This window comes from Oratosquilla oratoria, chromosome 30 (genome assembly GCF_046742065.1).
Source record: "Oratosquilla oratoria isolate Oo_2021 chromosome 30, ASM4674206v1, whole genome shotgun sequence".
Lineage (NCBI taxonomy): Eukaryota > Metazoa > Arthropoda > Malacostraca > Stomatopoda > Squillidae > Oratosquilla > Oratosquilla oratoria.
The window spans coordinates 48,364,093-48,479,783 of NC_134806.1; the positions used below are offsets into that span (position 1 = coordinate 48,364,093).

The 115,691-nt window shown below is 41.3% G+C and overlaps 6 protein-coding genes across 15 annotated transcripts; 4 read left to right on the forward strand and 2 right to left on the reverse strand.

Moving 5' to 3' along the window:
* The first annotated feature begins 15,764 nt into the window (after nt 1-15,764).
* LOC143041167 (uncharacterized) lies at nt 15,765-32,385 on the forward strand. 2 transcript variants are annotated; one of them, XR_012967794.1, is made up of 3 exons: nt 15,765-16,116; nt 17,432-17,583; nt 30,566-32,385. XR_012967794.1 is itself a non-coding variant. In XM_076212990.1 (3 exons), the coding sequence occupies exon 3, from the start codon at nt 25,064-25,066 to the stop codon at nt 25,682-25,684; it is 621 nt and encodes a 206-aa protein (XP_076069105.1). In that variant the 5' UTR covers nt 15,765-16,116; nt 17,432-17,583; nt 24,554-25,063; the 3' UTR covers nt 25,685-26,816. The 2 variants fall into 2 exon arrangements, 1 of the variants encoding a protein (XP_076069105.1); XM_076212990.1 differs by lacking the exon at nt 30,566-32,385 and adding an exon at nt 24,554-26,816.
* Nucleotides 32,386-35,707: 3,322 nt separating this feature from the next.
* On the reverse strand, nt 35,708-44,233 carry LOC143041164 (uncharacterized). Its single transcript, XM_076212983.1, has one exon. It carries the CDS (start codon nt 41,306-41,308, stop codon nt 39,941-39,943), a length of 1,368 nt encoding a protein of 455 aa, XP_076069098.1. The 5' UTR covers nt 41,309-44,233; the 3' UTR covers nt 35,708-39,940.
* A 3,984-nt stretch (nt 44,234-48,217) lies between these two features.
* On the reverse strand, nt 48,218-55,142 carry LOC143041355 (uncharacterized). Of its 2 annotated transcripts, none has more exons than XM_076213183.1 (2): nt 54,875-55,142; nt 48,218-50,359 (listed from the first exon to the last, which is right to left on the reverse strand). In XM_076213183.1, exon 2 carries the CDS (start codon nt 50,214-50,216, stop codon nt 48,744-48,746), a length of 1,473 nt encoding a protein of 490 aa, XP_076069298.1. In that variant the 5' UTR covers nt 50,217-50,359; nt 54,875-55,142; the 3' UTR covers nt 48,218-48,743. The 2 variants fall into 2 exon arrangements, with proteins under 2 accessions (XP_076069298.1, XP_076069297.1); XM_076213182.1 differs by having other exon boundaries at nt 54,723-55,142.
* Nucleotides 55,143-55,195: 53 nt separating this feature from the next.
* On the forward strand, nt 55,196-58,891 carry LOC143041356 (uncharacterized). Of its 3 annotated transcripts, none has more exons than XM_076213185.1 (2): nt 55,196-55,269; nt 56,413-58,891. In XM_076213185.1, exon 2 carries the CDS (start codon nt 57,118-57,120, stop codon nt 58,057-58,059), a length of 942 nt encoding a protein of 313 aa, XP_076069300.1. In that variant the 5' UTR covers nt 55,196-55,269; nt 56,413-57,117; the 3' UTR covers nt 58,060-58,891. The 3 variants fall into 3 exon arrangements, with proteins under 3 accessions (XP_076069300.1, XP_076069299.1, XP_076069301.1); XM_076213184.1 differs by lacking the exon at nt 55,196-55,269 and adding an exon at nt 55,288-55,544; XM_076213186.1 differs by lacking the exon at nt 55,196-55,269 and adding an exon at nt 55,288-55,451.
* Nucleotides 58,892-70,952: 12,061 nt separating this feature from the next.
* Nucleotides 70,953-95,274, forward strand: LOC143041165 (uncharacterized). Of its 6 annotated transcripts, XM_076212985.1 has the most exons (4): nt 70,960-71,146; nt 86,772-86,843; nt 90,381-90,566; nt 91,456-95,274. In XM_076212985.1, the coding sequence occupies exon 4, from the start codon at nt 91,692-91,694 to the stop codon at nt 93,405-93,407; it is 1,716 nt and encodes a 571-aa protein (XP_076069100.1). In that variant the 5' UTR covers nt 70,960-71,146; nt 86,772-86,843; nt 90,381-90,566; nt 91,456-91,691; the 3' UTR covers nt 93,408-95,274. The 6 variants fall into 6 exon arrangements, with proteins under 6 accessions (XP_076069104.1, XP_076069103.1, XP_076069100.1 ...); XM_076212988.1 differs by lacking the exon at nt 86,772-86,843 and having other exon boundaries at nt 70,959-71,040; XM_076212987.1 differs by lacking the exon at nt 90,381-90,566.
* On the forward strand, nt 94,890-112,327 carry LOC143041326 (uncharacterized). The gene is made up of 5 exons (XM_076213147.1): nt 94,890-95,040; nt 96,172-96,496; nt 96,639-96,781; nt 98,516-98,621; nt 109,733-112,327. The coding sequence occupies exons 1-5, from the start codon at nt 94,890-94,892 to the stop codon at nt 110,925-110,927; spliced, it is 1,920 nt and encodes a 639-aa protein (XP_076069262.1). The 3' UTR covers nt 110,928-112,327.
* Nucleotides 112,328-115,691: the final 3,364 nt, after the last annotated feature.

Sequence of the window (115,691 nt, forward strand, 5' to 3'; positions counted from 1 at the left end):
TCATAGGCTTTTGGTACTATACCAATATTAACTAGTAGGCGTGTCCCCTGAAAAACAGAGTTTAGCAGTAGGAATCTCTCAGATTCACGTGAACGACACAATGGAACATTAATATCTGACATCCTTGGTAGGAGTTAATTGAGATCTTTAAAATGTTCTATGGCTTCATTGATATGAACATAGATGATTACTTTTTGTTGACTAGTAATTTCACAAGGAATAATGGTTACAAATTAATCTATAGATCAAACACTAATGAACCAAAACGAGTTCAAATACAACTGACACCTTTGAAAAATGCCTACATGAGTATATGGAGACCATACCCAATCAAATTTATTTCTTAGCATCCTAAGCTCACACTTAAAATAAAGTCGGTGGTTCATAACGGTTTCCACTGTGTTCTGCAGACAGAACAGTACTATGGCCCCACACAGCTTCCAGTGGAAAGTCGAAGGGATACGGCAAAAGTATTACTTCGTTGCGCCTCTCAGCTGGGTTGAATTTCACTAGCATGGCTGGAGAATGCTCAGCGAGGGTCCATGTCCGAATGACACTCTTATCATCTTTGTGAATGAGGATATATTCCTCTTTAAGGTTTGGATCAATAATCATGTTATGCCCTACGTGATCTTGCTTTAGGGCTAAAACTGCCTGATCTTCATTGCTGTGCCCGCCGATGTTTCCAAGCCCCCACCAGTGGAGTCTTGTAATTCTTACTACCAACGTTGACAAAAGTCCTCCCACTGTCATTGTCGTCGTCACCGTGGTTGGGCTCAGCGCCGACACACTCGTTGGCGTCACCGGGATCCATAAAGCCCAAACTTGTTCCCTCTAAGTAGGAATCATTCCATTCACATATGTTGGTTGCCAGGGATTTCTGTTAGTCGTCGTCCGAGTCATCAAAGATGCTACTTTTCCTTATAAGGTAGACATTATAGTAGTCCACTGTTTCGTAGTTGTAACGGGGTTGAAACCAGGATAATCCTTCATGAAACGCGCCTTCTCGAGTCCTAAATCTCCTGTGGCTGACTATTCAGTCAATTCAGGGCATATATTCACGGGTTTATGAACCAATTGCTTGAGGGAGACAGGGTGCCTTGAGAAGGACGGTTGTCTGTTGGCTGCGGCGCAGCGTCCCTCTGCCAACCCCACTCCCCTTTGTAGCGTTGAAAGAGGTCAGTCGATTACCATTCGTCCCCATTGATGACTCATGTTGTAATGAGGTATGATATTACATGATAATTGTATAAATATTTTGATTGTAATATTTGATTCTCAACTATGAGGAGGATTTATTTTGATCTTTACTCGGATCTAATTTGCGCCGAAACTCAAACAAACAATTACGTTATTGGTTTGTTAATGCTCAGAGCAAACCTTGCACAAGTTACTTGTAAAGTAACTTGTAAACTTATTTTCTGATGTTGACGAATCTACCTTTGTTGACAAATGAAAAAAAATTAGTTATCGAGGACGTTTCGAACCGGGTTCAAGCATCCGAATCGTTAAACGGGGGCAAACTCGTCCCAGAATTCATACCTAAAAATTGTCTTATAAAACACTCACATGGGAGGCACCATAGCCTCGCACCGACACTCATTCCAAGAACAATTCTTCCCCCTTTTCTCCAACCCAGAGTGTGTTGAGAAGAATCGATTGCGACACTTTGTTGAAATTTAGTGAGGTGGCATGAAAATCGGGCTAGTCGTAGAAAAATGGAGGATGCGATAAATAACGGTTTGCAACAATGAACGACAGACCTGCTACATCAAGAGGTAGCTTTGTACATTAAATTCATCACTCGCAGGACACGTTTTTTGACTGAAGTGAGATATTGTAGACAGGTGCAAATATCCAAAGGCAGGGGTACAATCAAGCTTGAAGGAAATACCAGAAATATATATAGACATGTATATTGTACTGCAATAACATACCAAGTGAAAATTACAGACGGCAAAACTCAAGTCTAGCTGTCTGTCAGAAATACCACGTAATAGACGAATACAATCAGCACCCACCAAAATGCGGGTGACGCTGGAGAAGTGCATGTAGTCATCAGCAAGCAACCACTGTGGGACATTCGAGGCATTAATACTAAAAGTTATTAGTATTGGACAAATCACACAACTTACAAGATGAATATTGTGACACTCCCCCCTGTCTCGTTCATTTACTACACTGGTTTATAACCTAATCTTAGTCGGACAGATATAATTTTATGTTTTCCACAACGATATTTGTGGGGGCGATGAGCTAAAAGGTCATAGTACTAGACTCGCTCAGCATTTCTGCGGAGGAGGATTAATAGACGGGCTACAGTATGTATCTAATGCTTGTAGAAGAAGATGGAGCGAGGTGAAATGTCGGCTGCTGGTTTTAAAGGTTGCCTACAGGGAGCATTTACGAGGAAACCCACCGTGTCGCTGGCAAATATGAAAACCCGTTTTGGCTACAAGCAATTTATGTCTGCTACCCATTAGCATGACATACAGAGAAACAGATTACTGCCTATAGAAGGCAAGAATAATTTTAGAGAGAGAAAAAAGTACAAGAGGCTTGATCATAGTAAGCTTGCCATTCTCTTTAATGAGGTATACTTGAGGGAAAACCTCCTGCCTATAGACACTGGATATGCACACACACAGAATTATATATATACTAACACACACGTCACGGCAGTCGCAGGGATTGATCCAGGGACTAATATATCCCCAGCCGACCGATCTACCAATTACCGTCATATCTTTTCACGCAGCTCCCGACCCCACCTATGAAGAACAGTAAAGTTAGACAAAAGCCTTTATTCGCTTCACTGTTGTAAGTAGCATATAACTTTGTAAATCGCATGGTAGAACCGTCAATCCCCGTTCCCTCGCTTGCCTCTTATATAATCGTCAGATTCACAAGACTGAGGTTGGGGCACACACACACACCTCTCACGAACATAGCCACGTCCCACGCACAAACATCTACACTTACTTTTTCTTCGACTAAAATTCGCTTCCTTTCTAACTTTCTCTTATATACATCTTCTCATTTCAGTTTACCTCCCACTAAAGATTTTTCCGTTTTTCCACCTTTCTCTCCAACTACGCCTCCTACCATTTTCTGAACTTCTGGTGATATAATCTGCTCTTCCTCCCGGCGTTGACGCCGCCGTCCAAGCTCCTAGTCCAGTTCTCCCGAGCCACGACCACCTACAAGCCCCTAATCGCTCGCAAATCGCCCGGTGGCAATAGCCCTCTTTTATACGCTACTGTCCTTTAATTTTCTTACAGACATGCTTCCCTTCCCACAAAAAACGATATCGCGCAAGCGGGTGGTCTTTCCTAGGAATCCAGAATGGGGTACAAGCGCTGCGGGGAAGTAGTAGGACGGACGGCAGGAATGAGACTGCGAATACTGCGGTTTGACCAGCTCGGAACCTCTTCTTCACAACCCCCTCGAGTGCAATAACACCATCGCCCTGAGAGGAGGAAAACGAATCGACGCCACGGCCCCCCAAGACTGGAGCTGACGTAGTATTTTCCATAATCGAAGATATAGAAGGGCACTCCCACATCTTGCAACAAAATCCATCGCCCAGAAAATTATGGAACCCCAACATAGCTGATCACAGCTCGGCTCAACAGATTACATTCTAGACAACAGTTACGGGCTTCCGAAGGGACTAAGACCCGTGTGTAGATAACCACATATCTACCAAATCTTCAACCAACCAAAAAGTACCCTATGAACAATCTCCATCCTCAAGTGCGCCACCCACTGGTCCGCAAAATTTATTCATGGATCATCCAGATTTCTACCCGCTTCAAATCCGCATCCTGCTTGGAGTTCCCTCCAACGGAGAAGCTTCCAAAGCCGTTTCCTCACCAGTCAACGCTTCCACTACACTACCAGTACATAAGAACATATGGAAGGAAGAGACTGCAATAGACCATAAGGCCTGCACTAGGCAGTTCCATGCCCTTAACCACCTCATCCCTATCCATAAATTTGTCCAATTTTCTCTTAAAACAACCAATTATTTCAGCGCTCATTAAATGGTTATAAAGTATATTCCATTTGTTGATCACTGTTGTAAATCAGTTCTTGTCTATTTTTTTCTTAAAACTAAATTTGTCCAATTTCGTCCCATTACTACGACTCCTGCCCTGCTGTCTAAATGATAATCTTGACCCGTTTGAATATATTAGATCACGTCGCCCTCTTCGTTTTTCCAGTGTAAGGGTGCATAAACATCTCTACGCAACAGATTGTTACCCAGTTCTTCAATCAGCAGTGTTGAATATATTGATATAGGCTAGGAACAATATCCAACAAATCCTACATTAGCAATCAAACCCCACATATCTCCACATTATAACCGATGTTCTTAAACAGCTTTAATATGCCTGTGAGAAAGACTTCTATTTTACACATGCCCAATCCTGGACGAAAAAAAAAAAAAAAAAAAAAAAAAGTACCGGTATCATCTCACCACTACTTCATAAGATCTTCCAGATCTAAGGCTACCGGACTAGATAATATTCCAGCCAGATTTGTGAACGACTCAGCTGAGCAGATTGCTCCCTGTATCACTCACATAATCAATATTTCGATTCAACAGGGCAAAGTTCCCAGTGATTTTAGATTAGCGAAAGTTATTCCTTTGTACAAGAAAGTTAGCAAAACAGATTCCGGTAACTATAGACCTGTCTCAGTGCTCGGTATTATATCAAAGGTCTTGGAAAGAGTTGTTTATAACCAGGTTTATGAATGCATTCATAATAATAACTTGTTCTATGATTTACAATCCGGCTTTAGAAAATCATATTCTACAGATGCATGCTTGATCAATTTGACTGATTATATCAAAGGTGAAATTGATAGAGGTAATTACTGTGGAATGGTTATGCTAGAGTCTCCAGAAAGCTTTTGATACTGTAAATCATGATATTCCATTATTCAAATTACAAGCGTTAGGATTCAAAACAGATGTTATAAACTGGATGAGGTCTTATCTAACAGGTCGAGAACAGATTGTGAATGTAAATGGTACAACATCAAAATCAGCTAAAATAACTTGTGGTGTCCCACAAGGTAGCATTTTAGGTCCGCTGTTGTTTCTTTTGTATGTGAATGACATGAAAACTGCTGTTAACTGTAAACTGCTGTTGTATGCCGATGATTCAGCCCTAATAGTTTCTGGTAAAGATGTAAATAGGATTGAGACGTTACTTAGTGAAGAGTTAATGAATGTCAGCAAGTGGTTGATAGATAACAAATTGTCTCTACATCTAGGTTAAACAGAATCCATTCTCTTTGGCTCTAAACAAAAACTCATTAATGCCCCCAACTTAATTATCCAATGTAATGATATTAGTGTCACAATTTTTGAAATTGTGACACCCGGCTCGCTGTCTCCCCTTCCCATTTTCTCGTCTGATTTACCACCGTTTCGGGCCTTCATTCCCCATACTCGGGGGAATTACCAGAGTCCTTAAGACTTCTAGTAGCTACATCCTGTCCTTTCTCCTCCTCTTTATCCTCTTCAACTGTCATGCCATTTTTGACAATCAATTTCAGTGCCTTAACGAAGGGAGAGACTTCTAATTATCTTTTGATTTGTGTTCTCAGAGCCAAGCTCAACGGTTTTCGCGCCCAAACAAAGCGCCCAAACACACCCCCTCCCCCCCCTGCGCGCTGCCACATATTTGTTTTAAGCTAGGCAATTAGAATAATTAGGATTGTGTCTAACCCGCTCGTGAACAGTGTCTACCTCAAAGAACACTTGGAACTGTGTCACCCTCCCGCATGAACATTATTCGTAGTACCCTTCGCAACTAGGGACGGAGACATAGAACTATTGGCAACGTCGGAAGCCGGCTAGCGAGCATCACGACCTCACATGCCGCGAGACAGAGGTCAGTCTACCCATTAAAGTCAATCAGGGAGGTTCGGGCCGCTCACGTCCTGGAGAGCCCAATCGCGCCCTATCCTCCCTCATGTGGTTATTAAGGATTTACATCCTTAAGTGAGCGCTTACGCACTGTGGACTTTCAAGGAGTATTAGCGGGTCAAATCCCCCTCCGAACTTATCAGGTGGAGTGCTGTGTGTAACATCCCGACTATCATAGTGACTAGAGGCATCCAGCCTCCAGTGAACAAAACATTCGTGTATCAAGGGGTCACGTACGTATCTCCCCCCTTTCCTCGGGACATTAACCTGAAAGGAACTGGATAGTGTACACGAGAAGCCCCCTACGTGTTCAATCCAGCTGCCCCTCCACGAGGCTAATCACAAAGGATGACCCGGGTTCCCGCCGTGATCGACAACAACGATATCCTTCAATAGCAAAAGCATCCTGCCAGAACGAGGAACAGTACCCCATGGAAGTCATCCCCTCACCCAGCAGAGACCCTCTAAGGATAATAGCAAGTAACAAAGAGTATTTACTAGATAGGACCCCTAGATAGGCGCGCAGGGAGATAGGATAGATAGGATGTATGTGTGAATCCAACTGTTAAAACCCTTATTTAATGTCAAGATATATTTCTAGTGTTTAATTATTTAATTCATTAAAACTCACAATAGGAGTTCTGGGTTTCATTAGCCTAGGACGGTTCACTTAATGAGTTGTCCCATCATACCCCTCCCCCCTCTTTGATTTACTCTCACGCTTGCCTTGGAGGGAAGGCGAGTGGTCCCGAGATGTGATACAAATCGCCTGGACTTCGGTTCCCCAACTGCAGCTATCTTCCCCCTCCCTTCATCAATCACTTAAGGTACGTGTTACCCACATCACCTTATCTACCACCTTCTTCCACTGTCCAGGAATTTGCATCAATTAGTACAGTATTCAACCTAAATCTGTTGTTAAACACCTCGGAACAGAAATTGATCAAAATGTGTCGGGAGAAGTTATGGCACAAAAAATAATTAAAAAAGTCAGCTCCAGAACAATTTTTTTTTTGCAGGAATTAAAAAATACCTACATGTAGAGACAATGAAGCTACTCATCTTCAGCCCTGGTACAGTGTCATATTGATTATGCTTGTTCTTCTTGGTATAGCAGTCTAACTAAAAAATCTAAAATAAAACTTCAAATATGTCAAAACAAACTAATCAGGACTGTTTTGAAACCCCATCCTCGTACTCATCTAGATTATACTCATTTTAAACTTTTAAATTGGTTACCTGTTGAAAAACGTGTTGTTCAGTTAAAGCTTAATCATGTTCACCAAATTGTAAACGACTCTTGTCCCAGTTATTTGTCAGATACTTTTACACTTGTTAGAAATGCTCGTCCCTTGAGAACTCGTTCTAGTCGGTCATTCGTTATTGTACATACATACATATACCAAGGCTTTTTCCCCCTTCCAAGGGAGGTAGCCAAAAAGGGAAAGGCATAAAAACACTCCCACCCATTTCATCCCCAAATACACTCCACACCCCTCCCACCCTTCCTCTCATCTGAGCACCTCCTGGATGACGGGTCATCCCTGCACCCCGCCCACCGCCCTGGGTCAGAAGCAGTGTCGCAAGACACAGTACATCCACAGCAAGGCCGCTTCATTTAATCGGCGACCCCCCCTCTCCGTCCCCCTTTGCATATAAGGAGAGGACGGGGAGAAATCCCTTCGGGCTGCGTCAAAATTTACTCACACATACTACCCCACCCCCCACCCCCCGCCCATTTCTCCTCATGCAGTCACAACATCATCCATATACAACCATTCTCCACTCACCTCTGTCTTCCGTCCTCTCCCTTCCTTCCTCAACAGACATTCCCCTCTTCCCCAAAGCCCCCTTCACCCCATCCATCCACCTCATCCTAGGACGTCCCCTCATGTTCACTCCCTCCACATCTGCCTTCCATACCATACCTCTTTTACTAGTCTTTCTTCACTCATTCTTTCCATGTGTCCAAACCATCCTAATATTCTTTCATCAACCCTCTCTCCCAAATCCTTTTTCACCCCTGTTCTCCTCCTCACCTCCTCATTTCTCACTCTATCTAGCCTAGTAACCCCCACCATACTTCTCAGACACCTCATCTCAAACACATTCAAACTCCTTCTCTCTTCTTCTCTTATGTTCCACGTTTCTGCCCCATACAGTGCTGTTGGCACAATCACTCCTTCATACAGTCTCCTCTTCGCATCCATTCCCAAATGTCTATTTCTCATTACACTCTTTAAACCACCAAGGCATTTACTCGCTTCTCTCAATCTACATTCTACCTCCACCTTCACTCCACCTTTTCCTGCTACACTTGCACCCAAGTATCTAAAACTATCCACTTCCTCCAGTCGCTCTCCCTTAATGTTCACTTCCAGTCTACTGCCACTTTCACCCCTTGTACATCTCATCACCTTACTTTTACCCACATTTATCTTTAGCTTTCTTCTATCACATACTCTCCCAAACTCTGCCACCAGCTTCCTCAATCCCTCCTCTGACCCTGCCACAAGCGCAGTGTCATCCGCAAACAACAGCTGGCTCACCTCCCACTTTTCTCCATTTTCTTTAACCATCTCCAATCCCTGACTCACTACCCTAGCATTCACCTCTCGCACCACCCCATCCATGTATAAGTTGAACAGCCAGGGCGACATAACGCATCCTTGACGAAGTCCCACCTTTACTTCAAACCACTCACTCTCTCCATTTCCAATCCTAACACATGCTCTACTACTCACATAAAAACTCTTGACAGCTCCCAAAAGCTTTCCTCCTATCCCATAAATCTGCATAACCTCCCACAGTGCCTTTCTGTCTACCCTATCATAAGCCTTTTCCAGATCCATAAAAGCCCAAAAAAACATCCTTCCCCTTTCCTATAGCTTTCTCACATATCTGTCTTACCACAAAGATCTGATCTACACAACCTCTACCCGTCCTAAAACCACACTGTTCCTCACCAATTACTCCTTCTGTTCCTCTCCTAATCCTCTCAATTAAGATTCTCCCATAAGCCTTCCCTACTACACTTAACAGGCTAATCCCTCTGAAATTACTACATTCACACTTGTCCCCTTTTCCCTTGTAAAGAGGAACTATACAGGCACTACTCCAGTCCTCCGGTACTCTACCCTCTCTCCAGCAAACATTAAATAATCTCGCCAACCAGTCCACCATCACTGAACCTCCCTTTTTCAGACATTCTGCATGACATCCATCCAGACCAGGTGCCTTACCTGCTTTCATCATCTTTACAACTGCCTTCACCTCATCCTTCCTTATTTCTCCTCCATTCTCCTCACTCATCACTCTCATTTTCTTCGTATTTCCCACTGCAGTTATCTTTCCTTCCCTATCCTCCTTCACATTCAGCAACTCCCTAAAATATTCTGCCCATCTTTCCCTCACTGCCATCTCTTCCATTATCAACTCTCCATCTGTACCTTTTACCTTTTCTTCCCTACTTGATTCGCCTCCTCTTCCTCTCTTAATTTCTTTCCAAAACATCTTTTTATTCTTTTCAAAATTTTCTGCCATACTCCTACCACATTTTACATCTGGTTTCCTCTTTGCCTCCTTTACCTTTTGCTTTACTTCTCTTTTCTTTTCTTTGTACGTCTCATATGACTCCCCTGTCCTCTTTTGTAACCAATCTGTGAATGCTCGCTTCTTCTCTTCTACAACCTTCTTTGTTTCCTCATCCCACCATTCACTACCCTTTCTTCTATTTCCCCCTGTCCTTCTTGTTCCACACACCATCCTTGCACACTTTAAGACTCCCTCCTTGAACCATCCCCATTCCTCCTCCACACCCATCTCTGCTCTATCTTTTACTCCCTCCCACTCCTCCTTCAGCTTCTTTTCGTACTCCTTCTCCTTTTCCTTTTCATTCAAGGAGTTCACTCTAAGAACCTCCCTACCTTTTGTCCCTTTCCTCCTTCTCCATCTATCCTCCACTCTCAACTTACCTTCCACCAAAAAATGATCTGATATTCCCCCACCCTCTCCCCTTAGCACATGTACATCCTTAACTCTTCCTATCATAATCCTATTTACCACTACATAATCCATTAGCGCTCTATCTACCACCCTTCCCTCCACCACCCTCTCCCATGTGTACTTATGCTTGACTTTCTTCCGAAACACTGTATTTGCTATCATCAACTCTCTTTCTAGACACATTTCCACCATCAACTCTCCACTACGATTCTTTCCTGGAACTCCACACTTCCCAACCACTCCATCGATTGGACCATTTCCCACTCTAGCATTAAGGTCTCCCAGTACTATTACATTGACATTTCTTCCTAAACCCTCTATGCACTCATTTAAATCTATCCAAAAGGCCTCCCTTTCTTCCATGCTCTTCTCACTGCCCGGCCCATATGCACCGTTATTGTACCTAGGTTTAATAGTTTGTTAGGGAAAAGTTCGTTCAAATACACTGGTGCTATTGCTTGGAACTTTACCGATCAGCATACAATCAATTGTTTCTAAAAGTAGTTTTAAAAAATCAGTTAAGTGTCATCTTTTAGACAGTTTTTTTCTGAAGAAAATAGTTTATATGTTTAATGTACACATATGCTAGTCATTTTTCTAAGTCATTTATTTTTTCTAGTCTGTACAGTCATATTTTTCATGTATGTCAAATTTGACGTTTTTTATTCTAATCAACCTAGCTTTTATTATGACAATCTTTTCCTAGTATGTCATTTTTTACGAGGACCACAGTGGAAATAAGTCTTGGCTTTCTATGCCATCCTTGGATGTTATATGATAGGCGAGTGAAGAGTGATAGCCGAGTGAATAGTGTACTCTTTATTGATGAGTGACGCCTACTGGCGACTAGCGTGGGTACAGTGGGTAGGCACGGTAGTGGTGCCTGCCTGGAGCCCAACTTATCCTACATCCCCCTCCCAAGACAATTAAATGTACCATATGGTATATAACAAAACTAGCAATGTTAAGTGTTCACAATTCCGAGAAAACAATATGTTCAACACAAAAGCAGAAGTGAGGGATATCTACTGTTCCTTCGTGAGAGGAACACATACACACACACACACACACACACACACACACACACACGCACACACACCAGGCAATCAGTCACAATCGTCGGTTGCATAATCTCGCAGCCACATCGGCTTCCTTGAGCTCCTTTTAGGGCGGCTATGAGGCGTGTTGGATGACGGCGGATTGGACGTCTGTGGTGCTGGTGACGGTGACAGCGTTTCTTGTAAACTGGTGTCCGCAGCGACCCGCAGGTGTCTGCGGTTGCGTAAGGTAATGCGTCCACTCCCATCCAACTTGACAGAGTATTGGCGGAATGGTAGGACCTCTGTGACCACGCCTCGCCTGTCCCACAACTTACTGGCCTGGTCCTGTATCAGCACTTGGGTGCCAATCGATAATGTGGGAAGAGTCTTAGGTGTCCCTTGGCTGATCATCCAAGCTTCCTGTTGCCTCGCCGCCTCGATTTCCCTTGCGCGTAGCGCCTGCTGCCAGTGCACATCCACCTTGTAGTGCTGCTTGTGCACCGGTATCCCATCTCGTAGCTGTCTGCCCATGGCTAGCTGCGCTGGTGACTTGTTCACCCCGCGCAGAGGTGTGTTGTGATACTGCAGTAGGGCTACTGATACCTTATCAGCATCCAGGCTGCCGCCCGGACCTGTGTTGTCTCGGAGCAGTCTCTTGGCGGACTTCACAGCTGTTTCTGCCCTCCCGTTTGACTGAGGGAAGTGAGCGGACGAGATCCGTCTCTCTACACCCCATTTTCTGAAGAAGGCACGCATCTCTTCACTGGTGAGGTTTGTCCCTCCGTCTGTAGAAATAGACACGGGCGCACCCCACCTGTGGAAGAACTGCCGGAACACTGATGCTAACTTGTTTGACGTGGCTCCACTTGGGAAGTGTGCTAACTCCATCCACCCGGTGAGCCTGTCGGCGTATGCCATATACATTCTCTCGTCAAGTTGGAACAGGTCTGCCACGGTGTGCTGGAACGGGTACTCAGGCGTAGGGGTGAAGGCAAAGGGTTCCGCGGCTTGTGAAGGCGAGTGAGTGTTGCAGGTGGCACAAGCATCCCGATGTTGTTGCAGGTCGCCCTCCATGCCAGGCCAATATACCGATTGCCTCGCCCTTCGTAACATTCCGTCTAGGCCTTGGTGACCCGCGTGGAGATTACTTGCAATGCGTCGTCGTAGAACTTCCGGGATCACTAATCGCACGGCGCCTTGGTCGTATGTGTACGTCACCAACCCGTGTGACACTGCCAACCTCTCCCTGACGGCATAGTACTGCCGAAGGCTGGTCAACTCTTGTGCTCGGTGAGGATGCCAATCGCCTGCTGTCACCTTAGCCACTAGTAGCTGGTAGTCTGGATCATCTGCAGCTGCCCGCACCACCGCTGCATTATCGAGTACGATAGAGTCAGCGACATCGAGCGCGGCAACTGCTGCTGCTGCCACAGCGGCCTCCATGTCATTTGAATCCTCTTCGTCCCCAGCCTCTGGTGGAGTACAGAGCGCAGGATAGCGGGACAAAAAGTCTGCTGCACAGTTCCGCTTCCCGGGCAGGTACTTGATCTGAAATCGGTAAGGAAGGGTTTTTTCCTTCAAGGAGAATAACCTTGGGTTCACTATGTCTTTCAGCGCCCTGTCCCCAAGAAGCTTGACTAGCGGGCGATGATCAGTGACGATCAGGAGGTTGGGGCATCCGAGCAGGAACAGGCGGGCCTTACGGAGACACCAAGCGACCGCCAACGCCTCCCCCTCTACCGGGGCGTAACCCGCCTCCGCAGGTGTGAGGTGGCGGCTGCCACAGAGAGCGAGGCGCCACCCACTCTTGCAGCAGAATGGACTCTCTCTCATCGGGCACTGACAATGCTGCTGCAGCACCACAAACCCGATGCCCACCTTACTCCAATCGGTAATCACCGCTGTGGGCTTGTTCTTATCGTAATAGGTTAGGCCCTCCTTAGCAAGGCTACAGATAACCTCCTTTGCCTGCTGGAATTTCTCTTGCAGATTTCCATCCCAGTACACCTTCCTGCCTTGAGGTTTCCGTAGCAGCTCACGAAACGGCTCCATAATTGGTGCAGTAGCGAGGAAAGGTGCCATTTGATTGACGAACCCATGCCAGGAGCGAACGTCCGTCAGTGATGGCTCCGCAGGCATACTGAAGTTCCTGATGGCAGCCAGTCTTTCGTCTGTCGGCTTGTAGGCGTCCCACCCTACATGAAACCCGACGAAGTCCACCTCTCTCCTTCCGAACTTGAACTTCTCGGGTTTGAGGGTCACTCCTTTCGTGGCGCAGGTTTCAAGGAAGTTATACGTATGCCAGAATGCGTCCTCAACGCTAGCGTCAAACAGTAGGGTGTCGTCAACACACTTCACTTTTCTCTGAATCCCTGCAATGGCCTCGTCAAACCTTCGAGTGTAAGCGTCGGGGGCGGCACAGTGACCCATGGGGGTCCTGCAGTATCTGTAACGGCCCCAGGGTGTGATGAAGGTTGTGAGTTTCTTACTGGCTTCCTGAAGCTCGACCTGGTGAAAGCCCCAATGTGCGTCCGCGATGGTCTTGTATGTGTGGCGCGGGATGCCGGATACCATGTCAAATGGTGTAGGGGTGTGATGGGTCTCCCTTCTGCATGCAGCGTTGAGCTTTTGGTAATCAATGGTGCGCCTAGGTTGACCTGACTTCTTAGCCACAACTACCATTCTCGCGCACCACTCCGTGGCCTCCCCCACAGGCACTGGCTCTATAATTCCCATCCTGACGTCGTCGTCGAGTTGCCTCTTCACCTCTGCCTCCCAGTGCCTAGGTACCGAGGCCGGTGTGTGACATGCGTAGGGCTTGGCGTCTGGAAGCAGGTGGATGGTGTGCGGTTCACCCGCCATTGTTGGAAGGGGACTTCTGTCTGTGTTAAATGTAGATCCCGAAAAATGACAGAGGAGCCATTCCTCCAATCTGGACACGTTTTCTTCAAGGGGGGGAAACGGAGGGGAGGATGGGCGTGGGTGCATGGTGTCAGCTGACAGCGTGGCAGCGTCGCCAGCGCCGCCAATAGCCGCTCCTGCGACGACAGTGTGATGAGGGAAGGTCTCATGCACCAGTCCCAACTCCCTGCACGCCTGTAGCGATATGTAGCACTGTGTGGCTGTCTTCACCACAAAAATCTCCTGCAGTGTCGACTTGTCACCATACTGCAGTCGACAGGGAAAAGAGCCCAGAGGTTGCAGTTTGACGTTCGCCACATCTCGCAGTCCTCCCCGACGTGTCAGCGATGCTACCTTGACGCCCAATGAAGTCAGTAACTCCAACCCAGCCACACACACCTGAGCTCCCGTGTCAGGTACTGCCTGGATTTTTGCGGATTTGTTCTTCCCTTTCGCATGACTGACCGTCACCCAGATGCGTGGTAGACTTCGAGCTGCGCCTGCAGCTGCAATCACGATGCCAGACGCTTCCAGATCTTCAGCTGCCGCTGCTGCTGCTGGTTTCACTTTACTCCTGCACATTTTCTGCACGTGCCCAACTCTACCGCAGCTGTGGCAGGCTAGTGTCTCCGCGTAACACAGCCCTCTGCCTTGCTTGTGTTTTAAACCACAGTTGCTACAGCGTTTCAAAACCTGCTGCTGTTGGCGGGCTGCCTGCGGCATGCGAGTAGGTTGTTGGTGGCGGGCTCCAGCTACCTGAGGGTAGGAATCTGCTTGCGCGTCTGGCAGCGGCGTCACCCCAGCCACCGCGGCCAGATTTTCCCGCCCGAAACTCCCGCCCAATGTGTTATGGCGGGCGTCCTTTTGTGCCGCCTCGAAGGCAACACAGAACCTGCGTAACGAATCCACATCATTGAAGGATTCACACTGACGAAATACTTCCTCTTTCAACCCCACACTATGTAACCCACACACTAGCTTACGGAGGAGCATGTACTCAGAAAGGCTACACTGACACTGGGGACACGAAAACTCGCAATCCGCCGCACACTGTGTGGAACGAGTAAAGTAATCACTTATGGACTCACTGGGTTCTTGCACCGCCGAGAAGAACTTGAGCCACTCCGCCGCCTGGTTGGACGCCTGCACGGCCATGCACCCAATAGCGTCCAGTGCTCCTTGGATGGAGAGAGCCTCCCATTGCTGCGTGGTGAATCTAGAGTCCAAAGAGCGTTGTAGGGTCGGCGTGCAGAGGAGACGGATATGAAGGACCGCCTCAGCAGGTGCAAAGTCGCTGAGGGTCAGCCAGTACTCCATGGAGCGCCTCCAGGATCGGAAAGCTGCCGTGGACATACCTACGTCACATTTCTCGGGTGCTGAGGACCGAGGAGCCGATGAGTGGTGTCTGGGCTGTGCCGCTACCTGGCGTTGCAGGGCTGTGATGGCTTCCGACTGTGCTAAGAGAAGCCGATGAGCTTGCCCCAGGGCTGCGGATGCTTGAGGAGACCCACGGCTGGACCGTGGGGTCTGAGCGGGTAGCCGAAGACGACGTCCGGCCATGTTGAGTGCGTAGGTCGTGAACCGGTCACTGCGCCATATATGATAGGCGAGTGAAGAGTGATAGCCGAGTGAATAGTGTACTCTTTATTGATGAGTGACGCCTACTGGCGACTAGCGTGGGTACAGTGGGTAGGCACGGTAGTGGTGCCTGCCTGGAGCCCAACTTATCCTACAGATGTACAATTATATTTACTATGTATAATACGAGTCTTACCTGTATTGTATTTTATTTTATGTATGATTGAATCCGAATAAAATGAAATTAAATTAAATCAGAACAGGACTGAATAAACCACAGGTTGTGAACGGTCAGATCGTAACGAGGTGGATTTCTGGATTATGAAACAAAAAACAGATTAGTTACCCCTTGACAGAGCTTATGATTGAAGCATTCATTGCTCTGTTGTGACAAATATTTTCGTGAAGTAGGGGTAAACCATGTAAAGACATTTCTAAAAGTGCCTTTGCACATTTGCAAGAATATTTGAAATATTTTAGATATTGTGTCACGAAAATTGAAAGCAAAGAAGGAGACCACACAGGTAATGAAGATTATCATAGGCGTTTGCCAGACAGAGCCTACATGATTAGATTGATGCCTGGAAGTTGCAGGCCATTATGGTTGTAGCTGACTAGGTGTTGGATACTTTAGAAAGAATGTTGTAGGTAAGTAATGAGATCTAATTAGGTAATGTTCAACGTTTCAAAAATTGTAGAGGGAGCTGTCTGCAGGGAGGTTAAATTTTGTTTTGGGTTGGGATACTCAAAATTCGAAGAAAGCATTTCAAATAACAATAGCTCAAGAACTAGGTCTAGGAAGTATTTAACAGTATAGACTGATGTTTTAGAACAATTCAAAGTACTAAATAAATTTTTTGACGAAAGTGTAGAATTGGGTATATGTAAAGATGTTTGCTTGTCTTTTTTTCTAATCACCACTGATATTACTATTGATTTGTGGTACTTATATCTGGTGTTGAGAATACTCATAATGATAAAAGCAAATTGATGGGACAGGTAAGAATTGCAGCCTTGAGATTTAACATAATGTAACCTACCGTAACCTAATTCTTGGTAACTGTAAAGATGCTCGTCTTAGTGTTTTAAAATCGTTGCTGACGTTACTATGAATTTATTGCATTTAAACACGGGCTAGCAGATGATATAGGAAGAGGTTGCGGACTGGCAAACATCTTTGTGAATACTTAAAATTATGTAGAATCATTACTATACATTATATGATTATTGTAAAAAATATGTATGGATATGTATAAAATTATCTTGTATTGAATATAAGAAACAAATTAAACAAATACCATTGAAAAATCTATTCTCCATGAGGGAGAGAGAGACTGGGTAGGTTAGATATGGTCTGAAAAGGAGAGTACTGTGCTTGCTTTATTGTTTATTAGAACAATGTTGTTGTCATTTCTCTCATTAATCACTGGCTTTGAATGCTTCTCTAAATCGCAATACTCATTTCCCAATGCAGTCCCCAGATGGGGGGGGGGGTTAGTACAAACAAGTGATTTCCAATTGAAGTGGAACACCCGATTTATTCAAATCAACAGGAAAACTGTTGGGAATAAAATTGCCTGTTGGGTGTTTTGCGAATATTAGGATTTATATCCACCTAATTTACCTCAAGTTCATTGTAGACCAGTAAGATAACATCTGAAGTCAGGTATTACATGAGTGCAAATGTTCATTGTGATTTTATTCGTGGTTAGAACCTAATTGGATTGTGGATCCTATTTACCTTGTGTATTTTTTCCACACTGTGCTAAGTAAATGTCTTCACTGACATCCAATAAATGTCAGTAAAACTGATATCCATCATCAGGACATGACAATCAGGAGAAGTATGTAGCAATATCTTTGGGTAGCATGAACTATTGAATGGCCAGAAGTTGCAGTGTCAAAGCAAAAAATATGCCAGGAGAACCTTCTATTCATAACAAGGTCTGTGTGTCTGTCATAGGATGAAGTTTATGGATTCCCCAGGCACCAAGAACTGAAGTTTAAATGCCAGTAGAGGAAAACTATTGACAGCAGTCATGTGATATATGCCTCTTAGGCATTGGCAAGATCAGAGGTCTCCAAAGAGGTTGATATCGACCCATGGCAGTCAATGTGAGTATGCAAAGGGTCAATAAATGCTTAGGGGTCGATAAATACCTAACCTAACATTTTGGAGGGGGTCCTTGCCAACCACCATCTTTTGTTCCACGCACATTTCTAATAATTTCTCTCCCCTTTGATTCCTTCCTGGTATACCACATCTTCCAACTGGGATCCAAACAGAATGCCACAAGACATAGGTAATCCATGTATAAAACCCAATTACATATTTTGCACCTCTATTATATTTTTCCTATACAAAAAAGAAAACTGAACAAATGTTAAAATAAATTGAGTTGATGACATTAAGATTCTTGATGCTACAGGTTAATTGGATTCCATTGAATGTTGATACCTGCTAAGAATTCCAGTTTTAAAAGTTGTTTCATTCCCATCTCTGATGTTTCCGTGGACGCTGACCAGTTGCATCTAGTTTGCTCTTAAACTCATGAATGGTTATTGCACACACTATTTTTTGTCTAGTTTGTTCCAAGTGTTCACCACTCTATGTGGAAAACTGTTTTTCTTCAGATCTCTTCTGTAGCTATGTTTTTTTTTTTTTCCCATGTCCTCTTGTGTTTCTCTTGTCCCAGTTTAACAAGTCCTCTCCATAGAGTATTTCTGTGCCCTTCATGATTCTGTAGATGGTCAGTAGATCACCTCTCTCTCTCTTCTTTGCTCCATAGTTGGTAACTCCAGTTTAGCCAATCTCTCCTCATATGACAAGTTTGCAAGTGCAGGTGTCATTTTTGTGGGTGCTCTCTGGGTTCTTTCTATTTTCTTTATATTCTTTTTTGTACTGGTGACCACAATGTCACTGCATATTTTAGTCAAGGCCTTATCAGTGTGACCAATATTTTTCTAATAATTTCTTCATCCAAATATGTAAATGCCTCTTATTGATCTTAGCAAGTTGTAGGATTCTCCAACAATTTTGTTTATCTGTTTATCATAGGACATGTCATTTGAGATAATTGCACCCAAGTCTTTTTCGGATCTCTCCTTCTTTACCTCCTTGGTTCCAATTTTATATTCTCCTGATATTCTATTTTTACTTTTTCCAAACTCCATTATGCTACACTTGTTAATATTGAAGTCCACTTCCCATTTCTGACTCCAATTCCATATCTTATTCAGGTCTTCCAGCGGTGATTCACAGTCCTTTTCAGTTTTTACTTTCCTTAATAGTGTGGCGTCATCTGCAAAGAAGTTCATGTAACATTTCACATCATCATCCATGTCATTCACATAAATAGCAAACATTATTGGAGGAAATACAGATCCTTGCAGTACACTGCTGATATTCTCTTTCCAACCTGAATATTTTTCTCTGAGCACTACTCTCATCTTTCTACCAATCAGGAAGTCCTCCATCCATTTTAGTAGGTTCCCTTGTTTCCCTCCTATATGTTCCATTTTTTTTTAATGATTTTTTTGTGTGGTACTTTGTCAAAAGCTTTTTGTAAGTCCAGGAAAGCACAATCAGCCCATCCATTCCTTTCTTGCACTACGTCTATTAATCTTCAGTAGAAACATATTAAGTTTGTAGTACATGATCTTCCTTGTCTGAACCCAAATTGTCTTGGGTTTATGATATTATTGTCTTCCAGTTGTTTTACCCATCTATTCTTGATGATTTTCTCACAAATTCTGGCTATAGTGCTTGTTAGTGAGACTGGCCTGTAGTTAGTTGGTTCTTTCTTGTTTCCTCCTTTATATATTGGTACAATGTTAACATTTTTCCAGTCTTTTGGTATTTTTCCTTTTTTAAATGAGCAACTTATTATGTTATGTATTTTGCCTGTTAGTTCTTTGTTGATTTAATTTCTATAAAAAGGCTGTCAATATTTCTGTTCTGTTGAATTTGTTGTTTTCATGAAATTTACAAGATCATTTTGTGATGGATGATAGTTTATAATTAATTTATATACAGGCATTTGATGGAGGGCAATAATTTCAATCTGATGATCTGAATGGGTCATGAGAACTTTTGTGTTAGATAATTTGAGTTATATGACTCCTCCATGAGCTCTAGTGTCTCTGACAGGTCTGTATAAAATGTATTTTTGACTATGTTTTTAGGTAATATGATTCCTCCAGTGAGTCTTAGGGTAATATACATTCGGTATTGGATTGTAATATTGCCAGCAGTTATAACTGGTACATGGATTGGACAGTGGCTCATGTCGCAGTTCATCTGGCGACTATGTGTTTGTTTGCATTGTAGTGAAAGAATAGAAAAAGGTAGTAGCAAACACCATTATAATGACCAGTTTACCATTTGTTGGGAGTTTCCACTATATGAAGTTCATATGGGTGTGTATTGATATGACCAACTAAGTAATCAGTGACCAATATTAACAGTAGTCAGGTGGTGGTTGTTGGCGAGTAGCATGGATACATAAATGAGCACCTCCTCAAGGTTAGGCATGTTAAGGGACTGTAGGGCGCGAAAACACGAAAAATTCTGGAAAATCAACGAATTTTAGGTAAACATTTCAAAAGATTCTCTATGATGGTGGTAACACTTTAGCCAAATATTACAGCTCAATTCCGTTTCTTTTCATATATATAAAATAAAATAGATAAATTTTTGGCAACCTCTGGCAACCCCATTGCATGAAAAAACATTCTGTATATTGAAATAAAGTCAAAATTTTGATACCCAGTTCTGTTTTGTTTACTATAATTTATATATATGGAGATATCTGGCAACTTGCCCAACACTAATCGTCAATCACCACAAGGATCTCAGTATCTCTTCAAAGCTAAAGGAGAAAGGATGTCGCCCTGTCGCGTATCTGTTAGCCTACCAGTCATGCATGCGATCGTATTATCTTTTATTCTACCAACAGGTATTCAAAAGATTCTCTATGATGGCTGTAACACTTCGACCAAATATTACAGCTCAATTCCGTTTCTGTTCTTATATATAAAATGAAATAGATAAATTATTGGCGACATCTGGCAACCCCATTGCATGAAAAAACATTCTGTATATTGAAATTAAGTCAAATTTTCGATAGCCAGTTCAGTTTTGTTTAAAGTTTTAAACGGAAACGTAAAAAAATAGACAATGTCACGAGTGAGTACGCGGCCGGAGGATTTTAAATGCCGGTGCGCTCCTTTAAACTTTAAATGCCTCTCCTGAAAAGTTTATGTTTTTTATATTTAAATAGCCATAGCTCTGTTTCTTTTTGTCCGATTTCATTCATTCTTTCGAATTTGTAAAGAGAAAGAGTAATTCTTTAATTTGATCAGAAAAAAACAAAGGAAACTGTAACTTAATTTTTTGGTTTAATTTATCATAGCAGATTTTCACTGAAGTTTCTACTATTCAAAATAAAAAAATCATAAAAAAGAATAAAAGAGAGTAGGAAAAAATCTAACTCAATGAAGTTGTTTCCAAGACTCTAATCTTTCATTTCCTACATAGTAGGCTGATTACCTATGCCTGTGGATACTTCAATGATTACAGATACTATCATAAAAAAAAGAAAGAAAAAAATTAACTACACGTAATATATACATGTTACTAAAACAATTTAGTATGCAATAATACTCTTTCCGATAGAGTAATTATACATAAGTTCACCAAAGAAATTGAACAACTTTTATGACACGTTCACCTATAAGCACTTCCCACAGTCCCTTAAGCAGTATTTTGCTATGGGATACTGGGCTGGGACACTGTAAACGGTGTGGGTATGATGTGCATACATTATATGTTTATGAGGGTAACCAATTCTATTTACAAAGGATTACAAAGGAGGAGCATGCTGATAGGAGACCTTTTGGTCCATAACTAGGTTGGATGCAGAAAAATATAGCTATAATTAAATACAAATAATAGTAATATAAATATTGAATAGATAAAGTTAGGTAAACAAATGTGTGATTAAGTACAAATTCAATTCACTTGGGGAGCATCTTTGGTAAGATTATTCTTTGGTTATTAGGAATCAAAATCTCAGAAGGAACCAGCAACTTGGGTTCAAGTCAATGGCTCAGTGTCACAGTTATCCACGCAACTAGGATACCACTTTCTTGATACTTGGGGTCTCTTTTCTAGGAATCATGACCTTTATGTTTCTGATGGGATCCACTGAACTCGTAGAGGCAAAGATGTTCTTACAAAGTGGAGTTCCTCAGGGTTCCATTCTATTGTCTCCAAATTTGCTGATGATACAAAACTGTATGGAATGGCAAGTGATCACTTAAACCAGCAATGTTCTGAAAAGTGGCCAATGAAATTTAACACAAGTAAATGCAAGGTTATGCACATAGGTAAAAATAACAGTAAGTACGATTACAAGTTATTTAGAAATTCGTTAACAAAAGTGGATAGTGGAAAGGATCTTGGGTTAATTATCAGTAATGATCTCAAATCATCTAAACAGTGTATTTCAGCCTCTGAGAAAGCAAATAAGATTCTAGGACTGATTGCTTGATCTTATGACTTCAACCACAATTGGAATATGCCATTTCCTTATGGTCACCGACTTTCATTAAAGAAACTGACAGGGAAAAAGTACAACAGCGAGCCACAAAACTGATTCCAAATATAAAAAATAAAACATGAAAATCAATTAAAGCATATGAACCTATTTTCCCTAAAAAAGCATAGGCTCAGGTGACTTGATACAGGTCTAAGATTCTAAAGGGAAATGACAACATTAAAAGTGACCATTTTTTCACACTTGGTTATTATTTCTCAATTTGTTTACTGTTATTTTTCTGTCCATTTATTATTATTTACTATTTACCTGATTGGGTAACTTTACATATTTATCTATTTTTATTTATTATTATTTATTAATTCATTTATCATCATTATAGTTTTATTTCGCATCCGACAGAGTTATGGACCAAAAGGTCTCTTGTCGGCATGCTTCTCCTTTGTAATCCTTTGAATTTGAAATGGTTTGATGTAGGGGTGGGACTTCGCCAGGGATGTGTTATGTCGCCGTGGCTGTTCAATTTGTAAATGGATGGGGTGGTGCAAGAAGTAAATGCAAGGGTAATGGGCCGGGGATTTGGGAAGGTTAAAGAAAATGAAGAAATTTGGAGGATTAGAGGAGGGATTAAGGAAGATAGTGACGAATTTTGAGGTGTGCTAAAGAAGGCACCTACGTGACGTTTTCCGAACCAATGGTTATCCGAGTCGGACCGTACGGAAATGGACGAGGACACGACGCACCGGGACACAATCCCCTCACACAGGACACAGGGTCACAATTCTGTACATTAAAGGTTCATCAGAGGTAACGGCCAGGATACTCTGAGACAGTAACAGAGAGGTAGCACATAAACCACGCAACACTTTGCATCAAAACCTCACCAGGGTCAAGGACATGGAAGCACCCACTCAGCAGGTGGGTGTAGTGTACCGCATTGGCTGTTTGGATTGAGGAGAAACGCAGAAGAAACTCGCCACTAGAATTTAAGAGCATAAACGGGCAGTTAAACGGAAAGATGCAGCCTCAGCACTTTATAAACACATGAATGAACTACAGCACAACATTGACTGGGAAGGAGCAACAGTGGTGCACAGAGGCAAGTCGAAGAAAAGGAGATTATTCTTAGAAGCGTGGACGACGAAAGAAGTTAGAGTAAATATGTGCATAGACCTAAATACAATATACCTGGTCTCTAGAAACACAATTATAGAATCAACATAAAGTGAGCAAGTACAGGGTGAATAAAGATCACAGTGCAAATGTATAGTCCACTTTTTCACTTTTTGTACAAGTTGCATTTTATTTTATTGTATTTATTCTTTGTACATGAAAATGTATATGATCCATTATGTACAATTGGGTATATAAGGTTGTGACCAGTTATCCGGTTCTCGTAGCGACTGGAGGAAGGGTCCCGGACTGCTTCAGTAGTCCTGAATACCTCTCCCAGTTCCAACTACGGCCAATATATTTAGCTCTTTGACCACTGTATCTCATCACACCCCTGAAGACAGTCCTAGGACCGAAACATGGGCATTAAACATCCCACTTTGTTAACTTAGAAGAAGGCTTGGCGGGGCGCTTTGTCTTCGTTTTTGTTTGCCGTTAGTCCAAAAAGTCATCTGCAAAACTCCCTAAGTGATGTATGCAAGATTTTGACAGCAATGCAAGTAGTGTGCCTCTACATTAAAGGTTGCTTTAATTGGCCTAGTTCTTCATTGTCTCCGATCGCCGCTGCCAAATTCGTAGATAAAAAAGAAGGCGACGTATCAAACGTGTTCAGTGTTTACATTCTCTCATGCCAGACATGCAATTATTATAGACATAAAGTTACAAATTAGTGAACACCGTAATTGAATCTGGAGAAAATTGTGTTGTCATTCTGATTTACGATTGAAATAGACAATGGACGTCAAATTGTCACAATTTTAATTGGAACTCATTTGTAGTAACTGTTCTCACGGTGAATCCGTTACTCCATAAGATAATCTCAAAAGATTGTTTTGGTACTGGTTGATTGAGGGGCAGGGTTGAGTCTAACCTAACACCTCCTGCCCATGTAGGAATAGGAGAGAAGTATAGAATTTCATCCCAGAACTAGGCAAAAGGCTCTGCCACCCGCTTTATAGGAGGAAAGGGTCTGTTGGTTTGTAATATTGTCAACAGTTACAGCTGCTACACGGATTGGGCAGTGGCCCGTGTCGTTGAGTTAATCTGGCAATTGTGTGTTTGTTTACACTAAGTAAACAATGACCAATGTTAACAGTGGTGATTGTTGGTGAGTAGTGTGTCCACGTAGGTGGGGACCTATTCGAGGGCTGGGATAATGTAATTGGTGTGGATGTCATGTGAACACATCCCATTTTCATGAGTGATTTTAAGAATCTATTTTCCTGTATGTTTTTTAGGTAAAATGTTCTTATAATAAGGACATCTATGAAATGGTTTGGGCACAAAACACCCACAATCCTATTACAAATCTCAAAAAGTTAATGTCAATCTTATGATTACATTTTTTCCAGATTCTATGGGAAAGTTATCCATAGATTCCATGTATTTGTCATACAAGAAAGAAAACCCGATGTGGCATCTAAAGCACAGCTATCTGACGAAGAGTGATTTTAAATATCAAGTGATGACCCACTCGGGGAGAAACCTTTCTAGTGTGACCTATTTTATGCAGTTTTCTCACCGAAATATTACCACATATATCACATGATGACCCACATAGTAGAGAAGCCTTTTCAGTGTGACATGTGTGATTCTGCTTTCTCATACCAAGGTGGTGACCCACACAGGAGAGAACCCATTCCAGTGTGAATTGTGTGATTCTGCTTTGTCAATAAAGCGTAATCTCAAACATCACATGATAACCCACACAGAAGAGAAGCCATTCCAGTGTGTCATGTGTGATTCTGCTTTCTCACAAAAGGGTGAACTCAAATATCACGTGATGACCCACATAGGAGAGAAGCCAATCCAGTGTGACGTGTGATTCTGCTTTCTCACACAAGGGTTATCTCAAACGTCACATGATGACCCACACAGGAGTGAAACCTTTCCAGTGTGACTTGTGTGATTCTGCTCTCTCGAGAAAGAGTGATCTCAAACGTCACATGATGACCCACACAGGAGAGAAGCCATTTAAATGTGACCTGTGTGATTCCACGTTCTCACAACGTAATATCAAACGTCACATGATGACCCACACAGGAGAGAAACCTTTCCAGTGTGACCTGTGTGATTCTGCTTTCTCGCAAAAGGGTGATCTCAAATGTCACATGATGACCCACACAGGAGAGAAGCCATTCCAGTGTGATTTGTGTGATTCTGCTTTCTCAAAAAGTTATGGCCTCAAATATCACATGATGACGCACGCAGGAGAGAAGCCATTCCAGTGTGATATGTGCGATTCTGCTTTCTTACAAGAGGGTGTTCTCAAACGTCACATGGTAACCCATACAGGAGAGAAGCCTTTCCAGTGTGACTTGTGTGATTCTGCTTTCTCGAGAAAGGGTCACCTCAAACGTCACATGATGACCCACACAGGAGAGAAGCCATTCCAGTGTGACTTGTGTGATTCTGCTTTCTCGAGAAAGGGTCACCTCAAACGTCACATGATGACCCACACAGGAGAAGCCATTCCAGTGTGAAATGTGTGATTCTGCTTTTTTACTGAAGCATAATCTCAAACATCACATGATGACCCACACAGGAGAGACACCTTTCCAGTGTGACCAGTGTGACTTGTGTGATTCTGCTTTCACGAGAAAAGGTGATCTCAAACGTCACAAGATGACCCACACAGGAGAGAAGCCATTTCAGTGTAATTTGTGTGATTCTGCTTTGTCACAAAATTATGGTCTCAAACATCACATGACGCACGCAGGAGAGAAGCCATTCCAGTGTGATGTGTGCGATTCTGCTTTCTTACAAAAGGGTGCTCTCAAACGTCACTTGATGACCCATACAGGAGAGAAGCCATTTCAGTGTGACATTGTGTGATTCCACTTTTTCACGAAAGGGTCACCTCAAACGTCACATGGTGAACCACACAGGAGAGAAGTCTTTCCCGTGTGACTTGTGTGATTCTTCTTTCTCGGAAAAGGGTGATCTCAAACGTCACATGATGACCCACACAGGAGAGAAGCCATTCCAGTGTGATATGTGCGATTCTGCTTTCTTACAAAAGGGTGCTCTCAAACGTCACATGGTGACCCATACAGGAGAGAAGCCATTTCAGTGTGACCTGTGTGATTCCACTTTTTCACGAAAGGGTCACCTCAAACGTCACATGGTGAACCACACAGGAGAGAAGCCTTTCCAGTGTGACGTGTGATTCTGCTTTCTCGGAAAAGGGTGATCTCAAACGTCACATGATGACCCACACATGAGAGAAGCCATTCCAGTGTGACGTGTGTGATTCTGCTTTCTCGGAAAATGGTAAGCTCAAACGTCACATGAACCTCACAGGAGAGAAGCCATTCCAGTGTGAAATGTGTGATTCTGCTTTCTCGGAAAATGGTAAGCTCAAACGTCACCTGATGACCCACACACGAGAGAAGCCATTCCAGTGTGAAATGTGTGATTCTGCTTTCTCGGAAAATGGTAAGCTCAAACGTCACCTGATGACCCACACATGAGAGAAGCCATTCCAGTGTGACATGTGTGAGTCTGATTTCTCACCAAAAGTGTGATCTCAAATATCACATGATGACCCACACAGGAGAGAAGCCATTCCAGTGTGACATGTGTGATTCTGCTTTCTCGGAAAATGGTAAGCTCAAACGTGTGTGACATGTGTGATTCTGCTTTCTCACACAAGGGTTATCTCAAACGTCACATGATGACCCACACAGGAGAGAAACTTTTCCATTGTGACTTGTGTGATTCGCTTTCTCGCAAAAGGATGATCTCAAACGTCATATGATGACCCACACACGAGTGAAGCCATTTCAGTGTGATTCTGCTTTCTCACAAAATGATGGTCTCAAATATCACATGATGACCCATACAGGAGAGAAGCCATTTCAGTGTGACCTGTGTGATACCACTTTTTCACGAAAGGGTCACCTCAAACGTCACATGTTGATCCACACAGGAGAGAAGCCTTTCCAGTGTGACTTGTGTGATTCTGCTTTCTCGGAAAAGGGTCACCTCAAACGTCACATGATGACTCACACAGGAGAGAAGCCATTCCAGTGTGACTTGTGGGATGAAGCTTTCTGATATAAGGATTTGAAATATCACGTGATGACCCACTCCAGGAAAAAGGCCTTCCTAACAGCTTGAAGGAGCAGTATCCAACAACTTATAATCAACACAGGTGAGAAGACTTTCTTGTATGTCTTGTGCGATGCAGATTTCTCGCGAGATGCTTTCAAATGTCACATGATAACTCACACGAGATGAGACCTTCAAGTTCATTGGGTAATACCGTCACTCCTGATTCTATTATTTATGTTTATGGGTTATAGAGAACGCTTCTTCTTCGTTTTTGTTTGCCGTTAGCCCAAATTGTCATCTGCAAAACATGCCCTGCGTGACGTGCATAAGATTTTGACAGCAAAGCAAGTAGTGTGCCTCTACGTTAAATATTGCTTTAATTGGTCTAGTTCTTCACTGGTTCCGATCGCCACTGCCAAATTCGTAGATAGAAGGCGATGTATCAAACACAAGAACAAGCACAAGCACCATGTTCAATACCTTGATGTTTCTTCTACCATAAAGACAGTCACCTATTCCTGAGCCAAATGTCACCATGAAATTTAGTTCCGATTCCGAATCCATCGACATGACTGATACAGCTGAGTGTGGTGCATACAGGCCAGAAGAGAACAACCAACCGGTGTCTTTGACCCAAGACGAACTCGATGACCTAACACGAGACCTGAACCTTTCCAAGGAGTTCTGCCCAGCTACTGGGTTCTCGTCTTCGAGATAAACGTCTACTGGTATCAGGAACATTCTGTTGGTATCGGGACCACGAGAGAGAATTGAGAAAATTCTCCACGTTTGATGAAGCATCTTCACTGGACTATTGTAACAATATTGCTGACCTGATTGAATTATTTGGTCTGAAGTATGATGCTATGGAATAGAGACTTTTCATTGACTCATCAAACAGAAGTCTCAAGGCAGTTCTTCTGAATAAGGGAAATAAGTTTTTTATCGATCCCTGTCGGGCACTCAGTTGAAACGAAAGAACCCCAACAAAAACATGGAACGTCTGTCGTCTGCCCTGAACTACCAGGAACATAAATGGTTGATCTGTGGAGATCTTAAAGTTGTTGGACTCATCCTAGGACTTCAAGGTGGTTGCACAAAGGACCCATGTTTTCTGTGCATATGGGATAGCCGTGCTGATGACCAGCATTATGTCAGACAATAGTGGCCATCAAGACAAGGACTAAAACCTGGGTCACACTACTACGTTCTGTCCCACTCACTGGTTGAACCAAGATATTGCTTCCAACCTTCCACATCAAACTTGGTCTCATGAAGAACTTTGTAAAGGCATTGAACAGGGAAGGTAGAGGACTTACTTTCCTCCATCAGAAGTTTCAACCAAAAAGCACGGAGAAACTCAAGGCGGGTATAATTGATGGTCCTCAAATAAGGGAACTCGTCAAGGACACTAGTTTTGATGATGCACTGAATCTTTCTGAACTCTCTGCTTGGTTGTCTCTTAAGTCAGTCATTGCAAATTTCCTCAGCAACCACAGAAGATCCCAGTATCAGAAAGTAATTGATGAGTTAATGGGGAATTTAAACCAATTTAGATAGATAGACTTTATTTGGCAATAAATCAATGTACATGAAGTGCAAATAATGACAAGAACACATAGTTCGAAATAATAAATGTAAATTGCCGAGGATAACACAAAAAGCATGAACGCTTATTTCCATTGTGGTCCTCATCAGGTATTTTTTCTACATTAAGTCACACGGACAAACATACATAGGGGGTTGAGGGGACCAGAGACACTCATGAGTAATACCAGTCAGTACACATATGACACATAAACATTGTTATAGTTTTGCTAATATTACTGAAATGTTTGTACACATAAGAACATTGAGTCCAAATATTTGAGCACCATCCAAAAGGAACATTGCATTAAGCAAAGGAACAACAAAAAATATGTTAAACTGTAACAAAACAGTATGAGTGAGTACTATATTGGAGTAGTACCATTAATAATATACTGCATTTTTCTACATCTGTATCAACATGTATGAGTACTATATCAGAGTAGGACCATTAATGATATACTACAATATTCTACATCTGTAACAACATGTAGTTATAGCGAATCCTACACTGCAGCTAGGGTCACCTATTGATTAAATCTAACATTTTACCTGAATCTCAGGACGGAGTGGGCAATTACTATTAGTACATTATAACCTGAAGCACCAGAGGTAGGGTACAGGGGACCAGCACTCGAATGAGGAAAAAGGTCAGATCATAACTGTTCTCGGAACCTACCTGAGACATATGCCATATTATGACTGGCAAAACAAAGGTGGAAACCAATTTGTAAACATCAATCATTGTTATGCTGAACTAAACTTCTGAAAAAAGGGGGGGGAGGGGAGGTCAGAAACAGTTATGAGTGAACGCAGATATGGATGGTATTACTCATGGAATCAGGTATCCCTCACTAAGCTAGTAGTACACAAAATCAAGGCTGTTCTCTGTCCATAGCTGAGACATATAGTAACCCTTGACTTTTTTCTTGAAGGTAACCTTGCTATTTGTCTTCTTAATGGACACAGGTAGTGAGTTCCATAGTTGAGCACCTGTGAAGTGAAAACTGTTTTTGGTGAAGGGACCTGCATGAGGTACAATAAGAGACTCTTGACTGTTCCGGATTCGGTTCTCAGCCGATAATGTAAAATTACATCTCACATATGAGGGAGCAGAATTATGAATGACATTGTAAACCTGGTTTAGTTTCAGCTGCTGGACACGATATTTTACTGGTAACATTCCTACCTTGCTAAATTCTTCAATACCAATATGACTACGTTGAGGTAGGTTTAGTATGAATCTAATTATCTTATTCTGTGTAACCTGTAGCCGGGACTGGTTTTTTCTGCTCAGACTACTGTACCAAGAGCTACAAGCGTAATCAAAGTGATGTTGTAACAGGGCTGAGACCAGAAGCTTCTTTGTTTCCAGATCAAAATTTCTGGCTTTTCTGTACAAAAATTTGACTTTATGTGAACACTTGGAAACAATCTTATCTGTTATAGCATTCCCTGAGAGGGACTGATCTAAGGGTATTCCAAGATAGGTTACCTCTTGTTTTGACTCCAAGACATTAACCCCACATCTGACCTGTACATCGCTGCGTTTCCTGAGGTTGGGTTTGGATGCGAAGACAATACTTTCCGTTTTACCGAGGTGTAAGGACAGCCTATTATCTATGAGCCAGTCCTGGACCGATGACAGTTCGACACTCAGTTTGGTGCGCGCATGTCAGGGAAAATGCACTTCCTCCGGTCTCATCTGAACTATTTTCCAGAGAATTGTGGAGACTTCAGTGAAGAACAGGGTTAGAGCTTTCACAAAGGTATCAGTGTTATGGAAGAACTCTGTCAGTGCCGATGGGATGTAAATTTTCTGGCCTACTACCGCTGCTGCCTGAAGAGGGACGTGTAGTCTGCTCAGCACAAAGTGAATTCCCTAAAGAGACCATTCATCCATGAGTAGCCTCCTTAGTTCATTATGCTCTTCTTGCTATCTATTCAAAATATTGTGTAAGCCTTCTGTGAATAAATCAGTAATATCAATATTGTGTTTCATTTGGAAACTTTCTGGGAAGCATCATCTTCAGCACGGGCCTTAAATCTCGCGGGCAGCAGCCGCTGCCAGCCGTACGACGTGTCGTAATAATAGTCGCATCATAGAACATGGTCACCGCTTATATTGAAAGTTCTCTCTTTCACCAGTGAATTTTGAAAACCATAGAAAATGTGACTAAAGGTAGTTTAGAGAGAATGTCAAAACACAGGGGCAACTACAATAAATATAATCAAGACGCCGATATGGCAGCCTCGCATATCCACTTGCTCCTCATGCCGCCTACGTATGCGGTACCGTATGGAAGGGGTTAACGGCAAGTTCAATGCTGAAATGACCCACCATTTCTGGGGTTTATATATAAAATATAAATATATTTGAGCATGTATATCATTGTTTAAGCGTTTTTCATTTTTTTCCACTTTTAACTGTTATTATACACTTATCAAAGCACGAAGAACAATATGTAAAATAGATACTACCCAGTTAAGATGGATGGGACATTTAGAAATAATGTGAAAAGAAAGAATTGCAAAGGGATGCTGGGAGTGGACGGAAGAAGGCTTCGAGGAAGACCGAGAGAGACATGGAAAGAAAACGGTGAAGAAGCCCTCAGTAGAAATGACTTGTCCAACATCGAAACTCTGAGGGAGGAAGGGGCCTTCCATGACAGAGCCAGATGGAAAAACATACCGGGACCACTGACAGGCGAAACGCCTACAACTGGGTGCTGAAGTAAGAAGAACTACCGCGGTAATAGTCTCTTTGTAAACATAACCGAAGAAAACATGACGGAAAGCTTCTTATTCTCGTTTGCTGCTAGCCAAAAAGTCGTCAGCAGAACATTTCCTATGCGACGGATACGCAACAGTTTGGTAAAAAAGCGAGTAGCATGCTAGCGAGAAAGGCTTAGTTTGTCGCCATTTTAGAGGTTGCTTTATGTGACCTGTTTTTTTTCCCCCGTTGGTTCCGACCGGCGCTGCCAAATTCGTCGACAGGATGAAGGCGGCATATCAAACTAACCTTGTTCTGTGTTCACGTTCTCGCATGCCAAACATTCAATCACCAGACAAAATTATAGATTTGTGAACACACAAGTACTGCATTCTTGCGCTATCGGGGTTATATACGTTATTGGCTGGAATACTCAATATACAAATGAAAGCCCTGCCTCAGAAATGGAATTCACCTTGATCTAACTTAGAGATAATCTAACGTTGTTTTGGTTGTGGATGATGGATGTGTGCAGGGGGTGAGTCTAACCTAACCGCAAACCCAACCATATAATTAAGAACAGACACCCCCCAAATCAGGCTCGCCCAAAATGGACCAATAAAGACACTGAAAAAAGTACTGCTAAAAAGAGACAGGCTTATGATAGATACAAGTGTTCGGGTGCACCTAATGACTATCAAAGTTATGTAATAATACATATATTTAAAAAAAGATAATAAAAAACGAAAACGACCACTCGAAATGAATATCGCTGAGAATCCCAAAAAATTCTATAATTACATTAGAGATAAAAAGGTTATTAGGAATCACATTGGCCCACTATTATCTGCTGACGGCCAACTGCAATATTCAAATGAAGGAATGTGTGATGTAACAACTATTTTAACTCGGTATTCGTAAACGAAACATCTCAAAGTGAACTCCAAACTGAACAAAATAAAAAAATAAAAATAAAAGGTGTATAGAGAAACTCAAAGTTAATAAAACACCAGGGCATCCAAGAATCTTAAAGGGAATGAAAAATGAGATTGTTCCATTAGAAATTTTCAATAAATCCATCATATCTGGAGATGTCCCAAGAGAATGGAAGCTAGCCAACGTTACTCCAATATTCAAATAAGGTGACAAAAAGAAACCAGATAGCTAGAGGCCTATAAGCTTGACTTTAATCGTAGGAAAATGATGGAAAATATCATCAGAGATGCTATCGTACATCATTTAGAAAGTAACTGTTTGATAAATGGTAGCAAGCATGGATTCCGACGGGAACGTTCTTGCGTGACTTACTCGAATTCTACAACACAGTCATCTCGAATTATGACAAAAGAAACAATATAGATTCAATATATCTAGACTTTGCAAAAGCTTTTGATACCGTTCCCCACGAAAGGCTACTTACTAAAGTAGCTTCACACGGAATATCTAGTAGTTTATTAAGTTGGACTAGAAATTGGTTGAATAGTCGAAAACAGAGTTGTTTTAAATGACAAAAGTTCTAGATGGAAAAATGTTACGAGTGGAGTTCCTCGAGGTTCCGTTCTTGGACCACTTCTATTCATAGTATATATAACTTATAGAACACGGACTGAAATCTATTGTCTCCAAATATGCTGATACAAACTGTGCGGAATGGCAAATAATCACTTGAATCAAGAAGATTTAGATAAATTTCAGCAATGGTCTGAAAAGTGGCTAATGAAATTTAACACAAGTATATGCGAGGTTATGTACATGGGTAAAAACAACAGTAAGTACGATTACAAGTTATTTGGAAATTTGTTAACAAAACTGGATAGTGAGAAAGATCTCGGCGTAATTATCAGTAACGATCTCAAATCATCTAAGCAGTGTATTTCAGCGTCTGAGAAAGCAAATAAGACTCTAGGACTGATCGCACGATCTTTTGACTTCATAACTCCATTTCCCATTAACAAGCTATAAATCGTTAGTTCATCCACATTTGGAATATGCTGTTTCCGTATGGTCACCGAGGACGTATATTACGCTGTGGTCGTTGAGGCGCTGTTCCAGCATCCAGTACTGCGTCGTAATTCTCTTCATCGTTTTCTCCGCCCAGCACAACGAAGGTCCAGGATATGTCGCGGCACTCCCTCGACAGAGATGTTATTCTGCGAATTTACCTCCTGTACGATATACCTCGGTAAATGTGAGGTGCACTTACAATCCCTTGGCTTTACCCATACCTCTTCCCCCACCTGTGGTAAGGCAGCGTCTTCTTCAGCATTGGCCGGTAGCACCGGCGCTACCCTGAGATGTCTGTGGAACCGAGTCTTTGTCTTGGCCTGAACTAGAGGACGTTTTATACCAGAAGACTGCCTCCATGGGCGGTATTAGTGCCCTTTCGGCGATGGATTTAATAATGTGATGGTGTCGTTCTACGATTTCGTTTCCGCTCGGCCGGTAAGCAGCACTAAAGAAACGTCTCGTGCTGCACTTATCCAGCATTTCTTTCTGTGCTCCCGACTGAAACACGGTGCTATTATCCACCAGAACTTCATCCAGTGGACCCCGTTCCAGAAATATCTCATTCATCACCCGTGCGATTTCCTCTCCCGCGTCTGTCTTCAACTCCCTCCAGACCGTGAATCGTCCTGGGCCACAGTCAACCATCAATAAGTAGTCTACATGCCCCGTCGATAGTGGGTTACGTCGACCGCCAACCTCCTCCATTTTTCTTCCATGCCGAGTTCGGGTAAACTTTCCTTGCTAAGAACAATGACCCACCAACACCTAGGTGTTGTGTTCTATGCAACTCCTCCGCGCATAGGGATCCTGCGGCGCACATTTCAGCCTTTTCCTCTTCCTGTTCTTCCGGAACTCTCAGCCAACTTTTCTTTACTCTGGTTACCGCGCCCGCTTTGTTCACTCCCGACGGCACTTGGACTACGCTCACTTTGTCTATTAACTTCCTCAGGATCCCAAAGCGCCATTTTCACAATGGCCTCTGCTGCCCCTTCCGTACGTATTCTCTTCTCAGCATCGAGTTCATCCCCCCGCCACCGTGGCTGAGTCTGCCCTAATTTCGATCTCGCGTAGCCTCCATTTCAGCGCCAAAGTGACTCCTTGTACAACCGCATCCAACTCCGATACGTTAATGTGATGGTAGTCATCCTTTTCACGCTGCCACGGCCCATCTTCGACTATCACACCTCCTATCTCCAGGACCACGCCGGTAGTTATGCTGTTAGCATCACACCTATGTTCTGTTGCGGTGCACTCCACTGTCCTTTCACTGAATCATCGCGTCTCACCCGTCGTACAACGTCACGTACCATCGTGAGCATGCTCTCATCAACCTTGTCTCCCCAATCCTTCAACCCTGACTTCCTCTTATATAACTGCAAGCCACACGAAGCCAACCTGCGTTCGGGTAGTGACCAACCAATTTGCCACACAGTGAGAATATCTGTCGTCTGCTCATCTCGTCCGTTACATCCGGGATCTTGTTGCCTCTGCTGAACTGCAAATATAGCTAAAATGTCTACAATGTACGCGTAGCTTTAGAGGACACCTCTACTTACACATTATGCTACTTTCTGGTGCTGCGTCTGTCCCTCCGTTATGTTGTCCCCCTCTTAATGCCGTCGTATACCATTTCTTTGAGTATATATATTTCAATTTTCGCCTCTGTCTCCTGTGGCAGAGGGAAAAAGAAGACTGCCACAGAGATTTTCCCCTCGGGTCGTAAAAGGCCGCGAAAACGGAATGGAGTGATGGGACTAGGTATCCTACTCTCTGTAATCCTATTCGTACGAAAAGTCAAGGTATAAAAGGGTTTGGGAGTTGTCCAACCAGAACCCTATTTTTTTTTCTTAAGTGTGGGGGTGTGGTACTGAGGAGCGTAAAAGGAATGAGATAAGCAGTATGTGACAAGGAAGATGAATATGTTGGCACTAACTGAATCTAAGTTGAAAGGGTGGGGTAAGTTTGAGTCTGGGAGTTTAGTGGGGAGGGTGTCGGGGGTGATGAGAGGGCGAGGGAGGGAAGGGGTTGATCTACTAGTAAGTGAAGAGATAGGAAAGCGTGTGGTGAAGTAGAAAAAAGTTTCTTCAAGGTCATTGTGGTTGAAGGTGAAACTGGGATGGGAAATGTGGATCTTTGTGCGTGCATATGGGCCTGGTAGTAGGGGGAATGTAAAGGAAAGAGAAGCCTTTTGGATATATTTAAATGAATGCTTAGGCAGTTTTGATGGGAATATCAATGTAGTAGCATTGGGATCTCAATGCTAGATTAGGGGATTAATCAATAGATGAAGTGGTATGGGAGTTTGGAGTGCCAGGTAAAAATCAAAGTACAGAGCTGATGGTGATGTATTTAGAGAGTTGATGATAGCTGACACAATGTTTAAGAATAAAAAGCCAAGCAAAGTACACATGGGAGAGGGTGGTGGATGGAAAGGTGGCTGATAAGGCATTAATGGACTATGTAGTGGTATCCGAAAGAGTAGGAAGAGTTCTGACTACCAATGTTCTTAGGGGAAAGGACAGGGGAATATCAGATCATCTTTTGGTAGAAGGTAAGTTGATTGGAGGATAGGTGGAGAAGGGAAAAGGACGGAAGGTAGAGAGATGCTAAGAGTAAACTTTTTAAATGAGAAGGAAAAGGAACAGGAGTACAAGAAATTGAGAGAAGTGTGCAAAGTTGGTAAAAGGTAGAGTAGATGTATACAAAGGATTACAAAGGCGGAGCATGCCGACAGGAGACCTTTTGGTCCATATCAAGGTCGGATGCAAAAAAAAAAAAATAATAATAATAATAATAATAATAATAAACAAAAAATATAATAATGTAAATAACAAACAAAATACATAAATAAATGCATAAATGTATAGGTATGAGTGGAAGAGGAATGAAGGTGATTCAATGAGATAGTGACAAAGTGTGCAAAGATGGAATGTGGTACAAGGATGATGGGGGGGAATAGAAAGAAGGGTAAGGAGTGATGGGATGATAAAGTGAAGAAGGTAGAAGAGAAGAAGCGAACATTCAAGGATTGGTTGCAAAATAGGATGAGAGAAACATATGAGATGTACACAGAAAAAAGAAAAGGAAAACATAAGAAAAAGAGGAAAATGGAGAGGTGTAAAACGGGGAGGAGTATGACAGAAATTCTTGAAAGTAACGAAACAATGTTTTGAAAGGAATTTAAGGAGGATAAGGCACCTGGGTTAGATGGGTGTCATGCAGAGTATCTGAAGAAGGGAAGTACAGTGATGGTGGACTGGCTGATGAGGTTGTTTAATGCATGTCTAAAGGAGGATAGAGTGATGGAGGACTGGTGGAGTTCCATTTTACAAGGAAAATGGGGATGAATGTGACTAGTAGTTTCAGAGGGATCAGTTTGTTGAGTGTAGTTGGGAAAGCTTATGGGAACGTTTTAATTGACAGGATTAGGGGAGGAACAGAGGAAGTAATTGGTGAGGAGCAGTATGGGTTTAGAAAAGGTAGTAGTTGTGTGGATTAGATATTTTTGAAGTAGATATGTGAGATTTAGCACAAGGTAAGGATTTTTTTAGGGGGGGAGGTGGGGTTATTTATGGACTTGGAAAAGGCTTATGATGAGGTAGACAGGATGGCACTGTGGGAAGTATTGCAGATAGAATTGGAGGAAAACTTTTTAAGGGCAATCAAGAGTTTTTATGAGGGTAATAGATCCTATATGAGGATTGGAAATAGAAATAGTGAGTGGTTTAAGATAAAGATGGGACTGTGTCAGGGTTGTGTTATGTCGCCATGGCTGCTCAATGTGTACATGGAATGGTGTGGGAGGGAAATGCAAAAGTAATGGGAATGGAAGTAGAGATGGTTAAAGAAAATGGAGAAAAGTGGGAGGTGAGCCAGTTGTTGAAGAAATGAGAAGCTTGTTTTTCAAACACTCAGTCCAGCACGTGAGCTTGACATTTGTCTTTATTTTATTGATGGATCCAAATTTGATGCTGGTACTGGATAGGGAACTTTTAGTGAAAATTTTAATTATCAAGAAGTACATCCCATGTTGGCTTCAAATTTTACTGCTGAGTTGTATAATATTTCAACTGTACTAGAACATATTGCTACCCTCCAGAATTTGAGCTACACTATTCTGTGATTCAAAAGGTGTCTTGCAGTCACTAGAAATCTACAAACATAAGCACCCTTTATTACAAAAAACAAAACAAAAGTGTTTTTACATCAGTGCAGAGGAATTACAATTAAATTTGGCTGGGTTCTGGACTAGAACATATTGCTACCCTCCAGAATTTGAGCTATACTATTCTGTGATTCAAAAAAAAAAAAAAAAAAAAAAAAAAAAAAAAAAAAAAAATTGAAGTGGATGTTTTTATATCAGTGCAGAGGAATTACAATTTCATTTTGTAGGGTTCTGGCACATGTAGAAATCTATGGAAATGAAAGGGCAGACCAGTTATCTAATTCAGCAGCAGCAAGTTTGTTGCCAAGATGATGTTTCCTACCATATTAGAACTTTTTTTCCCTAGCCTCTTCAGATTAATCAAGAATACATGGCAACAGCGATGGAATGAGGTGGGACCTAACAAAATGAGATGTCTCTCTACAAACCTACATCCTTTGGAATACAATAACATGACCGTAGAATGTCAGAGATTAATATGTCATCTCTGCATTGGTCATATTAGATGAACCCATGGACTCCTTATGCACTGTGGAAACAAACTATAATGTGATGATTGTTTAGTTACAGTAACAGTGACATTTATTGGTTGACCTAGCCTGAAAGAACTGAGAGATCACCATTTATCACAGTGTAGAGATAGTAATAACAGATCCAATATGGCCAACATTTTGGGAACAGAGATGGATCATGATGTGTTTTTAACAATAGCAGAACTTCAGATGTAGATTTTAAAGGATCATAACAATCTTAATTAACAAGTGTTTAAGACAAAAATAGACAAATTTTTAAATATATATTTATTTATCTATTAAACTTATATCCTATTTTTATAGAGTATTTTTTTCTCTTCCCTTCAACCTTACTGTATATATTTTCCTATACATTTAATGTTAGATATATTGTATTTAGTGTCCATGATCCTGATAATCAAAATGCCAGATAATATTCACTCAATTAATCAGTCCAGCACATGAACTCGACATCTGTTTATACTGATGGGTCTAAATTTGATGTAGGCACTGGATAAGGAGTTTTTAGTGATAACTTTAATCAATGAAGAGCACTTCTCATTTTAGCTTCAAATTATACTGTATTTCAGCTGCACTAGCACATATTGCTACCTTACAGAATTCTAGCTATACTGTATTTTGTGACTCAAAAATTGTCTTGCAATCACTAGAAATCTACAATGATAACTACAGTATTTCAGTTGCACTAGAACATATTGCTACCCTTGAGAATTGTAGTTATACTGTATTCTGTAATCAAAAAGTGTCTTGCAATCACTAGAAATCTACAATGATAACTACCCATTAATAAAAAACAATAAAAATAAAAAATAAAATAAAATGAAAATTAATAAATAAAGTGGGTGTTTTTATATCAGTGTAGAGGATTTACAATTTCATTTTGTAGGGTTCCTGCACATGTGTAAGTCTATGAAAATGAAAGGGCAGACCAGTTATCTAATTTAGCAGCAGCAAGTTTGATGCCAAGATGTTAACACCCCACTACCTTATTGGTAGGGGGGGGGGATATTATTTTTTCTATCATCTTCAGATCTATCAAGAATATATGGCAACAGCAATGGAATGAGGTGTGACTCAACAAAATCAGATAGACCTCTACAAGCATACACTCTTGTGAGTACAATAACATACAAAAAGCTGTAACAAGCGAAACGTCGTTCCAATAAAGGTTTCGATCTCACACGGTGTTTATTCTCACAATCTTGTCGGCTTTTGCCATTGTGTTTCACAATAACATACAGTCATATGAGATTAACCCAAGGAATCCTTATGAATGGTGGAAATGCGCCGTGCTGTGACGACTGGTCTCACTGACAATTAGACATTTGCTGGTTATGTGCCCACCCCTGGTGGAACTGAAACCAGCATTTATCACCGTGCAGAGATGGTAATAACAGATACAGTTTGGCTAGAATTTTGGGCATTGATATGGATTGTGATAGTGTTTTTAGATATAAGAAAAAAATCAAGATTTTAAAGGATAATGACTTTAATTAACATGTATTAAAGAAATTAGATATCTAGTTTAAAAGATATTCTTTGTTTTATTTTTTCTAAATAAACAAATTATATTTTCATATAATTTTTCCTTTTCCTTAATATAATTTCTTTCCCTCTTTAATGTAAAACATATTGTATTCAACATTCATGTTCCTGGTAGTCATGATGTCAGATCCAATCAATCTCCAATGTGGATCTTCATGTGACGCTTGAGGCCACCTTTCTGTGAGAAAGCTGCATCACACGAGTCACACTGAAATGGCTTCTCTCCTGTGTGGGTCATTATGTGACGCTTGAGGGCAACTTTTTGTGAGAAAGCTGCGTCACACAGGTTACACTGGAAAGGTTTTTCTCCTGTGTGGGTCCTCAAGTGACGTTTGAGGTTAAGTTTTCTTGCAAAAGCTGCATCGCACCGGTTACACTGGAATGGCTTCTCTCCTGTGTGGGCTGTCATGTGATATCTGAGGCTACTCTTTTGTGAAAAAACAGAATCACACAGGTCACATTGGAAAGGCTTCTCTCCTGTGTGGGTTGTCATGTGACATTTGAGTTCACCCTTTGTTGGGAAAGCAGCATTGCACAGGTCACACTGGTGAGGCTTCTCTCCTGTGTGGGTCATCAGGTGACGCTTGAGGCGACTCCTTACTGGGAAAGCTGCATCACACAGGTCACAACGGAAAGGCTTCTCTCCTGTGTGGGTTGTTATGTGACAGTTGAGTTTATCCCTATCTGAGAAAGCTGCATCGCACAGATCACAGCGGAAAGGCTTCTCTCCTGTGTGGGTCATCATGTGACGTTTAAGTTTACCCTTAGCTGAGAAAGCTCTATTGCATAGGTCACACTGGAAAGGCTTCTCTCCTGTGTGGGTCCTCATGTGACATTTTAGGGTACTCTTCTCTGAAAAAGAAGAATTGCACAGTTCACACTGGTAAGGCTTCTCTCCTGTGTGGGTCCTTGTGTGACGTTTGAGGTGACTCTTTTGTGTAAAAGTAGAACCACACAGGTCACACTCGAAAAGTTTCTCTCCTGTGTGAGTCCTCATGTGATGCTTGAGGAGATTCTTTCTTGAGAAAGGTCTCTTGCATAGGTCACACAGGAAAGGCTTCTCTCTTGTGTGGGTTATCATGTGACTTTTTAGGGTACTTTGCACTGAAAAAGAAGAATTGCACAGTTCACACTGGTAAGGCTTCTCTCCTGTGTGGGTCCTCATGTGACGTTTGAGTTCAACCTTACTCAAGAAATCTGCATCACAGAGGTCACACTGGAAAGGCTTCTCTCCTGTGTGGATCATCATGTGATATTTGAGGTGGTTCTTTCGTGAAAAAGCAGAATTACACAGGTCACACTGGAAAGGCTTCTCTCCTGTGTGGGTCATCACATGGCGTTTGAGATTACCTTCAGTTACAAAAGCTGCATCACACGTGGCACACTGGAAAGGCTTCTCTCCTGTGTGGGTCATCACGTGATCTTTGAGGTGACCCTTTTGTGAAAAAGCAGAATCACACAGGTCACACTGGAAACGCTTCTTTCTTGTGTAGGTCATCATGCAACCTTTGAAATTAGTCTTTGGTGAGAAAGCTTTATTGCACACATCACTTTGGAAAGTTTTCTCTCCTGTGTGGGTCTTTATGTGATATTTAAGATGACTGGTGAGATAGCTGTGCCACAGATGTCACATCGGATCCTCTTCATTGTATGACATACTGAATCTATGGATATCTCTAACAAATAAATGCTGCTAGTTACCCTCCTGGAAAAAATATAATTATAAGGTTGACATTTAACTCTGAAGTTGTGTAATATTAGTGGTGTGGATTTTTCATTCACAAAACAGTTCATACTAATGTCCCTTTGTACCCAAACACTTTGTATATGCCACATAACATAAAGTAGGTAATAACACTGTCATATATTGTGCTATGACACATTGCATTTCTTTTTCATTAGAAATGTCCTGAAAATCATCCAATAGCTACATATATACTCATGCCATGACTGTGGCATCTATAACCATTGAGACTATACACACATTCACTCAACCCTATCTCCACCTGCGTAGAGCTGATGGCCAGGGGTGGTTGCTGCTGTTTGGCCCCCAACTCTTGGTGTTGGGGGTGGTACCACGACGTAGACGCTGCAGCTCCAGGACCATTGTGAACAGCTACCCAGGATGTAACACTTCACCCCATATCATACAACACATAATGGACTGCATTATACACAATCATGCACGCAAACAACACAACATACACTCTATAAAGGATTTGTGGGAAAACCCAGTTTCGGCTATAGCATTCCTTTGGGGAGACAGGACTGCTCGGACAGACAGTCAAGGGAACGACGACAACAACAACAACAACCCTATCTCCATTTCTAATCCTAACACAAGCTCTACTACTCTCGTAAAAACTCGACTGCTCTTAACAGCTTTCCTCCTATCCCATATATCTGCAGTACCTCCCACAGTGCCTTCCTGTCTAACCTGTCGTAAGCCTTTTCCAGATCCATAAAAGCCCAAAAAACATCCTTACCTATTCCTATAGCTTTCTCACATATCTGTCTTACCACAAAAATCTGATCTACAAAACCTCTACCTGTCCTAAACCCACACTGTTCCTCACCAATTACTCCCTCTGTTCCTCTCCTAATCCTCTCAATCAAGACCCTCCCATAAGCCTTCCCAACTACACTCAACAAGCTAATCCCTCTGAAACTACTACACTCACACTTGTCCCTTGTAAAGCAGAACTATACAGGCAACTACCTCTCCCTCCCTATCCTTCACATTTAGCAACTCCCTAAAATACTCAGCCCACCTTCCTCTCACTGCCTTCTCTTCCCCGTCTAGGGTATTGGCTGCATGTTATTGTGGCAAAGTAGCATGCAGTTGATACTTTAGGGTCAATATGGGGCGCCCCTACAGACCAAAGCCCATCAATGTCTGTGATAGAGGAAAACTCTGCTCATAGAGAAATGATGACACTTTTATACTATGACTGTCCCTCCATTATGCTGTCCCCCAACCCCTTGTTACTGTCCTGTACCATTTCTCTGAATATGCATTTCCTTTTTTTGCCGACCCTGTGGTGGGGGAAGAGAATGCTACCACCAAGTCTTTCCACTTGAGTCGTAAAAGGCGACAAAAAATGGGACAGGGGATGGGATTAGGAGTCCTACTACCTGTAGCCCCAAAAGGGGACATGCCTAAAAAAAAAGAAGTAAAGAAGATATGAAACTTGCATTGGCCAAAAGCTCCCAACCTAATAAAACCTAATCATGACATAAAAAAGGGGGGGGGGGGATGTGTTTTCGTAATAGTGGAATAGAAATATGGACTTAAATTCTTGATTTTTGTACCAAGGGCAAGATGGAGTCCCAGCGCCAATCAGAATGTAAGTAAACAGGATACACATCTTGTGAACTAGAAAGATGTTTGCCAGTCATATTTTTTAATCACTACAGATGTTAACCCCTTCGATACAATGACGCCTACCTAGGCATCATGAGGAGCAAGTGGGTACGCGAAGATGCCGATGTCGGCGTCTTGATTATATTGTAGATGTACCTGCGTGACCCCCAAACTCTGTAAATTGGCTTCATCATATTTTCTACGGTTATCAAAACTCACGGATGAAAGAGAACGAGCAATACAGCGGTAATTTAATTTTTTATAATGCGAGTATTATGATGCAACATCGCATGTCTGGCAGCTAATGCTGCCCGTGAGATTTTGGCCCGTATTGAAGGGGTTAATATTAATTTTTGTAATACATATGAGGGGTATTCTTTGAGTTCTGCACACCTATACAATACAGCATTGGAATATTAAATATTAATAGTGTAACTTATAATACATGAATGTAGTATGCGATATTCTTGGCAAAAAAAAAAAAAAAAAAAGCTACAAGCATATCTACTAATGAATGAAGCCACTAGGATACAGTCCAGATGCCATGTTGTTGTCTGTCCAGTCCAGTCACTGTCAGTTTGACAATGACTTTCACATTGTGGATTGGGTGTTCTTCAACTACAGATGACATTAATAAGCACTGTTACAAAAACAATATGGCTTCCTTGAACTTTATGAGAGAACACAGGGTTCTGCTGTTGTCTATTAATTGCCCAAGGTATAATAATAATCAGGCCATCAGCATCTTAGACAACAATGACCTGGATGACCTTTACAATTTGAGGTACTAAATTACTAAATGTAGGTTAGGTTAGAATAGACAAATTTATCCTTTCATTTCTTCAACCTTGGCATCTCTCAAAACAAGCATGGTGTATCATTCAACCACTGTGACTTTGTTCGTTAGTAAATCAGTTTTAGTAACTTTTTTGTTATTGATTTCAGCCATGAAAATCACATATGTTGTGCACACCTACAAATTGTAGGTGTGCACAACTAAAATTTTACCCAAGTTCAAAATGCTCAGAACATGGTTTTATTCCAGTATCATTCAAGCGCATCTTTCACTTTTATATTTTTTTTCATTTGAAATATATTTTCTATGTAATGGTTTTGTTAGGCTAGGTTAGGAGCTATTGAGCAATGAAAGTTTCACATAAAATATCGATGTTTACATAATTCAGGACTTTTACTCGTAACATGAGCTCGCCAATGACAGGCAGTGCCGGACTTTTTTTAATTCTATGGGTTAAGAACACCATGGATCCTTTCCCTTGGGTTGGAGGGTGAAATTAAAACAAATAAATAATAATAATAATAATAAAAAAATGCCCCAACACATTTATTTATACAAGGCTTTAGGAGGCAATGTTTTCAAGTAAGAGGAAATTAAAAAATATATTTCTATTCATTTCTGTTTCATTTATCTTAATGAACAGGCTAAGGACTCCTTAGCCTGTCCAATCCAATGAGTAAGTAAAGGGTACACAACCAACGAGTAAAGGGGTACACAACCTACGGTATGGACCAAACTTTGCATGTTTTGTCCATAAAACAGACCCATATTGATCGTTATACCAACGCTATTTGGCAGTTCGACGGAAAAATTAGGAATAGCAACAGTTTCTCTTTTACATTGATTTCGGATTTTCCAGCGTTGCCGTCGGCGGGCCCATAAAAAAATCTGGTTTAAGAGTTGGATCTGTGAGACTGACAAACATAATTTTTTGAAAATTCCCACCCATTTAGTCCTTACAAATGATATTACATGTAGCCTGGTCTACAATGATAATCTTTACATTTGCATATTATTTCATTTGTATTGTTATTGGATTAAGTTGCTTGTAAAATCATAATATACTGAAAAATGAACTAAACACTCACGAATTCAAGTATATGCCACACATGTACAAAGCACAAACACAATAATCGAGCGTCCTGTAAATCACAAATACGTAAACAAACCGTGCAAAAGGTCGGAGGAATATGTTTTCCTTTTTTTCAGTATTTCTAAAAGATATATTTAGTATTTCCAAAATAAATAAAATTTTGTTTAGTATTGAAAAAAAAGAGGTACAGCGATAGTGGGCTGGCCGGTAGTGCTGGACAAATATAGCTAATTTCAGTACCGGAATTACCGGTAAACAATAGTGTAATTACCGGTATTTTACCGGTAAGACTCGTGAGGTAGTAGTGACGTCCCAAGTTCGAGTCGCCTTTATGACTTAAATCTTTAAAGAAATTTCATCCCACTATGGTTTGTAGTCACAACTCAAGTTTTGTAACGTCGTCACTATAGAAGTCCTGCCTGCATCACGAACGGGCGAAAGAAGCACTAACCTACCCTACATGCCTACCGGTGCAAATATCTACATATAGGGGTACGTTTTAAAGTCAGCAAAATACGGTAATTAACTTATTGGAATCAGCGGGACCAGGTAGAAGCGATAGAAGCAGAAGTGAGCGGGAGGAGGCAGGCAGAGGTGGCGAGCGTGACAGAAGGTCGAGTTGTACTGATAGTTGATTGGCTATGGGTTGCTCTTAAGAGCGGTCGGCCGCCAGTTGACAGATGGCGTGACTGCAACAACCACTCCCACTGAGACCAGTGGCCGATCGGTCGCCCACCACTCGCCAATCCATGGGCAATCGCTCGTCCACCAATAAGCAACCACTCGCCGAGTAGTGGGGCGAGCAGTACTCAGTTTTGACAGGACCTACGACTGGACGCTCATCGGTCGGCGACCACCTATTTAACGGTTAATGGTCGCCAACCGATCGGCCACCGGTGTTCGACCGATCTTAGTCTGGTGGGCAACCTCCAGAGGAATCTGCCGTCCAAACTGGTCGCAGGTGGTTTTCGATGTAACATCAACAACCACCGGAGACCAGCAGGGGCGCCCGCAGGCGGACGCACCGGACGCACGTGCGTCCAGTGTGGACATTACAAGCATACAAGGTCCACTATTCAAAAAAATTTCCCTTCTAAAACCCTCAACTTTCAATGAAAAATGTAGATGTTTTACATACATTAGAAACGTGGTAAATTAATGGACCTAAGTATGTCAAAAAGGCAACCAAAAAGTGGCAAAAACTCAGGTTGATAAGCTTCGCTTGGTTATCTCCCTATAGCCCTTTATACCTTGTGCGTCCACCACAAGAAAGTCTGTGGGCACCCCTGGAGACCAGTCCTGCTCAGCCGACCAGCTTTGGCTGTTGGTCTTTCAGCGGGGATGGTTTGTTGCTACATTGTCCCTCATCCAAGCAGTGACCAAGGAACAGGGATATTCAAAGTAGCACAAACTAATTTGAAAACTATGTATGTAGATCTCAAAAAATCTAGATAAAAGACAAGAATGGTAACTTGTGATGACGTCACTGGTCAGGCCACCATGTAAAGCCTGGGATTGGCTGGCTGATTGAGTGGTAGTCGTAGGCGAGAACAAGATAACTATGGTTGGCTGTGTTCTATAGGCCTTGGTGTCTGAAAATTGGTTGGTAGACAAAGAATATTTAAGTGTACTCTTACTGACTTTCATTGCCATATTGCCCTTAAAGCTATTTAGGCATGTCTACCTACAAGAAAACCAGAGTTCAGATGGTGTATGTCCGGTTAATTCCATTAGTTGATGGATCATTACATAACGTGCTGGAGTGGCTGGACAAACTCGAGTTGGTGTGCTGGTTTCTCGGAACTGCAGGACATCGTACCACCGAGACTTGTGAACGGTGCGTTTGTCGTCTACCATGAACCGAGCAACAACGGCAAGTTGCTGTACAACAAGATCAGAGAAGCTTTCATCTCTACATTTCCTACGGACCGCTTCTGCGCTTATGAAGAGTTTATTGCTCGAAGGCTAGGTGGCTGTGAGTCATTTAGCAACATTGTTTGAAGAAATACAGGGTGCTGGGTTAGCTTGTGCTTGTGTTACTAGCCTGCCCGATACTGCCCGTGGCATCGTACGGGATGGATTACGCATGACATCCATAAACAGATCATGAATTGTGCTCGAGTCGTGCTAGTGGGAGACGATGGAGTGCGAGCGGTTCGAGGTAAAGGTGGCGCTGTGCCAGGGATGTGTCAAGTTGCCATGGTTATTCATTGTGTAAATGGATGGAATGGTGTAGGGGGTGAAGGCAATGGTAATGGGAGGGGTCTGGAGATGATTACAGAAAATGAAGAAACGTGGGAGGTGAGCCAGTTGTTGTTTGCTTACATGACACATCCCTTTGACACTCCCGCCTTTGTCTCAAATCACCAGCTCTCCATTTCCAAGTAAAACACTCCCATGTGCCTTCCCAACTACGCTCCGGCGGGATCTTTGCCTGCACCTTTGGTCTGAGTGGTTGCCAACTGATACCCACAGAAGGCTTCGTGGCCCTCGACCTGTTGGTGAAATAGTGGTCCAATCGGAACCAGTGGCCAAAATAACCAAAAATCTCGCAGGGATTTTTTTTTTTTTTACCAAAGTCGTCAGGTTGGCCGATTTTGCCCACCCTTACTCCAGAAGGGATAGACGTATAGAGAGTACAATAAGGTACATGTATGGAGCCTGGGCCCATGGGTATGTGTGCGCGACTCAGCCAAATTTGAGGCTCTGGCTGAATTTCTGCCTTCCCGCCTCTAGCGCCCACACCTTTGGCCTGTGTCATTTCCGAGTTTTACCCGCAGGCCTCATGGCCCTCGACCTGTGATGAGATAGTGGCCCAATCGCAGACTGTGGCTAAAATGACCCAAAAATCTCACACGGGTTTACTCAGGCATTTCTGACCGAAATCATCAGGTCGGCATATTTATCCCAATTTTACCCTAGAAGGAATTGTACATAGGAGACTGAGATACATGTGGTGAGCCTGGACCCAAGGATGTGTGGATGCGGCCCAGCCAAAGTTGATGCTCTGGCTGGATGTCTGCCTTTTCTTAGGGAAGTTTTCCCTTCAAATTAATATTAGGGGATGATGAAAAAATAATTCCCGCAACCTCCCCGCCATTGAAATATGACTTGTGTCTCGGAGGATAAAATAAATACTGCTGAATATGTTGCCGCATATATATTTACAGTAATACAAATTACAAGGAACAATGGTAAATACTCCAAATACTTTACACAACGTTATGGTAAACAGAACATCCGTACGTCATGGCGTGCAGATATCTTTATCCACGAGTTAGCCAATGCTCTAATATTCACGACGGTTTTTCGTATTACAAGATTTACTCACTTACTTTAATGGAACACTCAATGTTTGATTAGGAACAAGCAAAAATGTTATAACGCAATAGGCCAACAAAATAACTGCACAACTAAGAGTAAAACGACAACTAGCATTTACAACTGACAGTAAGCGTGTATGACGACTCATCTACCAAACACGTGATATTTAAGATTTTTTTTTAGAAAGCTGCATCACACAGGTCACACTTGAAAGGCTTCTCTCCAGTGTGGGTCATCACGTGATATTTGAGATGACCCCTACGTGAGAAAGTTGCACCACACAGGTCACACTGGAAAGGCTTCTCTCCAGTGTCGGTCATCACGTGATCTTTAGGGTGTTCTTTTGTGAGAAAGCTCCATCACACATCAAACTTGAAAGGCTTCTCTCCAGTATGGGTCATCATGTGATGTTTGAAATGACCCTTCTGTGAGAAAGATGCACCACACAGGTCACACTGGAAAGGCTTCTCTCCAGTGTGAGTCACCAAGTGTCGATTGAAATGACCCTTTTGTGAGAAAGCTGCATCACATAAGTCACATTTGAAAGGCTTCTCTCCAGTGTGGGTCATCATGTGAAGTTTGAGATGACCCTTCTGTGAGAAAGATGCATCACACAGGTCACATTGGAGAGGCTTCTCTCCAGTGTGGGTCATCATGTGATGTTTGAGATTACCCTTCTGTGAGAAAGATGCATCACACAGGTCACATTGGAAAGGCTTCTCTCTAGTGTGGGTCATCAAGTGTCGACTGAGATGACCCTTCTGTGAGAAAGCTGCATCACATAAGTCACATTTGAAAGGCTTCTCTCCAGTGTGGGTCATCAAGTGTTGATTGAGATGACCCTTTAGAGAGAAAGTTGCATCACATAAGTCACATTTGAAAGGCTTCTCTCCAGTGTGGACCATCATGTGATGTTTGAGAGCACACTTCCGTGAAAAAGATGTATGACATAAGTCACACTTGAAAGGCTTCTCTCTGGTGTGGGTCATCATGTGATGTTTGAGATGACCCTTTAGTGAGAAAGATGCATCACACAGGTCACACTGGAAAGGCTTCTCTCCAGTGTGGGTCATCATGTGACGTTTGAGAGGACCCTTCTGTGAGAAAGATGCATCACACAAGTCACACATGAGAGGCTTCTCTCCAGTGTGGGTCATCATGTGATGTTTGAGATGACCCTTTAGTGAGAAAGATGCATCACATAAGTCACATTTGAAAGGCTTCTCTCCAGTGTGGGTCATCATGTGACGTTTGAGATCACTTTTGTGTGAGAATGCTGCATCACATAAGTCACATTTGAAAGGCTTCTCTCCAGTGTGGACCACCATGTGATGTTTGAGAGCACTCTTCCGTGGAAAAGATGTATCACACAAGTCACACTTGAAAGGCTTCTCTCCAGTGTGGGTCACCATGTGATGTTTGAGATGACCCTTCTGTGAGAAAGCTGCATCACACAAGTCACATTTGAAAGGCTTCTCTCCAGTGTGGGTCATCATGTGACATTTGAGTGAACCCTTCTGTGAGAAAGCTGCATCACACTGGTCACACTGGAAAGGCTTCTCTCCAGTGTGGGTCATCATGTGATGTTTAAGAGCAGTCTTTCCTGATAAAGCTGTATCACACACGCCACATTGGAAAGGTTTCTCTCCGGTGTGGGTCATCACGTGGCATCCGAGATAACCCTTCTGTAAGAGAGCTGCATCACATTGTCTATACTTGAAAGGCTTCTCTCTAGTGTGGGTACTCATGTGATATTTAAGAATATCCTTTTGTGAGAAAGCTGCACTACACAGGTCACACTGGAAACTTTTGTCTTCAATGTGAGTCATCATAAGTCGTTTGTGAACACTCTTTTCTAAGAAGCTGCATTACACATGTTGCAAGATGATTGAAGCAAATATTCAATCCTTTAGATGTCCAGCGTGCACACACACACACCCAGTCATTTGGGCAGGGTGCAAATGGACACCTGCATCTGAAATTGCAAACCGCAAGTCATCATATGATTGATATTATTTTTATTATACATTTTCATTGCTTGTATATATAACCTATACATAAATGCTAAGTATCCATACTAAGTTCATGTATTGTATATTGTAGAAGTAGAGTAGGCAGTAGATAATAGAGAATAAATTGTATATAGCCCTTTCATTTGGCAATAGCCACTGTGTGTATGTAAATACACCATAGGCAACTACCACCGTTTTCCTCGTTGAATGTTCAGAGATGTAGATCAGTCTGGACAGAGGGATTAAAGCAAACAAACCAGAACTTTGTCTTAACACCTCCAAACTCAAAATAGACCACAAACCAAATCTACACATATCTCACACTTGAAAGGCTTCTCTCCAGTGTGGGTCATCATATGATGACCCTTCTGTGAGAAAGCTGCATCACACAGGTCACATTTGAAAAGCTTCTCTCCAGTGTATGTCATCACGTGATATTTGAGAGAACTATTTCAAGAGAAAGCTGCACCGCACATGTCACATCGGAAAGGCTTCTCTCCAGTGTGGGTCATCATGTGATATTTGAGATAACCCTTCTGTGAGAAAGCTGCACCACACAGGTCACACATGAAAGGCTTCTCTCCAGTGTGTGTCATCATGTGACATTTGAAATTATCCTTTCGTGAGAAAGCTACCTTTCCGCAAGTCACACTGGAAAGGGTTCTCTCCTGTGTGAGCCATTATGTGATATTTGAGACGATTCTTTCCCGAGAAAGCTCCATCACACATGTCACACTGGAAAGGCCTCTCTCTCATGTGGGCCATTGCGTGATATTGTGAAAAATGCCACACCAAATTTTATTATATGGTGAATAATCTTCGGATACCTTTTGAAGTAAATGTTGATATTTACCCTTGACCTGAAAGAAAATATATGATAAGTTTGATATCTAACGTGAGAGAATGTAGTGGGAGTAACACGAGTGTATACAAATACAGTAGGGTGTTAACCAAAATGTAGTAGGGGAAGGAAACATACATACAAGCCGTATCAAAGAAGAAACTTAAAGAAATGGAAGGTTGAACAAATACTAAAATCTATGGAGGATGGATGGATGTCATGCAGAATGTCTCAAAAAAGGAGGTACAGTGTTGGTGGACTGGTTGGTGAGGTTATTTAATGTTTGCTGGAGAGAAGGTAGTGTGCCGGAGGACTGGAGGAGTGCTTGTATAGTTCCACTTTACAAGGGAAAGGGGGACAAGTGTGAATGTAGTAGTTTCAGAGGGATTAGCTTGTTAAGTGTAGTTGGGAAGGCTTATGGGAGGATCTTGATTGAGAGGATTAGGAGAGGAACAGAGGGAGTAATTGGTGAGGAACAGTGTGGATTTAGGACAGGTAGAGGGTATGTAGATCAGATTTTTGTGGTAAGACAGATATGTGAGAAAGCTATAGGAAAGGGGAAGGATGTTTTCTGGGCCTTTATGGATCAGGAAAAGGCTTACGACAGGGTAGACAGAAAGGCACTGTGGGAGGTTATGCGGATATACGGGATAGGAGGAAAGCTTCTCGGAGCTGTCAAGAGTTTTTATGAGAGTAGTAGAGCTTGTGTCAGGATTAGAAATGGAGAGAGTGAGTGGTTTGAGGTAAAGGTGGGACTTTGTCAAGGATGCGTTATGTCACCCTGGCTGATCAACTTATACATGGATGGGGTAGTGCCAGAGGTAAATGCAAGGGTAGTGGGTCAGGGATTGGAGATGGTTAAAGAAAATGGAGAAAAGTGGGAGGTGAGCCAGTTGTTGTTTGCGGACGACACTGCGCTTGTGGCAGGATCGAAGGAGGGATTGAGGAAGTTGGTGACAGAGTTTGGGAGAGTGTGTGATAGAAGAAAGCTAATGATAAATGTGGGTAAAAGTAAGGTGATGAGATGTACAAGGGGTGAAAGTGGCAGTAATATGGAAGTGAGCATTAAGGGAGAGCAACTGGAGGAAGTGGATAGTTTTAGATACTTGGGTGCAAATGTGGCAGGAAAAGGTGGAGTAAAGGTGGAGGTGGAATGTAGATTGAGAGAAGCGAGTAAATGCCTTGGTGGATTAAAAAGTGTAATGAGGAATAGAAATTTGGGAATGGATGCTAAGAGGAGACTGTATGAAGGAGTGATTGTTCCAACAGCACTGTATGGAGCAGAAACATGGAACATAAGAGAGGAAGAGAGAAGGAGCTTGAATGTGTTTGAGATGAAGTGTCTGAGAAGTATGATGGGGGTTACTAGGCTAGATAGAGTGAGAAATGAGGAGGTGAGGAGGAGAACAGGGGTGGAAAGGGAGTTGGGAGATAGGGTTGATGAAAGAGTATTAGGTTGGTTTGGACACATGGAAAGAATGAGTGAAGAAAGACTAGTAAAAGAGGTATGGAAGGCAGATGTGGAGGAGTGAACATGAGGGGACGTCCTAGGATGAGATGGATGGATGGGGTGAAGGGGGCTTTGGGGAAGAGGGGAATGTCTGTTGAGGAAGGACGGGAGAGGACAGAAGACAGGGGTGAATGGAGAATGGTTGTATATGGAAGATGTGATGCGTGAGGTGGAATGGATGGGGGGATGGGGGATGAGGTAGTGTGTGTGAAGCAAAATTTTGACGCAGCCCGAAGGGATTTCTCCCCGTCTTCTCCTTTACATGGGGGGACGGAGAGGGGGGGTTCGCCGATTTAATGAAGCGGCCTTGCTGTGGATGTGCTGTGTCTTGTGACACTGCTTCTGACCCAGGGCAGTGAACAAGGTGCAGGGATGACCCGTCATCCAGGAGGTGCTAAGATGGGAGAGAGGGTGGAGGGGGTGTGGCGTGTTTTCGGGGATGAAATGGGTGGAAATGATTTTATGCCTTTTCCTTTTTGGCTACCTCCCTAGTAAGGGGGAAAAAGCCTTGGTATATGTATGTATATGTATGTACATAAGGGGGGACTTAATGTGGGCAAGATAAACTCCAAAACTGGAATTTCTTCTATTTATTTATAACAATAAATGTATATATGGGCAATATACAATAAGTGCCAGGCCTTGACCTAGGGCACAACTGGCTGACAGCCTCTCAGCCTGCTCAGCTCTGCCTGTCTTGGTGACATAGGTGTTGTTAATAAAGGGGGTTAGTAGGGTGTCCTAAGTAAAGGTGTTAGTTGCTATTCTTAGTCTTTGGAGTTAGTTCTACTTATTGGGGTTAATCATATGGCTGGTGGGTATGATTAGACATGATACATATATGTTAGCTTATGGGTAATATAGTAGGGTTAGTATGGTGAGATTGGGCATCTATATCATGTTTGTCTTGAAATCTGCTGCATTAGTTATATGTTCTGGGAAAGCAAGGTCAGCTAGAGAGGGAGGCAGTGCCATGTTGCAAGCATGTGGATCATGTGCGTGGTAGGTGATGGTTAGTAATGGTTACATATATATATATATATATAGATATATATATATATATATATATATATATATATATATATATATATACACATATGTTTATATATATATATATACATATATATATGTATATATATATATATATATATATATATATATATATACATATATACATATTTATATATACATCCCTCTCTTTAAAAGAGACCAGATTTTTTCACTGGCATTTGTATATTTTATTTCTTGTATTCGATGCAAGATAATCTTCATTCTCACGTGCATTTCTTTTATAACAACATGTAGTAATGACTGCATAACTGTATTCAAACATGTTTGCCAGCCTACAATTTTTCCCTAAATCATCAGCTAACTCTTATTATCCTAAGTATTTTTAACTATATATATAAGTACAGCAAATTTAAAGTAACATCAGCAGCGATTTTTATATAGTTAAGGTGGGCATCATTTTATCTATCAAGAGTTAGGCTAGGTTACATTGTGCTAAATTTCAAAGATGCAATTCTTATCTATATCACTGACTAGCTCTCATCATTCTAAGTATTTTCAACATCAGATATGAGTACAGCAAATCATTAGTATCAGCGGTAGTGATTAAAAAATGCAGAAATATTCATATCTAATTTTACAATTACCTAGGTGAAATTTATCTTAGTTTATTATTTAGAAATGTTCTAAACATCAGTATCAGAGTGCCTACTATTTCCTAGTTCTTGAAAGGGTACCGTTATCTGAAATGTTTTCTTTGTATTTCGAATATCCTAACCCAAAACAAAGTTTAACCCCCTCCAGCCAGCCCCCTATACAAAATTTGAAACGCTGGTACATCTAATATGACCTCATTATTGACTTATAACATTCTTTCTAGAGTATCGAACACCTAAACAGCTACAACCATAATGGTCTGCAACTTTCAGGCATCAATTAATGTTGTAGCTGTCTAGCGAATACTTACATTAATTTTTTCATCACCTGTGTTGAGGTGGGTGGAAAATGCTGATGATTCTGCTGATGAATTTGCTGATCTCAAACAATGTTTTCATTTTTTCTGATTTCTTCGTTTTTCAGCATTTTAAAATTTAAGTATTATATTCCTTAAAACCTTACCTTTCCAATGGTATCAAATGTTTTGAAAAAGTCCCATGTTGAGGTGGGTGTTTTTGATGAAATATACGAAGCCGTCTTTGTCCATTTTAAACGGCCATTTTGGATTTTGCTGAGCTTTTAAAATTAAATTTAAGTATTATATTCCTTGAAACCATACCTTTTCAATGGTATCAAATGTTTTGAAAAAGTCCCATCTTGAGGTGGGTGTTTTTGGTGAAATATACGAAGCCGTTTTTGCGCATTTTAAACGGCTATTTTGGATTTTGGATTTTAGTTAGAGGGCAGGGTAGATAAGATGGGGGAGAGGGGAAAGGGGGAGGGAAGGAGGTGCATGGCTGTGGCCAAAACCACCACCTTTACCACCTTTGCCATGTTTGCTGGGACTGTTGGGGCAGGTAATTAATAATTACTGCTCGGAATAGGGGAGAAGTATAGAATTTCAGTCCACAACTAGAGGAATGGGACACATTCATTTCACATCTATACATCTCACGCCAATTAGTGTCTGAGACATTGCCCCCTCCATAGCAAAATGCTGCTGTACATCATGCCTGGCCTTGATAAACTGCCCAACCAGGTATCTACACTACTTGCCACCAGCCACCACACATCATATCAACTTCTTAAGTATAGTGAAAATTCCGAACATGGTAGACTGGTCATTAAAATGGTGTGTGCCCCAACCCATTCATATTGTTTCATTAAAATGTAAACAAAAACAAAGTTGTTAGCCTGAGATAACACTAATATCATATGGTATCTACAAAGAGAATGAACAACAAAATCTTGCCAATATTATTTGCTAGTACTATTGCACAAGTGTCACAACCAGTTACATTTCCTGAAAGGTTACTGGGTTTGTGTATATAATGCCTGTGTTTTAACATTATGATCTTGCTACTTCCACATTATCTAGAGTTCCCTCATTGATAGCAGCTCCTGCCTAGGAACATGATTGTTAGTTCTTTTTAGTGGGCATTACTGATAGATTTTACTAAATATGACAAGAAAAAATATGGATAGTGCATGTACATTTTCTTAGATCACTTTTATTTGTTGTGTTTTGCTAAAATAATAACATAAGTATGCCGTGTATCTTAATTTGAATTGCATCACTTATTTCAGTTAGATAAATGAGATGAACTGAATAAGCCTTACTAGAGTATTTCATGTTTAGATTCAGGTCTTATGAGCTCAAACATGGAATGTTATGGAGTTATATTAATATATGACTGTTGTGGTCAGCTGAACCCCTTCTAAATCTTATGGCCAGGCAAAAAGGCTAGAGGAAATTTAGTCATTCTAGTTGTGGTGGCATGATTATGCATGTAGCTATTGGATGATTTTCATTGCATTTGTAATGAAAAAATAGAAGGTAATATATCAGAGGACCATATCTGTTAGTATTTCTACCTATTGTATGTTAGGTGATGGCATGTACACATGGTCTATTTAGGTACAAAGGGACTTGAGTATGAAATGATTTGTGTACAAAACGCCCACAATTGTATTTCTTATTCTATATTTTATTTTTTCAGGAGGAAGAAAACTATAAAAAGTGGAAAATCCTTAGATTCCATGAATTTGTCATACAATAAAGACAGTCCAGTGTGATATCCATGGCACAGCTATCACACGAGCCATCTTAGATATCAGGTACTGTAATGGCCCACACAGGAAAGAAGCATTTCCATTGTGACCTGTGTGATTCTGCTTCCTCATAAAAGGTCAATCTTAAATGCCCCATGATGACCCACACAGGAGAGAAACCTTTCTAGTGTAACTGGTGTGGCTTTGCTATGGGAACTGTGGAGTGTAGTCTCAACAAAGGGTATCGCAAATGTCATATGATGACCCTCACAGGAGAAAAGCTATTCAAATGTAACTTATGTAATTCTGCTTTCTCACAAAAGGGCCAGCTCAAATATTATGTGATGACCCACGCAGGAGAGGAGCCTTTCCTTTGTGACCTTAGCAGTGCAACTTTGTCGCAAAAGGGTCATCTCAAATGTCATGTGATGACTCATGCAGGATAGAAGCCTTTTCAGTGTGACCTATGCAATTCAGCTTTCTCAGGTCACCTCAAAAGTCACCTGATAATCTATACAGAACAGAAACCTTTCCAATGTGACCTGTGCGATGCAGCACTCACACATCATTCGATAACCCATACAAGAGAGAAGCCTTTCCATTGTGACCTGTGTGATTCTGTTTTCTCACATAAGGGTGTTTTCAAAAACTACATGATGACTCACACTGGAGAAAAGTCTTTCCAGTGTGACCTTTGCAATTTTGTTTTCTCTCGAAAGAGTAATCTAAAACGTCACATGATGATCCACACAGGAGAGAAATGTTTCCATTGTGATCTTTGTGATTCTGCTTTCTCACAAAAGGATGAACTCAAATATCACATGATGACCCACACTGGAGAGAAGCCATTCCAGTGCGACCAGTGTGATTCTGCTTTCTCACGAAAATTTGGTATCAAAAGTCACATGGTAACCCACACAGGAGAAAAGCCTTTCCAGTGTGACCTTTGTGATTCTGCTTTCTCTCAAAAGAGTCATCTTAAACGTCACATGGTGATCCACACAAGAGAGAAGTGTTTCCAATGTGATTTTTGTGATTCTGCTTTTTCACGAAAGGGCGAACTCAAATATCACATGATGAACCACACAGGAGAGAAGCCTTTCCAGTGTGACCTGTGTGATTCTGCTTTCTCAAGAAAGGGTGTTCTCAAATGTCACATGATGACCCACACAGGAGAGAAGCCTTTCCAATGTGACCTGTGTGATTGTGCTTTCTCAAAAAAGAGTGCTCTCAAGGATCACATGATGACTCACACAGGAGAGAAGCCTTTCCAATGTGACCTGTGTGATTCTGCTTTCTCTCAAAAGAGTACTCTTAAATATCACATGATGATCCACACAGGAGAGAAGCCTTTCCAGTGTGAGTTGTGTGATACTAGTTTCTCAAGAAAGAGTAATCTTAAATGTCACATGATGATTCACACAGGAGAGAAGCCATTCCAGTGTGACCTGTGTGATTCTGCTTTCTCACGAAAGGATCAACTGAAATGTCACATGATGACTCACAGTGGAGAGAAGCCATTCAAGTGTGACCTGTGCAATTCTACTTTCTCACGAAAGGGTGATCTCAAATATCACATGAAGACCCATATGTGATACAATGGAAAAAAGGCCTTTTCAACAGCATGACCTGTGATGTGAACTAGTCTCATCCAATGGTGTGCTGAAATAGCACATGATGCCCCACATGGAGACGTCTTTCTACCATGACCTGTGCAATGCAGCTTTCTCATGAAGGAGCAGTATCACACATTATATGATGCAGCATTCTCGAGTGATGCTTTCAAAAGGCACATGATAACTTGTGCAAGCACAAAACTTTTCTAGTGTGACATTGCATTGCACATTTCTCACTAAAGACTGGAGCTGTGTGGGGAGTTGTTAGGTTCATGCTTTGGTCTATGCCATTTAAGGCAGAATTGAATGTGACATATTCCTTGGAAAAATATGTATACCTAGCTCTTTTTACACTTTCTCACATTTTTTTTAATCACAGGTTGTCTGTATGAACAGTTATTGTATGAAATTGTTATTATGTATTTAAGAATGCTGTGGTAAAGTCCTACATATACCAGTGGAGATGTTTTAGTGGATTTTTTATAGGACCTTTACAAAACAAATTAGTGAAATAGATTAGTAAACAAACAGATAAAGACATTATTGTAGCAGCATTAATAAGTATTATGAAAGTTCACAGTAAAGAAAGCAATACTTAAATGCATCCCTTACAGGCCATGCTCACCTTATAAATTGCTGTTTTAATTTGTATATGTTAAATGAAACACTAGTGTAATGTTATCAACTTGTTTATGTAGTACTGTTTGCTTATTGATTAGAACATGAACACTGAAGAAAGGGACCATTCTTTCTGATTTTAGTACATGAAAAATATTGTGTCTTGCTATTATAATGAGCAAGCAAATGAGGAGAGAGTTTGTTTTATTTTTCTTCCTAATATTTACATATATTGACAAGCATGGATAGTTTAGTCCCTTAACTTCTCCAAGTGGAAAATTACCAGTTACAAAGAAAATATTTGCTATATGCTGTAATAGAAATAAAACTAGGTGAGTAAGATGCATTGTGGGGGCCATTGAGCAGAATAAGCTGTCACAAGGAAGGAGAGACTAAAGCACTGTTTCCCAACCCTAGGGTCGTGACCCCAAGTGGGGTCGCCAAGACATCTTGTATGGTTGTTTTGATTAATATCAAGCTTCCAAATTCATATTGCTATGATAAAATACAATGATGTTAACTTCATCTTTTACAACCTTATATTACCTTTCTTACACATATATTTATTATACTTGCCGCCTACTTTTTACAGTCAACAACTAAGGCATATAATGGGCTACATTAGGTGGACTAAATTTTTTAATGGGGTTCTGGTACTATTTCTGACAAAATTTACTCATTTTTCTGTGGGGTGGGGGCAGCATTCCCTGACAAATGGAAACCAATAAAGTGTTTGCAATAATCACACAAAGATCAATTTCCAATATCCTTGATTATTGGATGTGACTGCTAAATTTTATCCAGAATTCTTATTTTCAGCTATCTGTACTATTGTATCTTTCATCATACTCTGGTGGAAGGTCAAATGAGAGTGGAGGATAGATGGAGAAAGAGGAAAAGGGCAGAAGGTAGGGAGGTACTTAGAGTGAACTGCTTAAATGAGGAAAAAAAGGAGAGTGAGTTTAAGAAGAAACTGAAAGAGGAGTGGGAGGGAATAAAGGATAGAGTAGAATTAGGAGTGGAGGAGGAATGGGGATGGCTCAAGGAGGGAGTCATAAGGTGTGCAAAGATGGTGTGTGGAACAAGAAGGGCGGGAGGAAGTAGAAGGAAGGGTAGTGAGCGGTGGGATAAGGAAGCAATGAAATGTGTGGAAGAGAAGAAGCAGGCTTTCATAGATTGACTGCAAATTAGGACAAGGGAATCGTATGAGAGGTACAAAGCAAAGAGAAGGGAAGCTAAGCATAAGATAAAGGAAACAAAAGGGAGAGCAGATGTGAAAAAGGGTAAGAGTATGACAGAAAATTTTGAAAGTAATAAAAAGATGTTTTGGAAGGAAATTAAAAGAGGAAGAGGAGGCGAATCAAGTAGAGAAGAAAAGGTAAAAGGTGCAGATGGAGAGATGATAATGGAAGAGAAGGCAGTGAGAGGAAGGTGGGCAGAGCATTTTAGGGAGTTGCTAAATGTGAAGGAGGATAGGGAGGGAAAGGTAGTTGCAGTGGGATGCGCTAAGAAAATGAGAGTGATGAGTGAGGATAATGGAGGAGAAATAGGGAAGAATGAATTGAAAGCAGCTGTTAAGATGATGAGAGCAGGTAAGGCACCTGGTATGGATGGATGCCACGCAGAATGTATGAAGAAAGGAGGTACAGTGATGGTGGACTGGTTGGTGAGGTTGTTTAATGTTTGAGAGAGGGTAGAGTGCCGGAGGACTGTGCCTGTATAGTTCTGCCTTACAAGGGAAAGGGGGACAAGTGTGAGTGTAGTAGTTTCAGAGGGATCAGCTTGTTGAGTGTAGTTGGAAAGGCTAATGGGAGGGTCTTGATTGAGAGGATTAGGAGAGGAACAGAAGGAGTAATTGGTGAGGAACAGTGTGGTTTTAGGACAGGCAGGGGTTGTGAAGATCAGATCTTTGTGGAAAGACAGATATGTGAGAACGCTATAGGAAAAGGTAAGGATGTTTTTTGGGCTTTTATGAATCTGGAAAAGGCTTACGATAAGGCAGGAAGGCACTGTGGGAGGTACTGCAGATATATGGGATAGGAGGAAAGCTGTTAAAAGCAGTCAAGAGTTTTTACGAGAGTAGTAGAGCTTGTGTTAGGATTAGAAATGGAGAGAGTGAATGGTTTGAGGTAAAAGTGGGACTTTGTCAGGGATGTGTTATGTTGCCCTGGCTGTTCAATCTTTACATGGATGGGGTGGTGCGAGAAGTGAATGCAAGGGTAGTGGGGCAGGGGTTGGAGATGATCAAAGAAAATGGAGAAAAGTGGGAAGTGAGCCAGTTGTTGTTTGCTGACAACACTGCGCTTGTAGCAGGATCAGAGGAGGGATTGAGGAAGTTAGTGACAGAGTTTGAGAAGGTGTATGAAAGAAGGAAGCTGAAGATAAATGTGGGTAAAAGCAAGGTGATGAGATGTACAAGGGGAGAGAGTGACAGCAGGCTGGAGGTGAGCATTAAGGGTGAAAGACTGGGAAAAGTGGATAGTTTTAGATACTTGGATGCAAATGTGATAGGAAAGGGAGGAGCGGGGGTGGAGGTAGAATGTAGATTGAGAGAAGCGAGTAAATGCCTTGGTGGATTGAAAAGTGTAATGAGAAATAGACAGCTGGGAATTGATGTTAAGAGGAGGTTATATGAAGGAGTGGTTGTGCCAACAGCATTGTACGGGGCAGAAACATGGAACATAAGAGAGGAAGAGACGAGTTTGAATGTGTTTGCGATGAAATGTCTGAGAAGTATGATGGAGGTTACTAGGCTAGAGTGAGAAATGAGGTGAGGAGGAGAACAGGGGTGGAAAGGGAACTGGGAGATAGGGTTGAGGAAAGGGTATTAGGATGGTTTGGCACATGGAAGGAAGGAATGAAGAAAGATTAGTAAAAGAAATATGGAAGGCAGATGTGGAAGGAGTGAATATGAGGGGGCGTTCTAGGATGATATGGATGGATGGTTTGAAAGGGGCATTACAAAAAAGAGGAATGTCTGTGGATGAAGGACGGGAGAGGACAGAAGATAGGGGTGAATGGAGAGGGATTGCGTACAGATGATGCTGTGATACATGAAGGGTAGTGGATGGGGGGATGGGGGTGAGGAAGTATGTATGAGAAAAAAAAAGAAAAAAAAATTGACGCAGCCCGAAGGGATTTCTCCCTGTCTTCTTGTTTTCTACATGAGGGGACGGAGAGGGGGTGTCGCCGAATTTATGAAGCGGCCTTGCTGTGGATGTGCTGTGTCTTGCGATACTGCTTCCGACCCAGGGCAGTGGACAGGATGCAGGGATGACCCGTCATCCAGGAGGTGCCAAGATGAAAGGGAGGGAGGAGGGTGGAGGGGAGTAGAATATATAGGAAATGGAATGGGTGGGAGTGGTTTCTATGCCTTTTTCTTTTTGGCTACTTCCCATGTAGGGAAAAAAAAAAACTTTGGTATATGTATGTATGTATCATACTATGATTTTTTTTTTTATCTTCTCTGTATTTTTCATTCATCCACTCCTATGGCTTATTATTGTTTTTAATATTTTTATATATCTGACATTTAATCATTTGTCACTTAGGCACCTAAAAATTAAATCTTAGGCCACTTAAAAAAGAAACATGTGATCATCCTCTCAATTTTTCTAATGCTTATCCTTTGATGACACCCTACAACGTTCTCATTAAAAATACATTTGCATTAGAGAAATAAGGGGGAACTGAAATTCCTAAATTATTGTGCATGGAATTACAAGGATCAAAGACTAAAGTCAAGGTCTAAAACGTATAGTATTATTTCAAGATTACATGCGAATTACTTGTGAAATAATATAAAAATCAGAAACAACATGCATTTCAAAGTTGCCTTGATACATGGAGTTCCAGCAATGTCAGTTTCTGCAATTACCCTGCCGCTAAGGATAAGATAAGTCAAACCATTTAAGTTTAGAACTTAAGACTTAGTTTCCTTAACATGTAATTTTCGCAGAAAAATTATTTTTTCCCTGATACAAACCTGAGGTACTCCTTACAATAGGATACCTTCGCGTAGCGCAAATATTTCTACTGCTAAATTGAAATCCTCACTCTGTGGGTCTGGGCAACGCTTATCCTCAGTAAGGGGCCCCATTGGGGAAAGGGGGGTGGGGCCCTTGCCCTCCACCACAAGTCTCGCACACTATAACCATTCTCTGAGCCAGGTATGAAATTAAGCACAAGGTTTGTCAGGCAAGGAGAAGGAACTGTTTAGAGGGGTGGTTGAGGAGGGCCATTAAAGGTAAGGAGTACCTCAGGTTTGTATCAGGGAAAAATTAATTTTCCTGCGAAAATTACATTTGTTCCGAAGAATACAAACTCTTCGGTACTCCTTACAATAGGAGACTCGGACTTAGAAGGGAAGGAAGTTGTTATCTAGCCTGGGAAACCGCCGTAAGGAAAATCTAGTGTGCTAAGACTATGTTGACCAGACCCCTATACATTCCCCTCACTTTGAAGTGCACCCCTTTCTGTTCCCTGGAGTGGAGACAGACAGGTTATAATCACTTTTGTACCACTGAAGGGCTTGAATTGATTCCCTTGGAATGCTTGAGAGCCCGCGGGTGAGGTAAGGGAATGTAAGAGTATGAGAAGGACTTTGGAAAGTTATCCCTGCAGTTGCCGAGCCAGAACCTGGATGAGTTGTCAGGGTCGGCTGTGTGCTCTTGAGGAGGGGTATATCATTTCAGGACTTCTTGGGAGGCCACTATGGGGCCCAAAGATAAGTTCCCTAAAGATTCCCCCATAACTTCTTTGAGGTAAAAGGAAGTGAACGTATTCTGGCTCTTCCATATACCTGCTTGAAGAACCTGGTTGACTGACAAATTCTTTCTGAAGACTAGGGAGGTCCCTACTGCTCTCAGGTCATGGGCAATCTGTGTGGTTCATGTCGCAGGCTCTGCGGATGACTTCCTTTGACCAGTAAGAAATGGAATTCTTAGTGATGGGCTTCGGTCTACCTTTAGTAGAGATGAACAACCTCTTTAATTCTGGTCGAAGATGTTCGGTTCTCTTGAGGTAGGTCCGGATGGCTCGTACCGGGCATAGTACTGTTTCAGTCTGTTCTCCCCCTACAAATTCGGCTAAGGACGGAACACTAAAGGACCAGAATCTAGGGTCGGATTTGGCAGGATCTTGGTTTTTGGCAATGAATTAAGGCATGAAAGTGAAGGAGACCTCTTTCCATCCTTTGGAATGGGCGACTCTATAAGAGATGGCGTAACTCCCCTACTCTCTTGGAAGATGCCAGGGCTAGCAGAAAAAAAAAAAGCTGTCCTCAAGGTGAGGTCCTTCAGATGTGCCTCTCGGAGAGGTTCGTAAGGGGGACCCCTCAGAGAGTTCAGGACTAATGCCACATCCCGCGGAGGAGAACTGATTTCCCGGGGGGGGGGGGGCATGATCTTTGAAGTGCCTTAAGAGCATGGAAATTTCCGGTGAAAGGGCTAGGACCATGCCCTTCAGAGAAAACACCTGATTTAGAGCTGCCCTATAGCCTTGTACTGCCGAGAGGGAGATCTTTTTGGACTTCCTGAGGAAGTGGAAGGAGGCGATCTCAGGAATGGTGGCTCGATCTGGGACTAACTTCCTGGAGTGGTACCATTTTGCAAAGGCATTTCATTTCCCTTGATAAAGGTTAGCTGAGGAAGAGCGAATAGGAGTGGACATGTCCTCCGCCACTTCTCTGGGAAAACCCCTCTTTAGGAGGATCCGGACCATAGTCTGAACGCGTGAAGATTGAGTGCTGAAGGGTTCTTGTGCCAAGCCCGTTGATGGGTGGAGGCAGAAGATCTGGTCTTCCCTAAAGGGCTACAGGCTCTTCTACTGCTAGCTCGAGGGGGTCTGGAAACCATAGGGCTTCGGGCCACCAAGGAGCGATCAAAGTCATCCGAAGGTAGGATGCGTGTCTTGCTCTCAGGAGTACGTTCTGGAGTAAGGGAAATGGTGGGAAAGCGTAGGAGTCCAGGTTGTCCCAACTTTGCAGAAGAGCGTCTTCTCCTGCTGCCAGAGGATCCGGGAGAGGGCTGAAATATATTGGGAGTTGGTGATTCCATCTCATTGCAAAAAGGTCCACTAGAGGGGAGCCCCATTTGCTGAGGATGAAGTTCGCTACCTCTCGATAGAGGGACCATTCTGTGTTGATTATCTGATTCTTCCTGCCGAGGTGGTCCGCCCAGACATTCCTCTTCCCCGGGATGTAGCGGGCTTTGAGTGACATCTGGAGATTCTTGGCTAGGTTGAGGATGTCCATCGTCAGAAGGCATAGTTCCTGGGAGACTGTGCCCCCCTTGCTCGTTCAGGTAGGCTACTACCGAGGAATTGTCCGACATTATGCCCACTACTTGTCCTGAGACTTGATCCTTGAAGTGACGGAGAGCCAGGAGTACTGCTTTCAACTCAAGCCAATTGATATGGGCTGTCCGCTCGACTGTGGACCAGGAACCGCTGATGTGATCGTCGTTGAGGTGGGCTCCCCAGCCCTCCTTGGAGGCATCGGAGAACAGGAGGACTTCGGGGGGAGATGGGCCGAGGGGCATCCCCATGAGAAGGTTGCATGGGCCTTCCACCAGAGAAGAGAATCCTTGACTTATTCGGTGAGGGAGATGTGTTGTAGGGGTTCTCCCTCTTGCGGGGCCCACTGAGACTTGAGGAGCCACTGTAGCGGTCGCATTCTTTGTCTACTCCTGGGGATTAATTTATCTACGGAGGCCATATGGCCCAGGAGGATTTGGCATTGTTTCGCCGTCAGGAACCTGGTCGATAGTGCCTGTGCAACTAGAGAAGCAAGATTCTGGATCCCCTTTTCTACTGGGAAGGACTTCATTAGGGAGGAGTCCAGGACCATACCCAGGTACGTGACTCTCTGTCTTGGTAAGAAATCTGACTTTTCTGGGTTGACTACTGTGCCCAATTTCAGGGCAAAGGTTAGGACCATTCTCAGGTGTTCTTGGCATAGCTGGGCGGAATGTCATCTTGGAGGTCCAGCGACACCATGAAGTCCCCTTCCCTGATAGACGCCCTTACGGACTCTGGGGTGTCCATTCGGAACTTCGTCAGGGAAAGGAACTTGTTGAGTGGAGACAAATCGATGACTGGTCTCCACACCCCTGTTGTCTTTTCTACTAGGAATAGCCTTGAGTAGAACCCTGGGTCCAGAGTCGAGACTTCCTCTAAAACTCCTTTCTGGAGCAGAACGGAGGTTTCCTCCGCTAAGGCCCGCCCGCGAGCCGAGTCCGGGTGGTAGCTGCTGACTTGGATGGGATAGGGGAAGAGGTTTGGGACAGTGTGAAAGGGAAGACAATAGCCTGTCTTGATGACTTTGAGGGTCCAGTCTTCCGCCCCGGCCTCTTCCCATGCTCTCCAGTAGAGGGAGAGGCAACCCCCTATCTTGTGCGGAGGGGTTGGCGAATTCATAGGATTCATGTGGGGGAGTCCGGAGCCTCTATAATGTTTGCGTCTAGGATCTCTAGTCGTAAAGGGACGGGGCTTTCCTGTCTGCCTTTTCGACTTGGAGTGGAGGGGTAGGGAATCAGCATGCGGGTTAGAGTGGGGGGCCCTCTTCAATGGAGCATAAATTTCTCTGAGGAGGGGATCACTGGGGTCTCCTAGGATGGTGTCTCTCCTGCGGGACTCAATGGTGGCCCAAGACGTTAAGAGGCAGGCCGCTTGATGCTTCAGAGCTCTGCTCGAGCTTTCCCATAGAGCCTGGAGGTTGCATTCCCCTTGGGGTTGCAGCCCGGGTAAAAACTCCCTTACTGAAGCCAAGACGCGTTCCAGCCAGGAGTGCACCGCGAGAGAGAGAGCCAGGCCCTGAACGAGGTCCCTGGATTCTCTGCCGGAAAGGATGACGTTTCTTCTGAGCAGTGAATCCACGTCCGCTTTGACAAGCTCTGGTAACCGAGCTGAGATCAAGGCTTCTTAAGGTTTGTCCCTGATGGGAAGTAGAAGCGTTTTTGCTGTTCCACTGGAACAGAGCGCCAGCGCGGTTTTTCGGGTGCCCGGTTTGTGAGTGCGTCGGAGGCCTGGTTCATGGCTCGTACCGTCTGTGTACTCCATGGGAGTTGGATTGGAGGTGGTTTTGTTGTTTGAGAATTGCCCGTCCTGAAGATTTCAGACTCGAACGTGACTTCCTCTTCTTGTGGAAGGCTCAGTTGATTAGCTCTCCTAACTTTAGAGAGGATCTCTGAGCAGGAGGGTGTAACAACCATCGGGGATTCCGACTGGGAATCCTGCGAAGTTTGGTAACTTGCCCTCTCATCCCCGGCGCTGTGGACGTCGTCGCCGTCGTAGCTGGCGCCTGTCCGGTCAGCGAGAAACACCGCGTCTGCAACCTCGTCCCTGATCTCTGTCCTCGTGATCAAAGGGCATGGAAAGGTCACCATTGATCACCCGGCTCTTCCTACAGTGGGCGTTATGCGTACTGCGGGATTCCTGAGTAGAAGAGACTAAGGGGCTCTTTGTCTTTGAACCCGGGTTCTTTGTCCGTGCCGGCGTCGAGTTTCCGGGATGGGTCGGGGGCAAGCCGCAAGCGACCTCATCCGGGAAAAATGTCATACAGGAGCGGTAGCTAGAGGTGGCCTGAGGCGCATGTCCGTCTACGCTAACCGTCCTGGTTGAAGGAATAGAGAACAACTTGGCCTGAGAATGACTCGAAGTGGATGTTGGACCACTTTCCTGGCTACTACGCTTTGGAGGAGGGACCGTCGAGTTTCCGGGATGGGTCGAGGGCAAGCCGCAAGCGACCTCATCCGGGAAAAATCTCGTACAGGAACGGTAGCTAGAGATGGCCTGAGGCGCATGTCCGTCTACGCTAACCGTCCTGGTTGAAGGAATAGAGGACAACTTGGCCTGAGAAAGACTCGAGGTGGACGTTGTACCACTTTCCTGGCTACTACGCTTTGGAGGAGGGACCGTCGAGTTTCCGGGATGGGTCGAGGGCAAGCCGCAAGCGACCTCATCCGGGAAAAATCTCGTACAGGAACGGTAGCTAGAGGTGGCCTGAGGCGCATGTCCGTCTACGCTAACCGTCCTGGTTGAAGGAATAGAGGACAACTTGGCTTGAAAATGACTCGAGGTGGACGTTGTACCACTTTCCTGTCTACTACGCTTTGGAGGAGGGAGAGAATTGCTCGTCTCCTCTGAAGCCGCAGTCTGCCTTCTCTTGTTTTTGGGGGGTGAAGAGGGAAGCCATTTTCTATGCTTGCGCACCTTTTTCCCTGCATGTGCTTTCCTGTGAACATGAAAGTACATGAAACACTATCATCTCACTGAATGCACGTCTCACACGGGGATGAAGGTGAACACTTGAGAGCTATACAGTTGAAACACCAAATGTGAGGATCCACTTGGGCTGGCGGTAAGGGGGTGAGACTAAGGTATCTCCCTTCGCCGAAGGCACACAACCCATCTTGAACAACAACAATACTGGAACCAGATTCCATACTTACAGTGAAGGGTAGGATACCCGGTGGCGGTTAAGGGAATAATACAGGAAAGGGAGAAGGCACTTAATAAATTCCAGGACACAGGATGGCGTAGGGAAACCCCGATGAAATTGAAGGACGACGAAATCCTTGGCGTCCTGGGAGTGAGCTGGCGACAATCGAAGCGGGTTGCTTGATTTTCGGCACATACGTAAATATTGAACCGTTGATTAATTAACGGTTCGCTGCCGTGTTAATAATGGATTTTGACTGAGAATCGGCCCATTAAGGGGGAAACCGATAAAAACTAAACATGTATAGTTGAGAGATGTTAACTCGTTCACTACTGCGAAGAGAATGGTTATAGTGTGCGAGACTTGTGGTGGAGGGCAAGGCCCCCCCCCCTTTCCCCAATGGGGCCCCTTACTGAGGATAAGCGTTGCCCAGACCCACAGAGTGAGGATTTTAATTTTGCAGTAGAAATATTTGCGCTACGCGAAGGTATCCTATTATAAGGAGTACCGAAGAGTTTGTATTCTTCGGAATAAACCTGTCTTTTCATGAAATCCAAGTGATATGTATAACAATAATCTCTATTTTATAATGATTATTTAGTATTATTGTTGTTGTGTATAGAGCACCAGGACATTGTCGTACTGATTAGAGATGGCAAATACAAATCATAAAAAAAAAAAACCAGCGTACTTCTACACATGGAGGGGAATGACTACAATTTTTTTTTATGAACTTATGATGATTTCCAAGTAAGATTGCTACGGGACACAAATATTCACACAAAGGAAAGGTTAGGATAGATTCGCTAGAAGTAATTTACTTCTCACTCAAGGATGTCAGAAATCAACATTTCATTGTTTCATCTATAGTGTGGTAATTATTATTGGGAATATTAGTGCTTTCCTCTGTTCGGGAAACTTTCCCTCGAGGTGTTATTTTCTTTCGATTCAGGAGCCTACCCTGAAACTTCGAACCACGCCTATCGTAACTTTAAATAATATACGATTAAACTCCCCTCCCTTTGATTTGTTAAATCTATGAAATCATTTTGGTTTGATAAATTGGATAACTTTGAGAAATTAGTTAAAGTGAATGTTAACCCGTGGCTTCGAGCTTTTATCGAACACGTAAGATTCCTGCCGAATACGGCCCACTATCGTCGGGCGGCCTCCCGTCGTTCACAGTTTTGCCCAAGATCTAAGTATACCAGGTCTAACCACTTCCGACCGAATTTCGAGGGAGTTGGCGCAGCGGGCCCGTGAACGTCACCTGGCGATTCAAAGTGGGGTTCGCGGGTCCTATAGCCGTCAGTTGAAGCTGGTGCGTCGTTCGGGTATGTTGTTGCCTTCGCTCGCACCGCTCCACGCAATTAGTTATATTATGACGAATATATTATAAAAAATAAATATATATAAGATATAGTTCCTGTCTATATATATGAATATATGATATATATATATAATATATATATATATATATATATAATATATATATATAATATATAAAATATTATAGTTCCTGTTTTCCTTGGCGTTTCACATTTTTCTTCAGTGTTTCACAAAGAGAAAACGGACCCAGCCTAATGACGTCAGAAGCTGCGCACAAGAATTCAAACGCTTTGACCTGTTTATTTAGATCTTGGTTTTACCGTTCGTAGAATTTTTTATGCGGAATGAAGCTTAATGACGACATCTGGCAGCTACCTGTAGTTTTTTCCTCATTCGCCACTTGGCAAAAGATCGACATAATAACTACCTATATAGTGTGTAAATGTTATTAATGCGGATTTTATAAGAAGTAATTAACAAATTCTATTCATTTGATTGATGAATGGCTTACTACATATATATTTAGCAGACATAATAGGGTAATTTCAAATTCCTCTTTCCGTAGAATGAAATTCCTCATAGAAAATTCAGCTTCTTGCGTTGGATATATCTTTTCTTACTATGTATACACATATTTCTGAACATAACTGTACAGTGCACTGGCAAATTATTGTAGAAAATATGCAAACCGAGGGAAAATGCATTCGAACTATGAAGCAGAACTAGTCAGTATTGTGGTTGCCTTCCTAATAGCCACACTTCAAGGATCACTCCGAGATGAGCCCTGCCTATTTGCTAGTGTGTTCAACTGATTTAATTTTCTCTAATACTACTGCGTTCATAACACACATGAAATAATAGTCCTCTAAACAGTCAAAGTATCAGAAGTAAGTAATCTTTCATGAGTACCGAATCTGACAAAGTTACCCCTTTATTATAGTAAATTCATCTGAATCAAAGACTATATAGGATATAGTCTTTGCATCTGAATGGGGGGGGGGTCACTCCAAAGAAAATGGAATGCATATCTTGAACTTAGGTATTTTAAAGTTCATGGTCTACTTCAGATTATATATCATGGCTAATAAACGGAAGCTGAGAGATGCATGGCTAGAGATTGAGGAATTCAAGCCATGGTTGGGAAAGGGAGATGGAGATCCAACAAAAGCTTATTGTCTTACGTGTCAGAAAACCATTGCAAGTAATTTGACGACGGTAAAAAGACACACAGGTTCCGTTTAACAACTCTTAACCTTACGTATTTGCTACTTTTTAACATATTAGGCATACATGTTTGAGGCACATTAATCGTTGACGCACGATCTTATACTCTCCCCAAGAGATTATATGGTTAATTAGTATTATCTATATCCGTTTTCTTTCTCACCTAATGGTTAGAAAATGGTAGCTGCAGTGAAACTACAGACTTTCCTATGTTTGTACACGTTTAATTAAAGGCTAACTGGTAACCGTTTATCCACACAGGCGAGGAATCGGCGGCACCCCAGGTCGTTCATTGACATCGTATCCGGAATTCTTTGCTCTGTCGTGACAAATATTTTCGTCAAGCAGGGGTAAACAATGTGCCTTTGTACATTTGCAAGAATATTTGAAATAGTTATGCATTTGTGAGACGCTGACGTGTCACGGAAATTTTAAGCAAAGAAGGAAACCACACAGGTAATGAAAAAAAAAAAAATAAAATCTAGGCGCCTACATCATGATTAATTGATGGCTGGAGGTTGCAGGCCATTATGGTTGTAGCTGTCTAAGTGTTGGATATTTTAGAAAGAATGCCGTAGGTTAGTAATAAGATCAAATTAGGTATTGTTCCGTTGAAAGAAACCCAGCGTTTCAAAAATTGTAGAGGGGGTTGTCTGCAGGGACGTTAAATTTTGTTTTGGGTTCGGACACTCAAAATTCAAAGAAAGCATTTCAAATAACAATAGCCATTTAATAGCTAGGAAGTAGTTAACAGTATATACTGAAGTTTTAAAACAATTCCAAGTTGTAAATAAACATTTTGACTTAACCCCTTCCATACGGTGCCGCACACGTAGGCGTCATGAGGAGCAAGTGGATTCGCGACGCTGCCATATCGGCGTCTTGATTATATTTATTGTAGTCGCCCCTGTGTTTTTACATTCTCCCAAATGCGCCCTAAATCCCATTCTCTGTGGTTTTCAAAATTCGCGGGTGAAAGAGAGAACGATCGATATAAGCGGCGACTATATTTTATGACGCGAATATTATTTCGTTACGTCGTACGGCTGGCATTGGCTGCTGCCCGCGAGATTTAAGTCCCGTATTGAAGTGGTTAAGTGTAGAATAATGAATTAGGTATATGTAAAGATGTTTACCTGTCTTTTTTTTTTCAAATCACCACTGATGTTACTACAGATTTGTGGTATTTATATCTGGGGTTGAAAATACTCAGATTGATAAAAGCTAGTTGATGATGCAGGTAAGAACTGCAGCCTTGAGATTTAACATAATGTAACCTAACCTTATTCTTGGTAACTGTAAAGATGCTCGTCTTAGTGTTTCAAAAATAGTTGCCGACATTACTATGAATTTATTGTATATAAAACATGGTCTAGCAGATGATATAGGGAAGGGTTGCAGACTGGCAAACATCTTTGTGAATACTTAAAATTATGTAGAATCATTGCTATACGTCATTGTAAAAAATAAGTATGTATGGAAGACAAAGAAAATTATCTTGTATAAAATCATCTCATCTCAAATACAAGAAACAAATAAAACAAATTCCATTGAGAAATCTATTCTCCATGAGAGAGAGATTGGGTAGGTTAGATATGGTCAGAATAGGAGAATACTGTGCATGATTTATCATTTATTTGAACAATGTTGTTGTCATTTCTCTCATTAATCACTGGCCTTGCATGCTTCTCTAAATCTCGATACTTATTTCCTAATGCAGTCCCCAGATAGGGGTGGGGGTTTAGCACAGACAAGTGATTTCCAATCGAAATGGAACACCCGATGAGGTCAAATCAACAGGGAAACTGTCGGGAAAAAATTGCCTGTTGGGTGTTTTCTGAATGTTAGGATTTGTACCCTTGAATGCAACATAACTTTGGATAATACAGTATGTTTTTTTCCCACCCAAGTTACCTCAAGTTCATTAGGGAAGATCTTGTAGACCAGTAAGATGACATTATCTGAAGTCAGGTATGACATCAGTGCAAATGTTCATTGTGATTTTATTCGTGGTTAGAACCTAATTGGATTGTGGATCCCATTTACCATGTGTATTTTATCCACACTGCACTAAGTAATTGTCTTGGTTCATCCCATAGATGTCAATAAAACTGATATCTATCATCAGGACATGATGATCAGGAGAGGTATGTAGCAATATCTTTGGGTAGCAAGAATGGCCAAAAGTTGCAGTGTCAAAGCAAAAAATATGCCAGGAGAACCTTCTGTTCATAAGGTCCGTGTTTCTGTCACAGGATGAAGTTTATGGATTCCCTAGGCACCAAGAACTCAAGTTTAAATGTCAGTAGAGGAAAACTACTGACAACAGTGACATGATACATGCTTGTCAGGCACTGGCAAGATCAGAGGTCTCCAAAGTGGTTGATATCAACCCATGGCAGTCAAAGCAAGTATGCAAAGGGTCAGTAAATACTTGGAGGGTTGATAGATACCTAACCTAACATTTTGGAGGGGGTCCTTTCCAACCATCACTAATAGACATAGTGCAAGAAAGAAATGGATGGGCTGATTGTGCATTCCACTTGCAAAATGCCTTTGACAAAGTACCACACAGAAAATTACTAAAAAACTGGAACACATAGGAGGAATACAAGGAAACCTACTAAAATGGATGGAGGACTTTCTGACTGGTAGAAAGATGAGAGTAGTGCTCAGAGAAAAATATTCAGATTGGAAAGAGGTGATCAGTGGAGTATCGCAAGGATCTGTACTGGCACCAATAATGTTTGCTATCTATATGAATGACATGGACGAGGACGTGAACTGCTACATGAGCTTCTTTGCTGATGACGCCAAACTGTTAAGGAAAATAGAAACTGATGAGGACTGTGAAGCACTGCAAGAAGATCTAAATAGGGTATGGAACTGGAGTTAGAAATGGGAAGTGGACTTTAATACTAAGAAGTGTAGCATAATGTAGTTTGGAAAAAGCAAAAATAGAATATCAGGAAAATACACAATTGGAACCAAAGAAATAAAGAAAGTAGGATCCGAAAAAGACTTGGGAGTAATTATCACGAACAACTTGTCCTATGATATACAGATTAACAAAATTGTCGGGGAGACTTACAACTTGCTAAGATCAATAAAAGTGGCATTTGCATACTTGGACGAAGACATGATAAAAACAATATTGGTTACATTGATAAGGCCTAGATTAGAGTATGCGGCGACATTGTGGTCCCCCAGTACCAAAAAGAATATAAAGAAAATAGAAAGAATCCAAAGAGCAGCTACAAAAATGGCACCTGCACTTGCAAACCTATCATACGAGGAGAGATTGGCTAAACTGGAGTTACCGTCACTGGAGCAAAGAAGAGAGAGAGGTGACCTATTGACCATCTACAGAATCATGAAAGGCACAGAGATACTTGATAGAGAGAACTTACTTAACTGGGACAAAAGAAACACAAGAGGACATGGAAAGAAAATAAAAAAAACATAGCTATAGAAGAGAACTGAAGAAAAACAGTTTTCCACATAGAGTTTTGGACACTTGGAACAAACTGGATAATGAAATAGTATGCGCAAAAACCATTCATGAGTTTAAAAACAAACTAGACACTGTGAGATACAATGGCGGGACATCACGAGCATAGCTCCCCTTCCCGCAAAATACAACTAGGTAAAACTAGATAAATACACATTTTTAATAATTTCTCTCCCCTTTGATTCCTTCCTGGTGTACCACATCTTCCAACTGGTATCCAGACAGAATGCCACAAGATATAGGTAATCCATATATAAAACACAAAGAATTACATATTTTGCACATCTACTTATTTTTCCCATACAAAAAAGAAAACTGAACATATAATGTTAAAATAAATTGAGTTGATGACATTAAGATTCATGATGCTACAGGTTGATTAGATTTCATTGAATGTTGAAACTGGTACCTGCTAAGAATTCCAGTTTGTGAAACTTGTTTTACTCCAATCTGTTTGATGTTTCTGTGGAGGCTGGCCAGTTGTGTCCTGTGCAATTATTGGCCACCTCATTGTCTTCAGTTTTAGGGAATTCTTTAGGCTCCGTACAGAGGAGTGATTATTTCCCACCAGAAAAAGAAATAATGGTAATAAAATAGTACATACATATACCAAAGGCTTTTTCCCCCTTACACAGGGGGTAGCCAAAAAGAAAAAGGCATAGAAATCACTCCCATTTCATTTTCCATATACTGTATTCCACTCCCCTCCACCCTCCTCCCTGCATCCTGTCCACTGCCCTGGGTCAGAAGCATTGTTGCAAGACACAGCACATCCTCAGCAAGCCTGCTTCATAAATTCAGTGACCCCCCCCCCCCTCTTTCCGTCCCCTCATGCAGAAAAGGAGAAGACGGGGAGAAATCCCTTTGGGCTGCGTCAATTTTTTTTTTCTATACATCCTCACCCCCCATCCCCCACCCACTCCCCCTCTCACATCACAGCCTCATCTATACACAACCCTTCTCCATTCACCCTTATCTTCTGTCCTCTCCCGTCCTTCCTCCACAGACATTCCTCTCTTTCATAAAGCCCCTTTCACCCCATCCATCCATCTTATCTTAGGACGCCCCCTCATATTCACTCCTTCCACCTCCGCCTTCCACACTTTTTTATTAATCTTTCTTCACTCATTCTTTCCATGTGTCCAAACCATCCTAATACTCTTTCATCAACCCTATCTCCCAGCTCCCTTTTCACCCCTGTTCTCCTCCTCACCTCCTCATTTCTCACTCTATCTAGCCTAGTAACCCATATCATATTTCATCTCAAACACATTCAAACTCCTCTCTTCCTCTCTCATGTTTCATGTTTCTGCCCTGTACATTGCTGTTGGCAGAATCACTCCTTCATATAACCTCCTCTTAGTATCTATTCCCAGATGTCTATTCCTCATCACACTTTTTAATCCACCAAGGCATTTACTCGCTTCTCTCAATCTACATTCTACCTCCACCCCCACTTCCTTTCCTGTCACATTTGCACCCAAGTATCTAAAAGTACCCACTTCCTCCAGTTGCTCACCCTTAATGCTCACTTCCAGACTAATGTCACTCCCCTTGTACATCTCATCACCTTACTTTTGCCCACATTTATCTTGAGCTTCCTTCTTTCACACACCTCAAACTCTGTCACTAACTTCCACAATCCCTCCTCTGATCCTGCTACAAGCACAGTGTCATCAGCAAACAACAGCTGGCTGACCTCCCACTTTTCTCCATTTTCTTTAATCATCTCCAACCCCTGACCCACTACCCTTGCATTCACCTCTCGCACCACCCCATGTAAGGATTGAACAGCCAGGGCGACATAACACATCCCTGACGAATTCCCACCTTGACCTCAAACCATTCACTCTCTCCACTTCAAATCCTAACATAAGCTCTACTACTCTCATAAAAACTCTTGACTGCTCTTAACGGCTTTCCTCTTATCCCATATATCTGCAGTACCTCCCACAGTGCCTTCCTGTCTACCCTGTTGTTAGCCTTTTCCAGATCCAGAAAAGCCCAAAAAACATCCTTACCTTTTCCTATTGCTTTCTCACATATGTCTTACCACAAAGATCTGATCTACACATCCCCCTACTTGTCCTAAAACCACACTGTTCCTCACCAATTACTCCCTCTGTTCCTCTCCTAATCTTCTCAATCAATACCCTCCCATAAGCCTTCCCAACTACATTCAACAAGCTGATCCCTCTGAAACTACTACACTTATATTTGTCCCCCTTTCCTTTGTAAAGCGAAACTATACAGACACTCCTTCAGTCCTCTGGCACTCTACCCCCTTTTAAACAAACATTAAATAACCTCACCAGCCAGTCTACCATAACTGTGCCTCCTTCAGACATTCTGCATGGCATCCATCCAACTCAGGTGCCTTACCTGCTCTCATCATCTTAACGGCTGCTTTCACTTCATCCCTCCCTATTTCTCCTCCATTTTCCTCACTCATCACTCTCATTTTCTTAGCGCTTCCCACTGCAACTACCTTTCCCTCCCTATCCTCCTTCACATTTAGCAACCCCCTAAAATACTCCACCCACCTTCCTCTCACTGCCATCTCTTCCATTATCATCTCTCCATCTACACCTTTTACCTTTTCTTCTCTATTTGATTCGCCTCCTCTTCCTCTTTTAATTTCCTTCTAAAACATCTTTTTATTACTTTCAAAATTTTCTGTCATATTCTTACCCCATTTCACATCTGCTCTCCTCTTTGCTTCCTTTATATTATGCTTAACTTCCTTTCTCTTTACTTTGTACCTCTCATACGATTCCCTCGTCCTAATTTGTAGCCACTCTATGAATGTTTGCTTCTTCTCTTTTACACCTTTGCTTCCTCATCCCACCACTCACTACCCTTCCTTCTATTTCCTCCCGCCCTCCTTGTTCCACACACCGTTTTTGGACACCTTATGACTCCCTCCTTGAACCATCCCCATTCCTCCTCCACTCCTAGTTCTACTCTTTCCTTTACTCTCTCCCACTCTTCTTCCAACTACTTCTTGTACTCATTCTCCTTTTTTTCCTCATTTAAGCAGTTCACTCTAAGTAACTCCCTATCTTCTGCCCTTTTCCTCTTTCTCCACCTATTCTCCACTCTCAATTTACCTTCCACCAGGAAATGATCTGATATTCCCTCACTCTCTCCCCTTAGAACATGTACATCCTTAACTCTTCCTACCATACTCCTGGTCACCACTATATAGTCCATTAACACTCTATCTGCCACCCTTCCATCCACCACCCTCTCCCATGTGTACTTATGCCTGACTTTATTCTTGAACACTGTATTTGCTATCATCAACTATCAAGACATATCGCCACCATCAATTCTCCACTACGATTTTTACCTGGAACTCCATACTTCCCAATCACTCCATCAATTGGATCATTTCCTACCATAGCATTTAGGTCTTCCAAATCAACTACATTGACATTTCTCCCTAATCCCTCTATGCACTCATTTATATCTACCCAAAAAGCCTCCCTTTCCTCTACACTTTTCACTACCAGGCCCATATGCACTTACAAAAACCCACATCTCCTTTCCCAGCTTCACCTTAATCCACATCAACCTTGATGACACCTCCTTCCACTCCACTACCCACGTACATATCTCTTCACTTACTAGTATAGCCACCCCTTCTCTCCCTCGTCCCCTCTTCACTCCTGAGTACCTCCCAGCTACACTCCCAAACTCACAGTTGCCCTTTCCTTTCATTTTAGTTTCACTCAAATCCAGTACATCCATCTTTCTTCTCACAAACATACTGCCTATCTCTTCCCTTTTATCTTCATCTGTATTACATCCACGCACATTAAAAGACCCAAACCTCAGGGTACTGGTTGGAAAGCTTCCAGACCCTCTTATGCCTTTATTTTCTTTTTTAGGAATATCCCCTTTTGGGGCTACAGGTAGTAGGACTCCTAATTCCATCCCCCATCCCTTTTTTCTCGTCTTTTATGACTCAAGTGGAAACACTTGGGGGGCAGTATTCTTTTCCCCCCACCACAGGGTAGGTAGGCAAAAAAAAAGAAATGAATATTCAGAGAAATGGTACAGGACAGTAACAATGGGTTGGGGGACAGCATAACGGAGGGACAGTCGTAGTATAATAGTGTCATCATATCACTATGTAGAGAGTTTTCCTCCATCACAGACAAAATAATGTGTGGCTCTGGTCCGTAGGGGCACCTCATATAGACCCTAAAGTATTAACTGCATGCTACTCTGCCACAATAACATGCAGCCAATACCCCAGTTGTTCCACTTTTCATGCTTTGTGTAATGATTTCATATTACTTGCGTCATACTCTGATTTGAGGCTTCATTTGTAATCACACAATTCTAATGGCTTTAAAAACTTGATTTATTCTTGTCATCGTGCTATGTATCCATTTAATTCTTTTATGGCTTTAATAAAAACATAAAATACATACATATACCAATGGCTATTGCCCCCTTACATGGGAAGTAGCCAAAAAAATAAAGGCGTAAAATCCACTCCCACCCATTCCATTCCCACATACTCCACTCCCATTCACCCCCTTCCCTCTTATCTTGGCTCCTCATGGATGATGGGTCATTCCTGCATCTCGCCCACTGCCCATGGTCAGAAGCAGTGCAGCAAGACTCAGCAACACTGCTTCATTTTATTGGTGACCCCCCTCTCCACTCCCTCATGCAGAAAAAGAGAAGATGGGGAGAAATCCCTTTGGGCTGCATAATAATATTCACACATACACCCTCAACCCCCCCATCCTCCACCCACTCCCATGCATCACAGCATCATCCATACAGAACCATTCTTTATTCATCCCTTTCTTCTGTCATCTCCCTTCCTCCACAGATATTCCTCTGTTTCCCACTGTCCCTTTTACCCTATCCATCCATCTCATCCTTGGTTACCCCCTCATGTTCACTCCTTCCATCTCTGCCTTCCACACCTCTTATACTAATCTTTCTTCATTCATTCTTTCCCTGTGTCCAAACCATCCCAATACTCTTTCATCAACCCTATCCCCCAATTCCCTTTCCACCCTCACTCTCCTCCTCACTTCTTTGTTTCTCGCTCTATCCAGCCTAGTAACCTCTATTATACTTCTCAGGCATCTCATTTCAAATACATTCAAACTCTTCTCTTCCTCTCTTATGTTCCATGTTTCTGTCTCATACAGTGCTGTCAGCACAATCACTCCTTCATACAATCTCCATTTAGCATCCATTCCCAAATGTCTGTTCCTCATTACACTTTAATCCACCAAGGCATTTACTTGCTTTTCTCAATCTACATTCTATGTCCACCTCCACTCATCCCTTTCCCACCACATTTGTCCATAGGTAAAAATAACAGTAAGTATGATTACAAGTTATTTGGAAATTCATTAAAAAAAGTACATACATACATATATATATACCAAGGCTTTTTCCCCCTTACAAGGGAGGTAGCCAATAAGAAAAAGGCATAAAATCATTCCCATCCATTCCATCCCTAAATACACTCCACTCCCCTCCACCCTCCCTCCCATTTTAGCACCTCCTGGATGACGGGTCATCCCTGCACCTTGTCCACTGTCCTGGGTCAGAGACAGTGTCGCAAGGCACAGCACATCCACAACAAGGCCGCTTCATTAAATCAGCGACCCCCCCCCCTCTCCGTCCCCCCATGCATAAAAGGAGAAGACGGGGAGAAATCCCTTCGGACTGCATCAAATTTTGCTCACACATACTACCTCACCCCCAATTTCACCTCATGCATCACAACATCATCCATATACCGCCATTCTCCATTCACCCCTGTCTTCTGTCCTCTTCCATCCTTCCTCAACAGACATTACCCTCTTCCCCAAATCCCCCTTCACCCTATCCATCCATCTCATCCTAGGACGTCCCCTCATGTTCACTCCCTCCACATCTGCCTTCCATACCTCCTTTACTAGTCTTTCTTCACTCATCCTTTCCATGTGTCCAAACCATCCTAATACTCTTTCATCAACCCTATCTCCCAACTCCCTTTCCACCCCTGTTCTCCTCCTCACCTCCTCATTTCTCACTCTATCTAGCCTAGTAACCCCCATCATACTTCTCAGACACCTCATATCAAACACATTCAAACTCCTTCTCTCTTCCTCTCTTATGTTCCATGTCTCTGCCCCATACAGTGCTGTTGGCACAATCACTCCTTCATACAGTCTCCTCATAGCATCCATTCCCAAATGTCTATTCCTCATTACACATTTTAATCCACCAAGGCATTTACTCGCTTCTCTCAATCCACATTCTACCTCCACCTCCAATCCACCTTTTCTTGTCACATTTGTACCCAAGTATCTAAAACCATCCACTTTCTCCAGTCACTCTCCCTTAATGCTCACTTCCAGTCTGCTGCCATTTTCACCCCTTGTAAATCTCATCACCTTACATTTACCCACATTTATCTACAGCTTTCTTCTTTCACACACTCTCCCAAACACTATCACCAACTTCCTCAGTCCCATCTCCGATCTTGCCACAAGCGCAGTGTCATCCACAAACAACAGCTGGCTCACCTCCCACTTTTCTCCATTTTCTTTAACCATCTCCAATCCCTGACCCACCACCCTTACATTTACCTCGTGCACCACCCCATCCATGTACAAGTTGAACAGCCAGGACGACAGAACGCATCCCTGACGAAGTCCCACCTCCCAAGATCCTCCCATAAGCCTTCCCAACTAGACCAAACAAACTAATCCCTCTGAAACTACTACACTCACACTTGTCCCCTCTTTGCTTGTAAAGTGGAACCGTACAAGCACTCCTCCAGTCCTCCGGCACTCTACCCTCTCTCCAGCAAACATTAAGTAACCTCACCAGCCAGTCCACCATCACTGTACCTCCTTTTTTTTAGACATTCTGCATGGCATCCATCCAGACCAGGTGCCTTACCTGTTTTCATCATCTTAACAACTGCCTTCACTTCATCCTTATTTCACCTCCATTTTCCTCACCCATCACTCTCATTTTCTTAGCATTTCCCACTGCAGCTATTTTTCCCTCTCTATCCTCCTTCACATTTAGCAACTCCCTAAAATAGTCTGCCTATCTTCCCCTTACTGTCTTCTCTTCCATTATCATCTCTCCATCTGCACCTTTCACCTTGTCTTCTCTACTTGATTCACCTCCTCTTCCTCTCTTAATTTCTTTTCAAAACATCATTTTATTATTTTCAAATTTTTCTGTCATACTCTTACCCCATTTCACATCTGCTCTCCTCTTTGCCTCCTTTACCTTATGCTTTACTTCTCTTTTCTTTTCTTTGTACCTCTCATATGACTTCCTCGTCCTATTTTGTAACCAATCTGTGAAAGCTTGCTTCTCTTCTACAACCTTCTTTGTTTCCTCATCCCACCATTCACTACCCTTTCTTCTATTCCTTCCTGTCCTCCTTGTTCCACAAACCATCTTTGCACACTTTGTGACTCCCTCCTTGAACTATCCCCATTCCTCCTCCACTCCTATCTCTACGCTATCCTTCACTCTCTCCCACTCCTCTCTCAGCATCTTGTACTCTTTCTCCTTTTCCTTTTCATTTAGATTTCACTCTAAGCACCTCCCTACCTTTTGTCCTTTTCCTCTCTCTCCATCTATCCTCCACTCTCAACTTACCTTCCACCAAAAAGTTATCTGATATTCCCCCACCCTCTCCCCTTAGCACATCTACATCCTTAACTCTTGCTATTATACTCCTATCTACCACTACATAGTCCATTAACGCTCTGTCTATCACAAATTACAAATATAAAAAATAAATCGTCCAAAAATCGACTAAAACATATGAATCTGTTTTCCCTAAAGAAGCGTAGACTCAGAGGTGACTTGATACAGGTCTTTAAAATTCTGAAGGGAATTGACATCGAAAGTGACAAAATTTTCACATTGAATGAGAATCAGACAAGAAACAATGGTCTCAAACTGTCCAAAAATAGATTCTTGGAAGTGGGTAGAAACAACTTCGCCAACTGTGTGGTTAATGAATGGAATAAACTTCTTGCACAGGTAGTGCAGTGTAGTTCAGTTTGAAGCTATAAGAATCATTTAGATAAACACCTAAGCAAGATGTAATGATTATAATTTATTTTATATTATAATTATTATTTTTTTATCATTTCTGTTTGATACCCATTCATTATTACTTATATGTCAATTTATTATTTACTATTTACCTGTTTGTTTATTATTTAACCATATCTATTCATTTATGTATGTATTTTATTCATTTACATTATTATAGTTTTTATGTATTAATTTATTATTATCATGATTTTTTTTCCCGCATCCGACCTAGATATGGACCAAAAGGTCTACTGTCGGGATGCTCCGCCTTTGTAATCCTTTGTAACTCCCTTCTTTCGCACACCTTCCCGAACTCTATTACTAACCAGCTTAATCCCTCCACTGATCCTGCCACAAGCACAGTGTTGTCTGCAAACAACAACTGGCTTATCTCCAACATTTCTCCATTTTCTTTAACCATCTCCAATCCCTGGCCCATTACCTTTGCATTTACCTCTTACACCACCACGTCCCTGTATAAATCAAACAGCCAAGGCAACATAAAACATCCCTGGTGAAGTCCCACTTTTACCTCAAACCATTTCTGATTCTAACACAGGCTCTACTACTCTTGTAAAAACTCTTGACTGCTCTCAATAGCTTCCCTCCTATCCCATGTATCTGCAATACCTTTCACAATGCCTTCCTGTCTACCCTGTTGTAAACCTTTTCCAAATCTATGGAAAAAAAAAAAAAAATCCTTACCTTTTCCCCAGCACTCTACCTTCTTTTAGACAAATGTTAAACAACCTCACCAGCCAGTCCACCATTACTGTCATTTTCTTAGCGCTTCCCACTGTATTTACTTTTCCTTCCCTATCCTCCATCACATTTAGCAACTTTCTAAAATACTCTGACCATCTTCCTCTTTTCACCGTTTCTTCCATTATCATCTCTCGATCTGCACCTGTTACCTTTTCTTCTCTGTTTGATTAGCCTCCTCTTCCTCTCTTAATTTCTTTCCAAAGTTTATATATATATATTTATGTTATGCTTTTCCTTCTATTTCATCCCATCCTCCTTGTTCCACACTTTAACTTTGCATACCTTGCTACTCCCTCCTTGAACCATCCCCATTCCTCCTTTACTCCTAATTCTACTCTATCCTTGACTCCCTTTAATTGCCTAAATGAAATTCTTCAATCTTATATCCCTTTGATAGTTTTGGAGGAATACCTCAAGGGTTCATCAAGTTCTGGGCTACATTTTTTCAAGTCTTTTTCTGTGTACCCTTATTATAAGTTCCTCATCTAATGATACTAGTTCATTAATACTGCAGGTTTGATCAACCCTGTTATTGGTTGGCTAATATTCGTAGGTAGTTCATCTGTTGCAGTGTTCTTCCTACCTGGAATGTATTCAAACTTAACCTCGTAACACTGAAGTGTAGTAAACCACCTGGCTAATCTGCTGCCAAGGTTCTTATGTTTGAATAAGTTCTGAATAGCTGTATGATCAGACCACACTCAAATTGGATATCCCAGTATCATATCTCTAAAACTCTCTTGTGAATGTCACTGGTAATGTTTCCTTTTCTGTAATGCATTGTTACAAACTCTCAGTGTGAGAGCTATCAGTTGCAATTTTCCAAAGAATGAACTCTATCATAATTTTAAAAAAATGAGAACTGGAGAACTAGTAAGTTTATCTTTTAACTTGTCAAAAGTTTGTTGTTGTTCAGGTCCCCAAATGAACTTCGAATCTTTCCTTAACAAAGACTTTAATAGATTAGATGTGTCTGCATATTCCTTAATAAACTTGCTATAATACCCTGTCAATCCCAAGAAACTTCTTTCTTTACATTGTTTGGTACTGGGTAGTTCTTTACTGCCTCAACCTTTGAGTTCACTGCACTGAGTCCATGTCTGTTTAACTTATGTCCCAAATAAATAACACTGTCTTGCAAAAACTTAATTTTTCCAATTTCACTTTCAACCCTGATTCAACCGATTTTTTACCGTCTCTACCTTAGAGTTCACTGTACTAAGTCCATGTCTATTTATCTTATGTCCCAAATAAATGACACTCTCAAAGTTTCACTTTCAACCCTGATTCAACCAGTCATGAAAATACCTAATATATCTTAAAGTGCTCTGTTGCTGTTTGGGAAACTATTAGAATATCTAGAAATACACTGGCTGTTTCCTAACAACCCATATTGTACTGTATTAATTTCACATAAGTTATGGATTTACATAACCATATGGCATTTGCTTGAACTCATAATGCCCTGTTGTTGTAGAAAATGTGCTGTGTAATCTTGAGAATCCTAATGCATCTCGATCTTCCAGAAAGCTGATTTGACATCAATAGTGCTAAAATACTGATTCTCAGCTCCCAAACCACAAAATATATCTGCTATTACCAGTAATGGTAGTCAATCAAGTATTGTCTGTTTATTCAATTCCCCATAGTCAATAACTGGACACATGGTACCATCTGAATTTGGCACCAGAATCAACGGGAAGTTCCATTCACATTGACTGGGTTCTATGACATCCAGTGATCAACTTATCTACAATAGCTAGCTTGGAATGTGGTAATCTATAGGCAGGTATATAAATAGGTTGAAAACCAGTTTTTATATGATCTGATTTTTAAAACAGCTGTTTTGCCCAAGGTGTCCCCAGGCAAAGCAATTGCTTTATTGTGCTCCACTAGCAATGAAAATGGAATTCACCATGACTCCAACTCAGGACAAGTTGGCCCTAGTTGACTTTTATATTTCTCCCCCAAATCTGTTTCTTCCTGAATTGAACAGATGGATGAAAGGGGTGATTCCACCTCTTCAGGACACTTGTTTAAAATCTAAATGGGTTTTTGATAGACTTGAAAACATCCTATTTGTGAATGTTGTCTTAAGACTGTCTTTATTCAAAGTACTGATCACTAATATTTCTGCCTTGTTCTTGTGTGTCTTATGAATCCCAAAGTCCAATTTCAAACCTTTTATCTTAATTGATTCTGGGATGGTTAAATTTTCGAAGAGCACAGTGACTCCTTTCAACTGCACTTGGAGTCTATTAATTGCTGTGGAGTGCAACAATGTCGACTTTATTATGCCACCTTCCACAATTATCAAAACTTCATTCGGAGTTGATGAGTTCTGATTAATTTCTGGGATTTCTTGAACATCTGAGTTGTGTTCACTATGTGTGTCTTCTTCCTCTTCTGTTCTCTTTTCTTGAATAGACCACTCTGCCCCACTACTATCCAATCTAGCATTGTTATATTCCCTATCTATCTCAATAGGTTCTCTAATCACAGATACTGGCTCTAACTCTGGTTGATTTAAAAATGGGATAACTGTGATTTCACTAAGATCCCTAACTCAGCCAGACATACGATCATGCCCTCTTTTCTCATTGTTGCAAATCCTATCAGTGAATCTCCTAGGAAGACAGATTCTACAAGATTTTCACTCCTGGTTTCAACCTTTTTTAAGCACTTTACTGATTATAACATTTACTACAGATCCTGTATTAATAAATATTTGATTAGGTCTATTAAATACTTTACCCACAAAGCTGGGCCCTAGTACTGAAGTCCGTCCAATTGTAGTAAATTTAAAAATTTCTCTTGAGTTGTTCTATTTTCATCACTTTCCAGTACACTACAATGCCTGTTTGTCGCTCTAGGGCTAACTGTAGTGTTGTTTTATTTTGTGTCTGGGAGTTTTCATCTTCTGGGTGAATACGAAAATTTGGCATCCCTCTACAATCCAGTGTACTATGTTTCATATTATGATACAGAAAGGTGGGTTTCTACAATGATACTCATCGTGACCCTCATATTTGCAGTTCATACATATCTCATAAAAACACTCTCGTGCTATATGTCCCAATTTCATACAATTATGACACTCAAGTCTAGCATTCCTTGAAGTGCTTCTAACTCTTATGTTCAGATCCTCTGTTTCTGTAATCATTCCCAGTGTTCCTTTCCGTTGTTGCATTCCTAATGCCATGACATATGGACTATTTGCTTTACTTTCTTGATAACCTTGTAAAATATAATCTCTCATATGTCATTTGTTTCTTTAATATTTCTGTATAGCTTTTCTGCAGTAATCTCGTCACTGTTGTATACCAATAGTGCAAATGCTATTAACGTGTAGAAGCTTTTAACTTGCCGCTAGATCTACTTTCCATCCTAAACATAGAAATCATGTCATTAGACCATCTGTTTACTTTTGCTAGATATTGTGTTTGTTAAATTTGTTTTTGTTGTCTTTATCATTCTAACCAAAGACCTGATAGGATCCTGATCACGCTTTGATTTAAAATCTTTAAGGATTTTATATATATAATTTTAATGCTTTGATATTTGCTGGAAATTTACTAAGCCTAGTCCTACCCTTCTCAGGATCTACATTTTCTTTCAATATGTCTTTTTCTTTTCATCTATTTTTTTTACACTATTAGTGTATCGTTGATGAATCTATTTACCCCTATTGCATTTTCTTCCTAAAAGTTTGGGACATGTGACTGCGAAGTAACAAGCTCATGACGGAGAACTTCTGTGGTCGTCCTATTATGATTACAGGTATAATACATGTAAATTTCTACCTTTGTTGATAATGTCGATTTACTCCTCTTCAACTTGTAGTCGTCCCCCAACACGTACTGGCGCTGAATGGCCTACCGGCTCCGGCGCTTGGCCTTCAAGCCAAAATTTCAAAAATCAATCAACACGTACTGGCGCGCACTTTAGAAACACGTCCTTGTCCCTGTAACCGTCCCTCTCCTTCACTAGCTCGTCCTCGTAGCAGCGTGGGGATTTATGCACTACGTGGTCCCGTCTGTTGCTTGGAGGTCGTAAGTAGTTGGTTGCATTTTCTTTGTAGACAAATTATCTTGTTTGGTTCTTCGTAGACGTTGCGTACGGTGAGTGCTTGGCTGCGCCCATACATGTGCAAGCACGTATGTCGCCTTAAATTCTTTAAGTGTAGTCTTTAGTTGCGTGTGTTGAGGGCTTCTCTCTGGAGACGTTTTTGTTGCGTGCGTCAATTTACCTGCGTTCTAGTTGCGTGCGTTAAAGGTTCCTCTTCGGAGATATTTTAATTGCATGCGTTGAGTGTTCCTCTTCGGAGATGTTTTATTTGAGTGCGTTCTTTCCCTCAGTGCCGCTATTCGCCACTGTTGCCGCCCTTGTGGTAGGTTTACTCATGGTTCTTCAAATGAATCCCACCAAAACACCTATGCAAGATTCTACGTGATCTGTGCAGTTACATAATGACTTCCTTAGCCCAATAATCACATTATATTCAAGATCCTCCCTAAAGGGCGTGGTTTTATATTAGTGAACCAATTGAATGTTCCCCGCCGTTTTACCAATGAGATTCTTTGTATCAAGTCTATAGGGCAATATTGTTTACTTAGAATGATCTCGAGTCCCTCCATAATTCTCACTTAGGTTTCAAAGAAATGTATCAGGAATATTGTTAATGTACACTCGAGCTCCCGGGCTGTTATTTACAAACAAGATGGAAAGGCGTAACGCAGTTCGCCCGGGCTATTGTTTATAAATGACCTACCTGTCTTCTACCCATGTCTTTATTCTTTTTGAAGTCAAAAGATCGCGTAATTAGTCCTAGAATCTTATTTGGTTTCTCAGAGGCTGAAATACACTGCTTAGATGATTTGAGATCGTTACTGATAATTACGTTGAGATCCTTTTCACCATCCACTTTTGTTAACGAATTTCCAAAATAACTTGTAATCGTACTTACTGTTATTTTACCTGTGTGAATTACCTTGCATTTACCTGTGCTAAATTTCATTAGCGACTTTTCAGACCATTGCTGTAATTTATCTAAATCTTGAATATCTAATTGGTTTAAGTTATCATTTGCCATTCCGCACATTTTTGTATTATCAGCAAATATGGAAACAGTAGATTTTAGTCCGTGGTCTATATCATACTATGAATAGAAGTGGCCAAAGAGCGGAACCTGAGGAACTCCACTCGTAACATTTTTCCACCCAGAAGTTTTTTTTCCATTTAAAAGAACTCTTCGATCATTCAACCAATTACTAGTCCAACTTAATAGGCTACCACTTATTCCGCGTGAAGGTAATTTAATAAGTCTTTCGTGGGGGACGGTATCAAAAGCTTTTGCAAAGTCTAGATATATTAAATCTATATTGTTTCTAGCCATAAATCGAGATAACTGTGTTGTAGAATTCGAGTAAGTCACGCAAGAATATTTCCGTCTGAAACCATGCTAGCTATCATTTATCAAACAGTTACTTTCTAAATGATGTTCGATAGCATCTCTGATGATAATTTCCATTCATTTTCCCTATTGAAGTCAAACTTATAGGCCTTTAGTTATTTGGATTCTTTTTGTTGCCTTCGGATATGATGGATTTCTAGAAAATAATTTCCAATGGAACAACAATCTGATTTTCATTTCCTTTAAGATTCTTGGATGCCAACCGTCATGTCCTGGTGTTTTATAACTTTGAGTTTCTCTTTACACAAAACTACGAGTACTTTCTCCCACCGATTGATTAGGCAGCAAATTTATAAATAAAAAAAAATATATATATATATAGGTGGGTGGGGACGATTGCGATATATACTTTTTCCAATCTGTCAATGTCCTTAATGAAAGTCGGTGACCATAAGGAAACGACATATATATGTGTATATATATATATATATATATATATATATATATATATATATATATATATATATATATATATATAATATTGACAGATTTGAAAAAGTACAGCGGTGAGCCACAAAACTGATTCCGAATATAAAAGATAAAACATTCAAAAATCAGTTAAAACATATGAATCTGTTTTTCTTAGAATTGTAGACTCGGGTGACTTGATACAGGTCTAAGATTCTAAAGGGAACTGACAATTAAAAGTGACACAATTTTCACACGATTGGTTATTTCTCAATTTGTTTATTATTATTTATCTCCATTTATTATGATGTACTATTTACCTAATTGTTTATAATTGAACTTTGCCTATTTATTTTTATTATTTCTATTTATCAATATATTTTTTCGTATCCGACCGAGTTATGGAACCAAAGGTCTCCTATCGGCATGCTTTCCCTTTGTAATCCTTTGAATTAGAAATGGAGAGAGCGAGTGGTTTAATGTAGGGGTGGGACTTCGCGAGGGATGTGTTATGTCGCCGTGGCTGTTCAATGTGTAAATGAATGGGGTGATGCGAGGGTAATGGGCCGGAGATTGGAAAAGGTTAAAGAAAATGAAGAAATTTGGAGGATTAGAGGAGGGGTTAAGGAAGCTAGTGACGGAGTTTGAGAAGGTGTGCTAAAGAGGGCACCTACCTGACGTTTTCCGAACCAACGGCTATCCGAGTCGGACTGAACGGAAATGGACGAGGACTCGAAGCACCGGGACACACTCCCCTCACACAGGACACAGGGTCACAGTTCCGTACATTAAAGGTGCATCAGAGGTAACGGCCAGGATACTCCGGGACAAGAACATACAGGTGGCACTTAAACCACGCAACACTGCATCACAACCTCACCAGGGTCAAGGACATGGAAGCATCCACAGAGCAGGCGGGTGTAGTGTACCGCATTGGCTTTTGGGATTGTAATGCATATTGCATAGGAGAAACACAAAAGAAACTCGTCACTAGAATGGAAGAACACAAACAGTAAGTTAAACGGAAAGATGTAGCCTCAGCACTTTATAAACACATGAACGAATTACAGCACAGCATTGACTGGGAAGGAGCAACAGTGGTACACAGAGACAGCTCAAAGAAAAGGAGATTATTTTTAGAAGCGTGGATGACAAAAGTAGCGTATATAGGTGCATAGACCTAAATCCAATATGCCTGGGCACTGGGAACACAATGATAGACTCAACAAAAAGTGAGGGAGTACAAGGTGAACAAGGGCCACAGTGTGTATGAACGTGATTTGATTTATTTCCTTTTTCGTTCAGGTCTGTAGTCCATTTTTTCACTTGTACAAGTTGCACTTTATTTTATTGTATTCTTTGTAAATGAAAATGTATATGATCCATTATGTACAATTGGGCATGTAAGGTTGTGACCAGTTATCCGATTCTCGTAGCGACTGGAGGAGGAGGGGGACCCGGACAGCTTCGGTAGCGCGGAATACCTCTCCCATTTCCAACTACGGCCAAAATATCAAGCTCTTTGACCACTGTATCTCATCACACCTCTGAAGACGATCCTACTGCGCTTCTACCGTATAGGTTGCTATAATTGGCCAAAATCTTTATTGGTTACAATGAAGGTGACGTATCAAACGTGTTCAGTGTTTACGTTCTCTCATGCCAGACATGCAATTACTTTAGACATAAAGTTACAAATTATTGAATCTGAAGAAAATTGTGTTGTTATTGTGATTTACTACTAAAATAGACAATGTGCGTCAATTTGTCACATTTAATTGTAATTCATTTGTAGTGGTTGTTTTCTCGGTGATCTCAAAAGTTTGTTTTTGTTTGTACTGGATGATTGAGCGACAGGGTTGAGCCTAACCTAACCTCCCCCTCCCAGTTAGGTATCAGTGGTGTCACACGAATTTTTTTTTAGCAGTATAAATCAATATCAGATTTTGATGAGTCCCACTACGAAACTATAATATCTGACACCATGTGTGCTTGACTTTGACTGTTGCGGTAGGTAATTAATAGTTATTCCTTGGAATAGGAGCCAAGTATGGAATTTCTATTGAACCCACAACTTTGCGAAAGGGTGTGGGGTGGGTGAAAAGGATGCTTTGACCCTTTCCGCCATCATTTATAGGAGGAAATGGTTTGTTGGTTTGTGATATTATCAGCAATGACAATGCTACACGGGGTAGGCAGGGGCAACTGTGTGTTTGTTTACATTGTTGTGAACATTATGGGTGGGTCAAAGCAAACAACACTATAATGACCAGTTGACCATTTTTGGTTTCCGCTATATGATATTGATTTAATGTGTGTTTTGACGGATTCCCAACTACGTAATCCATGACCAATGTTAACAGTGGTGGTTGTTGGCTGTTGGCGAGTACTTTGGGTACGTAGGTGGGCACCTGTTCGAGGGCTGGGACAATGTAATTGGTGTGGATGTAATGTGTACACATCCCATTTTCGTGAGTGATTTTAATAATAAATTTTACTGTGCTTTTTCAGGTCAGGAGAGAAGCCATTCCAGTGTGACCTGTGCAATAAAGTTACGTAAGTGTGATCTCAAGTGTCACATGATAAACCACACGGGAGAGAAGCCATTTCAGTGTGGCGTATGTGATTCTGCTTTCCCACGAAAGGGTAATCTCAATCGTCACATAATAACGCACACGGGGTAGAACCCATTTCAGTGTTACCTGTGTGATTCTGCTCTCTTAGGAAAGGCTGATCTCAGACGTCACATGATGACCCACACGGGAGAAAAGCCATTTCAGTGTGACCTGTGTGATTCTGCTTTCTTAGGAAATGATGATCTCAAACGTCACATGATGACCCACACAGGAGAGAAGCCATTTCAGTGTGACCTGTGTGATTCTGCTTTCCGCCAAAAGGGTGTTCTCAAACGTCACATGATGATCCACACAGGAGAGAAGCCATTTCAGTGTGCCCTGTGTGATTCTGCTTTCCTACGAAAGGCTGATCTCAAACTTCACATGATGACCCACAGAGGAGAGAAGCCCTTTCAGTGTGACCTGTGTGATTCTGCTTTCCGACAAAAGGGTAATCTCAATCGTCACATGATGACCCACACGGGAGAGAGGCCATTTCAGTGTGGTATGTGTGATTATGCTTTCTCAGGAAAGGCTGATCTCAGACGTCACATGATGACCCACACGGGAGAGAAGCCATTTCAGTGTGACCTGTGTGATTCTGCTTTCTTAGGAAATAAGGATCTCAAACGTCACATGATGACCCACACGGGAGAGAAGCCATTTCAGTGTGACCTGTGTGATTCTGCTTTCCGCCGAAAGGGTGTTCTCAAACGTCACATGATGATCCACACAGGAGAGAAGCCATTTCAGTGTGGCCTGTGTGATTCTGCGTTCCGGCGAAAGGCTTGTCTCAAACATCACATGATGACCCACAGAGGAGAGAAGCCCTTTCAGTGTGACCTGTGTGATTCTGCTTTCTCAGGAAAGGGTGATCTCAGACGTCACATGATGACCCACACGGAAGAGAAACCATTCCAGTGTGGTATGTGTGATTATGCTTCCTCGCGAAAGGGTGATCTCAGACGTCACATGATGACCCACACGGGAGAGAAGCCATTCCAGTGTGGTATGTGTGATTATGCTTCCTCACGAAAGGGTGATCTCAAACTTCACATGATGACCCACACAGGAGAGACGCCATTTCAGTGTGACCTGTGTGATTCTGCTTTCCGACAAAAGGGTAATTTCAAATGTCACATGATGAACCACACAGGAGAAAAACCATTTCAGTGTGGCCTGTGTGATTATGCTTCCTCACGAAAGGCTGATCTCAAATGTCACATGATCTCCCACACAGGAGAGAAACCATTCCAGTGTGGTATGTGTGATTATGCTTCCTCACGCAAGGGTGAACTCAAACTTCACATGATCTCCCACACAGGAGAGACGCCGTTTCAGTGTGACCTGTGTGATTCTGCTTTTTCACGAAAGGGTGATCTCAAACTTCACATGATGACCCACACAGGAGAGAAGCCATTTCAGTGTGACCTGTGCGATTCTACTTTCCTACGAACTAGTGAACTCAAACTTCACATGATGACCCACACAGGAGAGAAGCCATTTCAGTGTGACCTGTGTGATTCTGCTTTCCGACAAAGGGGTCATCTCAAAATTCACGTGATGACCCACACAGGAGAGAAGCCATTCCGGTGTGACCTGTGTGATTCTGCTTTCCTACGAAAGGTTGATCACAAACGTCACATGATGACTCACACAGGAGAAAAGCCATTCCATTGTGGTATGTGTGATTATGCTTCCTCACGAAAGGGTGATCTCAAACGTCACATGATCTCCCACACAGGAGAGACGCCGTTTCAGTGTGACCTGTGTGATTCTGCTTTCCCACGAAAGGGTGATCTGAAACGTCACATGATGACCCACAAAGGAGAGAAGCCACTTTATTGAGACCTGTCTGATTCTCCTTTCCCACGAAAGGGTGTTCTCTATTTTAGCGCACATGACGAAAATACCAAATCAGGAATTATCATTGGGTTTTATCTTAGGGTTCTTATAATATGCAGCGAAGAGTATTTACAAGATGAAATTATATACATAATCGCTGCATTCAGGAACCAAAGGTACCCCGAGGGCATGTTAGGGACGTCACTACGGAAAGCCACTAAAATCAGACGGAGGAAAGAAATTGAAGAGAGGGCAGATTTACGATACGCTGTGGTTCCTAACTCTGGCCTCTCTCACATGCTTTCCAAAACGTTGAGACAGGCAGAACTTCTCTCACAGGCAAGAAAATAGGACACTTGGTCACATACAAAACCAAGACGAACCGTGAAAATATGATCATATACAAAATTCACTGCAATGACTGCGACACTGCATACTACGGAGAAACATACAGAGGACAACAGGCTCTGGGAACACAAATCGGACATTAGACACCACCGAGAAACAAACGCTCTAATTAACCACATAGACACAGAGGGACACCTACCAAACTGTGCGGGATCCACCATTCTAGCCAAAGGACTACACAAGAAACAATGGAAAATAATTGAATCACTTTACATTGCCAACCACAAAAACACAAACAAGAGAACTGGTGACTTAAAATGGACAAAATCTACCGCGACACTTGCCCTCCGAGAATGGCTTCCCAGACTCTAAGTAGACACCTATTTCCCACTTCTGCCTACCCTTTCCAGCTTTCCTCTTATGCCATGCTACTATACCTTATTTCACATGACACCAGTTCACGTATCCTCCATTATTTCTACTTTGTTCCTTCACCACTTAATGTTTTCATCATAACCCTCACTATTCTCTTCTTTTTATCATGACTATTTTGTTGTATTCCAAATATTATTAATCATTATTTATTTTCAACATTTATCATTATCCTAATTATTTTTGTTATTGTTATCACTGTTACAAATACTATTAATATTTTCATTGTTATTATTAGTGTTGTCATCATATGTACCACTTGCCAAGCATTAGCATTATGATCACATTTGCCACAATGAATATGTAATGTTCACACTTGTCACCAACTATGGTAACACGGGGAGGTAGTGAAGTCCACCCCATGTCCCACCCACAGCCTGTTTGTACAAAATTCCTTTGAAAAAGCATAGCTGCGAAATTAGTCAGGAATAAACTCTAGACTAAGACTCCCGTGTTTCCTACTCCGCTTACATGAATATATATATATGTGTGTGTGTGTGTGTAAGTGTTGCCACTGTCGCCGGCCTTATAAAATCCACCATATGGATGTGGCGACTCACTTCTGTTCGGGAGAATGAAATGAATGAATGAACCCCCGCAAAGACATATACAAGATCCTACGGGAGCTTAGTAGTGACGTGAACCAACGAACTTTCTCCTCCACCGTTACACCAGATTCTTTTTTTTTCAAGACTTTACGGCATAATGACCTCGAGTCTGCATAATTCTCACACAAAGGAATGTCATCTCCGCAATACACGCGAACTCCCAGACTCGTATTTAATCAATATTTTTGTTGCTTACACAAGGCTTCTGCTCTCTTTTCTACCTACCTCTTGCAAGAAGGTAGTGACAGGTAACTACATGTATGTTATGTTTTACATGAGACTAAGACGGGAATTCCACCCATGCAGGCAGTCCAGGTGTGTATGTACTGTACGTATGTACTATACAAGATAATTTGATAAGATAAAAAATGTGAAAGTTTGTATGCATGTACTATATAAAATAATGCTTTTAGAATGAAAAACATTGTATACAAAGATTCTTAACCCTAATACAACAGTCGGCAGACCATTACGGCATAGCTACTGTATTGTGTTGTTTTTCTCTCCTCCCTCATTTTCATCTCGAATCGTTGATAGCTATTGATAAAAAGGTTGATATGAAAAGACTCTTAAACCCCTAATACATATACATAATATATAAAGATCTCTTATACGATATTTTGTAACCATTTTTGTGACATCACTATGTTAATATTAACGAAGCCATAGAACATTTTGAAAAAAAGTCCAATTAAATGAGCCCGCATTCTACGTTAGGATAGACGTTCCTCATAGGGTATCATACTACGAGGACGGTGTTTGCACTGAAGCTGATATAGTAGATTGACCTAGGGTCCTATGACATGGCAGCCAGGGGAGGTCAAATGTCAGCCGTTTGATTGCAGTTACGTTGATATAAATGAAGCAAGAATACTAGGACAGAAAGAGAAGAAGAGAAAATACCAATAGCACCTGGCGTTCCCAGGAGGTCACACATCCAAGTACTAACCAGACCCAACGCTGGTTAACTTCGCTCATCGACCTGTGCGTCCTCAGTGTTCCAACATTTTGAAGCTGAAAGCAGGAAATTGTTTAATCCCCAGGCACACTTAGTCCCATTTTCACAAGCGCCCGTATCAAAAGCCCAAAGACTGACTAATAGTGACCAGTCCAAGATTGCCCCTTTACTGGCTGCTTTCTCTTCCCAACTCCTTACCTTTCAGTATTATATGGACCAATTACCTATCTCTGTAGCGGTAGGCACTGGGGCAGAATGTGTAATAATTAATAAAGCATATTCTGCTCTCAAGAATTTGTACAAGGTACCATACCTACCTTCTTGTAGTGCTTTGCAAGCTGTACAAGGCTCTCCCTTGTCTATTCTTGGATTTATTTGCACTGTCTCTAAGTCGTTGATACTTTAGCAACTCATGTTATAGATATATCTCCTCGACACCGTATGGTTACTTTCGACAACAATGCAATTTCTGCAATGGACAGGCCAGTCGTTAATGGTGACATTATCCAGGATTTATCTCCTATCATAGCAGCTTCAATTCAATCGTCTACACACGCAAGTGACACAGCTCATTTAGCCTCTCAGTATGAGACATATGTAAGTAACGCTGATTTCCCTGAGGTAAGAGACTGTCTCATTGAACTGTTAGCGACACATCGTCAATCTCTGGCCTTAGCCGGGGAACGACTGGGAATTACGGATTGTGTTGTCTATAACATCGATCTTAAACCAGGGGTGCGCTCAGGGTACGTATCTTCTTACAGGTTGGTCTCTAATTGACGAGTTGTTGAGTGGGGGTGTCATCCAAGAGTCTCGTTCCTACTGGAACTCCCCGCTCCTTGTTGTGCATATGAGGAGTGGGTCATTTCGCCTTGTTTTGGATTATAGGCGTGTCAGCGATGTCACAGTTCCAGGTCATTACCCTTTGCCTGTGTTGTGTGATCTTCAGTCCATAGGAACAGGTAACACAATGTTCACCACCTTGGACCCAAAGGCTGGCTTTTGGCAGATTCCTTTGGAAGAAAAGCCTCGTAAGATGACGGCCTTCTCAACTCCGTCAGGTCGTTACGAATGGCTCCGTTGCCCCATGCCTTTACGGAATGCTCCTTTAACATGCCAGCGCCTTATTAACTCATGAACTAGTGGGTATCGGACTTTTTGTGTAGTTGGATGACTTGATTCTAGTTTACAAGGATGTAAAAATTCACTTCCATATTTTGTCCTTAGTCTTGCAACATTCATTTTTTAAGTCCAGCATCCAATCCGTAGGTCATGTGGTAGACAAAGACGGCGTTCATACTACAGATGATAAGATCAAAGCTGTTAGAAGTTTTCCTACACCTAAGACGGTTGAACAAGTACGCCCTTTCCTAGGATTGGCAGGATATTATCGTGCTTTTTTAAAAGACTGCTTCCATTGCATCGCCTCTATATTGTTTCTTTTGCCACAAATCGAGATGACTGTGTTGTAGAATTTGAGTAAGTCATACAAGAACGTTTCCGTCTGAATCCATGCTGGCTATCATTTATCAAACAGTTACTTTCTAAATAGTGTTCGATAGCATCTCTGATGATAACTTCCATAATTTGCTCTACGATTTAAGTCAAGCTTATAAGCCTGTAGTTATTTGGTTGATATTTGTCACCTTTTTCGAATGGGGGGAGTAACGTTAGATACCTTCTATTCTCTTGGAATATCTTCGGATATGATGGATTATTTGCAAATAATTTCTAATGGAAGAACAGTCTCATTTTTCAAGATTCTTTAATGCCAATCGTCAGGCTCTTTTGTTTGACCAATTTTGGGTTTTTCTATACATCCTTTACTTTTTCCTTTTGTTATATTTACCGTAGTAAGTTCACCCTAGACTTTTCACAGGTTTCAGTTTGAAGTTCACTTTGAGGTGTTTCGTTTACGAATACTGAGCTAAAATGGTTGTTTAAAATAGTGGGCCAATGTGATTCCTAATAACTTTTGTATCTAATATAGCTATGGGTTTCTTTGGAATTTTCTTTGATTTTATCAGTGACATTAATTTCATATTGTCGTTTTCGTATTTCTATTGTCTTTTTTAAATCTCTCTGTATTATTACATAACTTTGATAGTTATTAGGTGCACCTGAGTACTTGTATTTCTCATAAGCCTATCTCTTTTTAGCAATACTTTTTCAGTGTCTTTGTCGAGCCATTTTGGGCGAGCCTGATTGGGGGGGGGGGTCTGTCCTTAAACGGGATGTTTGGTTATTGCTTTAGCTACCCGCCAGCCAAAAAGTCGTCAGAAAAAAAACTTTCCCAGTGTGACGGATACGCAAGCAAGTAGTACATGCGTGTACAATGTTAACCAGAAATGCTTGGTGTGTCGACACCTACGGCAATTTTTGCTAGTCAGGTGAGTGTATAAATGAGCCACCATTCCTGCGGTTTATGTATAGAATATAAATAGAATTGCATATTATTGGTTATGCATGATATCTTTATTTATTATCTTTAAATGTCACTATACTCATACTGAAACAAAAGCAATATGAAAACGTTTTGATTAGCCAGAAATACATGGTGTGTCGATACCTACGGCAATTTTTGCTAGTCAGGTGAGTGTAAAAATGAGCCTCCATTCCTGCGGTTTATGTATAGAATATAAATAGAATGGCATATTATTGGTTATGCATGATATATTTATTTATTATTTTTAAATGTCACTATACTCATATGAATACATTAAAAGCAATATGAAAACGTTTTGATATTCATTTGACTTCCTCAGGTAGAGTCACTGTTAACATAAACGAAAACATAGCCGCAAGCTTAGATATTGTTATCGTTTGCCGCCAGCCAAAAAATCATCAAGCAAAACACTCCCTATGTGACAGGTAGGCAAGAGTTTGATAGCAAAGCAAGTACCACAAGCTAGTATATTATTAAGAAATGCGTAGTGTGCCGCCACCTTAAAGTTTGGTAGATGTGGTCTGGTTTTTCATGGGTTCCAATCGCCGCTACCAAATTCGTAGACAGAATGAAGGCGAATTACACAAGCTTCTTTAGTCACTGTTTACATTCTATCACATCAGACGTGCAAATACTGTACGTAAATTCACAAACTACTAGGCTTTCGAAGGGTATCGCATTGATGGGTTAATTTATGCATTATATGATTATTGGCTGGAATACTCAAAATAAGTTTAAAGTGCATAACTTTAATATTTAATTACTTGAAAAGTACGGATTTGCGACGGAAGTGATGTACACCATCGTTCATATCACAACATTTCCCACCAGAAACACATAAGCCACATATCAAATTCTATGATTGGGTGAAACTATTCAAAGAAAACCAGCATTTCAAAAATTGTATAGGGGGCTGTCTGCAGGGACATTAAATTTTGTTTTGGGTTGAGATACACAAAATTCAAAGAAAGCATTTCAAATAACAATAGCCCTTTAAGAACTAGGAAGTAGTTAACAGTATATACTGATGTTTTAAAACAATTCCAAGTTTTAAATACACATTTTGACGTAAGTGTAGAATTGGGTATATGTAAAGATGTTTGCTTGTCTTTTTTTCCAAACACCACTGATGTTACTATAGATTTGTGGTACTTATATCTGGGGATGAAAATATTCAGAATGATAAAAGCTACTTAATGATGCAGGTTAAAAATTGCAGCCTTGAGATTTAGCATAATGTAACCTAACCTAATTCTTGGTAACTGTAAAGATGCTCGTCTTAGTGTTTTAAAAATCGTTGCCGACATTACTATGAATTTATTATATATAAACATGGGCTAGCAGATGATATAGGGAAGGGTTGCAGATTGGCAAACATCTTTGTGAATACTTAAAATTATGTAGAATCATTAGATAGATAGATAGACTTTATTTGGCACTGAATCAATGTCCATGAAGTGCAAATAATGACAAGAACACATGGTTCGGAATAATAATTGCAAATTGCCGAGGATAACACAAAAAGCATGTACGCTTATTTCCATTGTGGTCCTCATCAGATTGTTATTCTACACTAAGTCGCACAGACAACATACATAGGGGGTTAAGGGGACCAGAGACAATCATGAGTAATACCAGTCAGTACACATATGACATATAAACATTGTTATAGTTTTGCTAATATTACTCAAATGTTTGTACACATAGAATATTGAGACCAAAAATTGAGCACCATCACAAAAAGGGACATTGCATTAAGCAAAGGAACAACAAAATAATGTTAAATTGTAACAAAACAGTATGAGTGAGTACTATATCGGAGTAGTACCATTAATGATATACTGCATTATTCCACAGCTGTATGAACATGTATGAGTGTGTACTATATCAGAGTAGTACCATTAATGATATACTACAATATTGTACAGCTGTATCAACATGTTGTTATAGTGAATGCTACACTGCAACTAGGGTCACCTATTAATTAAATCTAACATTTTACCTGAATCTTAGGACGGAGTGGGCAATTAGTATGTGCACTAGGGAGTAGTATATTATAACCTGAAGCACCAGAGGTAGGGTACATGGGACCAGTACTCATATGAGTAAAACAACAAGGAGAATGAGGAAAAGGTCAGATCATAACTGTTCTCGGACCCTACCTGAGACATATACCATATTATGACTAGCAAAACAAAGGTGGAAACCAATTTGTAACATCAATCATTGTTATACTAAACTAAACTTCTGAAGGACAAAAAAAGGGGGGGAGGTCAGAACAGTTATGAGTGAAAGCAGATTTGAATGGTATTACTCATGGAATCAGGTATCCCTCACTAAGCTAGTAGTGCATAAAATCAAGGCTGTTCTCTGTCCATAGCTGAGACATATAGTAACCCTTGACTTTTTTCTTGAAGGTAACCTTGCTATTTGACTTCTTAATGGACACAGGTAGTGAGTTCCATAGTTGTGCACCTGTGAAGTAAAAACTGTTTTTGGTGAAGGGACCTGCATGAGGGACAATAAGAGATTCTTGACTGTTCTGTGTTCGGTTCTCAGCCGATAATGTAAAATTACAGCTCACATATGTGGGAGCAGAATTATGAACGACATTGTAAACCTGGTTTAGTATCAACTGCTGGACACGATATTTTACAGGTAACATTCTACCTTGCTAAATTCTTCTATACCAATATGGCTACGGTGAGGTAAATTTAGTATGAATCTAATTATCTTATTTTGTGCAACCTGTAGCCGAGACTGGTTTTTTCTGCTCAGACTGTACCAAGAGCTACAAGTGTAATCAAAGTGATGTTGTAACAAGGCTGAGACCAGAAGCTTCTTTGTTTCCAGATCAAAATTTCTGGCTTTTCTGTACAAAAATTTGACTTTATGTGAACACTTGGATACAATCTTATCCGTTATAGCAGTCCATGAGAGGGACTGATCTAAGGGTATTCCAAAATAGGTTACCTCTTGTTTTGACTCCAAGACATTAACCCCACATCTGACCTGTACATCGCTGTGTTTCCTGAGGTTGGGTTTTGATACGAAGACAATACTTTCCGTTTTACCGAGGTGTAAAGACAGCCTATTATCTATGAGCCAGTCCTGGACCGATGACAGTTTGACACTCGGTTTCTCCTCTTCTTCTACCTGAGACAATTAGTGCGGAGTCGTCTGCAAATAGCAGTAACTTACAGTTCACCGCACCTGGCATGTCGTTAATATAGACCAGGAACAGTAGCGATCCTAGAATTGAACCTTGTGGTACAGCACAAGTTATCTCTCTGTCATCTGAGCAGGCTTCATTTACCTGTACAAGTTGTTTGCAACCTGTAAGGTAGGACTTGAACCAGCCAATATTCGCCCTTCCTATGCCTGAAGTTTTTTCAATAAAATATCATGAAAATTATCTTGTATAAAATTATCTCATCTCAGATACAGGCATACATATACCAAAGGATTTTTCCCCCTACATGGGGGGTAGCCAAAAAGAAAAAGGCATAGAAACCACTCCCACCCATTCCATTTCCTATATATTCCACTCCCCTCCACCCTCCTCCCTCCCTCTTATCTTGGCATCTCCTAGATGACGGGTGATCCCTGCATCCTGTCCACAGCCCTGGGTAAGAAGTAGTGTTGCAAGACGGCACATCCACAGCAAGGCCGCTTCAAAAATTTAGCGACCCCCCCTCGCCGTCCCCTCATGCAGAAAAGGAGAAGACGGGGAGAAACCCCTTCGGGCTGCATCAAATTTTTTCTCATACATACCTCCTCATCCCCCCACCCACTCCCCCTCATGCATCACAGCCTCATCTATACACAACCCATCTCCATTCACCCCTATCTTCTGTCCTCTCCCATCCTTCCTCCACAGACATACCTCTCTTTTGTAATGCCCCTTTCACCCCATCCATCCATCTCATCCTAGGACGTCCCCTCATATTCACTCCTTCCACCTCTGCCTTCCACACTTCTTTTACTAATCTTTCTTCACTCATTCTTTCCATTTGTCCAAACCATCCTAATACTCTTTCATCAACCCTATCTCCCAGTTCCCTTTCCACCCCTGTTCTCCTCCTCACCTCCTCATTTCTCACTCCACCCAGCCTAGTAACCCCTATCATATTTCTTAGACATTTCATCTCAAACACATTCAAACTCCTCTCTTCCTCTCTCATGTTCCATGTTTCTGCTCCGTACAATGCTGTTGGCACAATCACTCCTTCATATAACCTCCTCTTAGCATCCATTCCCAGATGTCTATCTCTCATTACACTTTTCAATCCACCAAGGCATTAACTTGCTTCTTTCAATCTACATTCTTCCTCCACCTCCACTCCTCCCTTCCCTGCCACATTCGCACCCAAGTATCTAAAACTATCCACTTCCTCCAGTCTTTCACCCTTAATGCTTACTTCCAGCCTGCTGTCACTTTCTCCCCTTGTACATCTCATCACCTTACTTTTACCCACATTTATCTTCAGCTTCCTTCTTTCATATGCCTTCTCAAACTCTGTCACTAACTTCCTCAATCCCTCCTCTGTTCCTGCTACAAGTGCAGTGTCGTCAGGAAACAACTGGCTCAACTCCCACTTTTCTCCATTTTCTTTAATCATCTCCAACCCCTGACCTACTACCCTTGCATTCACCCCTCGCACCACCCCATACATGTAATGATTGAACAGCCAGGGCAACATAACACATCCCTGATGAAGTCCCACCTTTAACTCAAACCATTCATTCTCTCCATTTCTAATCCTAACACAAGCTCTACTACTCTCTTGACTGCTGTTAACAGCTTTCCTCCTATCCCATATATCTGCAGTAGCTCCCACAGTGCCTTTCTGCCTACCCTGTCATAAGCCTTTTCCAGATCCATAAAAACCTAAAAAACATCCTTACCTTTCCCTATAGCTTTCTCATATATCTGTCTTACCACAAAAATCTGATCTACACAACCCCTACCTGTCCTAAATCCACACTGTTCCTCACCAATTACTCCCTCTGTTCCTCTCCTAATCCTCTCATTCAAGACCCTCCCATAAGCCTTTCTAACTACACTCAACAAGCTGATCCCTCTGAAACTACTACACTCACACTTGTCCCCCTTTCCCTTGTAAAGTGGAACTACACAGGCACTCCTCCAGTCCTCCGGCACTCTACCCCCTTTTAAACAAACATTAAATAACCTCACCAGCCAGTCCACCATCACTATACCTCCTTTCTTCAGACATTCTGCATGGCATCCATGCAGACCAGGTGCCTTACCTGCTTTCATCATCTTAACAGCTGCTCTCACTTCATCCTTCCCTATTTCTCCTTCATTTTCCTCACTCATCACTCTCATTTTCTTAGCAATTCCCACTGCAACTACCTTTCCTTCCCTATCCTCCTTCACATTTAGCAACTCCCTAAAATACTCTGCCCACCTTCCTCTCACTGCCTTCTCTTCCATTATCATCTCTCCATCTGCATCTTTTACCTTTTCTTCTCTACTTGATTCGCCTCCTCTTTCTCTTTTATTTTCCTTCCAAAATATCTTTTTATTGCTTTCAATTTTTTTTGTCATACTCTTACCCCATTTCACATCTGCTCTCCTCTTTGCTTCCTTTATCTTATGCTTAACTTTCCTTCTCTTTACTTTGTACCTCTCATACGATTCCCTCGTCCTACTTTCCAGCCAATCTATGAAAGCCTGCTTCTTCTCTTCTACACATTTCTTTGTTTTGCTTCCTCATCCCACCACTCACTACCCTTCTATTTCCTCCCGCCCTCCTTGTTCCACACACCATCTTTGCACACCTTATGACTCCCTCCTTAAACCATCCCCATTCCTCCTCCACTCCTAGTTCTACTCTATCCTTTAGTGCCTCCCACTCCTCTTTCAGCTTCTTCTTATACTCACTCTCCTTTTTTTTTCCCTCATTTAGCAGTTCACTCTAAGTATCTCCCCACCTTCTGCCCCTTTTCCTCTTTCTCCACCTATTCTCCACTCTCAATTTACCTTCCACCAGAAAAGGATCTGATATTCCCCCCTCTCTCCCCTTAGAACATGTTCATCCTTAACTCTTCCTACCATACTCCTGGTCACCACTATATAGTCCATTAACACTCTATCTGCCACCCTTCCATCCATCACCCTCTCCCATGTGTACTCATGCTTGACTTTTTTCCTAAACACTGTACAGTACTTGCTATCATCAACTCTCAAGACACATCTCCACCATCGTTCTCCACTACGATTTTTACCTGGAACTCCATACTTCCCAATCACACCGTCTATTGGTTCCTTTCCTACCCAAGCATTAAGGTCTCCCAATACAACTACATTGACATTTCTCCCTAATCCCTCTATGCACTCATTTATATCTACCCAAAAAGCCTCCCTTTCCTCTACGCTCTTCTCACTACCAACTCCATACGCACTTACAAAAACACACATCTCCCTTCCCAGCTTCACCTTCATCCACATCAACCTTGATGAAACCTCCTTCCACTCCACTACCCGCTTACTTATCTCTTCACTTACTAGTATAGCCACCCCTTCTCTCCCTCGTCCCCTCTTCACTCCTGAGTACCTCCCAGCTACACTCCCAAACTCATAAATGCCCTTTCCTTTCATTTTAGTTTCGCTCAAAGCCAGCACATCCATCTTTCTTCTCACAAACATACTGCCTATCTCTTCCCTTTTACTCTCATCTGTACCACATCCACACACAATAAAAGACCCAAACCTTAGGGTACTGGTTAGAAAACTTCCAGACCCTCTTATGGCTTTCCTTCTTTTGTAGGAATGTCCCCTTTTGGGGCTACAGGTAGTAGGACTCCTAATCCCATCCCCGTCCCATTTTTTGTCGCCTTTTACGACTCAAGTGGAAAGACTTGGTGGTAGCATTCTCTTCCCCCACCACAGGGTCGGCAAAAACAAAAAAAAAAAAGGAAATGAATATTCAGAGAAATGGTACAGGAGAGTAACAAGGGGTTGGGGGACAGCATAATGGAGGGATAGTTGTAGTATAAAAGTGTCATAATTTCTCTATGAACAGAGTTTTCCTCCATCACAGACAAAATGATGTGTGGCTCTGGTCCATAGGGACACCCCATATAGCCCCTAAAGTATCACCTGCATACTACTTTGCCACAATAACATGCAGCCAATACCCTAGATGGGGTGCAGCCAATACCCCAGACGGGGTAAACATTGAAAAATCTATTCTCCATTAGGGAGAGACTGGGTAGGTTAGATATCGTCAGAATAGGAGAATACTGTGCTTGATTTATCTTTTATTTGAACAATGTTGTCATATATCTCATTAATCACTGGCTTTGCATGCTTCTCTAAATCGCAATACTTATTGCCTAATGCAGCCCCCAGATGGGGGTGGGAGTTTAGTACAGACAAGTGATTTCCAATTGAAATGGCACCCCCGATGAGGTCAAATCAACAGGAAAACTGTTGGGAAAAAATTGCCTGTTGGGTGTTTTCGGAATGTTAGGATTTATACCCCTGAATGTAATGTAACTTTGGATAATACAATATGTTTTTTTCCACCTAATTTACCTCAAGTTCATGAGGGAAGATCTTGTAGACCAGTAAGATAATATCATCTGAAGTCTGGTGTGACATGAGTGCAAATGTTCATTGTGATTTTATTCGTGGTTAGAATCTAATTGGATTGCGGATCCTGTTTACCATGTGTATTTTATCCAAACTGCACTAAGTAATTGTCTTGGCTGAAATCCCATAAATGTCAATAAAACTGATATCTATCACCAGGACATGATGATCAGGAGAGGTATGTAGCAATATCTTTGGGTAGCATGAACTATTGAATGGCCAGAAGTTGCAGTGTCAAGCAAAAAATTTGCCAGGAGAACCTTCTATTCATAACAAGGTCTGTATTTCTGTCACAGGATGAAGTTTATGGATTCCCTAGGCACCAAGAACTCAAGTTTAAATGCCAGTAGAGGAAAACTATTGACAACAGTGATGTAATACATGCTTGTCAGGCACTGACAAGATCAGAGGTCTCCAAAGTGGTTGATATCGATCTATGGCAGTCAAAGGAAGTTATTTTACCTATGTGCATTACCTTGCACTTACTTGTGCTAAATTTCATTAGTGACTTATCAGACCATTGCTGTAATTTATCTAAATCTTGAATATCTAATTGGTTTAAGTGATCATTTGCCATTCCGCTTAATTTTGTATCATCAGGAAATTTGGAAACAATAGATTTTAGTTCGTGGTCTATATCACACTATGAATAGAAGTGGCCAAAGAACGGGACCCTGAGGAACTCCACTCCACCCAGAATTTTTTTCTATTCAAAAGAACTCTCTTCGATCATTGAACCAATTACTAGTCCAACTTAATAGGCTACCACTTATTCCGTGTGAAGCTAATTTAGTAAGTAGTCTTTCGAGTGGGATGATATCAAAAGCTTTTGCAAAGTCTAGATATATTAAATCTATATTGTTTCTTGACATAATTCAAGATAACTGTGTCGTAGAATTCGAGTAAGTTAGTCACGCAAGAACGTTTCCGTCTGAAACCATGCTGGCTATCATTTATCAAACAGTTACTTTCTTAATGATGTTCGATAGCATCTCTGATGATAATTTCCATTCGTTTTTCCTACTATTGAAGTCAAACTTATAGGCCTTTAGTTTTTTGGATTCTTTTTGTTGCCTTCGGATATGATGGATTTCTAGAAAATAATTTCTAATGGAAGAACAATCTCATTTTTCATTTCCTTTAAGATTCTTGGATGCCAACCGTCATGTCCTGGTGTTTTATTAACTTTGAGTTTCTCTATACACCAAACGTGGTGGTCTGAAACTTTACCACAGTTATCTTGGCGATGTGTCAAATGTGATCCTCTTGTTAGATACCCAGGCATTGTTATAACCACCAAGGATCACCAGTCTCCCTTTGCACATATTGGCCATTGCCATCCAGCTGATGATAGTGCTGTTGATGTGGAGAAGTGCCGGCAAGGTATGAAGAGGAAAGCAACCACCAGCCTTGACAAACCAAACCAGATCTTCACTTTTGTCAGTGCCAGTGTTGCTGATGCAGTGAACACTCGTTTACAAAGGATTACAAAGGCGGAGCATGCTGACAGGAGACCTTTTGGTCCATATCTAGGTCGGATGCGAGAAAAAAATCATAATAATAATAAAATGATAATAATAAATAAAAAAGATATATAATAATGTATGCAACAAACAAAATACATAAATAAATGCATAGGTATAGTTGAATAACAAACAAACAGGTAAACAGTAAATAATAATGAATTGACACATAACTAATAATAAATGAAAATCAAACAGACAAATGATAACAAAGCAAAAACAAATAATATAAAATAAATTATAATCATTACAGCATCTTGCTTAAGTGTTTATCTAAATGAGTCTTAAAGCTTCGAACTGAACTACATTGCACTACCTGTGCAGGAAGTTTATTCCATTCATTAACTACACAGTTGGCAAAGTTGTTTCTACCTACTTCCAAATTGAATCTATTTCCGGATTGTTTGAGACCACTTTTGATGTCAGTTTCCTTTAGAATCTTAAAGACCTGTATCAAGTCACCTCTGAGTCTACGGTTTTTTAGGGAAAACAGATTCATATGTTATAGTCGATTTTCGTATGATTTATTTTTGATATTTGGAATCAGTTTTGTGGCTCGCCAGTGTACTCTTTCCAGTCTGTTAATGTCTTTAATGAGATTCGGTGACCATACAGAAACAGCATATTCCAAATGTGGACAAACTAATGATTTATATAACTTGTTAATGAGTGATGGACTTTTGAAATCAGAAGATTGCACAATCAGTCCTAGAATCTTATTTGCTTTCTCAGAGGCTGAAATACACTGCTTAGATTATTTGAGGTCGTTACTGATAATTATGCCGAGATCTTTTTCACTATCCACTTTTGTTAACGAATTTCTAAATAACTTGTAATTGTACTTATTGTTGCTTTTACCTATGTGCATTACCTTGCATTTACTCGTGTTAAATTTCATTAGCCACTTTTCAGACCATTGCTGTAATTTATCTAAATCTTCTTGAATATCTAATTGGTTTAAGTGATCATTTGCCATTCTGCACAGTTTTGTATCATCAGCAAATTTGGAAACAGTAGATTTTAGTCCATGGTCTATATCATTTATATATACTATGAATAGAAGTGGCCCAAGAACGGAACCCTGAGGAACTCCACTTGTAACATTTTCCTATCTAAAAGTTTTTCCATTTAAAACAACCTACATTGGTCGTTATACTTATGGATTAATAATAATAATTATGCCAAATTACAGCAAACGGGATTGGCTCTCTCTGCTAAGTGTTGGAAAGCATTTGGTAAGAGGCAGTTGGATGTGCCAAATGAGATCATACATGTTATTTTGTTTATTTCTCAGTACTTCATGTAACATGTGGATTTCTCGTGATGTGTTTCCACGTATTTCGACAAGTTTGAACTTTTTACGATGAATTCCACCTGGTGCCATTTCTGCCCAAATTCACTCGTTTGTTCGCTTTTCATGTAGGGTGTGTGTGTGTGGGGGGGGGGTTGTATCCCGGCAAATTGAAACTAATAAAGGATTCGCATGAATCACACAAACATTGATTTCTGATATCCGTAAGTATTGGATGGGCGAAAATATCACCAAGATTTTTTGTTTCCAGTTATGTGTGCTATTGTATATCATATTTCTCTTCGTAATATTTATTCATTCACTCCCCTAGTTTGCTGTTTTTCACTTTACCAGTAACTTAGAATATTGAATCTTAGGCCACATAAAATTAATTATTGCCTTTTAAAAAAGATAAAAGTGGAAATGAGTGTTTTTATTGTATATATTTTCTTTCACAAAAAAATCTAGGGGGAGTTTATCATTTCATGACATCTTAGGATATACATTAGAAATACCCTTGCAATAGAAAATTAAGTTTACAACTTGGACCTGTAAAATTCACCTAAACATCTGTCATCTTTCTGGAACAATAAACCCAAGTGACATGTACAATCGCGGTTTTATTATCATTATTATTGTTGTTGCGTCAAAACTACCAGTACTTTCTCCCACCGATTGATTAGGCAACAAATTTATACATTTAAAAGATATTATATATATATATATATTATATATATATATATATTATATATATATATATATATAGGTGGGTGCAAATAGGTGCATAGACCAATATACCTGAGCACTAGGAACACATTGATAGACTTGACAAAAAGTGAGAGGGTACAGGGTGAAGAAAGGCCACAGTGTGTATAAACGTGATTTAATTAATTTCCTTTATCGTTCAAGTGTGTAGTCCACATATCCAACTAAGTAATCCGTGACCAATGTTAATGGTGGTGGTTGTTGGGGAGTAGTTTGCTTATGTAGGTGGGCACCTATTCGAGGGCTGGGACACTGTAATTGGTGTGGATGTAATATGCGCACATCCCATTTTCATGAGTGATTTTAATAATCAATTTTACTGTGCTTTTTTAGGTCAGGAGAGAAGCCATTTCAGTGTGACCTGTGTGATTACCCTTTCTCACAAAAGGGTGATCTGAAACAACACATGGCCTACACAGGAGAGAAGCCATTCCAGTGTGACCTGTGCGATTGTGCTTTTTCACGAAAGGGTCATCTCAAACATCACATGATGACCCACACAGGAGAGAAGCCATTCCAGTGTGACCTGTGCAATAAAGCTTTTTCACGTAAGGGTAATCTCAAATGTCACATGATGAACCACACAGGAGAGAAGCCATTCCAGTGTGACCTGTGCAATAAAGCTTTTTCACGTAAGGCTGATCTCAAACTTCACATGATGACCCACACAGGAGAGAAGCCATTTCAGTGTAACCTGTGTGATTCTGCTTTCCCACGAAAGGCTGATCTCAAACGCCACATGATGGTCCACACGGGAGAGAAGCCATTTCAGTGTGACCTGTGTGATTCTGCTTTCTCAGGAAATGTTGATCACAAACGTCACATGATGACCCACACGGGAGAGAAGCCATTTCAGTGTGACCTGTGTGATTCTGCTTTCCCACGAAAGCGTGATCTCAAACGTCACATGATGACCCACACGGGAGAGAAGCCATTTCAGTGTGACCTGTGTGATTCTGCTTTCTCACTAAGGGGTCATCTCAATCGTCACATGAAGACCCACACAGGAGAGAAGCCATTTCAATGTGGCCTGTGTGATTCTGCTTTCCCACGAAAGGGTGATCTCACACTTCACATCATGACCCACACAGGAGAGAAGCCATTTCAATGTGGCCTGTGTGATTCTGCTTTCCCAAGAAAGGCTGATCTCAAACTTCACATGATGACCCACACAGGAGAGAAGCCATTTCAATGTGACCTGTGTGATTCTGCTTTCTCACGTAAGGCTGATCTCAAACATCACATGATGACTCACACAGGAGAGAAGCCATTTCAGTGTGACCTGTGTGATTCTGCTTTCCCACGAAAGCGTGATCTCAAACTTCACATGATGACCCACACAGGAGAGAAGCCATTCCAGTGTGACCAGTGCAATAAAGCTTTTTCACGTAAGGGTCATCTCAAAAGTCACATGGTGACCCACACGGGAGAGAAGCCATTTCAGTGTGACCAGTGTGATTCAGCTTTCTCAGGAAATTCTGGTCTCAAACGTCACATGATGACCCACACGGGAGAGAACCCATTTTAGTGTGACCTGCGTGATTCTGCTTTCTCGCAAAATGCTAGTCTCAAACGTCACATGGTGACCCGTGTACACTGTTACAATTACTGTTAATATTTTCATTGTTATCATTAGCAGTCATCATATTTACCACTTGCTAAGCATTATCATTATTATTACATTTGCCACAATGAATATTTAATGTTCACACTTGTCACCAACTATGGTACCACGGGGAGGTAGTGAGGTCCACCCCATGTATATAATGCCCACATCCTGTTTATACACCATTCCTTTGAAAAAGCATACCTGCGAAACTAGTCAGGAATAAACTCTAGACTAAGACTCCTGTGTTTCCTACTCCGCTTACATGTATATATATATATTAAGCGTTACCACTATCGCCGCCCTTGTAAAATCCTCCATATGGATATAGCGACTCACTTCTGTCCGGGATTATGAAATGAATGAATGAATGAATCCCCGAAAGGACATATATTGTACAAGATCCTACGGGAGCTTAGCGGTGACGTGAACCAACGAACTTTCTCCTCCGCCGTTACACCAGATTCCTTCTTTCAAGTCTTCTTTTCAAGTCTATATTTTTCTTGCTTACACAAGGGTTCTACTCTCTTTTCTACCTATCAAGACCTTGCAAGACAGGTTATTTATTATATGTATTATATTTTGCATGAGGCTAAGGCGGGAAGTCCACCCGTGTAGGGAGTTTGTATACATGTAATTATAGAATTATTTGATAAAATAAAAAAAATGTGAAAGTTTGTATGCATGTACTATATAAGATAATGTTTTTAAAATAAAGAATATTGTATAAAACGACTCTTAACCCTAATACAACAATCGGCAGACCATTACGGCATAGCTACTATATTGTGTTTTTTTTTTTTCTCCCTCATTTTCGTCTCCTCCAATCGTTGATAGCCAGGACAGACAGGTCGAGATCTCACTACCAGGGTCAAGGAGCACAAGAACTCTGTAAGATACCGGCAGGAAAATTCCGCGGTATTTCAGCACGTCGCCAACAAAAACCACCGGATAAATTGGGACGATGCTGAAATAATTTACAAATCCAAATGTAGTTTCAGAAGAAAAATGGTAGAATCCTCCCTAATAAACAAATTTCCAAATTATAACATTTTCTATGGCCAATGGTCACCAGATTGTATTTCTTCTTTTGCTATAAATAAAATGTTATCATCTACATTAGCTATGGACAAAAGACACCAAGGTCCATGCAACGCTGGACATGTGACCTGAGCCACCAAGATCCACACAATGCGCGCCGGACAAGTGACCTGAGCCCCCGTCCCTTCTAGCTTACCTCACTGTTTTAGTATAAATACACATTGTTCTCTACTCTGTAATTCATATCTGCTGAAGAGGATCACAGTAAGTGATCGAAATATACAGATCTCTATATCTTCGCTTATTCTTCTCCGAAAGTGGGTCATCAGTATGAATATATATGTGTATATATATATATATATATATATATATGCGTAAGTAGCCACTAGGAAAAGTAAACTAACGAAGCAGAGCGCTTTCGTATAATTACATCTTCAGTGCAGATACAAAGAAGGAATTATGAAAGCGCTCTGCTTCGTTAGTTTACTTTTCCTAGTGGTTACGCATTTGTGAACACACGCTGCTAGTGTTTTTATTGCATACAAGCATTTATTTGTGTGCTTAGCCTATGGCGTAGCTCGCTTCGCTCGCTCTTCATATGTCATGTCACAATAAACATTTATAGACGTTTGAATACTGTTTATCTATTTGTGTATTTATTTATTTATCTCCTTATTTCGTTGTGTATACATATATATATTTATATGTATATATATATATATACAAATACTACTACAATAAGTAATGAGAAAATGTCAAAAGAAACACTATTTTCATAAGCTTATGCATGCTTCTCACCCAATCCTGAAAGACCTCCTCAAAGTCCTTTTTCAGTAGTCCCTTCAGGTAACTATATATATATGTATATATATGTATTATATGTATTATATGTATATATATATATACATATATACATACATATATATGTGTGTGTGTGTGTGTATTTACCTAGTTGTATTTTACGGGAAGGGGAGCTGTGCTCGTGGTGTCCCGTCTTCATATCTCACTTTATCTAAACTATTTTTAAATTCATGTATTGTTTTTGCACACACTACTTTCTCATCTAACTTGTTCCAACTGTCTATTGCTCTGTGAGGAAAGCTGTTCTTTTTTAAATCTCTTCTATAGCTGTCTTTCTTGATTTCCTTCCCGTGCCCTCTTGTATTTCTATCATCCCATTTTATCAGATTCTCTCTATCAATAATTTCTATGCCCTTCATGATTCTGTAAATAGCTATCAAATCTCCCCTCTTTGCTCTAGTGTCTGTAGTTCAAGTTTTGCTAGTCTCTCTTCATATGATAGTTTTGAGAGTGTTGGTGGCAATTTTGTAATTGCTCTTTGTATTCTTTCAATTTTTTTTTATAATTTTTTTTTGTACTTGGTGACCATATCGTTGCTGCATATTCCAATCTTGGTCTTATCATAGTGATTAGAAATTTCTTCACCATTTCTTCATCCAGGTATGTAAATGCCACTTTGATTATTCTTATTAAGTTATAAGTTTCTCCAAAAATCTGATATGTTTCTCAGGTGACATATTGTTCATAACAATGACTCCCAGGTCCCTCTCATTTTCTCTTTTTTTCTATTCTCCCAATTTATATGATCCTGTTATTCTGTTTTTGCTTTTTCCAAATTCCATTAGACTACACTTTTTAGTGTTGAACTCCATCTCCCACTTCCTACTCCATTCCTGTACTTTATTTAGATCACTCTGTAATGACTCACAATCTTCTTCCGTGTTCACTTTCAAATCCGTCATCCATATCATTAATATATATAGCAAACATTATTGGGGCCAGAACTGTTCCTTGTGGAACACCGCTTATTACTTCATCCCATTTTGAGTGTTTGTCTCTTATCACTACTCTCATTTTTCTTTCTTGCAAAAAGTCTTCCATCCATTTAAGCAGTTTCCCCTGTATTCCTCCCTCAGTTTCTAATTTCTTAGGCAATTTCTTATGTGGTACTTTGTCAAAAGCTTTTTTAGGTCTAGAAATGCACAATCAGCCCATCCATCTCTTTATTGTATTATATCTATTAGCCTTGAATAGAAACATATTAAATTGGTGACGCATGATCGTCCTTGTCTGAATCCAAATTGCCTTGGATTTAGCACGTTTTTTCTAAATATTTTACCCATCTACTTTTGACAATTCTTTCACATATTTTTGCTATTGTAGTTGTTAGAGAGACTGGTCTGTAGTTGGTAGGGTCTTCTTTATTTCCCCCTTTTTATATAGGTACTATATTTGCTTTTTTCCAATCTTCTGGGACTTATCCTTCTTTCAAGGAACTGTTTATTATGCTATGTATTTTGTCTGCCAGTTCATTCCTGCATTCTTTCAAAATCGAGTTTGCCATTTCATCTGGTCCATGCGATTTTCTGACATGTGTTTAAATATTTCATTCTATGCTACTTCTATTTCTTTCATGGGGGGGGGGGACTTTCTCTTTCCATTCGATCTCTTCAGGTTGTATGTTCTCCCTTGTAAACACTGATTTAAAATGCTTGTTTATAATTTCCGCCATTTCAATTTCCTCTGTGTATTCAACTCCTCCTTGTCTTAATTTCTCCAAATCTTGTTTGTTTTTCAGTTTGCTGTTTACAAATCTGTAGAATAGTTTTGGTTGATCTTTACATTTTTCTATGACATCTTTTTCATATTTTCTCTTTTCCTCTCTGCACGCTTGTACATATTCATTTCTATAACAAGTATATATTTTCCATTTTCAGGCATTTTGTATTTTTCCATTTGGTCCAAGCTTTGTCTCTTTTGTCTTTTAACTCCCTACAACTTTTGTTGTACCAGCACTTTACATATTCTTTTTCTTGTTTTTGTCTTGGGATATACTTTTCCACTCCTTTTTCTTCTTTTTTTTATATAAATTTTTGTCAAAATATTCCATTTCTCTTCCACTGTTGTTTCTTCTTCGTATATTCCTTCCCAGTTTTCTTTTTTAAAGAATTCTCTTATTTCATCAAAATTTGTTTTTTTTATACATCATTCTTCCTTTTCTATATTATTCATTTCTTTTCATGTATTTTTCCTCATTTAGTTCCAGTTCAATCAGTATATGGTCACTTTTACTTATTGGTGTTTTATATTCAATCTTTTCTACTATTCTAGGTTCAGATGTGATTATTAGGTCTAGTCTCGATGGTTCTTCATTTCTATACCTGGTATTCTCCTGTATACATTGCGTCATTGTATGGTCAATAATCATCTCGAGTAGAACATTTTCCCATGAGCCGTCTCCACCCTTTACTGTCATCTCTTCCCAGCAGACTTCTTTGCCATTAAAGTCACCCATCATAAATATTCTTCCTCCATCTTCCATTATTTTATTTAATATCATCTTTGTGTCGTCTAACATACTTTTATGTTCACTCTCTTCTCATGAGGCTGTTTTTGGAGGCACATAATTTATCACAAACTTTCTGTTCTTCTTATCTCTGTCTTCCACTTCGATCATAATCATCTCTACTGTATTCTTTCCATATGTGACACTCTTCACGTTTATATCCTTCTTAGTCAGGAACATAACTCCACCCCCTTGTTTTGTCTCTCTATTTCTAATCCAATAATTATTTGCGTCATGTCCTACACTGGTGGGTGGTAGTGGACCTTTTAATTTCGTTT

Bases quoted from the DNA above. Each gene is read 5' to 3' on its own strand.
- LOC143041326 (XM_076213147.1), top strand. From the start codon at position 94,890: ATGACCTCGAGTCTGCATAATTCTCACACAAAGGAATGTCATCTCCGC. The intron at 95,041-96,171 runs GTAACTACATGT...CTCATGTTATAG, and splicing joins TTGCAAGAAGGTAGTGACAG to ATATATCTCCTCGACACCGT. The intron at 96,497-96,638 runs GTACGTATCTTC...TTTGGATTATAG, and splicing joins AAACCAGGGGTGCGCTCAGG to GCGTGTCAGCGATGTCACAG.
- LOC143041355 (XM_076213183.1), bottom strand. From the start codon at position 50,216: ATGATGACTCACATTGAAGACAAAAGTTTCCAGTGTGACCTGTGTAGT.
- LOC143041165 (XM_076212989.1), top strand. From the start codon at position 91,692: ATGATGACCCACACGGGAGAAAAGCCATTTCAGTGTGACCTGTGTGAT.
- LOC143041164 (XM_076212983.1), bottom strand. From the start codon at position 41,308: ATGATGACCTACACAAGAAAGAAGCGTTTCCAGTGTGACCTGTGTGAT.
- LOC143041167 (XM_076212990.1), top strand. From the start codon at position 25,064: ATGATGACCCACACAGGAGTGAAACCTTTCCAGTGTGACTTGTGTGAT.
- LOC143041356 (XM_076213185.1), top strand. From the start codon at position 57,118: ATGATGACTCACACTGGAGAAAAGTCTTTCCAGTGTGACCTTTGCAAT.